Source organism: Anomaloglossus baeobatrachus, chromosome 5 (assembly GCF_048569485.1).
Source record: "Anomaloglossus baeobatrachus isolate aAnoBae1 chromosome 5, aAnoBae1.hap1, whole genome shotgun sequence".
In the NCBI taxonomy this organism is placed as follows: domain Eukaryota; kingdom Metazoa; phylum Chordata; class Amphibia; order Anura; family Aromobatidae; genus Anomaloglossus; species Anomaloglossus baeobatrachus.
In genome coordinates this window covers 57,753,151-57,897,329 of record NC_134357.1, presented here as the reverse complement: position 1 = coordinate 57,897,329, position 144,179 = coordinate 57,753,151, and the positions used below count along the sequence as shown (strand labels likewise).

Below are 144,179 nucleotides of genomic sequence, written 5' to 3'. Positions count from 1 at the left end.
CATGCTCAATGATGTTCATGTCTGGTGACTGGGCTGGCCAGTCGTTGAGCACCTTGATCTTCTTTGACAGGAGGAACTTTGTTGTAGAGATGGATGTATGAGATGGAGCACCATCCTGCTGCAGAATTTGACCCCTTTTATGATTGGGAATGTAAGAGGTAGCTAATACTTCTTTATATTTTAGGCTATTGATATTGCCTTCCACCTTGCAAATGTTTCGCACACCCCATACTGAATGTAACCCCAGACCATGATCTTTCCACCACCAAACTTAACTGTTTTCTGGATCCATACGGGCTCCAGAAGGTCTCCTGCAGTACTTGCGGAGGCTGTGGTGTAATTCAACTGAAGATTCATCAGAGAAATTCACCTTCTGCCACTTTTCCAGTGTCCATCTGTTTAGCAGGCTCTGGGACTTAGCAAATGCTACACATTTTTTTTAATTGCCTTTTGTTTAGTGCTGGCTTCTGGGCACTGATTTGACCATGGAGGCCATTTCGAGACAGAATCCTACAAATTGTTCTAGTTGACACAGGGACTTGAGGTGACCAGGCCTTTTGGAGCTCTGCTGCAGTGGAAGAGGGGCTGGCTTTGGATTTTCTAACCAACAAACGTTCCTCCTGAGCAGTTGTCTTGCGGGGTCTGCTGCAACTGGGCTTGTCAAAAACATCTCCAGTCTCTTCAAATCCTTTTTTAATTCTTTGTACGTGATGCTGAGACACATTAAAGGTGCCAGCCACCTCCGCAGTGGATCTGTTCTTCAGCCTCTTGATAATCAAGGCAGGGTGAATTTTTGGCATGTTGTCAGAGGTCAAGTTGCAGTTCAACTGAAGGTCTGGGGTGCTGAGTTTCTTTTTATACACACTCACTAATTAATCGATCATTTAGTGAGCACAGGTGAGGATGTAAACTAGGATTGGGTGCATTATATGACAAGGCGACAAAACTTTTGTCTTGCCAAAATCTGACCTTTCTGTGTTCATTAAATGATCAATATTTCAGCTTTGCAGCAACTTTATTTTCATAACCTAAACCAAATTTGGGAGGGTTTCAGCTTTCAAAAGAGTAATTTATGAAACCAATGGATGAATTTGAAGTTGGGTTATAAGCTTTTATGTACATAACATGGATAAGCGACAGAACCTCTGTCAGGGACTGTAGTAAATATTTTTGGGTTGTGGAACAAATAGTTTGTGTTTCAATTATTTTCTATGGGACAATTCACCCCATAGTTCTCCATATATTATAATGCATCCCATAGTACTCCATATATTATACTGCACCACATAGTCCTCCATATATTATAATGCACCCCCATAGTCCTCCATGTATTATAATGTATTTCCCATAGTCCACCTTGTATAAAGTAGCCCTTATAGCCCTCCAATTATTTTAATGGATTTCCCATAGCTCTCAATGTATTATAATTCACCCCATAGTTCTCCATATATTATAATGCACCCCCATAGTAAACCATGTTTTATAATGCACCCCCATAGTCCATGTATAAGGTAGCCCCCATAGTCCTCCCTATATTACAATGTAGCCCCCATAGTCCTATATGTATTATAATGCAGCCCCATAAACCTTCATATTGTATTATGCAGCCACATACTCCTTCATGTATAATGCACCCATATAGTCCATATATAAGATGTTCTTCATGTTCTATAATGCATCCTCATCATAGATCTCTATGTATAATGCAGCCCCTAGGCCTTCGTGTATAATGCAGCCAGCCCCCCAGGCCTTCATGTATTATGCAGCCAGCCCCCCTTCCCCCCCCAGGCCGGCATGTATAATGCAGCCAGCCCCCCAGGCCTCCATGTATAATGCATCCAGCCCCCAGGCCTCCATGCATAATGCAACCAGACCCCAAGGCCTCCATGTATAATGCAAATGAGAAAGCCGCGGAGACACCATCACATGTTTCTCAACGCTGGCAGGAAACTAGCCAGGTCTTTCACCGGGAAGGAACAACCACGGGAAGGGCAGTCTCCAGTCAAGGAGACCACCTATACCAAACATGGTATCCATCCACAGACAGCCGTTTCGGGGTATTTGCCCCTCATCAGTGTGGAGTAGGAATCTGGCTAGTGGGGGCAATGCCTAGTAAAAGACTACTTAAGCAAGCATTGTTGACCTTAGGGAGATCAACATATCCACTGCGGAGACACCATCACGTGTTTCTCAACGCAGTGATTCTAGAGCAAAGCCCCCTTATAATATTATAATTTTTATTTATCACTTTTATTCATTATTATCTTTCATTTCAATTTCATTTTTCAGTCATTTTATGGTTTGAAAAAGTTCAGATGCTTGTATTTTTTAAATGCTAACACATTTCCTCTGCAGTCTTCACGTGCTCATGAGTCATTCTGTTACCATGAGAGCATTGACGTCACTGAGATCAACGTGGCTTTAATGGACTCCTATATAACCAACCGGTCTGCATACTGTGTGTACATTTTCTCTTTTCCCTGAAGAAGGAGACGGTTTATGTCTCTGAAACGCGTTGGAACTGTAATAAAAAAGAGATCTAAAGTAAATACCCTGGAAACAGTGTTTCTTTAGCGCGGCACAAACCCGTTTCTCATATATGTATATACATATATAAAAAATCTTTTTACCACAATCATCACGGGGCCGCTGCTTGGAACCACGCTGACACTCATATGCTTTACAAGGGGTTGTGACTGGCACAACCTCATCAGGTGAGTGTTTTATCTTTACTTTCTAAACGGTTATTGCCGGGTAAGACCCTATTTGCGCCTTTGTTTCCTTATCTCTAGCAGACAGGGAAAGAGACAGTCAGGGAAATAGACTGACACAGACAGAGAGATAGACAGAGAGACAGACAGAGACAAACAGGGAAAGAGACAGACATTGAAAGAGACAGACATGGAAAAAGACAGACAGAGAAAGAGACAGATAGGGACAGAGACAGACAAACAAGGAAAGAGACAGACAGGGAAAGAGACTGACAGGAAAAGAGATAGACACAGACAGAGAGACAGACAGAGACAAACAGGGAAAGAGACAGACATGGAAAGAGACAGACATGGAAAGAGACAGACAGAGAAAGAGACAGACATGGAAAGAGACAGACACGGAAATAGGCAGACAGGGAAAGAGAGACAGGGAAAGAGACAAACAGGGAAAGAGACAAACAGTGAAAGAGCCAGACAGGGAAATAGACAGACACAGATAGAGACAGACAGGGAAAGAGACAGACAACCAGGCAGACAAAGAGACAGACAGACACGTGGAGACAGACAGGGAAAGAGACAGAAAGGGAAAGGGACAGACAGGAAGCTAGAGAGAGACAGAGACATAGAGAAATACAGAGAGATACAGACAGACAGAGGGAGAGAAAGACTTAATATCCTGGGCAACACCGGGTACTACAGCTAGTGGAGTCATAAAATCCAAAAAATTAACCATGGCAGGTAGCCTATGAACAAAACGCGATTTGTTCATAGGCTACCTACCATGTAGGTAGCCTATATAGATGAGATATAGATGAGAGGAGCCATGCACTAGAGGAGGAGGCTGTATATAGATGAGAGGAGCCATGTACTAGAGGAGGAGGCTGTATAGAGATGATAGGAGCCATGCACTAGAGGAGGAGGCTGTATATAGATGAAAGGAGCCATGTACTAGAGGAGGAGGCTATATATAGATGAGATAAGACATGTACTAGAGGAGGAGGCTGTGTATATATGAGAGGAGCCATGTACTAGAAAAGGAGGCTGTATATAGATGAGAGGAGCCATGTATTAGAGGAGGGGGCTGTATATAGATGAAAGGAGCCATGTACTAGAGGAGGAGGCTGTATATAGATGAGAGGAGCCATGTGCTGCAGGATGGGGCTGAGAGGAGTGATGTACTGTAGTAAGTGGCTGTATATAGATGAGAGGAGCCATGTATTAGAGGAGGAGGCTGTATAGAGATGATAGGAGCCATGTACTAGAGGAGGAGGCTGTATATAGATGAGATGAGACATATACTGCAGGATGGGGCTGACAGGAGTGATGTACTGTAGTAAGTGGCTGTATATAGATGAGAGCAGCCATGTATTAGAGGAGGAGGCTGTATAGAGATGATAGGAGCCATGTACTAGAGGAGGAGGCTGTATATAGATGAGTTGAGACATATACTAGAAGAGGAGGCTGTATATAGATGAAAGGAGCCATGTACTGCAGGATGGGGCTGAGAGGAGAGATGTACTGTAATAAGTGGCTGTATATAACGGATAAGAGAGGAGATGTACTGTGCAAAGCATGACCGCAGAACCAAAATCACCAAAAGGAGACTTGTTGTGAGACACTAGACCCATAATATAGTTTATTGGAGCGTACCATTTATATATTTTATGTTTTTCATACAAGGCTGTATAACACAAGACGCACCATTACATCTCCAGGGGTCTCTCCCGGATTTCTAAAAATTCAGAGTTTTTCTTTACTTTAACATCTGTCACTCAAGTTTCCCAGAATCCTTAGTGGCTGCTCCTCCGCCTCTAGAGCTGTGAATTCAGGGAACCATTGATCGCACATTTGCCTTTTATAGCACTAAGGGGTACTTTACACGTTGCAACATCGCTAGCATCGGCTAGCGATGCCGAGCGCGATAGCACCCGCCCCCGTCGCATATGCAATATGTGGTGATTGCTGCCGTAGCGAACATTATCGCTACGGCAGCTTCACACGCACATACCTGGTCGGCGACATTGCTGTGACTGCCGAATCCCTCCTTCAAGGGGGAGGTGCGTTCGGCGTCACAGCGACGTCTCTGCGACGTCACTAATCGGTCGGCCAATAGAAGCGGAGGGGCGGAGATGAGCGGGACATAACATCCCGCCCACCTTGAACGAGCCTTTGGATTATGAACCGTGGAGCCCTGAACCCTTATTGCCATTTTGGAGAGAAACAGGATAAGAATGTTACATATTCATCAGAATGAAAAAAGAGCCGATGGAGGACGACCCAGGACCATGATGTGAACCTGGTGACGTATACCCCTCCCCTGCTCTGTATCTGCTAATGTCATGTAACCCTTTGGTGGCGTCTAATCAAGGCTGGTGTTTTTCTATACCAACCTTCATGAAGCACCCGCTGGAGTAAGATAAACCAAATTAATTTCTTCTTAATGAATTAGATCATCTTTTTTTTTTTACAATTTAAGATTTTATTGATTTTCAAAGGAATTACAATATTAGAACATACATCAATGCTGTACCAAATGATACAAATCAGAAATCCAAAGTCAATGCTACACCAAGCCTTCGCAGGCTTCGTAATATTCTATGGATGGTAGAAATAGTACATGGATGATCATTTAAAACCTTAGATAATAATAGAACAAGAAGAAGAGATTAAGTTGAGTGATAGTCACAGAATCCAAAGAAGGAGAAGAATTTCAGAGGAAGGAGAGGAGAGATAGAAAGCAGGGTAAGGCGACCGGGGCTGATGCATTGTCCATTGAGCTAGGATTTGTCGAGAGGATGTTGTGTACTGTCTAAAAAAGAAAAAGCCCCTTAACGACCCATGACGTACTGGATACATCATGGATCGTGTGAGGTTAATCCCCGCCCCCTGCCGTGGGCAGGTCACAGCGATCCGCGCACATATCAGCTGTTTTCAACAGCTGACATGTGTGCCTGCTAGTCGTGGGTGGAATCGCCTCCACCCGCGACCATTAACTTCTTACATCTCGCTGCCAAAATCTGGCAGAGAGATGTATATGCGCGCCGCCATGACAGTGACTTACCCCGCCGCCATCGGATGTCACGTGACATGATCACGTGACTTTCGGTGGTTGCCATGGTAGCACAAGGTCATGTGATGACGCCTGTAGCTAACATGAGTCACTTCCTCTCAATGCCGGAATACAGCCGGCATTGAAAGTAAAGCACCAAATCTGCAGTTCTCAGCTCTGTAGCTGTGATCTGCAGATAGGGCAGAGCGATCGGATTGCTGATCGCTATAGCCCCCTAGGGGGACTAGTAAAATAAAAAAAAAAAAGTTAAAAAAAAGTTTTAAAAATTTAAAAAAAATAAAAAAAATAAAAGTTCAAATCACCCCCCTTTCACCCCATTGAAAATTAAAGGGTTAAAAAAATAAAAAATATACACATATTTGCTATCGCCGCGTTCAGAAACGTCTGATCTATCAAAATATAAAATCAATTAATCTGATCAGTAAACGGAGTAGCGGCAAAAAAATTCCAAACGCCAAAATTACATTTTTTGGTCGCCGCAAATTTTGCGTAAAACAGGCAATCAAAACGTAGCATCTGCGCAAAAATGGTACCGTTAAAAACGTCAGCTGGAGACGCAAAAAATAAGCCATCACTAAGCCTCAGATCCCGAAAAATGAGAATGCTATGGGTTTTGGAAAATGGTGCAAAACGTGCGCCACTTTTTTTGGACAAGTTGTGAATTTTTTTAACCCCTTAAATACAAGTAAACCTATTCATGTTTGGTGTCTACAAACTCGCACTGACCTCATGCATCAAAATGACACATCAGTTTTACCATATAGTGAACATGGTGAATAAAATATCCCAAAAACTATTGTGCGAGCACACTTTTTTTGCAATTTTTCCGCATTTGGAATTTTGTTTGCCGTTTTCCAGTACACTATATGGTAAAACTTATGGTTTCATTTAAAAGTACAACTCGTCCCGCAAAAATAAAGCCCTCATATGGCAAGATTGACAGAAAAATAAAAAAGTTACGGCTCTCGGAAGAAAGAGAGGAAAACAACAAAATGGAAAAACACAAAATGCCCGGGGGCTGAAGGGGTTAAAGCAATTTTCCAGGCTTGAGGTAATAGTCTGCAGTTGCTCTAGGTGTCTGGACCTGAACGCATGTATGCAAGTCACATACTTGTGGTCACGACTGCCCGCTACCGGCACAGGCAAATCCTCACAGCGCACAGTGCAGCTCCTGTTAGGATTCAAAAGTCTGTCGTTATCCTCAAGCCTGGACATCCCCTTTAAGACAAAAATTACATTTTATTATATATTAAATATATTAAAATGATTGTCCCCGACGGGAAATCCCTTTTAAAGTAAATAGTTCCCCTTGTAAAATTTCTGGTGCAAACTGCTTGAGGGGTGAACTCTTGAGCTGCGTGCCCATGATCAGTGTTAGCAGCGTTTTGGATGCAGCATGCTGCGATGTACAGTACATGCACAGTGGATGGGATTTCTAGAAATCCCGTGCCCACTGTGCGTGTGGCCCACAGTAAACACTGACCTGCAGTGTGGCTTTCCTGAGTCGCTGCATGTCAATTGTTTGCTGCGGAGTCACAAGTGTCCTCTGTAGGGAGAACACAAGTGAGAGACCGCAGCGCCCTGAACCCTGATTGTGGGCACGGGCCGCTGCGGTCTCCTGCGTTCTCCTACAGAGGAGACTCTCTGCCCCGCAGGTCAGGACACGCTGAGTCCAGTGTGCAGCGGGTCCTGATCGGGGGCATGTACCCTTATGTTATTACAGCACAACAGGTGTATATATTATACAATCTGCAGACTAATAATGGGTGATGTCACCTATGTAAACCAAGAAAACATAATACTAATTAAGGAACCCAAAATAAGATGAATTTTTGTATATTTTATTCCGGTACCTTGTTGGATTTTGTCTTCTGTACTTTATTGGATTTTGTCTCCTGGTAATTTGTATCATTTCCATTTGTTCGTCTTTTAAAATTGGAAAACTAAAATGCCATAAAATATGTGTTTTATGTTACAATGAGTCTCCTTGAATGGAAACTTGAGTGAATGTATACGGATTACCTATAACATCCTGAATGTGTATAAGGGAGTCCAACTAGGTGTGGTCAACAGTCATTTGTGGACTGAAGACAAATGTAGGGTATTATACACTACACCCCAGGTACATGTCCCCTGATCCCATAGAGATAATATTTCTTGTTGTCTTATATACCTATATAAGTATTGTTATATGTGAATTTCTATTAATAACACTGAGTGACTGAAACCTCCACATTTCAAAAGTGGACGCAGGGTCAGACCTGCGGCGGTCAAGTGGGACCTTGTCACGATCACTGTGGAGTTAGTAGAGTCCGCACCGATGGTGCTCTGAATACCTGATTTTAAGAACGGGAACGTCTCTGGATATAAAGAGGCGGTGTCGTTGAACTTTATCTCAGAACTTCAGGTCTAGGAGTGCGAGGGAACCTTTATCTCATCTTGTCTTGTACATTCTCCTTGTTTGTTGCTGCAGACAATGTCTTAAGTACTGAAGTAAATTACCCTTGAGTGCTATTATCAACAGATATGTTATATCTTATACTAAATTGCAAGGTACCGGAATAAAACATTTTACAAGTTCTAATATTATATTGGCGAGGTGTCTGCATGTCAGTTATAATATATTGTGTTATGATTGGAGATGAGCGAACCTGAACTGTAAAGTTCGGGGTTCAAACCAGACACTGTGTGTTCAGGGCTCGAACTCCAACACAGACTTTTAAAAAAAGTCTGTGTCCGAGTTTGAATGCTGATTGCTTGCTAATAAAGTTTGTTGAAAGGTTGCAGTGCAACCAATTAAAAATTTGTCCCTTCTCAGCCTAAAAATAGCAGCCTCCAGCCACTTCAGAAGTGGCACATGTATTAGATGCACCAATTCTGGTGCTTTGCCCAGCTATTCCTGATTGCCCTCATGTGGTGGCAATCAGATTAATACTTTTGGGGCTGATGTCAGCTGTGAATTGACAGCTGGCATCAACCCCAGGGGTTATCAATGGAGAGGTGTCTATCAGACACCTCCATTACTTCCCCAGCTGAAAGAAAAAAGTTCATGGATGGCATATGTGCCTTTTGTGAATAATAGAATATTGCAGGTTAATGTTACTAGATTTTGTTATGGGACGTTGATCCAGGGAACTAGTCTGATTGCCATATGTGGAGTCGGGAAGGAATTTTTCCCCTAATATGGGACAATTAGCTTCTGCCTCATGGGGTTTTTGCCTTCCTCTGGATAAGCACATTAGCTTTTAGGATGAACTTGATGGACTTAGGTCTTTCAACCTTAAAGCTATGAAACTGTCTTTGTATTGAGGCTCGAGGGTGTAGGCCGGGGTTTTCTTTGGGACCAGCATTAATGGAGTGTTTTGCTCCAAGTCTATCCCAGGAAGCCTTTTTGAGCTGATGCCCTTAGACAGATCCCAACATTTAGGGTGGAAAAAAGCTTTAGTTAGTTAACCCCTTCAGCCTCCGGGCACTTTCCGTTTTTGCGTTTTTGTTTTTTGCTCCTTTTCTTCCGAGAGCCGTAACTTTTTTATTATTCCGTAAATCTTGCCATATGAGGGCTTGTTTTTTGCGGGACGAGTTGTACTTTTAAATGAAACCATAGGTTTTACCATATATTGTACTGGAAAACAGCAAAAAAATTCCAAGTGTGGAAAAATTGCAAAAAAAGTGTGATCGCACAATAGTTTTTGGGATGTTTTATTCACCGTGTTCACTATATGATAAAACTGATGTATCTATGTTATGCCTCAGGTTGGTGCGAGTTTGTAGACACAAAACATGTATAGGTTTACTTGTATCTAAGGGGTTAAAAAAAATTCACAAGTTTGTCCAATAAAAGTGGCACACGTTTTGTGCCATTTTCCGAAACGCGTAGCGTTCTTATTTTTTGGGATCTATGGCTCAGTGATGGCTTATTTTTTGCGTCTCGAGCTGACGTTTATAATGGTACCATTTTTGCGCAGATGCTACGTTTTGATCGCCTGTTATTGTATTTTGCGTAAAACTTGCGGCGACCAAAAAACGTAATTTTGGCGTTTGGAATTTTTTTGCCACTACGCCGTTTACCAAACAGATTAATTGATTTTATATTTTGATAGATCGGGCATTTATGAACGCGGCGATACCAAATATGTGTATATTTATTTATTTCTTAACCCTTTAATTTTCAATGGGGGGAAAGGGGGGTGATTTGAACTTTTAGGTTTTTTTGTTTTTTTTTATTTTTTAAAACTTTTTTTTTTACTTTTTTTTTTTATTTTACTAGTCCCCCTAGGGGGCTATAGCGATCAGCAATCCGATCGCTATTATCTATCTGCTGATCACAGCTGTACAGCTGTAAACAGCAGATTCAGTCACTTTGTTTTTCCCTCTGCTGTCGGCCGAGGGAAAACGAAAGTGAAACATCATAGCTGCAGGCGTCATCACATGACCCTGTGCGACGATGGCAACCACCGATAGTCACGTGATAACGCTCGTGACTTCCGGTGGGGGCGGCGGTAAGTAAAAAACGTGGCTGCGCGCATTTAGATCTTGCTGCCAGACTTTGGCAGCAAGATTTAAGGGGTTAATGGCCGCGGGTGGAAGCGATTCCACCCGCGGCTAGCCGGCACACATGTCAGCTGTTGAAAACAGCTGATATGTGTGCCGACCGCCGCCTGCCCGCGGCAGGGGGCGGGGCTTAACGGGACACGATCCTTGACGGGTAGATCCGTCCAAGGTCGTGAAGGGGTTAAAGGGGTTTTCCCATGAGCAAACTTAATTTTAACATACATTTTAATCCATATATCTTGGAATAATAATAATTTCCAGAATTGGATGTAATTAAAGAAAAATGTTCCTGTGGTGAGATAATCTTATATATGTGCCCCTGCTGTGTACTGTGTAATGGCTGTGTCTGACCGTACAGGGCCATTGTCTGATCATACGTCTAGGCAGGGGAGGACTTAAAATATGCAGACATTACAGCACAGGATCGCAAATTATTCTTTCTTTGAGGAAATGGATTTTTTTAAAAGCAAGTAGGAAAATGTTTTACCTCAAAAAGAATCAGCTGTGATCCTGTTCAATTGATTAAGTTTAAGTTTATTCATGGGGAAACCCCTTTAAGGGTGAATTAAAAGCAAAGCCACAGAAAGATTTAGATTTTGCTATATTGAACTTTCGAGGAATTTCAATTCCTTTTTCTTTGGCTTTGTATTTAATTTTAGGTAGGGACTCGCAAGATAATGAGGACCCTTGACGTGGGTTGCGAGCTTGTATATTTTGGCCAAAATATTGACCCATGCCACATAAATTATATATTTTTGTACATTATATCTCTTTTTATGCAGTATGTAGCCAAGCCCATCTATGTTGGCCTTGTAAACTAGGAAACTAAGGTGTCTGTGATTGTGGGGTGCACGGATAGAGTGCTGGGCAGCCCGCCTAATCTAATACTATGGGCGTCACTAATAGGCTGTAAGCCAGGCACTGTGCACCTCATGTGTGACCAGCCCCTATTCAGGCCTTCTCTGTGTGCAATGTTAATACTGAGCAATCACCCCTCCATGATTTGGCAGGTTGTGAGTGGTTGTCTCATCAGTGTTTTGCACCTTTGTTACCTCCATATTTATCAAGGAGGGCTGCTCCATCCAGTTACTGCATTACATTCTGTGACCTGGGCAGGTAAATACTGTTGCCCATTTTTTGCTATATTGAACTTATGAAATTTTGGGAAATTTTAATTTTTCTGTGGCTTTGCTTATAATTTTAGTATAGGGTCTCACAAAACAATGAGGACCCTTAACGTTGGGTTGTGAGCTTCTGTATTTTGGCCAAAATATTAACCAATACCTCATTTAATATATTTTTATGTACATGATTCTCGATTACATAGTTACATAGTTACTTAGGTTGATAAAAGACCTACGTCCATCTAGTTCAACCTTCCTCCACCAGTTCTACATATTATCCCTAAGTCATTTATAACCAACAATGTTTTGTGTACTGAGGAAATCATCCAGCCCTTTTTTAAAAGCTGTTATAGTATCTGCCATTACTACCTCTTGTGGTCGGCATTCCACAGTCTGACTGCTCTAACTGTAAAGAACCCTTTCCTATTTAGCTGCCGGAATCGCTTTTCTTCCACTCGCAGTGAGTGCCCCCTGGTCCTTAGTATTGTCTTTGGAAGGAATAAGTCATGTGCCAGTCCTTTATATTGACCACACATGTATTTATACATATAAATGAGATCTCCTCTGAGACGTCTTTTTCTAAGCTAAACATATCTAACTTTTTCAACCTGTCATCATATGGGAGGCCTCCATTCCTTGTAGTAGTCTAGTTGCCCGCCTTTGAACTGCCTCTAACTTCAGCCAATCCCATCTATGTTGGTCTTGTAAACTAGGGAGCCTTTCCCGGTGGAGTGCAATGATAGAGTGCTGGGTAGGGTGTCTGTCCCAGTAGAGTGCAATGATAGAGTGTTGGGTAGTCTGTTTCATCTTATAGTAGGGGCTTCAGTAATAGGCTGTAAGTCAGGCGCACTGTGCACTAAATTACCCGCCCCGTATACAATTATAATGCCTGTGCAATTTTAATACTGAGCAATCACCCGCTCCCTGAATTGGTAGGTTGTGAGTGGTTGTCTCGTCAGTATTTTGCCCCTGTGCTGCTTTCATCTTTATCAAGGAGGGCTGCTGTATCCTGTTAGTGCATCAGTTTCTGGGACCCGGGCAGATAATTACTCTGGCCTTTTCGTTTGCTATGTTTAACTTATTGTTGAATCAACCACTAGCCTCAAGCTCGCTCCTCCGGCCAGCAGCTAATCTGTAGATGCAACCTATTGCCTGTGGTAAGTCTCTATCCCTGCACAGGGGTGTAAAAGTGAAGGCCATGGTTCCTTTGGAACCTGTACAATAGAGTAACTAGTGTCAAGTCTGTCCTAGGAAGCCTTTTTGAGCCGACGGCCTCAGACAGGTCCTAACAAGAGAGTCGCAGTAGACAGTTTTTTCATTTCGGGTTGATTCAGCCACTCTAGCCTTAAGCTCGCTCTTCGGGCTAGCAGCTACTCTGTAGGTGCAACTCTTTGCCTGTGGTAAGTCTCTACAGGGGTGTAAAAGTGAAGGACAAGGTTTCTCTGGAACCTGTAGGATAGAGTGGCTAGTATCAAGTCTGTCCTAGGAAGCCTTTTTGAGCCGGCGGCCTCAAACAGGTCCTTACAAGACAGTCGTAGTAGACAGTTTTTTCATTAAGGATTGATTCAGCCACCCTAGCCTCAAGCTTGCTCCTCCATCCAGCAGCTACTCTGTGGATGCAGCCCTTACAGTATACACAGACAGACAGTATACACAGACAGATAGTATACACAGACAAACAGACAGCTACATATTGCACACTATACAGGACACACATATCTTATACATAACACATACAGACAGCACATAACACATGATTCACATTATACTCACCTCCTTCTTGGCCTCCTGGAGTTCAGAGGGTCTTTAGAAGCAGCTTCTCCGGCAGTGCAGGCGCCCCTCCCCCCTCTCTCTGTGGTGAAGATGGGAGCAGACAGGACACAGAGGAGGGGAGGGCACCCTGTGCTGGAGCCTGTGCACCACAGGAGCAGCAAATGACCGTGAACTGCTGCTACCTGCGGCACCCCATCTGCTGTCTGCCGGAAGGGGCCCGGTGCGACTGGTGGCCATGGTACTCACCTACCCTGTGCTCCCTGGCGTCCTCCTGCGACGCTGGCATGCCGGCACTGACCAGCGTGTGTCAGTGTCATGCGCAGCCTCCGACACAGATCTATCTGGATCAAGGGCTGGGGCCAGTGAGCCGCCTGTACCCCGGGGCCCGGTCGCAGTGACGACCTCTGCGACCGCCACGCCCCTGACCAAGATGCTTGCTACAAAGTGCCTGGGGGTAATTCCCAGAGAGGCATGGTCTAGAAGCAACAGATAAGTCCCAATAGCGAGGGGATACTAGCAGGTGATACTAGGGTGGCTTTAAGAGATACTGGGTCTTCCTAGGGAGGGTAACATATTGAACGTACGGCATCAGTACCCTCCTGTTGGTATGAATTTACCCAGCAAGTATTAATGTTTATTGCACTTAGCACTTTCAATGGGAGGTTGGTGAGGGGTAAATAATCAAGGTAGACAGGGAAAATAAGGGACAGCCACTGTGGAATGGGGGCATTACACATTTAGGGTGCTTAAAGTGAACCTGTCAGCAGATTTGGGGCCTATAAGCTGCGGCCACCACCAGTGCGCTCTTATATACAGCATTCTAACATGCTGTATATAAGAACCCAGGCAACTGTGTAGAACGTAAAAATCAGTTTATAATACTTACCTAAATGGTCAGTGCAGACCAGATGGGTCGGATGGGTGTCTCCCTTTTCCGGTACCGGCGCCTCCTCTTTCGGCCATCTTTGTCCTCCGTCTTCTGAAGCTAGTGTGGATGACGTCATCCACATGCGCCGACACTGGGGTCATGCACAGATGCACTTTGATCTGCCCTGATCAAAGTATTTTGGTGTGCATGCGCAGAACCTCAATGCGGGCTATTGTGGATGACGTAGGATGCGTCATCCACACTAGCTTCAGAAGAAGGAGGACAAAGATGGACGAAAAAGGAGGCGCCGCACCTGGAGAACGGAGACGCCCATCCGACCCATCTACTCCGCACCGACCATTTAGGTATTATAAAGTGTTATTTACGTTTTACACAGTGGCCTGGTCTCTTATATACAGGATGTTAGAATGCTGTAGGTAAGAACCCACTGTTGGTGGCCGCAGCTTATAGGCCCCAAATCTGGTGACAGGTTCCCTTTAAAGCCCCATTGTCAGGCAGGGTATAGTGGAGGGATAGCATAAACCCCCCCTTTCCAATAGTAAATATCTTCTAACTAGCTTCTAATATACCACTGCACCATTGGTCCCGTCTAGTCCCTGGGCACGTGTATTCCCCAGTGTGTACTGATCACACAAGACTTTGTTTGTGTTTTTTTTGTTTATTCCTTTATGGTTTTAATGAATTGACAAAGTATTGATTTTATGGGTAGGTTAATGTTAAGTTTGGGCTATTACTTATGGCTCATGATCAGGTTTGAACTGGCCCACAGGAAAACCGGAGAATCCTCCGGTGGGCCCCTTTGCAGTAATATTTATCTTCCTTACTCCCCAACATAATCAGCAGTTATGGGTAGATTAATGTTAAGTTTGGTCTATGAATTGGGAATCTCCCTAATACTACTCTGGTCTTTCATGAGCCATAAGTACTAGTCACAGCCATAGCCCATGGACAGGATTACCACTGATTACTTTTTTCCGGGATAGACTTTTTAAGAGTCATTTATGAACTGAACATTTTTAGCAGAACAATATCATAGTTCACTTTACAGCTGCTTTGTAGCTGTGTAGGTCTAAATTATAGTAATCTTCTTGTGAATTTCACCTTTCTTTGTAATATATTATTGTCACTGATACAGTGGAGGAGCCTGGTCTCTATTATGTTGTACGGAACAAAGGACATCTGAAGACCTGAGCTATGCCTTTGTATCTGTTTTTCCGGTGTTTAAGGTTATACGATACTCTGTGCAGAGTAACTCAATCATAAAGTATTTTATATGTCTCCTCTGCGGCTCAGAGTTGACGTTGCAGTGACTTATACAATTGTATGGTCGTTCTATCATATTGAGAATCCTAGGTCATCTGAAAAGGCTTGTTAAAGGGCCACTTTTGACTTTTAGGATTGCTACTTCCAATAGGTGGCAAATTACCCAGAGGAGCATTGCAGCTATAAGACTTATCACCACTGACAGCCAGATTTGTATGTCAGTATCCGCGTGGAGAAATGTTTTCACCTTAGACCCCAGTAGAGCTTCTCATTCAGCCAGATCAGATCTCATACTTTGCACTGATGAGGGACAATCATCCCAAAACACCATGTATGCAAATTGAGGTACTGATCTGGCATAAATCCTAGGTCATATGAAAAGGCTTGTTAAAGAGCCACTTTTGACTTTTAGGATTGCTACTTCCAATAGGTGGCACTTGAGCTTGTCTCCTTCCTCCCTGAAGAGACAATTTGAATATTTCCCAGAGGAGCAATGCAGCTATAAGACTACTCACCACTGACAGCCAGATTGGTTTGTCAGTCACTGCAAGGAGAAAAGTTTTCCCCGTAGACCCCAATAGAGCTTCTCATTCAGCCAGATCAGATCTCATACTTTGAACTGACGTGGGACAATCATCCCGAAACACCATGTCTGCAAATTGAGGTTCTGATCTGGCATAAATTCTAAGTCATATGAAAAGGCTCGTTAAAGGGTCACTTTTGACTTTTAGGATTGCTACTTCCAATAGGTGGTGCTAGAGTTTGTCTCCTTCCTACCTAAAGAGACAATTTGAATCTTACAATAAACAAATATGAAAAAATTTGGATGCAATTGTTTTTTTTTTTAATCTAATTGGGACTATGACCATTACAGTTAATAGAAGGCTAAACAGGACTTATCAAGGTCGATTTGAAAATTTTTCATGCTTTTGTATTTTGCATATCAATATTTGTGTTAAAAATATATCTCACAATTTTACACCAGCCACTAGGCTCGTACTTTCTGTAAAGATCACTTTTCTGGCTTACAAGGCTATCGCCATGAGATGGATGGATAGAAGACCATCATGGATTTCACACTGGGTCAATATGGTAAATACTGTGTCTTCCTATGAGAGAGTGGTATATAAAAATACATATTGTCCTCAAAAATTGGATTAGGTATGGAGGCCTTGGCTTAATTCTCCTTTCACTTACATTAGTGTCTAGACAATGAGGGGTAATCTCTCATGATTAAAGAATGTGATATTTTGTGCCTGAGATGGGTGCCTTATGTTTTTTGGTTATAATATTAGATCCATAGTATGTTAAGTGAAATATTAAATGGGTTGTCCACTACTTTTACAATTATGGCTTATCCTTAGGTCATCAATGTCGGATCAGCCAGGGTCTGACCCCGACACCCCCGCCAATCAACAGTTCTCAGTAGCGGTAGTAGGGGGCCGGAAATCCTCATTCTTGGAGCTGCCCTGTCTTCAGATAGCAGCCACCACCAGGTAATTCACATCCGCCTCTTATTGATTTGAATGAGAGGCAGCTATCAAAAGACGGAGCAGCGCCGGAACTGACCATTCCTGGCCACAGGCTGCCACCACCAAAAATAACTGATCGGTGGGGGTTCGAATTGTCGGACTCCAGTCAATCAGACATTGATGACCTATCCTAAGGGGTATTTTGCACGCTACTGCGATCTCGTCGGGGTGAAATCGAAAGTGACGCACATCCGGCGCCGGTAACAACGTCGCAACGTGTAAAGCCTAGAAGCACCGATAAACGATCGCAAAAGCATCGAAAATCGGTGATCTGTGTAGTGTCGGTCATTTCCATAATTTCGCTGCAGTGACAGGTACGATGTTGTTTCTCGTTCCTGCGCAAGCACACATCGCTGTGTATGAAGCCGCAGGAGCGAGAAAATCTCCTTACCTGCGTCCCGCCTGCAATGAGGAAGGAAGGAGGTGGGCGGTTTGTTTAAGTCCTGCTCATCTCCGCCCCTCCACTTCTATTGGCCGCCTGCCGTGTGACGCCACACGACCCGCCCCCTTAGGAAGGAGGCGGCTCGCCGGCCAGAGTGACGTCGCAGGGCAGGTAAGTGCGTGTGAAGCTGCCGTAGGCGGTTATGTTCGCTACGGCAGCTATCACAAGATATCGCATCTGCGAGGGGGGCGGGGACTATCGCGCTCGGCATCGCTACAATCGGCTAGCGATATCGCAGCGTGCAAAGTACCCCTAAGGATAGACCATCAATGTACAAGTAGTAGACAACCCTTTTAACTTTGCCAGACAGTATTAAAGAGTAATCAGAAATGCTGTTCGTCCTTTTTCTTTGATGTAACCTTGTTATGTTGTAAAATCTTCAATAAAACAAGTTTAAAACAAAGATCACTTTTCATCATTCTTACTGTATTATCATTACAGGCTGGATTACAAGGACGGATAACACTGGATTCATAATCATAATAGGCTTACAGCTTACATCCTCTCCCTCCCTGCATAATGGCCTCTGCACAGGTCACAGAGCATGCCCACAACGCTCACCCCACAAGTCAGCGAATGCACACCTGACTATTGTTAGCTTTCATCCATGTGGTTGCTCTAAAACATATATTTATATTTAATATTATCAATGGAATGTCTACAAAGGGGCTGCTCCAAAATTATGTAAGATTTGAAGAAAGAGAAAATACTACACTATCTGGTTTTATATGAGTACCGTAATAAAAAACACAACCAAAATAACATTGTGTTTGTTGCAGTGACCACATTGGTGTAGTACATGAACAAACAAATACAACAGCACTCTGAGCGCACTAAAGAATTTGACCAAATTTTGTAAGTATAGCCTATATAGCAGTAATGCATTCAGGATTTTTTTTTACTCCAAGTGCTCCCTTCTTATTCCATGACATTGCTCATGTTGTGTGAATACTGCAGCCTTCCCAGCTCCGACAGATGGAACAGTGTTAAAAACGCATATGTCTCTCCGGCACACGTGGGTTTTCCATGTGCAATCCGTGATACGTGATCCGTACTCCGTGATTGTACATGGACGTATACTTACATGTCCCGTTCCTGCTGTCCGTGGTGCTGAAGTCTCTGGATCTGCAGCATCCGGCCCTCCCTGTCTCTCACCTCTGCAGCTACTTCCGGGTCGACTGTGGCTGCATAAATGAATATGCATGTCAGTAATGAGCCAGCCAGGAAGCTGCAGAGAGCAGAAGCTGAACACAGCATCACTGGAGAAGGTGAGTTGAGAATTTTATTTTCAATGTACGTTTTTTTCTGGTACTTGTTTCATGGATCAAACCATAGTGTGATCCATGGGACATCAGTGATGCCAGGAAAAAACGGATTTGTCTCCGTGTGGCAATCACGGACACGTGTGTATGCCGCACGGAGACACGGTCAGTGAAAAATCACTGATGTGTGTGCAGACCCATTTATTATTATGGGTCTGCGTATGTCAGTGATTCTGGTACGTATAAAAAAAGCACATACGTACCAGAATCACTGACGTCTGAAACAGGCCTAAGGGATGGAAGTGCCCAGATTATGCTACAAGTCCTTACACTGCTGTGTGCATCCTCGAGCATAAGTTGAGTAGTTCAGGCAAAATAGCTCTTTCCATGTTGCGTATCTTATAGTGCTGTGATGCTGGCGGTAAAATAAATAATGGATCATGTACAGTACTCCTGTTAAGCCTTAGTTACAATTGGTATAAAAGTCTCCATCTTAAAGGGGTTGTCCAGAGGCAGAATAATTGTGGTCACAGGGATTACAAGCGTGACCAGGCCCTGGGGAGCAGGGGGCACACAGCCCCCAGGTCCTGCTTCAGCTGGATGTGCTTACGACGCTGCACATTGAGCTTAAATGTCAGGTCCTTGTACTGCGATACATGCTGCTGGCCAAACAGAAGTCAGCAACTTTCATCTGTGTCCCAGTGACTGAGGGTGGCGAATGGCAATAACGTCATACATTGCAATAGTACTGAAAGCTGCCGGCCACTGTGCGCTGGCTACACAGGAGGACGTGGGAGCCAGGGACGGTGACTACAATGTTGTTGTTTTCTGTATTAGCCAGAACAGAGACATATTTACCAGGATGGGGACATGTATGCTAGGAGAGGGACAGTAGATACCAGGGATACCAGGAAAGGAACAGTATAAACCAGGAGGAGGACAGCATATACCAGGAGGGCCCTCGGAGGGGGACAGTATACACCAGGAGTGAGACTGTAGATACCAGGAGGGGGACGGTAAATATCAGGAGGGCCCCAGGAGGGAAAGTAGATACTAGGAGGGGGACAGTATATACCAGGAGGGGCCCAGAATGAGGACATATATATCAGGATGGGGACAAAGATATACCAGGATGGGGACATTTTTATCAGGATGGGGTTATTTATACACCAGGTCTAGAATGGAGAACATATATATTAGGATGGGTGACATACTTACCAGGATGGGGGACATATTTATGACCGAGGAGCCCAGGATGGAGGACGTTAGAATGGGGTGGGGGACATTACTACATAATTTGAGTGGAGGGTCAACTCATATGTCTTTATAGGATTTAGAATAATAAATGTATATGTGGCGCCCTGGACAAGCCAGGACGTCACAGGTACTGCAACAACACACCCCACACCCCGGTTAGGAACATCTAAGTCAGACACAAATGCTTGTTGCCTCCCTCCAGGGGCTGATGTCCACACCAGGTGGGGTGGAGCCAGGCGGTTGGCTCCTCCCACCGAGGAGTTCACAGTCCTGGAGGCGGGAAAATGAAGGCAGTTGAGTTGAGTTTGGAGTTCAGAGTGGGAGTTAGGGAACTGGTAGCAGAGGAACTGACTGGCCGTGTCCGGGTTCATGGCCCGGGCACCTGACAGCAAGGTTGGCAGACGGTGGTGACCGTCTGCAGGAGAGGCCGATTGACGCACAACCGTAAGGACCGGGGACGGGCGGTGGCCCGCCGGTACCGGATCAGGGAGCGAAGAGAAGCCAGCACTATCCGGCAGGGCCTACGGACCCCGACCAGGCTAGGAGTCGCCGTTAAACCGGTCAAATCCATCAGCGACGGGAACCTCCGGGGTTTCCCAGCAGTAAAGACCCGACTGAAGGCAACCGTCCAAACCGTGAGGGAGAGAAAGCTACCGCCAGAGCTAGAGCTCCCAGGGCCAGAGCCTGCGGGCAAACAGGGGCTCCCTTAGCCAACCTACCGCTGTGGAGCGGGTTACCGGTGAGAAGCCATCGGGGCCGAGAACATAACACCGGTGCAGGGAGAGACAGTTACCGCCAACCTACCGGGAGTGACCGTCGCAGCCGTCTGTGGAACTCGTCCATCCAGCCGTTTCTTTTACCAGAGACTCCGTGTGCGTTACTGGCTGAGTAAGTACCACCGTGCCGTCTGGCACTGCGCTGCCCCGCGACCCTGCACCTGGCTAGGCCCCGCAATCCACCAAACAGATCATAACTCCGGGCCCCAGGACTACCAAAATCCACCTACCCACGGAGGGGAGAGAAACATCTCAGCTGCTCCCTGCCATCGCTCCCGGGATCCCCGTACAGAGCAGCGGTGGTGCCCCAACCTCACCACACACCGTGGGTGGCGTCACAAACCGACATCCCAAACACCAACAAACCATCCCTTTCACTCACGGGTGAGGAGCGCCGCTCGAGTCCCCGGATCCGGCCCACCGCTCGAGGCACCGAGCAGCAGCAGCGCCGGACCCGAGCGTGGTGAGCGCAGCGCCCCACCGCCCGCGACATATATATATATACAGTACACACATCTGACCAACATAAAGCGAGAACCAGGTCCAAATTTTTCACCAGGGCCCATCAATCTCTAGATAAGCCACTGGGACTATCAATTCCATATTGACGACCTCTCCTACAGAATAGCCATCAGTATGTAAGATACTCTATTTGAAATCTCAGATGTGACCTGTCATTCGCAAACCAGAGGCCAGGAGAGGGACTGGGGAATCACAGATAAGGAGGAAAAGATCCAGTGTACAGGCCAGCCCCTGTGCACCCAAATCTAATTAGCAGAAAACTGACTAAAGGGGAAAGTGTAATGAGCAAGACTGCAACTTGGATTCTGGCCGGAGTCTGCATATCACATACTTGCCGTCATGTGACCACTGTTCCTGGGTCTGATACCGGAGAACCCTCACATCGCACACTGCATACAATGTGAAGAGACAAAAGTCTGCAGTCACATAGAATATCACATGGAGTGACTGCAGACTTGTGGATTTAGACCGGAGAACACCGTTAAAGAATAACCTCAAAGCGGAAAGGTATCAATTTAAAGGGGTTGTCCACTACTAGGACAACCCTTTCTGACTCTCATACCAACGCCATTCCAGGGTTCATGTGACGATGTGACGTCAGACGAGCCCCGCATCCAATCAGCGCCAGCTTCTGTCTCCGTGAATTCGGACACAGAAGCAATCAAGAGGAAGTCAGTGTCAGCAGCAGTGTTCACTTCCTGTTCATTAACTCGTTTGTCCGAAAGTGGGGAGACAGAAGCCGGTGCTGATTGGACGCGGGGCTCGTCAGCAACATTACAGCCATGTCTTTACATTACAATATCGTTCTGATATATTATCTCTAACTCAAGATCACTACAAGATAAGAGCTGCAATGCATTTACAAAGTTACGTAAAGTTTAACTTAACTTTTTGACACTTCATAGAATGGTAGAGTTGGAAGGGACCTAAAGGACCATCGGGTCCAACCCCCTGTGAGTGCAGGTGTGCCACCCCGTGGCAGCAGCCGAGCTGCTCGGATATGGGTTCGCTGTGGCTTGAGGGTCTCCGGACCCGGGGGGTCGTGCGTCCACTCAAATGAAGGGGGTATTTACAGGGGGGATTGATGTACAGTTCGTGACGCAACCCGTGGTGTACGGTAATTTGGGGAGTACCGCCACTGCCGCAGGGAGTACCCAGGGTGATGAAGTGGGGTAGCAAGGTGTTGTAACCCTCCACGGGTAGGGGGATGCCCCAGGACTTGGTGATAGGGGTGCCATGGGGTGCAGGGGTCACTCTCGTAGTCACTCAGTTCATTAAGCAGACACTGACAACAAAGTCTCTGGACACCGCTGCCACTGAGGGGAGCTTGTCCGGGTCCCGTCCCCAATGGTGCTGACTGGTAATCCGTGACCTGCCTCCTGGCACTTAGTTTGACTTCAACTTAATGGCCCGGTAGTGTGGAACTAGCCAGGCCCCTCTCTACTATGGCTAAGTATTGGAGCTTGCTCTCAGGGCTCACGCTTGGGATTTTCTGGCCCGTTGTGGCTTGGATAGTCCTATCCCCATCGTTGCGCTTATGCCCCGATTCTGGAACGGTTGGGAACGAATCATAAAGGCTCCGTTCATCTCAGGTGAATTATCAGGTTGCCTGAAACTACTCCCCGACCTAGGATCTGTGTACCCCGTCGTGCCTTCGGTCCCAGTTCGGTGATGGTGCTAGGCTGCTGGCTGTCCTCCTCGACAGTTCCAGGCACCTTACCAAGATCCCCTGCAACCGGGGGTCCAACTCCTCTAGGCCCAGACCACCTCTAGGCCCAGACCACCCAGGCAACCTAGACAGTTACTTCAGGAACCCCGCTCCCGACCTCCTCTCACTTTCACCTCTCACTACACTCTTACTACACACTGACTACACTCCTCACCTCCCCTCCCTGAGCCCCTAGGTGGGCGGCTCTATTCCACTTAAGCCGTCCACTGGTGTGTCTGGTGGGTGTAGTGCAGGGTGTATCTAGGATTTGATTTGCTGTTGGAGGTAACACTATTAGATAGGGACCCAGAACCAAGAGAAAGGTAGAATACTGCACAGAAGGGCAGCTTGTGCAGTACCCTGTGATGACCTGATAGTCCAGGGGCGTCACACAGGCTTTCTTAAATCATCCCAGTTATATGTTTATCTGCTTTTCGCTTGAAGATTTCCATTGATGGAGAGCTCACTACCTCCCGTGGTCACCTGTTCTACTCTCTGACTGCCCTCACTGTCAGAAAGTTTTTCTTAATGTCTAATCTGAATCTCCTTCTGTGCTGCCCCTGCAGCAGTCGAATTGCTCAGATCCGGGGTTGCTGTTGCTCGAGGGTCTCCGGACCCGGGGGCTTGCAGCCACTTCAAATGTAAAAGTGGGTATTTACAGGGGATAAATGTTCGTGACGCCACCTGTGGGTTGCGGTAAGGGTGCTCGGTACCGGTAAGGTGGCTGGGCTTTCTGGTGCCAACAGTCCTCCTAGACTGCGTCTGTTACACACCTGTCCAATGTTCCTGATACCGGACGACCATCTGCGACCCAACCTGTCGCCTCCCCGGGAGCTCCAACTCCCCTGCTCCTCACTCTCTGAGGGCTACCACTCAGCTGTCTGTCTCCTCTCCCACCAGTCTGCCAGACCCTTAGGTGGGCGGCCCTGCTCCAACCTGACCAACCCACTGGTTTGTCTGTCCAGCTCTGGTGTGAGGTGTGTTTGGGATTTGTAGTGCGGATGTCATTGACACTGTAGATGGGAACCTGGAACCACGGAGGGTAGGCCCTGCACCCTGGGTGACAGGATGCAGTTCCCTGTAGCACCCTGATGTATTCAGGGGTGCTACAATTCCTTTAAGTTTCATCCCATTGCTTCCTGTACTTCCTTGGGCTAATGAGAATAGGCTAGTTCCCTCTGCGCTGTGACTACTTTTCAGATATTTGTAGACCGCTATTAAGTCTCCTCTCAGCCTTCTCTTTTTCAATCTAAACATCCCTAGTTCTTTTAGCCGGTCTTCATATAACATGGTTTGCAGACTTCACATGTTTTTATCAATGGGGGTCCGAGTGTTGATCAATTTTTCCCCTTCTTTATCCTTATGAAAATGTGCAATGTTTGATGTTTGATGCTTTTGAGTTCTATTAATACTCTATGAATACCAAGATTTTTACTGTAATGTGAAGATTTTAACCAGCATTTAGCAAATATCTAGAATATTGTATTTCATTTGGCAAAAATTTGTAATATCAAATGTAAGAAATCTTATGACACGTGACCCCATCTAGAACCGTCACCTTGTATTGATAACGTCCTGTTTGAAAAACAACAACTTGTTTAAAAGTGATATCTTGTGCATTATGGTCATGTTAGAGCCTGTTCTCATCAGAGGCACGTGTCCCGGTCTAGCATAGTATGGACTATATAATAATTATCACCAAGCTGACAACATGCACACATATGAGTGTCACAGACATGCTCCGTCCTGTTCACCAGTGGACTGAAAAGTTCTGAAATTGAGTTCCTCACAATTATAGGGACTGTGCACATGTTGCAGATTTATCTCGTTTTTCAGTGCAGATTTGTCCCAAAATCTGAAGGGCTTCTTGATGCCAGCAAAGTGAATGAGATTCTTGAAGCCTCCTGCACACATTGAGTATTTTCTCCTTGCAGATTTAAGTTTGCAGCATGTCAATTCTTTCAGCATTTGTTCTGCAGATTTCATCTGTGGTGCCCCTGAGGCTTAAGTCGCCACATGATGGACTTCAAGAAAATGGCCGAAGAGGCTGTTTTCTTGAAGTCCATCATGCAACCGCCGCCGATTCAATTGAGCCCGCAGCTCGCCGGCAGATCAATAACTCTCTGTCCACTGACCCTCCTGAGCTGCGACACCCCCTCCTCCTCCCCCTCCTCTGAGCTCCCAGCATTGCCGACCCTCCGTCCACTGGTCCTCCTGAGCTCGCAGCATTGCTGACCGTGACCCCTGAGACCTTCCTGAGCTGCTCCACCACCGCCGCTCCCCCGATGAGCTAGTATAATACGCACTAGGATTATAAGATGGACCCTGATTTTAACAGTAAAAATTATGTTTTCCTATCTTCAGCCTTCAAATTTGAGGTGCGTCGTATAATCTTATAAAACGAAAAATACGGTAAATACTTGGATTTCCTATGAAATAACAATCTCTTCTGAGAATTCTTCTTTCTGGCGTCACTCTCTTATTTCTCCTAGTGCCGACACTCTGTTATTTCTCCTAAATACAGTTAGGTCCAGAAATATTTGGACAGTGACACAATTTTCGCGAGTTGGGCTCTGCATGCCACCACATTGGATTTGAAATGAAACCTCTACAACAGAATTCAAGTGCAGATTGTAACGTTTAATTTGAAGGTTTGAACAAAAATATCTGATAGAAATTGTAGGAATTGTACACATTTCTTTACAAACACTCCACATTTTAGGAGGTCAAAAGTAATTGGACAAATAAACCAAACCCAAACAAAATATTTTTATTTTCAATATTTTGTTGAGAATCCTTTGGAGGCAATCACTGCCTTAAGTCTGGAACCCATGGACATCACCAAACGCTGGGTTTCCTCCTTCTTAATGCTATGCCAGGCCTTTACAACCGCAGCCTTCAGGTCTTGCTTGTTTGTGGGTCTTTCCGTCTTAAGTCTGGATTTGAGCAAGTGAAATGCATGCTCAATTGGGTTAAGATCTGGTGATTGACTTGGCCATTGCAGAATGTTCCACTTTTTTGCACTCATGAACTCCTGGGTAGCTTTGGCTGTATGCTTGGGGTCATTGTCCATCTGTACTATGAAGCGCCGTCCGATCAACTTTGCGGCATTTGGCTGAATCTGGGCTGAAAGTATATCCCGGTACACTTCAGAATTCATCCGGCTACCCTTGTCTGCTGTTATGTCATCAATAAACACAAGTGACCCAGTGCCATTGAAAGCCATGCATGCCCATGCCATCACATTGCCTCCACCATGTTTTACAGAGGATGTGGTGTGCCTTGGATCATGTGCCGTTCCCTTTCTTCTCCAAACTTTTTTCTTCCCATCATTCTGGTACAGGTTGACCTTGGTCTCATCTGTCCATAGAATACTTTTCCAGAACTGAGCTGGCTTCATGAGGTGTTTTTCAGCAAATTTAACTCTGGCCTGTCTATTTTTGGAATTGATGAATGGTTTGCATCTATATGTGAACCCTTTGTATTTACTTTCATGGAGTCTTCTCTTTACTGTTGACTTAGAGACAGATACACCTACTTCACTGAGGGTTTTCTGGACTTCAGTTGATGTTGTGAACGGGTTCTTCTTCACCAAAGAAAGTATGCGGCGATCATCCACCACTGTTGTCATCCGTGGACGCCCAGGCCTTTTTGAGTTCCCAAGCTCACCAGTCAATTCCTTTTTTCTCAGAATGTACCCGACTGTTGATTTTGCTACTCCAAGCATGTCTGCTATCTCTCTGATGGTTTTTTTCTTTTTTTTCAGCCTCAGGATGTTCTGCTTCACCTCAATTGAGAGTTCCTTAGACCGCATGTTGTCTGGTCACAGCAACAGCTTCCAAATGCAAAACCACACACCTGTAATCAACCCCAGACCTTTTAACTACTTCATTGATTACAGGTTAACGAGGGAGACGCCTTCAGAGTTAATTGCAGCCCTTAGAGTCCCTTGTCCAATTACTTTTGGTCCCTTGAAAAAGAGGAGGCTATGCATTACAGAGCTATGATTCCTAAACCCTTTCTCCGATTTGGATGTGAAAACTCTCATATTGCAGCTGGGAGTGTGCACTTTCAGCCCATATTATATATATAATTGTATTTCTGAACATGTTTTTGTAAACAGCTAAAATAACAAAACTTGTGTCACTGTCCAAATATTTCTGGACCTAACTGTATTTGTGAATAAATTAACTGCTGAATGTTACCATTCTACTTGTCAAACTACAAGTCCATACATTGTCTGACTTTGTAGGCATTTATTGGACAGTGACAGTGAGTATGTAGAGTTGATACTGACTTTTAGGACTGCTACTCCAATTGTTGGCACTAGTGTTCTAGTCCTCTTCCAATAGGAGCATTGCATGGCTTATAAGACTCCTTACGACAGCTTAGCATTCTTCCCTAGGAGAGGCTTTACCTCTCCTAGGGAACACACCCGGGGACACACCCAGTTGTCAGTATATTCATTTCTGGGAGCAAAAACAGAACAGCTCAATGTAGAATTTTAAATTCTTATTCATGACTGTTGTCTCCTTGAAGGATAGTGAAGCATCCAGCTGGAGATCACTATATATAATCACTAATTAATAAATGTTATTATTCTGGGCAGTATACATGAATACCATTTTCTTTTTAATGTTCAAATATATACTGCATTTTTTTAAATTATACTGTTTTATTTCCAAAATGATTCAATCATATCTTAAGAAATGAGAAGCCTAATGCCAAACCAGACAAGTGTGAACATATAATATCAGCCTAATCGAGGGATTTCCTGCATCCATTTATGGCCAATGCAAATCTAAGTCATTTTTCTAAAAACAAATCCACCCTTTATCCACGTCAAAAAAAGTACATTTAAAAAAAAATAATTGTAAGTGACTAAGTTATCCTGAGGGAGAGCAGTAAAATAAAGCATTTCCGGATTTAGCAAATACTTTTAAGAGGAGTATAAAAAAATTAGGACGTTATGTAACATGTACGTAGGATGTCTGTATATCAAACCTGAATCTTGGGATTCTATGGAGGAGATTGATGAAACTGATGTAAATATTGTCTTTGTTGTCCAAAGCAACCAATTACGGGGCAGATTTAATTCTTTATAGTGAACAGGTAAATTACATCTTGGCAAGAATAATGAAAAGAGCATATACAGCATGGGAGGAATAGAGCTATCCAACAGCATGTGTGAAAAAGACTTAGGTATACTAATAGATCACAGACTGAACATGAGTCAACAGTGTGACGCAGCAGCAAAAAAGGCAAACACCATTCTAGGATGTATTAACAGAAGCATACATTCTAGATCACGTGAAGTCATTATCCCCCTTTACTCCTCTTTGGTCAGACCTCATCTGGAATATTGAGTCCAGTTCTGGGCACCACATTTTAAAAAAGACATCAACAAACTGGAGCAAGTTCAGAGCAGAGTGACCAGAATAGTGACTGGTCTGCAAACCATATCCTATGAGGAACGGTTACATGATTTAGGATTGTTTAGCTTGCAAAAGAGAAGACTGAGAGGAGACTTAACAGCTGTCTACAAATATCATAAAGGCTGTCACACTGTAGAGGGATCAGTCTTATTCTCATTTTCACAAGGAAAGACTAGAAGCAATGGGATGAAACTGATGGGGAGGAGACACAGATTAGATACTAGAAAAAACTTTTTGACAGTGAGGGTGATCAACGAGTGGAACAGGCTGCCACGAGAGGTTGTGAGTTCTCCTTCAATGGAAGTCTTTAAAAAGAGGTTTGACGGACATCTGTCTGGGATGATTTAGTGAATCCTGCTTTGAGCAGGGGGTTGGACTAGATGATCCAGGAGGTCTATTCCAACTCTAATATTCTATGATTCTATGAAATTAAAAGTCGCCCTGTGAATGGCATTCATAAATCTGCCCTTTTAAGTTTAAAATATTTTAAGTTTTCCATTTTAACAGTAAAACCAAGTCTAAAGTTTGGAAATCAAATTGTGGTTGATTTTATAAAAAATATAACAAGAACAGAATAAAGGTCAACAAAGGTATCTTAAAAGGGTTCAGTGTTGGACTGTAGAACAGAGGGCCCACCAGGGTGCTATATGCACCGATGTGCACACATAGAAAATAACGTAGTTTAAAACTATAACACCTGACCCATCTGGTTCTTGTAAAGACTAGAGGTCCCAGCTGGGTAAATGGTATCTTAGGGAAGCTTTAAAGGGAACCTGTCAGGTACAATATCCACACAGAACCACGAGCAGTTCTGAGTGCTTATGGAACACACCACGGGGCCAGGGGAATACTCGTCACTGGGCCGGTGAAGGGTCAGGAGATGTCACATGTGGCCCTGCCCAGTTTCGTGACCCCGAGGTGTCCACAAAAATGAATGGATGGATGGGATGATGGGGATGAAGGATTTTGGGAGTGGTAGTTGTCGCGTGACGCCACCTGCGGTATGCAGCTAAGGATTAGCCGCCACTGCGGTCACTGTCCTCTGGGGCAAGTGGTGCCGCAGCTAGGATACTTCAGCTTCCCGCAGGTGAAGCTAGGCCTCAGGGAGGATGATGAGGGTGGAAGTGGCAGTTGGCGCCAAAGAGAGGGGCAACGGCGCCGGCAATGAAGGAGTGACAAAGAAGTTGCGGTTCCAGGACTTTTACTCACAGGTCGTGGGCTGCCCGGAGGCATCGGTTTCCGCTGCGATGGACTCCAGCCGATCCCGGGTAAGTCAAAGGTCAGAACCGGTGTGGTAGTCTGTGGGCCTTTCCTTCTTGTGCTTTTAAGTGTGGATGCCCATGACCTGAAGTACTTGGGGACCTCTGCTTAGTGTTAAAGTTCCTGTCCCGTGTGCAGGTGGCGCAGATCCGCTGCGGGGACTGACTGTAATCACGACTCCGAACTCTATGTGCCACTGTGCTACGGGATCTTGTGGTGGCCAGAGGGACGTGGAATGCCCCTGTCTGGCAGATTCTGGTGGTCCGACATAGAGTATGTTCCACCGTAGGGCTCTGCACCCTGCACTGCACCAGTTCCAAGGGAGCAATGAAGCTCTCCCTTTGGCAACCGTGTTTCTCCTTCGTCCCACAGAAGCTACCGGTCAGCCAGCTCCTCCACTGTCATCCCCTGCTCCTTCCAGTCTGCCCAGTTCTAACTGTGGAAGCTCTCAAGCACTCTTCATAGCGACTGTGTTGTTCTGAGTCTCAGACTATTGTAAGGTTAATATAACAATGGAGAAAAAGACATGGATTGCACATCCCAAAAAATACATTGATCTAAAAGCCGCTAGGCAAAAATTTAAATAGAACATGAGGTTCTTAGTTACCATTCTGATCAGACTGTATTAAGCCCACTGCAACGTCACGGCGAACCTCTTGAGTGGGTCCCTATTCTAAGCCTTATAGTGCGGCACTGTGCACCAACCACCACTACAGCGACAAAGCGCCAGCAGGGCAGGCGACCTGGTGCCTCACAGCACCCATGCTGCAAGGCAAAGCCCCCAAGGCTCCAGGCCAGACCGCCCCACCGACACGTCACCGCCACAACAGCGGCCACTACACAGTACCAGCACGCAGTGAGAGGAGCTGCGCACTCACCTCCCACTGGCTCCCATATGTGAACTAGGAGCAGAAAAAGGCTGACCCCTCTTGCAGTCTCCTGCTGATTAAAATCACCTGTGCCAAATGGGGGGAGTGCAGATCCAAGCAAAAAACAGAGGGGGATAGAATGTAATATAACAATGGAGAAAAAGACATGGATTGCACATCCCAAAAAATACATTGATCTAAAAGCCGCTAGGCAAAAATTTAAATAGAACATGAGGTTCTTAGTTACCATTCTGATCAGACTGTATTAAGCCCACTGCCACGTCACGGCGAACCATTGTAAGGTTAAACCTGTTTGTTCTCTCACTTCCCCTGCGCTGTCCCCGCTTTTCTGATGGCTCACTGGTGGCTGGGAAAAACCCGTTGTTATGGTGACCACCTTTAGCCCAGTTCCAGTGTCTGGCTGCTAAGCAGGGAAGGTTCCTAAGCTGTGTGTGTTGTGTAAGTGAAAACCAGTGGTTAACATCTTCCTTACCCGGGATGAGTATTGCACCTTAAATCAGATGCAATACCCTGTCGCGTCTAAAGCCTCAGGGGAGCCACACATATTGCTAATCCCTGCCTAACTATCCCTGCATGTAGTAGCATACATAAAGAGATCTTTAAAAAAAGTATTTCTATAGATATGCTAATGAGGCCAGGGACTAGTCATAAGGGAGTTAGTCGCTGCACTCATTCTGCCCTCTTAGCATGTTAGCACGCCTACAGTGGCATGCTAACAAGATATTCAATGCCCATGGCCCAGCGTCATCCTTAGCTGTGATGTGCGTACCTGTATCCGTTGCACTGCCTCAGATGCCAAGCTTAGAGTCAGTGTGCGTGGATCAGAATGCCCTGCACTTATGGTCATGTGTACTATGAAGCCGTGTGTATGTGTCCTGGCTTCAGAGAGGTCTAGTGTGCATGACGGAAGTGTGGTGACTTCTGATCATGCACACTGACCCTAAGCTTAGCGTCTGAAGCAGGGCAACGGACACAGGTATGTGCATCACTGCCGATGATGACGCTAGGCCATAGGCATTGAATAGCATGTTAGCATGCCCCTGTGGGTGTGCTAAGATCCTAAGAGGGCAGAATGAGTGCAGGAACTAACGCCCTTACGACTAGTCCCTGCGCTTATTATCATATCATAAAGGATCTTTCGAAATACTGTTTCTAAAGATATCTTTATCTATGCTACCAGATACAGGAACAGTTAGGCAGGGTTTAGCGGTTAGCAATATGCACCCAGAACTCTTCGTGGTTCTGGGTGCATATTGCACCTGACAGGTTCCCTTTAAATTACATCCTCTCGGCAATAGAGCAGACTGATTATAGCTTTGGAAACACTTGTTGGCAGTAAGGCAATGAACACACCAACAAAATGTTCAGAACCAGGACTATGACCGAACATGACTGTGGCTCAGTGTAGAGGGAAACGGACCACAGCACAGGAGGCTGCTGGCTCAAATCTGAGGCATGACACAGTGTACATCATTCTTGGAGCCCACCATCCAGAAATATAGAAATAAGACAGGACAAAGATAAAACAAGTGACACTAAATGTCAGAGATTTCATTTTTCTTATCACTATTTGGACTAAAGTGGATTTGATGGACTACATTGGGCCAACATGTGATCTAGTTGGTTAATAAAATGGTCAAAACCTTATTATAGCATTAGTAATGGAGGGATCTGAGACCTGTAAATTATTATCACTGAAGCTTAGTATCAGCCAGTGTTGCTTTGTTGCCTTAAGAATTGACAGTCATTACTATTAATTCACTGCCTAATGCACCAGGGGAATTGGGATAGAGCCAGTTATCCTCACTACAGACCATCCAATGTGATAGTTTGTGCCTGAGATGGCTGCAAGCTATTATTTTTAATTTAGATAAGGGGGACACTTCTACTTCCAAAGCAGGTGGAATTGTGCATTATGATGCACAGCAATAGTAAACAGCCCCCAGCCAATTAAAGGCCATCAGCTGATGTCGGCACATACATCACTGGCAGATGCCGTCACTGCCATGCGCCGGCGCGTTCGCGCCACATAGATTAAGGAGGAAGAGGATGCCACTGGACCACAGCCAGGTAAGAAGAAACATTTTTTTTAATATGCGCAGTACACACTTCAGAATGAACAGAGGGTAGGCCCGCCGCATCTGACGTCGATGTTGCTAGATGCGGCCAGGCCAGCCCCCTCTGGCTACTGCAGAGGTAACTAGGGCCTGGGCCCGGGGCTCAATAAAGTGCAAAGTAATTTCCCCTGGGCCCGGGCCCACCTCTTCACAGGGTCCCATACTCCAGTAAGGGCAGTAATGCCCTGATGGCAGAGCTGTGCACAGAGCTGATTACTACACCCTAACATAAAGGATGTCATGGAGTAACTGCTCCCAAATGCTTTCCCTTCCCTGCTGTCATCTCGATGCCAGTGCTTGGAGCTGAGTCACGTCTGACAGTCTGGTTACTAGGGACATAATACTGCTGCACAACCCCAGCTTTTTCAACAGGGTCGTCTGGCAGCTTGTGCCTCGCCGTGACTCAGGATTACGCAGCTCAGGCCGACATGGGCACTAAAGTGACTACAAAGAAAGTTCAAATAGTAATGGAAGAGCACACAGCATATTTTTTTATAATATTGGTGTGCCGCCCTCGTGCCAGCAGCCGGCGCTGCTCGGATCCGGGCCTTCTGTGGGTGGCTCGAGGGTCACCAGACCCGGGGGTCTCGCGGACACGCCGAATAAAAAGGGGGGCGTAGATGTACAGGCTAGGCCGTATTAAGTTTGTGACGCCACCCACGGTGTGTGGTGAGTTGGGACACCACCGCTGCTGTGATGGGGCACCCGGGGGAGATGTAGTGGCAGCTGTATGTTAACCCCTACGTGGGTAGGGATGGTTGCCCCGGGGCCCAGTGTCTCTGTGCAGGGTACAGCAACCGCAGGGAGTGTTTGTTTTACTTACAGTTAATGAACTACACAAGTCTCTGGTAAACCAAGGTGATGGTGGCCGGTGCCGCGGCCGGTTGCATTCGGGTCCCCCACCCGGCTGGTGGTCTCTATCATTTTCCTCTGCACTGTTTTGTGTAAGGTGGACTTCCTAGTCTGAAACTCAGTAGTCCGCTCCCGGCTGGATGTGGCCTAAGGAGCCGTGCCCGCAGACGCTGGCCCATGGGATCTATGGGCCCTGGCGGTGGCCTCTTATCCCTATCGTTGGGCTATTGTCTTCTCTGAGGAACTTTGGGAGGGACAGGACCTCTAGTCCTGGCCTCAATCGGTGAATTAACCAGTCCGCTTGTTTCTGGCTTCAGGGTCCGAGTACCCCCCTTTGTGCTACGGTTTCCGGGTCGGTTCCCCGTGTCGGTACTGGCGGGCTACAACCCTGACGGTTCTGCCGAGCCGTCTTCCCATCTCCTGCTGATGGAGACCACCGTCTGCCTCTTAGCAAAGGTACCAGGGCTCCTACCCTGGCACCGTTCAATCTGAGCTTTTTCCTCCTGCTGGGACTACACCTAGCCCCAGCTCACTCCTCTCAACTTGAACTCTCAGCTTAAACTGTTTGTTTTCCCGCCCCAGGCTGTCTAGACCCCTAGGTGAGCGTGTCCCAACCGCCTGGTCACGCCCACTGGTGTGTCTATCTTTCCCTAAGGTGGGGGTGACTAGGGTTTTCGGTTGGCTGTGTGTTGCCTACTGAGGGATGGGGTTATGCAGGGGCCTATCTGTGACTACCTGGTTTTGCCAGGGTGTCACATTGCCATACTGAACGGGTTTTCCACTTTTTATTAAAAGTTACCAATGGGATGCCTTCCTGATAAAAGAACAGAAGTAGCTGGATCAGCCCTTGAAATCCATCACCAGACACTGATGGTCTGCTCCAGCACTGGTGGACACAAACAGAAAAGGGTCCCTGAGCAAGAGCATTATATGGGCCTTTTGCAGTTTAATAGCTCCTCATTATGCACAGTTTCACCTACTTTGGAGGTAGAAATGGCCCCCTTACCTCTTGGCATCTTGTGCGGCTGTACAGGTTGCATCATTGGTATGTCCGACCCTGTGATCTAAATTGGACATAATGATGTCATGACCATGAGTGACCTGATCGCTGAAGATTTTAACCTACTTTGGAGGTGGAAATAGGCCTCCTTAGCTCTTGAACACCAGTGGTTTGTCCACCCTGTGCTCCAGATTGAAAGCAATGATGTTATGACAATCAGTGACCTGATCGCTGACGCCACTGATTTACTGCAGGCTCAGGTGACTGGTGGTCATGACATCATCACTTCTGGTCCAGCATCAGCAGTCATGGGGATTCCATGGGTGAGAATATCTTCTTTTATTCTTATCTGAATGGAGTGGTGGTCGATCATTTGCACTGCCGCTGCACATTCTGATGCAAGTGGTAAAGACCCCCGAGTGCTGAACTCAGCTATATCTGGCTAAGAATGGCTGTGCATGATCAACCACTGCTCCATTTACACAGGGCTCTTCAGAGACCCAATTCTCAGGATCGGTGGAGGTCAGAAAAGGCAGACCCCCTGCGATTGGAAAATTATGCCCTAATCTCATGTTTAGCCTATAACTTTTATACTTTAAGGGGTATTCCCATCTCTAATATTCTACCACAATATGTAGTAGAAGTAATAATTATAATAATAATAATAATAATATTAGCAAATACCTTCAATTAGAAATATAGTATAGTTCTCCTGATATAGCCATTAGTGATGAGCGAGTATGCTTGTTACTACTCGGTACTCGCACGAGTATCAATGTACTCGGGCTACTCGGCGGGTACCGAGTAATCTCGCGATACTCGTGCTGTACTCGTGGTCTTCATGTTGGCGCTCTTTTTAGAGCCAGCCCTTATGCAGGGATTGGCTGGCAGACCACTGCAATGCCACAGCCCTGTTGTGGAATTGCAGTGATTGGCCGGCCCGCACAGCGTGACCGTGCCTTTAGCCCGACACTTCCCCGCTCGGCTACGGCCCCTCCCGCACTCCACTCCGCGTGTATATTTATATGCACGCTTACGCACACACGCACGTTTTTTTTTTTAATTTACAGTTTTCTGGTTTCTACATGCTGCCGGGGGTGATTTCAAAAAAATACTCGGGTCTCCCATAGGATAACATTGGGCTCGGTGCTCGGGCCGAGTACACGAGTATCTTGGGAGGCTCGGCCCGAGCCTCGAGCACCCGAGCTTTTTGGTACTCGCTCATCACTAATAGCCATGTCTCTTACCTCATGTGCAGGGCATTGCAGCTTAGGTATCCATGGTTACAATCATGAGCAACAAACTAACTTTCAATATGAGTGGCCGTAACCAGGATTCCTAAGCTGTAATGCCCTGCACATGAGGTAAGAGACATGGCTATATCAGGAGAACTATACTACATTTCTAATTGAAGGTATTTGCTAATATTATTATTATTATTATTATTATTATTATTATTATTACATCCACTACATATTGGGATAGCATCTTGAAGATGGGAATACCCTTTTAAAAATACTACTTTAATTCTGTTCAATATTAAGTGAACCTCTGAGATCAGTAAGGTTAAGTATTGTTTCTTTTCCCAGCCCCCAGATCTCGGGAATGGTACGGATCCCAGCAGCCAGATGCCCAGCGATCGGGAGATTGCCCTCTAGTTCAAATATACAGAATAACTTCCAAACTTGAAAATACACTTTAAGTATGGTGACCACCTGCTAATGGACAGTGGCTCAGTGGTTAGCACACAGTGAATCAGTGGTTAGAACTGCAGTCTTGCAGCGCTGGGGTCCTGGCTTAAAATCTTATTAATGACAACATCTGCAAGGAGTTTGTATGTTCTCCCCGTGTTTGTGTGGGTTTCCCCCAGTTCCTCTGGTTTCTTTCCATATTCAGAAGCCATACAGATAGGGAATATAGATTGTGAGCCTCAATGGGGACAGTGATGATTTTGGTAAAGTGGAAAATAATGGCGCTATATAAGTGAGTAAAATGAATAAATAAATACATACACGTTAAGATAGGGCATGTATTCTTATCATTAGCAGCTAATCAAAACCATATAATTAACTACTTTTTATAAAGTTTATAATCATACTGCTTTTGTTATTCAGTCTTAAGTATATTTAATAAGTATAGATGCCTTAACAAACAACTCCCCCCATAGTATGATGCCCCCATAATAGATTAGTGACCAAATAAGAAAAAATACTCATCTCGCCCCGCTCTGCAAATGGTCTGCTCAGCTCTGTGCAGCATGTGGACTGAGGCTCCATACAGCAGGAGCAATGTGGTGACATGATCGCTCCCGCTGCACTGACACTCAGATGCACAGGCCGAGGATTCAGATTCTGAGGATGCAAATATCACTTAAGATACTGGGCACGAGGGGCAACCATGTGGTATGATACCTAACCTTAATTACCTTTCCTTAATTGTCCCAGGCTGGTGAGGGACAACCAAAGGTCCACATGTGGCCCATGGTCTGACCTAGACAATACTAAGGGGTATTTTGCACGTTGCGACATCGCTACTGCGATATCGTCAGGTTCAAATCGAAAGTGACGTACATCCGGCGCCAGTAATGACATCGCAACGTGTAAAGCCTAGATGCGCCGATAAACGATCGCAAAAGCGTCGTAAATCGGTGATCTGTGTAGCGTCGGCCATTTTCATAATGTCGCACCAATAGAAGATACGATGTTGTTCCTCGTTCCTGTGGCAGCACACATCGCTGTGTGTGAAGCCGCAGGAGTGAGGAACATCTCCTTACCTGCCTCCACCGGCTATGCGGATGGAAGGAGGTGGGTGGGATGTTTACGTCCCGCTCATCTCCGCCCCTCCGCTTCTATTGGCCGCCTGCCGTGTGATGTCGCTGTGACGCCGCACGACCCGCCCCCTTAGGATGGAGGCGGGTCGCCGGCCAGAGCGACGTCGCAGGGCAGGTATGTGCATGTAAAGCTGCCGTAGCGATAATGTTCGCTAAAGCAGCTATCACAAGATATCGCTGCTGTGACAGGGGCGGGAACTATCGCGCTCGGCATCGCAAGCATCGGCTAGCGATGTCGCAGCGTGCAAAGTACCACTAAATCTGTGTGATCAATAACATTTTAAAGATATAACTCCTCCATTATAATGTCTGCAAGCAGAAGCACCAAAACTTATTTTTATTTTGTTCTGGATAATGGGATAAGGTAAGGAGTCGGATGTTCATTTTGGTCTCATTATCTTTGAAATAGAAAACACATCAATCCCTTAGGATTGACTTTTAGGGTTTCCCAGGAGCAACCACAAGTAGTTGCTCAGTGGTTGTGACAGTGGTTTCTGTCTTCTTCTAAATAGTTTCTATGGTAACAGATAACATATCTCATTAAAACAAATTCAATATTTTATGTCTATTAACTGACCTAAACAAATGTGAATCAATTGACACCCTTTCATTATGATAGTTTTAAAATCAGTATATTTTATTAAAAAAATGTTTTAAAAAAACATAATAAAAAAAGTACAATACCACCAGTGTGGAAGCAGACAAGCAAAGCCAAAAATGGGACAATCAATTTCCAATCATCAAATGTATATTTTTCAGCATAAATATCTAACTATAAATAACAATAAGTATCAGTGATCAATAGAAAATGCACAGTAAAAAGTTATATATAAAGTGCAAACATGCCTATTGCAATACCCCATTAATTAATGATCACTCCCATGATCAGTCCTGCTGTATTTTCTAAAAACAACTGCACCTAGCTCTAAATAAGCTTAATAAAGTGCTTAGTGGATTAGCAGCTTCACAAGGCTTGTAAATAATAGTATTGCTACGACCTAATTACTGACCAGTCCTGCCAAGATATCAAAGGTCAATTGTAATGGTTCCAATATAGCCTGGTAAAGTGCACAATAGCTTGGCAGCTTCCTCAAGATGTAAACCACTACAGCATTATAATTATTGCACTTGTTTTAACATACTACTGTGCACTTACTTATTCAAATGTCTCCTGGCTTTTGTGTCTGTCTGCCTCCCGCCTCTGACGAACGTTTCGTCACCTTCTTCAGGTACGAAACGTCCCCTGAAGAAGGTGACGAAACGTGCGTCAGAGGCAGGAGGCAGACAGACACAAAAGCCAGGAGACATTTGAATAAGTAAGTGCACAGTAGTATGTTAAAACAAGTGCAATAATTATAATGCTGTAGTGGTTTACATCTTGAGGAAGCTGCCAAGCTATTGTGCACTTTACCAGGCTATATTGGAACCATTACAATTGACCTTTGATATCTTGGCAGGACTAGTCAGTAATTAGGTCGTAGCAATACTATTATTTACAAGCCTTGTGAAGCTGCTAATCCACTAAGCACTTTATTAGGCTTATTTAGAGCTAGGTGCAGTTGTTTTTAGAAAATACAGCAGGACTGATCATGGGAGTGATCATTAATTAATTGGGGTATTGCAATAGGCATGTTTGCACTTTATATATAACTTTTTACTGTGCATTTTCTATTGATCACTGATACTTATTGTTATTTATAGTTAGATATTTATGCTGAAAAATATACATTTGATGATTGGAAATTGATTGTCCCATTTTTGGCTTTGTTTGTCTGCTTCCACACTGGTGGTATTGTACTTTTTTTATTATGTTTTTTAAAAAAAAATTGAATAAAATATACTGATTTTAAAACTATCATAATGAAAGGGTGTCAATTGATTCACATTTGTTTAGGTCAGTTAATAGACATAAAATATTGAATTTTTTTTGATGAGATAATTTATAAAGACACAACCACAATTGAGAGATTTTTGATAATATAACAGATAACATAGTAGGTATGTTTCTACACTATAATGACTTTTAAATCAAGACTACTCTAAAGTCTAAACGTCCACAACCAAAAAGTGTGTCTTTGGTAGGTCAACGTGTAGGTCCACCAACTCATCTCCATACCTTAGATGAGCCGTTCTTCATAGATGGGTCTAATTGACTTTTTATTATTTGTGTTTCAAAAATACCTCACACCAATTGAAAAAAGCAGCAGCCAATCAGCAGCCGGATATTTTCACGGTATCAGCTCTTCTTATCCACCGATGATGAGAACCTGATTTGCTGAAACTTGTTCGACCAGAAAGTGCAAAAATCCTTCATCACGACAGACGTTAGGTTCAGCCCAAGATACTGCACATATTTTGTGAGAAAACATTACTATAACAACCGGCTAATGTTTTTGTAAATCCTAAGAACCTGTCTACTGGCCATGATGGTTGTGCCGGAACGGGTAACTGTGATAGGAAAAATGAGCCGTCTGGAAGAATAAACTGCAGCTAAAGATAGAAAATAGAATGAGCATCTAAAGCTTATAACTGTAATAGAAATTAAATAGACACGATGTAAGATACATCTATCATCAATCTACCCATCTACCTATATACATCCCAGCTATCCATCTACCTGTATATAGTTGAAACCAGACATTTACATACACTATCTAAAAAGACACATCTGCAGGTTTTTCTCACTATCTGACATGAAATCAGAATAAACCTTTCCTGTTTTAGGTCAATTAGGAACCAAAATTATTTATATTTGCCAAACACCAGAATAATGAGAGAGAAAATGTTTTAAGGAATTTTTATTACTTTCTTCTAAGTCAAATGTTTACATACATTCCATTAGTATTTGGCACCATTGCCCTTAAACTGTATGATTTGGGTGAAATGTTTTGGATCTCCTTCCACAAGCTTCTCACAATAGTTGGTAGGATTTGGGTCCATTCCTCCTGACAGAACTGGTGTAACTGAGCCATGTTTGTAGGCCGCCTTGCTTGCATCGGCTATGCCCATGAATTTTCAATAGAATAGAGATCAGGGTCTTGTGATGGCCACTCCAAAACATCGACTTTGTTATCCTAAAGCCACTTTGTAACCAGTTTGTCAGTAGCTTCGGATCATTATCCATTTGGAAGACCCATTTCCATCCAAGCTTTAAGTTCCTGACTGATGTCTTGAGAAATTTCTTCAGTATTGATGCATAATCTTCTTTCCTCATGATGCCATCTATTTTATGAAATGCACCATTCCCTCCTGCAGAAAAACAACCCACAACATGATGATGCCACCCCCGGGTTTCAGAGTTGGGATGGTGTTCTTAGGCTTCAAAGTTTCTCCCTTTTTCCTCCAAATGTAACAATGGTCATTATGGCCTAACAGTTCAATTTTCATTTCGTCACACCACAGAACATGTCTCCAAAAATGAACGTCTTTGTTCCTGTGTGCATTTGCAAACATTAATCTGGCTTTTTCATTTATTTTGGAGTAATGGCTTCTTCCTGGCAGACTGGCCTTTCAGCCCATGTTTAAACAGTACTCATTTCAGTGTGGATAATGACCCAATCTTACCAGCTTCCGCCAGCATCTTCAAAAGGTCTTTTGCTTTTTGTTCTTGGGTTGATATGCACATGTCTGACCAAAACACGTTTAGCTCTGATACACAAAACTTGTCTCTTTTCTGAGTGGTATGATAGCTATACATTCCCATTTTGATTGCACTTGCATATAATTGTTTGTACAGATGAACGAGCCACCTACAGGTATTTGGAAATTGCACCGAAGGATGAACCAGATTGTGCAAGTCCACAATTCTCTTCCTGAGATCTTGGCTGATTTTCTTTGACTTTCTCATGATGCTACACAAAGAAGCCGTGTGTTTCAGGTGTGCATTAAAATACATCCACAGGTGTGTTTCTAATTAACTCAGATGTTGCCAATAAACCTATCAGAAGCTTCCAAAGACATGACATCATCATATGGGCTGTCCTATAGTGTTTAAAGCCATCCATAGTACTTTTAGTGTATGGAAACTGTTGACTTTGCAGAAAGTAATAAAAATGCCTTAAAACATTCTCTCTCTCACTCTCTCATTATTCTCTCATATTGGGAAAAACAAAAAACAGAAATTTGGCAAAATTTTTAGCAATTTTCAGACTTTGAGTTTTTATGCCCTTAAACCAGAGGGTTATGTCACACATAATAGTTAATAAATAATATTTCCCACATGTCTACTTCACTTCAGCACCATAATTTTTTTTAGGTAGTTAGAAGGGTTCAAAGTTTATCAGCAATTTCTCATTTTTCCAACACAATTTCCATAAAAAAACAACCATTTTTTAAGGGGCATTTGACGTGACTAGGTGACAAAAAAATACCCAAAAGTGACTCCATTCTAAAAACGTACGCCTCACACTGCTCAAAACCACATCCAAGATGTCTATTAACCCTTCAGGTGCCTCACAGGAATTAATGCAAAGTTTAATGAAAACAAAATTGCTTTTGATCTAAAAATGTTCCTTTAGTCCCAATTTATTCACTTTTACAAAGGATAGAATGACAATGTGGACCCCAAAATTTGTTACCCAGTTTCTTCTCAGTGCAGTGATACCCCACATGTGGTCAGAAACCTCTGTTTGGGCGAATGGACGGGCTCGGAACAGAAGGAGCAATATTTGAATTTTGAACACAAATTTGAATGAAATCGATTGTGGGCACCATGTTTCATTTGCAGGACCCCAAGATACAATGTTTGTAGGGATCTCGCTGCTTCACATCTAATATTATAGATGGTTTTAGCCTTCCACTATAATTCATGCTATAGGTTTCTTTGCCATCACCCTCATAGTTTTTTATACGTGATTTTCATTGCAGGTTATACTGTATGTGAGTTCTGTTGCAGGTTATACGTAATTTCTGTTGCAGGTTTTATGTGATTTCATTTGTAGGTTGTATGTGATTTCTGTTGCAGGTTATACGTGATTTCCGTTGCAGGTTACATGTGATTTCCGTTGCAGGTTATACGTGATTTCCGTTGCAGGTTATATGTGATTTCCGTTGCAGGTTATATGTGATTTCCGTTGCAGGTTATATGTGATTTCCGTTGCAGGTTATACGTGATTTCCGTTGCAGGTTATATGTGATTTTCGTTGCAGGTTATATGTGATTTCCGTTGCAGGTTATATGTGATTTCCGTTGCAGGTTATACGTGATTTCCGTTGCAGGTTATATGTGATTTTCGTTGCAGGTTATATGTGATTTCCGTTGCAGGTTATATGTGATTTCGGTTACAGGCTATACATGATTTCTGTTGCAGGTTATATGTGATTTCCGTTGCAGGTTATATGTGATTTCCTACATTGCTATAAACACATGGAATCCAGCCATTACACTTGACTATCCTGACACGGAAAAATCTCATTTTCCAAGTATAATATTTCTTTTCTTTGTGCTCCACTTAATGAACCTTGAATCATAGGCAGGTGTAGCTTCGCTCAGAGTTTACATCCCGAAGGCAAAGATTTTTTTTCTCTCTCCTCTTACAGATTATTGGGCTGAGTCGAAGGGTGGGACCAAAAAAAAAAAAATCTCAAACCATGCCACACCTTTGTCAGGACTTGCCTGGAAGTGAAGGGACCTGGGAGAATGGGATACACAGATTGAATAAGAGAAAAAGTGAACATTCTTGAAGCATCAGTCAGCCCCAACACACCTCAGAGGACGGGTAACCGAGTGTAGGAGGGCGAGCACTTATAAAAAGGAAAAGTTTTGGGGAGGAAGACAGTAATTTGGCCTCAGCTGTTTCCAGAGGTTCTTCTACCATCTTAACATACAAGGTATGTGTACAGGATACAACATCTTGGGAATTTATTTGCATTTATATACCTGTAGATATCAGCAATTTTAGAGGCAACTTATCATCTTGTCCATTGCATCGGACAAACCGGACGTCAATCACTAGATATGATACCACTAACCTGGAAACTGAAGAAGTCTTATTGTGGCTGCATGCACTTGTCCGATTACTACGCCGAGTATAAGAGCTTTCTTAAGTGCACTTGTTCCATTATTACCTATTTGTATTCTTGCCTATTTACTAAGGTAGTGTTATCAATGGGAGTGAGTCAGTGATTCTGGACTTTAGAACCTCTGTGGTTTGTTATGACGGAGGGATTATTGCTAGGTTGTTCTTGTAACTTAACTTTCTTATGGACTTATGATCATAATATATATAGGCACAATTTGAACTAAAAATGTATTAGTTATTTGTTAATGGTTAGTAGCACTGGCGAGGCTGGTGCATCCAGAGGTATATCATTGGAAAGTGAGAAAAAGGACATAAATGTGTTCTAATCGCATTTGTAATGCCAGAGCATAGTTTGGATAAGTTATGCTGGTGCATAGATAGGACATGATAAGACGATGGAGCATGGTTTGGAGAGAATAGGACAATGAAGCATATTTTGGGGAGGCTATACTGAAGATGGGCTGGTGCATAGTTTAGAGGGGGTAGAACAATGGACCATAGTTTGGCGAGAGTAGGACAATGCAGTAAAGCTTGGCGTGGGTAGGATGATGGAGCATAGCTTTGAGATGTTCTGCTGGAGCAAAGTTTGGAGAAGGTAGGACAATGGAGCATGGTATGGAGATATTAGGACAATAGAGCAAAGTTTGGAGAGGGTAGGACAATTGACTATAGTTTGGAGAATGTAGGGTAGTGGAGCATGGTTTGGAGAGGGTAGGACAATTGACCATGATTTGGAGAGTAGAACAATAGAGGAAAGTTTGGCGAGAAAATGACAATGGACAATAGTTTGGAGAAGGTAGGAAAATGGAGCTTGATTTGGAGAGAGTAGGACAATGGAGCAACGTTTGGCGAGGGTAGGACAATTGATTAAAGTTTGGAGAACGTAGGGTAATGGAGCATGGTTTGGAGAGGGTTGGACAATTGACCATGATTTGGAGAGAGTAGGACAATAGGGGAAAGTTTAGAGAGGGTAGGACAATGGAGCATAGTTTGAAGAGGATAAGATAAGGGAGCATAGTTTGGAGAGAGTAGGACAATGGACAATAGTTTGGAGAGAGCAGGACAGTAGACCATACTATGGAGAGGGTAGGACAATGGAGCATGGTTTGGAGAGGGTAGAACAATGGAGCATCGTTCGGGAAGGACAAGACAGTGGACCATAGTATAGAGAGGGTAGGACAATGGAGCATGGTTTGGAGATGGCAGGATAATGGAGCATAATTTGGAGAGGGTAGGATAATTGAGCATAGTTTTTAGAGGGTAGGATAATGGAGTGTAATTTGGAGAGGGTACGATAATAGAGCATAGTTTGCAGAGGGCAGGATAATGGAGCATAGTTTTTAGAGGGTAGGATAATGGAGTATAATTTGGAGAGAGTACGATAATAGAGCATAGTTTAGAGAGGGTAGGATAATGGAGCATGTGCCCCAATTGTTGGGTGCTTGGTAAGGGACTCACCACTTTACTGACTCTAAACTGATCGGTTTCACATTTTCTTAAGAGGATCTGTCACCAGATTCCATAATATAAATTCATACATGCTTAAATAAATGTAGATATGATGAATGAGGCTGATGTACTAACTTTAATCCATGTAAAAAAAACCCTCTTTGTTAACATACCCTTATACAGCCTGTTTGACATGGATTTCCAAAGTAAGTACAACAGCATCATTAGGGTTTATAACTGTATTTTAGAATGTATGCAGCTGATATTGCAAAATTTGGTGACAGATCCTCTTTCTTCTCCTCTGTTACCACTGAATGATACCTAACATACTAAGTAAATGTGTTGCTGACTCTCATTACTTTTTAATTACATATGAGGTTAATTATTTGTACTTTCTTTGATTAGTACAATCTTGACTTACATTAGCTCAGTCAAAAAGTAATGTAAAGATTAGGATTTAAAATTGAAAAAACATCATTCCTTTATCAGATTCAGAACTAAATATGTCATGCAGAGTCTTAACATTCTCTGTTTCTAGCTACCACTAGGGGTGCTAATGAGCTTACTATTACATACATTTATATATATAACAGTATGCAGTAAGCTCTTGGGCTCCCTCTAGTGGTGACTGCAGATAGTCAAAATTACACAATTTTATTTTAGGTCTCTGTAGAAAACTGTAACTTTTTTCACTATAAAGATGTAGTAAAAATATTTGGCACAGAATTTTGGACCTTAAAATGACCAAGTGTTTAAGAGTGGACATTCCCTTTAAGATCGCTTGAAAGCGGATGTGTCCATTACACCACTCATTTACATATTTCTTTATGTTGCACTCTGTTAGCCAAAAAAGAAGGGCTGATGGGTAAGAAACTCATCAACTTAAAGGGGTTGCTTCAGCTTCATTAATGGGTACAATTGCAAAGTACTTGTAACATTGCAATTTACTTATTAAAGATCATCTCCACTCACAAAACCAGAGGGATTTTCTATTATTTTTTTTATTTGCTACTCATTGTCTAGGTTATCGTCCACCTCTGCAATCTATCTGTGATGGACAGTCTTCAAGGCAAGGAGTGCATAATTTGTTAGCTTTTTACTATAGATCTTGTAAGTGCTGCTCTGAATCTGGCTGGAATTTCTATTGCAGAATTGGATCACACCTTGGGCCACAGGCACAATCATGCTATTGATCTGAATTGTTAATGAATTAGAAGCTCATTGTTCCCCCAAAGCAGGAAATCAAAGTAAAAGGCAGTGAAGCAAATCAAGAATAACCCTTTAAAGGAAATCTGTCAGCAGGTTTTTGATATATGAGCTGAAGCCAGCATACTGCAAGGGTTAACACAGAGAATTCAGGGATGCCTGTGTTGTCGCTGTCCAATCTTTTGTTTATTTGCTATATTTGCTTTAGCAGCCAGACCCTTATCATTGCTGTGGATAGCTGACTCCTGCCATGTTGTTCGACATGGCTCCTCTGATTGACAATGTACAATCTCTATAGAGAGCCTGGTGTAGATGGGGACAGCTCTCTGAACCCTGCTACATGACTAAAGCTAAAAACGCACATTGTGTTAGAACGGCTGCAGCCAGTAATCTAAGTGATACATTGCTGGATTCAGAATCTCTTTGCCTAAATTATGCTGCTCTCAGATGAGGTAGCAAAAACCTGCTGACAGGTTCCCTTTAAGAAAATTCCATTAAACTCTTCATTTACACCTTGTTTCCCCCAACAATATTTGCTTATTGTCCTATTGAAAGGAGACCCATATCATGAAGGGTCCAGAACATGGAAACCATTTTTTAATTTATTTTTTTTATTTATTTTACTGAGCTCTAACTCTTCAATATTTTTTTTTATTATTCTGATGATTAATTGTCATGTTTTATTCATAACTTTAAAACGTTCTTCCTTCAAACCATTATCGAACAATAAATCAAGACTTTCCTACCTGCCAAATATTCTGGAAATATTCTGGGTAATAGAAGGATTTCTTTTCCACAGTTATTTGCTTAGATGAAGAAAGTCCTGATAAAGCCGCATTGTCTGCACACTGACGCGTTTCGGTGTTCAGCGAGAGATGTGTATTTTCTAGATTTCCCAGCCGGTGATTTCTGAGACGTGCTAAATCTCTGAGCCGTTACGTCACTCCTTAAAAAACCACATTCTACATGAGGATACAGGGAGGCTTCTGTTTCATTCCAGCAACAGATTGTTTGTAGATAAGAACAGAAAATGACTATAATGAAGATGTATGAAGGGATATAGCCGGGACATATCCTCTGCCAGGAGTGTGGCTTCAGTTACCTCCAATGTCTACTGCTCAGGGGTGTCTGAATTCTAGGTATAACCCCCATACTGTAAATTTCACAGATCTACTAAAGTGTCAGGGGCCCTCCAGTAACATTGACTCTAGGGACACACTGATTAGCTACAGGCAGATATTGCATTTAAACATTTACTTATGCTTCTACATAATAATATACTGGGTAGTTTGTAAAATGAATGATGAGACGCTTCCTTTGTACATAGTGAAACAAGTGAATTGTGACAACTACTGTTTATGTTGGGTATTAAGTGACATACTACTGCAGAGGGGCCCACCAGAGAATTCTCCGGTTGTCCTGTGGGCTAGTCCAAGCCGGAGTCAGGGTGTTACATCCAAAATACAAACTATTAGGCACTGGTGCATTAAACCTATCAGAATGAGGCACATTACTGGAAATGTGAAAACAGTATTACAATAATAAATTATGAATATATAAGAATAGATAATATAATATCCCCCGTAGACTGTGATCCCTCGCAGGCAGGTTCCTCTCTCCTCCTGTACCTGTCTGTTCCTCATAGTGTTCATGATTATTGTACTTGTATTTATTATGTATACCACTCTTATCATGAAAAGCGCCGTGGAATAAATGGTGCCATAATAAAAATAATAATAATAATAATGTTATGAAGTAGAGTTGTAGTGGTAAAGAATAATATATCCTTTTATTTGTCCTCTTGGCTCAACAAATCCTGAGATGAGTGATTCAAAATGAGCTGTAGAAAAAAAATAAACAAGAAAACACTATGGTTTCCTGATACTCTGTTGGGAGATGTTTATACTATTAGTGGCTATATGTGGCCATCTAGTGGTTGTGATGTGAGTTGCAGCTTGACAATGGCTTTTCTAACATGTAATATGGCACCGAGATGAAATTTAAGAGTCCTCCTAAACCCAGTTTGAGCAAAGCTAAGGGTTAATCATACTGTATATTTAGCCTATAGACTAATCCATAGGGGTAACATGTCTAATAAAATACTCATTATTGGGAAAAAAAGACGCATATTCTTGTAAAACTCTCTTATATGTGACATTGTAGGAACTTATGAGCAAGGCTATTGTGGAAGGTGATATCTGAGATTGTGCGAGGTTAAATACGCCCTGGATATGTCTCAGAGAGAAGGGTGAGACCTCACTAATTTTACTGTCTGGGTCTAAGAATTGGGAAACCACAAAAACCAAAAACACTAATTAAGATGTAAGAGGTTACAGGAAGATCTTCAGTACAATAAGGATTATTCTTCAGGATTTCATTGGAACACGACGTCTATTCTTAAGACGACCAGTCACTTTATGTATCATTGTTAAATCTGTTCTGAATGCCGCTTTTCTCCTGAATCCAGCATGGTTTTTCGTTTGTCCCTTCCTGAGATTTAGCCCTTTCTTCCTTGGAGGCCGATCTAGTCTTGATAGCCAAGGGGGTGTGACCCTCAACTTATCTCTGTGGGCGTCTTCTTGAGGACCACGTCCTATTGGCTAGTTTTATATATAGGAAAGAGGATGCCATATTTAAGGAATGGAGAGACGCAGGAAAAAAAAACAACAGTAATATATGATTCATGAAAACTGTGACATATACACCAGATTGAGCAATTACATATTATGGGCAAGTGACAGGTCCTATTTCATTTGTCATGGACTTTGTGTTAGATCATATAATAAAATCTGAAGGTCACAGGCTAAATACTGGATACATACCGGATAAATAGAATAACAGCGCCCCCCCCCCCAATTGCAGGCCATTACAGGTATTGCACTCCATGCTTTAATCAACTACCATTCTATTGTGCCTTCAGTTCAGCGTAAGCTCCGAGCTCGCTACGTCTGGACTTAATAGGCTCATATATCTATCTATATATATATATATATATATATATATATATATATATATATAAAGCAATAATTAAATTTGGTGATTACAATACTTTCACCCTATAGCGTGCTACATGCCAGTACGTCACATGAGCCCTGTAATCTTTATTGCTCCTTTAAGTAGGTCATCCGATCCCACTACATTCCAGTAAACCAGTGAGCGCTTGCTCAGATATTATACACATGAGCTGGTTCTAATACTAATTAAAAAAAAAAAATTAACAAGCGCAAACAACAACACAATACATTCCTGATGCTTAAATATTGCTAGAGGGAAGGGCGAGGAGGAACGTAGGTAGAATTAGGTTGTGCCTCACAGAACACTGCTATATTATGTTGTATATTACAATAAATTATTGTATAGTGACAACTGTAATCATGGCCAATGCCACATATTCAGCTATGGGCACCTGCTATTATTATTATTATTATTATTATTAATAATAATAATAATAATAATAATATGAATATGAATAATAATATGAATAATTAATATTTATTAGTAGTAGTAATAGTTGTATAAATATTATTATTATTAGTAGTAGTAGTAGTAGTAGTATAATTATTATTAGTATTATTATTGTTAATAATAATAATACTAATAATAATAATAATAATAAAAACTATTAATATTATTAATTATTATTGATTATTATTATTTTTTGTTCTTTATTATTATTATTATTATTATTATTTTAGTTACCAAAATTATATTTAAAGGGGTTGTCTACTACTAGGAGAACCCCTTTTTATTCCACATGTTACCCCCAGGTAATATAAAAAGGTCTATATTCACTTCCCTTCCAGCGGTGCCGCAGTTCGCGGTGCCGGTGCTTATGTGAACTTGTGACATCTTGCGAGCCCCTTGTCCAATCAGCGTCGGCTTCTGTCCCCCACCTTCAGACCAAATCAACAGTTAATGAACAGGAAGTGAGAGTGGTGGCTGCACTCACTTCCTGTTGATTGCTCGTTTGGTCCGAAGGCGGGAGACAGAAACTGTCGCTGATTGGACGAGGAGCTCATGTGACATCACAACGTCACGTGAGCCCCGGCACCGTGAGCCGCGGCACTGAATGAACGGTGCCGATCCGGGAGGTGAGTATAGGCCTTTTTATTTTACCTGGGAGGGAAACATTGAGCTGGAGCTAGCTTTGCACCTGAAAACTGAGCTAACTAATAATAATAATAATAATAATAATAATATAATAATATAAGAAATGGATGATAGATTTAAAGACCAATTATATATATTTTTTTTTTCATAAAATGTAAAATTTGTACCATTTCAGCCAATATACATGCCTTGAGCCGCAGTAATACCTGATGGGATGTACTGGTTACACTCACCACATATTTGTGGCTTTATACATGTGCCTGCAAAGCTGTAAAGCTGTAAAACCCACTAATGCTGAAATAACAGAGACACCTAATTAAAAAAAAAATAAAAAATAAAACTGTTGAAAATAGAGGTGTAGATGTTTTATAAGCCATTGGAATGGTAACAGCTTGGCAATGGTTGATGTGAGGACGATTGGTGGAATATGAAGTGATTTAAGGACATGTTTAGACCCTGATTTTAGGATTTGGGAATGTTCCATCATACTTGTACTAAATGAAAGCTAAACCTACAAATAAATGATTAGATTAAAGAAGAAATATAGTTTGTTCCTTGAGGAAGCGGTATGAAACGTGCGTTGGAGTGTTTGGCAGGGAGCTTTGTCACACCATCATTATGGCAGCAGGTCTGGTAATTGGCATTTGAGCAGATTAATATAGTGGGGCATCTCTGGATGCGGTTATATTAGGTATTTTACCATTATAAAGATATTGTAACCTGCCTCATTGTTCAAGTGTCCACATTGACTATAATATATAACACTGGTATCTGCAGCTATTTTATATTAGTGCCAAAACATAATAATCTAACTTTTAGTGATATTTTTTATGGCATATGTTCTATTATCTATGGTGTATGACCTGCTCCCCTTGCCTCTAGATTCATTTTATTCATTTTTAAATGTTGTTTGTGTCTATTTGTATTTTAATATGCCATCAATAAAAAAACCTTTTTAATCAGTTTATAATTTTTATTGGGATATTTTGGCAAAAAATTATTTAGTATATCCCGATAGGATATGTTTTGCTAATTTATGGTCAATCTTCTAATTTTGGGTTTATATTATTAATCTTATGATCATCAGTTTCCTAATCAGGTATTGGCTGACTTAAACTCCACCTCTTTAAGCAAGAGGCGTGGCTTAGAATATTGTGCAGAGAGGGGAGAGGCTCCTGCTGCAGTCAGCTGGGTAACCGTCACACACAGAAGGGTTAGAAAAGGAAGAGACATGTCTGAGCTCCTTAGATACACAGAATATTTTTTTATATTGTAATATGGGACAGAACAGGATAAAAGGAGGAGAGTGTTTGGGATTTTCAATTTTTTGTGTGTGCATTTTTGTCTTTAATGGTCCTTTAAAGGATTTTGCTCACCACTGGTCAATACTTTAGGTGAGAAAATTAAAAATATTGATACTGCTGTGATCTCCTACATTCACAGAGGCGCCACATGGGTGGAGCAGCCAATCAGCAACCTTGATTGCTCTACTGTTAAATTTTTTTTTCACCTTTCTCCTTGGATCTAATAATAAGGGAGTTGTCCTGTAGTGGACTCTCCCTTTAAGTAGCATTAATACTGACTAAATAAGAAACAACACTACAACTTTCTTTCCACATGTGATAAGATTACAGGGTGTAGATATAGTTGTACCCCTGCACCTAAGTGCCACATAAAAAAATACAAGAATTATTAAAGGGATTGTCCACTACTTTTACATTGATGGCCTATCCTTAGGATAGGTCATCAATCTCTGATCGGCTGGGGACCAACACCTGGCACCCCCGCCGATCAGCTGTTCTTGGCGCCGACGGCGACAGCAAGCAGCCGGAAATGCTCAGTTCCGACGCCGCTATGTCTTCTGATAGCGACCGCAGCCGGGTACTGCACATCCACTGCCTATTTATTAGAATGGGAGAATGCAGAACCCGGCCGCGGACGCAATCAGAAGACGGGGCAGCTCCGGAACTGAGCATTTCAGGCTGCCTGTTGCTGCCTCTGAGATCGAGATCTGTTGATCAGCAGGGGTGCGGGGTGTCGGGCCCCGGCCGATCAGACATTGATGACCTATCCTAAGTATAGCCATCACTGTAAAAGTAGTAGACAACCCCTTTAATGGCCAATGGCAATTGAAGGGGGATAAATACATTAATTGCATTGACTCCCAAGAGCTTCCACTACATTTTCTCTTTCACACCTGTAGAGGAAATGTCCCCATCACGTTCTGTATATGTTGGAAATTACAGTATCTGGTGTCATATAGCTGAGTGATAGGTATATAATTATGGGTAATTACTGCTAAACCAGGTTTTATCTCCATTATTGAGGATCGTTGGCAGTAGCGTGTCGCAAAGAATATTAGTGGATTAAGAAAATGGAGATTTTGTTTTCAAAACTAGAGCCGGGCTTTACAAAATCCCGACATTTCCATCATTTAGGGCTTCAAAATGCGTTGATGATCGTTATTTTCCAACGTAGTGAAAATATTTAGGAAAGTCATTCTGAGACTGCACATTATGCAAAAAGTTGTCTGACTCCGTTATATAAGAACGGTCACCAATTCATTCTAAAAACCCCAAACATTGCTAATAAGTAATGGAAAATAACAATACAATATTATTTTTATTATACAAAAGGAAAAAGAAGAATGAAATGTCAGACAAAGTGGAAAGGGGCTTACATGTTTTGGATTTTTCTGTTTCAATATATAGTATATGTACGGTATATATCATGTATAGTGTATGTTTCTTGCAGCTCATGTAAAACGTAATGTTACAATCTAGCAGTTTGAAGTCTTAATCAGTGTTCTGATATTATGTGTGTTCCTGTCACACACGGACAAGGAAATGTCTACACAAAGGTTACACCAGGGATGGAAAGGGAGAGAAAGGCCCTGATAATAGAAAGTGGGGTCGGGGCACCTCCTGACACCAACCTGTGACTGACCCCTGAGCTTCCCTGATGTCCCTATATGAGTCCTTCCCCCTATCGCCGTCACATTCCTAGTCCCTCCACTCACCCTGTATAGTGCCAATGCCAGTGAGTGCACTAAACGTCATCACTACTGTAATAAAATACGAGGGAAGGAAGACAGACAGGGGGATATAGACAAAAGGATATGCACCAACTATTCCAGCCAAACATCAGGGCTTCAAGACAGACTACTTTAATAAAACACAGGGGAAGGAAGACAGACAGGGGGATATAGACAAAAGGATATACACCAACTATTACAGCCATACACCAGGGCTTCAAGAAGCTTGAGAACTACTGTAATAAAACACAAGGGAAGGAAGACAGACAGGGGGACATAGACCAAAGGATAGGCACCAGTTATTACAGCCAACACCATGGCTACAAGAGGCTTGAGGACTACTTTAATAAAACACAGGGGAAGGAAGACAGACAGGGGGACATAGACAAAAGGATATACACCAACCTTTACAGCCATACACCAGGGCTTCAAGAGGCTAGAGGACTACTGTAATAAAACACAAAGGAAGGAAGACAGACAGGGGGACATAGACCAAAGGATAGGCACCAACTATTACAGCCAAACACCAGGGATTCAAGAGGCTAGAGGACTACTGTAATAAAACACAGGGGAAGGAAGACAGACAGGGGGACATAGACAAAAGGATATACACCAACTATTACAGCCAAACACCAGGGCTTCAAGAGGCTAGAGGTCAGCAACTTTAACTGCTGCAGCCAAGAATCAGGTCTGCAGGTGGCTTTAACAGACTTCTTCCTTCAATGGTGGTCAGTTCACAATGCTTTCTATAACCGGCATCAGGTGATGGAACATGTGACTATTTAAAGGGAAGGGGTGTGGACACAAGCAGAGTGCACCTGAGATGAATTAACAAGAAACTACCAGCAAGGAAAGAGTCCTTAACCCTTCCTACACTAAAAGGAAGCAAAAATGAACCTGAGACCCTCGTGGCAGTTCCATAAGATCACATAGATTAAATAGGGAGTTAAGAGGTTAAAAAGACATGACAACTAAATCTATTTTGAGAAAAAATCGGGATGGCTAAAAGTTTGCTATTTCATTATAGCAAAAGCTTTCATTGTTAGCATAGTCCTATTATGAGCTTATGGTATGTGAGTCAGATAAGAAAGTGTCATGCTAGGTATGGGGAAGTACCAAGCGCACGGCAAAAGGGAAGGAAGTGAAACCCTTTGTCTAGGGAAGGGGAAGATGGTGACCCCTGACCAAACCTATTGCTGATCCCTAGGTTCCCTCACCATCCTAAATAGGTTCCGCACCTATGCGCCGAGCCGGATACCTGACCGTAGGTATCCCTAGTGCTGGGCCTTAAATAGGGAACGCATGAGATGAGCGCTTTGTCAACCCCACTAAACACTATAGAAGACACAAGAAGGACACATGGGGAAAATGCATGAACTACGCATCCGCAGATGACTCAAGCAAGAGTTCAGCAAAGCTTCAGCAATGATACCATAGAGGAGTACAAACCACCTGCTTGCAACCTCAACTTGAAGGAACTGAAAATATCACCAGCACAAGTCCAGAGGAAGAAAGGGGTATTTAAACACCAAGGGAATACTGACAATCAATAGCTGGGTTGAAGTCGAGCTCCTGCTTGGTCCAAAAGGGAGAGATGAATCCAGCAGGAGCAACCTATACCAATGAATACTGACAGCAGGAACAACAGAAAGTCAGGGAGCATTCTTCGCAGCCAGACCCTGTGACCTTCTATGGCCAGAAACCACATGACTGTCTGTCACACGTGAGACACCCATTACAGAAAGACCATAGAAATGAGGTGGTCAGGCAACATTTCCTTGTTAACCTTTTTAGCTCTGCTGCATCTTCACATAATGGTTTTGTTTGCTGGGGATTTGATTGACACGCGATATTCTTTTCCCTTCTGTACTAATTTGGCCTCGTTAAACATGAAAGGAACATATGACTTCAAGGGATCACATCCATTCTTCAGCTTTCTTCCCATTACATAGCAGTGCCCATGCCTAATCCTGGGAGATATACGACTTTCCATAAAGTAGGGCTTTGCTTTGTCACATATGTCTTCTACGAAAGCCACATTCCCCTCCCGATGAATATCACCTTTCAGGTTTTCTTCGCTCTGAGCGACGCTTTATACGGCTTTAGATGACTATAGCCTGTACAGAATTACCGGGGGGGTTGCATGGTAATAATATACTCATGTGTTTGCTTGTATTCCGCCTGCAGGAAGAGTATATTGTGCAGATTATAATAATCACGCAACGTAACTGAGGACGCCGTATTTTAATGTCTTCACTCCTTAAATATGTTGTTAGTAAGCCTGATAAATCTGGGGTACATAGTTTACCGCGTATGCAGCCGACACCACTGTTAAGACTTGTCCTTAGACAAGAAGATTGTATAAAGACACAAAATAACACAGAACAAAAGTTTTGCTACATAACGTTTTAGATTTATTTAACAAAATTGTGAAAAATTTGAATTTTTTTGATTGCTATTGGAAATCTTCCATCGGTTTTAATATGAAGGTCCAAGTATTTCACAATGGGGCCACGCTGGGTGACAATTCTTGGTCCGCTTAGCCAGGAATTACATTGTCATATGTAGCCAACAAGAATTGACCGAGTTACATTCCGTTTGTGTCATTTTGTGAAGGTGGTATAGAGAATTTTGGACAATTTTCTGCACGCAGTCCATAATTTTTAAAAGTATTTTCCACAGTATTTTGTGTGGTCACCATTATTTTCAAGCACTGCCTTAACTCTCTTGGGCCTGGAGTTCACTAGAGCTTCATAGGAGCCACTGGATCCTCTTCCATCCTCCATGACAAATTCACGGAGCTTGGGGATGTTAGAGACCTTGCGCTCCTCCACCTTCCATTTGGGGAGGCCCCACAGATGCTCAATAGGGTTTAGGTCTGGAGACACTTGGCCAGTTCACCACCTTTACCCTCAATTTCTTTACAAAGGCAGTGGTCATCTTGGAGGTGGGTTTGGGGTCGTTATGTTGGAATATGAAAGGAGGGGATCATGCTCTGCTTCAGTATGTCACAGTACATGTGTGATTTATCTGAGGAAAGAGATGTGATCTCTGAAACGCGTAATAAAATCACGATTTAACCATTACTGCTGACCACTCTCTTACGATAGCGCGGGAGTCCAACTCTATTTGATTTTTTGATAATACATGTCAGCCTTCATGGTTCCCTCAATGAACTGTAACTCCCCACAGCCGGCTGCACTCATGCAGCCCTAAACCATGACACTCCCACCACCATGCCTGAATGTAGGCAGGGCACATTTGTCTTTGTACTCCTCACCTGGTTGCTGCCACACACGCTTGACACCATCTGAACCAAATAAGTTTATCTTGGTCTCATCAGAGCACAGGACATGGTTCCAGTAATCCATGGCCTTATTCTGCTTGTTTTCTGTAAACTGTTCCCCGACTTTCTTGCACATCATCTTTAGAAGAGGCTTCATTCTGGGATGACAGTCATGCAGACCAATGTGATGCAGTGTGCGGTGTATGGTCTGAGCACTGACAGGCTGACCCCCTACCCCTGTAACCTCTGCATCAATGCTGGCAGCACTCATATGTCTATTTTGAATAGACAAATTCTGGATATGATGTTGAGCTCGTGCACTCAACATCTTTGGTTGACCCTGATGAGGCATGTTCTGAGTGGAACCTGTCTTTTTAAACCACTGTATGGTCTTTGCCACCATGCTGCAGCTCAGTATCAGGGTATTGCCAATCTTATAGCCTCGGCCATCTTTATGTAGAGCAACAATTCTTTTTTTCCAATCCTCAGAGAATTCTTTGTCATGAGGAGCCATGTTGAGTTTCCAGTGTCCAGTATGAGAGAGTGTGTGAGCGATAACACCAAATGTAACACCCCTGCTCCACATTCACACCTGAGACCTTGTAACACTAATGAGTCACATGACACCGAGGAGGAAAAACTGCTAATTGGACACAACTTAACCATTTTCACATAGGGGTGTACTCACTTTTGAGCCAGCAGTTTAGACATTAATAGCTATGTGCTGAGTTATTTTTAGGGCACAACAAATTTACACTGTTATACAAGCTGCACACTGACACTGTACATTGTATCACAGGGTCAGATCTTCAGTGTTGACCCATGAAAAGATATAATAAAATATGTACAAAAAATGTGAGGGATGTACTTACTTTTCTAGTATACTGTAGCTCAGTGGCTAAAACTGTTGCTTTGCAGCTCTGAAGTCTTGATTTTGAGTCTGAGAGTAACATCTACTGGGGTTTGTGTGTTCTCTTGACCTATCATAAAGGGGGGAGGCTCCTGCTGCAGCCAGATGTTATACAGGAAGTTAAAAGGAGTATTGGGGCATGGTAGACCTCTTGAGACAGAGGAGTTCTTAATATATTTCTCAGTTATAATTGTCTTTGTTATTTAGGAACTCTTTGATAATTTTGAAGCTCTATGCTTTTATTTTGGTATTTTTGGTACTGTTATATTGTTTCTTCATAGAACTATTATGTAGGCACCATATGGGACATTAATTTGGAAGAACTGTCCAAACCTTTATGCCTATCCATCTAAGAAAGAGATGGATGGATTTTCTAAAATAGTAGTAAATAAAGAGGTGAAAGCTATTGGGTCCCAATATATAACAGGACCCTCCCCAACCATGTATCTTATGGGGACCTTCTGGCCCTCTCAGGTTTCAAGATCCAGATGTGATGCCTACATCTCCTATAGCTACACCCACAATAATATGTTTATCTAAAAATTATATATTTTTTTTTATTTTGCTTCTATCTAATATTAATTTGACTTTTATGTCATTTTCTTAGCATGAATACGAAAGATTGATTCATCAGTAACAGCTTTTGTTCTGCAGCCAAATCATTTACAGATTCACCAAAAGTTTCGAAAGTCTTTATAAAGTTTTGGCAAAGTTATCAAACATGTCATTAAACAAAACCTCATCTAGAAACTCCGGTGTTAATGATTTATGAATACAAGTAAATACGAGATATGACATTAATAGAGATCATAGATATTACTATGAAGCAATAGTCTCCCCCTGGTGGTGAAGTCATAAATTGCGTGATTATATACGGGACATTTCTGCAAAATAAACAATATTTATTTTTGCAGTACTGTGTATATCAATATTTTACTGCAAGATTATTTTTTTCTTCATTTGCTGAAAATCATGTTTCTTTTTTCTCCCCTCCTTTCAGTTGACTATGGAATGGACGGACTAACTAGAAAAAGTTATCGGGACGGCGGAGAAGTCACAGGAAGAAGTATGACTTATTTATTGACTTTTATAAACCTAATATGATGCTTTAAGCTCATAAGTAAACTGATATACTTTTGTATAATAATTTCCAAATATTTTATTCTTTATTAATGTAACATTATTTATATATGGCTGCATAATTAATCAACTTCTTCATAGGTGGTATTTATTTATTTATGTACTAGCTGTAGTACCCAGCATCGCCCGGGGCAGTAACTGAGTCTATATCTCTGTCTCTTTTTCTCTATGCCTCTCTCCCTCTGTCCAAATGTCTATCCCACTCTCCTACTCTCCCTCTCCCACTCTCCCAATTTCTCACTCTCCCACTCTCCCAATTTCGCACTCTCCCACTCTCCCAATTTCGCACTCTCCCACTCTCCCTCTCTCCCACTCTCTCTCTGTCTCTCTCCTATTGTGCCATTATCCTACTCTCCCACTCTCCAACTCTCCCTCTGTCCCTCTCTCCCACTCTCCGTCTCTCCCACTCTCCCTCTCTCCCACTGTGCCATTCTCCTACTCCCCCACTCTCTCACTCTCCCTCTCTCCCATTCTCCCTTTCTTCCACTCTCCCTCTCTCTCACTTTCCCTCTCTCCCACTATCCCTCTCTCCCACTCTCCCTCTCTCTCTCTCTGTCTGTCTCCCACTGTGCCATTCTCCTACTCCCCCACTCTCCCACTCTCCCTCTCTCCCACTCTCCCTCTCTCCCACTCTCCCTCTCTCCCTCTCTCCCTCTCTCACTGTGCCATTCTCCTACTCTCCCTCTCTCCCACTCTCCCTCTCTCCCATTCTCCCTTTCTCCCACTCTCTCCCACTGTCCCTCTCTCCCACTCTCCCTCTCTCTCTGTCTCACTCCCACTGTGCCATTCTCCTACTTCCCACTCTCTCACTCTCCCTCTCTCCCATTCTCCCTCTCTCCCACTCTCCCTCTCTATCTCTCTGTCTGTCTCCCACTGTGCCATTCTCCTACTCCCCCACTCTCTCACTCTCCCTCTCTCCCACTCTCTCACTCTCCCTCTCTCCCATTCTCCCTCTCTCCCACTCTCTCCCTCTCCCTCTCTCCCATTTTCCCTCTCTCCCACTCTCTCCCTCTCCCTCTCTCCCATTCTCCCTCTCTCCCTCTCCCTCTCTCCCACTCTCTCCCTCTCCCTCTCTCCCATTCTCCCTCTCTCCCACTCTCTCCCTCTCCCTCTCTCCCACTCTCTCACTCTCCCTCTCTCCCATTCTCCCTCTCTCCCACTCTCTCCCTCTCCCTCTCTCCCATTCTCCCTCTCTCCCACTCTCCCTCTCTCCCACTCTCCCTCTCTCTCTCTCCCACTGTGCCATTCTCCTACTCTCCCACTCTCTCACTCTCTCTCTCTCCCATTCTCCCTCTCTCCCACTCTCCCTCTCTCCCACTCTCCCTCTCTATCTCTCTGTCTCCCACTGTGCCATTCTCCTACTCCCCCTCTCTCTCACTCTCCCTCTCTCCCACTCTCGCTTTCTCCCATTCTCCCTCTCTCCCACTCTCCCTCTCTCCCACCCTCCCTTTCTCCCACTCTCCCTCTCTCTCCCTCCCACTGTGCCATTCTCCTACTCTCCCACTCTCTCCCTCTCCCTCTCTCCCATTCTCCCTTTCTCCCACTCTCACTCTCTCCCACTGTCCCTCTCTCCCACTCTCCCTCTCTCTCTGTTTCTCTCCCACTGTGCCATTCTCCTACTCCCCCACTCTCACACTCTCCCTCTCTCCCTCTCTCTCACTCTCCCTCTCGCCCATTCTCCCTCTCTCCCACTCTCCCTCTCTCCCACTCTCCCTCTCTCCCTCTCTCCCACTCTCCCTCTCTCTCTCTCCCACTGTGCCATTCTCCTACTCCCCCTCTCTCTCACTCTCCCTCTCTCCCACTCTCGCTTTCTCCCATTCTCCCTCTCTCACACTCTCCCTCTCTCCCACCCTCCCTTTCTCCCACTCTCCCTCTCTCTCTCTCCCACTGTGCCATTCTCCTACTCTCCCATTCTCTCACTCTCCCTCTCTCCCATTCTCCCTTTCTCCCACTCTCCCTCTCTCCCACTCTCCCTCTCTCTCTGTCTCTCTCCCACCGTGCCATTCTCCTACTTCCCACTCTCTCACTCTCCCTCTCTCCCATTCTCCCTTTCTTCCACCCTCCCTCTCTCCCTTTCTCTCACCCTCCCTCTCTCCCTCTCACTCCCCCTCTCTCTCACTCTCCCTCTCTCTCATTCTCCCTTTCTCTCACTCTCCCTGTCTCCCATACTCCCTCTCCCCCACTCTCCGACCATCCCCCTCACCACCGAAATCAGATTAACTGACACATAAGCTGCCTTATACTAAGAATGTCCTTTGCTGCCCTAGAGCAACCAATCAGATCTCCTATTAATGACCTATAGCGAAATAGAAGCAGAGCTGAGATTGGTTGCTATAGGCCACCTGATAAAGATCCAGGCTGTCAAGACAGCCAATAAATTACCTCACCCATCCAAATAGTAAGTAAGCACTTTTTTTTAGGTGAATAACTGTAAAGCGCAGGGTTATAATTTCCCCTCAAAACATAGTGACTCAAATGAGCCAATAAAATTTCAAATGAGTGCAAAATTTCGTGATTGTAAATGTGACGGTGTGGATTCCTTTAGCGAACATACACACATACACACACTCAGCTTTATATATTAGATTTTTATTATTTTACTCACTTATATAGCTCTATTAATTCCACAGCACTTTACAGCCATGATCATCTCATAGTGCGGTCATCTTCCTAGCTGCAATACCAGACTCAGGCCAAAAAGATGAGGCGCTATTTCTGGGAAATATTAAAAAAAAAAAAAAAAAGACCCCAAGTTTAATCCTAACCAATGACTATAGCACAAAGTGACCAACTTCAACCTCACCTACAAAATCTAACATTGGGTTTTTTTGTTTTCCAGCCTATACGGAAACAGTAACATCTTCATCAAGACTTGTATCACTACCACCAAGTAAGTGATCAATTGTAGATTGTTGAATGTTTAATACTCAGGAGATTTTTTTCAGTATTTTTGGAAATCCTAGAGAGTCAAAACAGTTGCCTTATCAGGGCATATGACAAATGTGGTTTCTCGGCCTGGGACCCCCAATATTAGCCAAAGCAGAGAACCATTCTGGAGCTGCCAGACTCAACATGACCATATTGGTTTTGTACATTTTGTATTCTATAAGAAATCGAAATTTTACATTACTTTTTCCCTTCTACGGTTTATATATTATTTATCAGCTTTGTCTACAACCTGATAGCTTATTGGCCTCTCATACTCACTGCTGAGCAACAGTGAACATAATTGGTCAAAGCAATCAAAGAACAAGCTCCACCCAGTGGACTTCAATAGTCCAGTGCTTTAGAAATAACTACATCCATGAAAATTTCCTAACAAATAGCTCAACGAGAAATAGGAAACAAAAACATAATTTAATTAAATTATTCTATTATTAGATGTAAAAAAAAAAAAAATAATGACAGGATCTCTTGAAGTATTACTATTAATCATTATTATTATTACATATATTTTTGTGCGGTTCTAACGATATTTTGCTTGTTACACAGAGGGAGCAAACTCTAGTGGTTCGAAACTTTCATACCAAGTGGGAGGGGGTGGTATTGAAAAGAAGACCCTTGTACAAAGCAGCAGTAGTTACGTCACATCAGGTAGGGTGTGGATCCCATTATTTCTCTTGGTATTATATACAGGGTGCAGAGGAGCCAAATAATTAATGAGACAAGTCGTCTATATACCGGTAGTAAAAATGCTATTATTTTTTTAGACTATAGCATTGCATGGCTTCCTGTAGGTCATGTCATCCACCAATGCTAGATGTGATGGCATCCATAGCTTATGATACGGCCATTGCAAAAAGTGAGGTCTCGCCCACCATTTTGTCCAAATGTGTTATACAACATGTGGTTAGCACTCACCTTCATTTCACAACACCTTTAAAAGGTTTTACAGCATCATGAAATCTTTTCCAATGGTATAAAATTGAAAAAAAATAATACTTACCAATCTCTTACTTCTGCTATGCCATTGGTACCATGGTCTCCCATCAGTCTCTTTTTACCCAGCTCCAGTGTCTCAACCACTGCAGAAAATCACTGCGCGCAGCAATGACCCAAAGTGAAATGACATGACAACGATATAGCTAGTGATTAGCTGCAGTGGTCATGAGTCGACATGCTGCTACATTGATAGAGTCCAGGAAACAGAAACCGGCGAGGCACCAGGGAAATGATAGCATGGGACTTACCAGGGATTGGTAAAGTGTGAATAAGGCCGTCTCATATTTTTTCAGCTGTTTGTAAAACAATGGAACTCAGAAAAGGGAGCTTGTAAGATTTTCCCGTACCGCTATTGTACTCTAGCCTTTCGGTTGGCGCTTGTATGTATTTTCAATGATTACCCAATATGCCCAATTCTTACTCAAAATCTTTGCAGGACAGCATATTCCAGCATAATATTACAATCATGTTTCCAATTTCTACTTCTTTTGATGACTAAAATTTTAGAAAAACCTGCAGTCCATAAAAAAATCCATAACTATATATATATATTTTTTTTTTTCAACAACAGGCAGCGGCAGCGGCGGCGGTGGCGGTGGGGGAGGCAGCTCTAGAGTAATTAGCACTTCCGGAGGAACAAGATACGCACAGTCCCCCAGTTCTACCCTATCAGTATCACCAAACTCCACCTTTGATAGGCGGGTCTACAGTTCCAGCTCTCGCCAGGCGGGATATGAAGGTAGGTACTGCCCACCGGGGGGCACCGCATGATCCCGCTTAATCAGACACATCTGCATGAATGAATTCCTCTGTAATACGGGGATCTAATATATCGGTATCCTGTATTCTAGGAAGTTCTAGCGGGAATTCATCACCAGAATACGCTAGAAAAGAAATGGGTATGTATGTGAATGCTCAATAAAGCAAACCTATGTGCATTTATTGGGTCAGCTTTGAGTTCCGTGTATAAATTTTACTTGTACATGAAAAAATTAATTTTATTATTGGGATTCAGTAGTTTTATTCAATAACTTTTGGTGTTCTTCTTTGTAGCATCCTCTTCAACTAGAGGTCGTACTCAGAGCAGAGGTGAGATCATTAGACTTAGTATTACGGGAAGGCATATGGTAAAGTAGGGAAGCCTAGGTAGCCAAAATAAGTTTCAGTCAAAGAGAAAATATCTCAATTTTCAATGTACAAAATAATAAAAAAGTCTAAACAGTTTTTGACTTTGGATTCCAAGACTGGATAGACTGACACTAGGATGGACCATCGATATTAGATCCATGGCTGTCTCACTTGCAGGGACGCCAACTTACTCACTGCCCTGGCTGGGTCCCTTCCTCTCCTGCTGCCGCGAGTCCTTACCCGTGCTCTCCTGCCTTCCTCCCCTTCCGGGTCCTGTACATGCCACACAGGGATCCCAGGAGTGCACCTAAGACATGAGTGCATGCACTGACCCTCCTCTTAAAGGGCTGGCGCACTATTTCCAGAAAATGCCTCTCAACCTTTTGCTGAAAGGCACTAAGTATTTAAGGCACCCTCCCATTAGGGGAGGTGCCTGTGCAACACCTTGTGTTAGTCACTGTCCTGTCTGTCTAGCTAGTTGTCAGGTCCCGTTATCCCTGAGTCCGTCAACCTGCACCTGCCTTCCCAAATCTGTCTGTTCCTGTTATACCCACCTTACCTGTACGTACCCGCCTGCTTGTCTGCCTCAGTCACCCTGCTTGTATCTGTCTATACCTGGGTCTGTCACCTGTCCTAGGGGTCAGCTGCCACAGTCCCAGTCACTGTCCTAGAAGTGGTACCTGGCATCTGTCTTGCCGTGGGTGCTTAGTTAAGCCCCTCCCACTAAGGGAAAAGCCCGGGTTCCCCCTGTGGTCCAGTGGATCCTCTAATCTTGCTCGCTTCCCCTACACCAGCCGCGAGTGTTACAGTGAGCCTCTATGCTGTGACTTCAAACAGATGATAATCGGAGACCTATAGACAGGGGTGTACATGCAAATCATGGGGCCCCATAGCGGTCGTGTTTTCTGCCGCCATTGGTGGTGCACCACAGCCTACAGAGAGACCAACTATTTTTAAGAACTAGAAGGCTACTTTAAGCCATGTATAGCTCTAAAATGTCTCTGTTTACAAAATAAATCAGAACTTTGAATTGGACGCCTCAAAGCACGTAGCTCCCTTCGTAGTGTCCTCCTCTTAGTCCTACAGCATGGTAATCACCTAATGTAAATTCCCCTTTCTGCAGTCTGCCTTTCCCCAGGACTACTTATAGGCAATACCATTGATAAATCTAGTCTTGACTAAAATATATTTGTCTATACTATACTTTTTAAACAGCATTATATGTAATTGGTCTCCAACCTCTGATCAAGTCAACCCACAATTGTTGAACTGTCCAATTCTGCAAAATATCACTTCTATTGTTCATTATTTTACAGAAACCGAAATCCGCACTCGCCTCCAAAGTGCATCACCCTCCACACGATGTAAGTCATGCACTAATTGTTTCAGAATTTGACTGTTCTTGTATACGAGCCTTAAAATATATGTCCATAAGCTATGTAGCTAGATGAGGCTGACCAAGCATATGGGGTGGGGGCACTAACAAGTCACTCTGCTCCTATTTAAATTTATGGCTAGGGAAGGAAAGCCTGGCTACAACTTCCCATTGCATTGCATTGTTAAGGCTGCTTTACACACAATGATATTGCTAGCGATGTGACACGCCCAGATCGTTGTTACGATTTGCCGAGATCGCTCATTTGTAGCGGTCACACGTACACATCTCACAAACGACGCTACATCGTTCAGCGATATATTGTTTGACCAAGGCGGTCGTGTGGATGTTGTTCGTCGTTGGCAGGGTGTCAAACGTAGCAATATGTCGGCTGTGTTCCAAACGACGAACAATATTTTGAAACTGAACGACGTGTCAACGATCAACAATTTTCACCCTATTTGCGATCGTTCAGAGACGCACGTAGGTGTCACACGCAACGACGTCGCTAACGATGACGGAAGTGCGTCACGAAAACCGTGACCCCGATGACATATCGTCAGATAAATCGTAGCATGTAAAGCGGCCTTTAGAATAATTTCATACAATTTATCCCTTTACTTTATGGATTATCGGTCATTCTTGTTAAATTATAGTGAAATTTAACATATCAAACCTCAATATGAACAAATATCCAAAAATAACTGGAAACATTTTTCAAGCATCATGTAGAATCTTTTCTTCAAGCATCATATAAAAACTTTACTTCAAGCATCCTGCAAAAACGTTTCTTCAAGCGTCATGCAGAAACTTCTTTAAGCATCACGCAGAAACTCTTTCAAACATCATGCAGAGAAATCTTTCTTCAAGTATCTTGCAGGGAACATTTTTTTAAAGCCTGCTTTACACGTTGCAATTTCGCATACAATTTCATATGCGATTTGCAACGCCTCCATCGTATGTGTGGCACGTTCAATTTGTTGAACGTGCCGCACATACGATTAACCCCCGTCACACGCACTTACCCTTCCATACAACCTCGATGTGGGCGGCGAACGTCCACTTCCTGGAGTGGGAGGGACGTTCGGCGTCACAGCGACGTCACACGGCAGCCGGCCAATAGAAGCAGCGGGGCGGAGCTAAGCGGGACGTAAACATCCCGCCCACCTCCTTCCTTCCGCATTGTAGGCCGGGAGCCGCAGGACGCAGGTAAGCTGCTGTTCATCGTTCCCGGGGTGTCACACACTGCGATGTGTGCTACCCTGGGTACGATGAACAATCTAACGTGCAATTCTAGAGACAGGTACGATGTGTATGCGATGAACGTTTTAACATTCAATCGCAATTGCACGTAGCTGTCACACACTGCAATGTTCTTACAATGCTGGATGTGCGTCACTTACGACGTGACCCCGCCGACACATTGTAAGATACATTGCAGCGTGTAAAGCGGGCTTTAGTGTCATGCAGAAACTTTTCTTTGAGCACCATGTGGGAACTTTTCTTTAAAAATTATGCAGACATTTTTCTTCAAGCATCATTCAGAAACTTTTTTTTCAAGCCTCACGCAAAAACCTTTTTTCAAGCACCATACATATTTTTTAAGCACTTTTCTTCAGGCATAATGCAAAAACTTTTTTTTACTCATCATGTAGAAACTTTTTTTGAACATCATGCAGGAACTTTTTTTCAAGCATCATGTCAAAACGTTTCTTCAAGCATCATGCAGAAACTCTTCTTTAAAAATTATGCAGAAATTTTTCTTCAAGCATCACATAGAAACTTTTTTTCAAGCACCATATATAATTTTTTTAAGCACTTTTCTTCAGACATCATGCAGAAACTTTTCTTCAAGCATCATGCGGAAACTTTTCTTCAAACATCATGCGGAAACTTTTCTTCAAACATCATGCGGAAACTTTTCTTCAAGCATCATGCAGAAACTTTTCTTCAAACATCATGCAGAAACTTTTCTTCAAGCATCATGCAGAAACTTTTCTTCAAGCATCATGCAGAATTTTTTCTTCAAGCATCATGCAGAAACCTTTTTTCAAGCACCATACATAATTTTTTTAAGCACTTTTCTTCAGGCATCATGCAGAAACTTTTTTTTACTCATCATGTAGAAACTTTTTTTGAACATCATGCAGGAACTTTTTTTCAAGCATCATGTCAAAACGTTTCTTCAAGCATCATGCAGAAACTCTTCTTTAAAAATTATGCAGAATTTTTTTCTTCAAGCATCACATAGAAACTTTTTTTCAAGCACCATATATAATTTTTTTAAGCACTTTTCTTCAGACATCATGCAGAAACTTTTCTTCAAGCATCATGCGGAAACTTTTCTTCAAACATCATGCGGAAACTTTTCTTCAAGCATCATGCAGAAACTTTTCTTCAAACATCATGCGGAAACTTTTCTTCAAACATCATGCGGAAACTTTTCTTCAAACATCATGCGGAAACTTTTCTTCAAGCATCATGCAGAAACTTTTCTTCAAACATCATGCAGAAACTTTTCTTCAAGCATCATGCAGAAACTTTTCTTCAAGCATCATGCAGAATTTTTTCTTCAAGCATCATGCAGAAACCTTTTTTCAAGCACCATACATATTTTTTTAAGCACTTTTCTTCAGGCATCATGCAGAAACTTTTTTTTACTCATCATGTAGAAACTTTTTTTGAACATCATGCAGGAACTTTTTTTCAAGCATCATGTCAAAACGTTTCTTCAAGCATCATGCAGAAACTCTTCTTTAAAAATTATGCAGAATTTTTTCTTCAAGCATCACATAGAAACTTTTTTTCAAGCACCATATATAATTTTTTTAAGCACTTTTCTTCAGACATCATGCAGAAACTTTTCTTCAAGCATCATGCGGAAACTTTTCTTCAAACATCATGCGGAAACTTTTCTTCAAACATCATGCGGAAACTTTTCTTCAAACATCATGCGGAAACTTTTCTTCAAACATCATGCGGAAACTTTTCTTCAAACATCATGCGGAAACTTTTCTTCAAACATCATGCGGAAACTTTTCTTCAAGCATCACGCGGAAACTTTTCTTCAAGCATCATGCAGAATTTTTTCTTCAAGCATCATGCAGAAACCTTTTTTCAAGCACCATACATAATTTTTTTAAGCACTTTTCTTTAGGCATCATGCAGAAACTTTTTTAAGCATCATGCAGAGACTTTTTTCGAACATCATGCAGAAACCTTTCTTCAAGCACCATGCGGAAACTTTTCTTTAAAAGTTATGCAGAAATTTTTCTTCAAGCATCATGCAGAAACTTTTCATCAAGCATCATGCGGGAACTTTTCTTTGAAAATTATGCAGAAACCTTTCTTCCAGCATCACGGAGAAACTTTTTTTTTTTCAAGCATCATGCAGGAACGTTTCTTTAAGCACCATGCAGAAACTTTCCTTTAGGCATGTACTAGACAGAGCCTTATGCCCATATAATTTACAGAGGCATAGGCTCCCTGTGCTGTTGGAAGCTCTGATACAATGACATCTTAGGCATGGTAAAATTCATACAATGGTATAATTTGTCCACAGGTAAGTCTATGATTACCATATTATATATTCGGAGGTTGTATCTTGTGCATGAGCCTTTATATTGCTACAATATAGTAATACCATGTTATTTTGTGAGAAGAAAACAACATAAATAGTCTAATAGCTAATGAAATTATATGTAATTTTCTTTACAGGGACAGAACTTGACGATGTGAAGAAACTGCTTAAAGGGGGCCGCTCCACCAGCGTGAGCCCCAGCAGGTCCCCAACTAATACCCTTCCCATTCCCAAAAAAGCAACAGTGGAGACGAAGATTGTAACTGAGAGCTCCCAGTCAGGTGAGTGTCTTCCATTGAACATCTCCGTTTAACATCAGATCACCTACATATTTATATTGATAATAATCGCTGGCATTTTGATACAGCTTCAGGCTCTTATGACACAGCCATAATGGAATCCGCTCTCCCAGCCTTCATGTGGACCTCTACGCTTCCTGCTGGATCCTCCATGGCTGGCTACAACAACATGGCCAACATGGGGTATGGGTCATCAATGATGAATGCCCATTCTTCCGGATCAGGTAAATACCAAGTGGATAATGTCTGATTCATTTATCTCAGTTATCTCAGTTTTATCCTCATCTCATTTGTTTTGTTTTCTTCCTTTTTAGTATTTGGAGTCCCGAACAATCTGGCCCCCAGCTCCCCTTCCCTACATTCAGGAGGACTAAACACGTCCTCTGCTGGTAAATACAAAATTTCACACAATTTTCAACTGTTTTACATCTTTGGTGCTTTTTAAGGTTTAATTACTCTATTACTATTTATTAACATTATTGGTTAGGCCTTTAGATAAAATAAGTGACATCTATCAATTATCTTGAGTTACAAACTGCATCTCTGTCCTCGGAGGACCCGGTATGTCTGTGCATTATAAGGTCAGCCCATTGATATGAATGGGCATCATGTAATACTTCACTTTATCTGTGGTGGTGCCACAGAAGAACTGAAGACTTGCTGTTCCTCTACAAATCGCTAAGCTCAGCTTGTATAGGGTTCTTCAAAAAAATGAATAGTTCCAAGCAGACAACCTCTTTAAACAGCAATACTACTCCTGAAAGCAGAAGAAGAGAAGAGCCACCAAAATGGTAGAAGGTCTGCAAACCATGTCATATGAAGAACGGCTAAAAGACTAGGGATGTTTAGTTTGTTAAAGAGAAGGCTGAGAGGAGACTTAATAGCGGTCTACAAATATCTGAAAGGAAGTACAAAAAGCAATGGAATGAAACTTAAAGGAAGGAGATTCAGATTAGACATTAGGGAAAACTTTCTGACAGTGAAGGCAGTCAGGGAGTGGAACAAGCAACCACAGGAGGCATGAGGACAGTCAGAGAGTGGAACAGGAGGCCACGGGAGGTAGTGAGCTCTCCATCAATGGAAATCTTCAAGCGGAAACTGGATAAACATATAGCTGGGATGATTTAGGAAAACCTGCACTCGCAGGGGGTTGGATCCAATGGCCCTTGAGGTCCCTTCCAACTCTACCTTTCTATGATTCTATTATTCTAGAAAACTCCTTAGGCTGCTGTGGGGGTTTTTTTGTAGCTAATAGTTACACAAATAGATAAGGTCTATATGAAATGTTCTTCTAGATTTTGTCCAAATCTAACCTTTTATTTGATTTTTTACAGTATTCGGCATGCAAAACAATCTGGCCCCATTATCATCCCATATTACAGCAGCTCCAGCACCTATTGTCAATAGCTCGGCTGCAGCTTTACAGTCTGCGGGTTAGTATGTGGACCATGATGATGTATCGCCTTTTACCCAATACGATAAATGACATCAGATAAATGAAAATTATTGTTTTATGTCTTCTAGGTTATGGCGTACAGAAGAATGTCACACAAACCGCCCAGAGCGCAGGAGGAATAGGCAGTGGTGGCACCTCAGCAACTGGTGAGAAGAACCTAATTTATGTGGTTTTAGGGGGATCCTAATTGTAAAATCAGTAGTCAGTAAAAGTAAAGTTGATACAGTAGATGGAGCTGCTCTACTCATATGGAAGTAAATGGTTCAGGAAGTAACAATGAAGTCCTGGTTATGGAAGTGGCCATCTGGTGGTTATGGAGGTGGACATCTGGTGGTTATGGAAGTGGACATCTAGTAGTTATGGAGGTGGACATCTAATGGTGATGGTTATATGAGCATCTAGTGGTTATGGATGTGGACATCTAGTGGTTATGAAGGTGGATGGTCATTGTTATATGAACATCTTATTGAGGTGGTCATCTGGTGGTTTTGGAGATAGACATCTTGTGGGTATTGAGGTGGACATCTGATGTTTATGCAGATGGTTAGCTAATGGTTATGGTTATATGAACTTCTGGTGGCTATGGAGATAATCATCTGTTGGTTATGGATGGGATCATCCAGTGGTTATCAAGATGGTTACCTGGTGGTTATAGAGGTGGACATCTGGTTGTTATAAAGGTCAACATTAAGTGGCTATGGGAGTGGACATCTGGTCATTATGGAGGTGAAAAATTAATGATCATGGTTATGGAATGGACATTTGACGGTTATTGAGGTAAGCATATGAAAGTTATGGAGGTGGATATCTGGTGGCTATGAGGGTGGACATCTGGTGGCTATGGAGGTGGACATCTGGTGATTATGGAGGTGAACATTTCATGATTATGGAAGTGGACATGTGGTGGTTATGGGAGTGCCATCTGTGGGTTATGGAGGTAGACATCTGGTAGTTCTAGAGGTTGCTATCTTATAGTTATGGAAGTAGACATCTAGTGGTTATAGAGGTAGATATCTGGTGGTTATGGAAATAGATATCTGATGGTTAGGGAGGTGAACATCTAATGGTTGTAGAGGTGGACATTTTGTAGTTATGGAGGTAGACATCTGGTGGTAATGAAGGTTGATATTTGCTGGTTATGGATGTGGACATCTGATGACTTCCATATTGAGCTGTCATTCCAATAACTTGAATGGTAAAGAAACAGAATTAACATATTCTAAATATCTGTATGTAACATATTAATTCATTTTGTTTCCAGTTACCACCACTAAATCTCAAGGTGATGACATCCTCAGCAAAGATTACAAGTTCCTTCTACTAGAGAAAGAAAAGGCCCCAAGTAAAAAGGAGGGAGACATGCTGATCATGTCTAAGGACAGTGGCAAGGTCTTCACAGCCTCCTCTGGAGGCAGCTCAGGTATGACTATGGGACCGGTGAAATCTTGCACGAAATTCAGATTTGATTCAAACTGGAATCTCATAGATTGTAACCTTTGAGGTCGTAGTCTTGCTTGCAGCCCCATTAAAGGACAGGAATACCCATGATTGTTTTGGTTGTCTCAGATGAATCTATCATCATTCTGCAATACTCAATGCCAGAACTTGAATCAACACAATGGGACACCTTTATTTTTCCCAATACTCCAGTTTTTTGGTTAAAATAAGCCCTACGTTATCTCCATAATTTGCGACGTTTTTATTTTTATGACTTTCACAACACTTTTCTAAGGTATCAGTGACAGAAAAAAAAATGTTGGCAACATACTTAAGATAAAAAGTAGGGATGATCGAATACTTCGATTATCTGGCTTCGCGAATATTTTCCAAATACCTCGCCACTATTCGCGAATATTCGATGCGCAATGTAAGTCGATGGGAAACCCGAATAACAACTATTCGGAACTATTTGGGCTTCCCATAGACTTACATTGCGCATCGAATAGTCGAATAGCGGTGAGGTATTCTGAAAATATTCGCGAAGCCGGATAATCGAAGTATTCGATCATCCCTAATAACAAGACAATATTGGCTGGAATGGCAAATGACAATTTTCTTTGCCGGCAAATATTAGGGAAGGATAGGTGGGATTTTGAGTAAAACATGTGTGTTTAACAGGAATTAGTCAAAATAACTGCGTCATTTATATACTTTTAGATATTAGATATACTGTATATACACATTGGTAGCTAAATTTGGTGTTTTTTGCTGTTATTCTAGTGTCTGTATCCATCTCCAGACATTAGATTGTGGTACACACTGCTAAATTTGGTTCAGCTAGCTAAAAAAAATCTAATGCGTCTACACTGACACCTCAAGTCTACACACCACAGATAATAGCCTGGCAAAAAGAAAGATTGTTTGTTGTCCTTAGCAACCAATCACACCTCAGCTTTCATTTTTTTTTGGTGGCTCATGAAACAAAAGCTGTACTCTGATTGGTTCCTTGGTAACCAAGACAGTTATTGTTTTAGACAATTTTGAAATAAAAATTTTGACTTAAATTTAGTTAACCCCTTACCGACATATGACGTTTTGGTAACTGAGCCTGAATCTCTGCTGCAGATGATGGCTGGGTTTATTCAGCCATCATCTGCCTCTATCAGTCATGCATGGATTGAGCTCTACCCACGGCTATTAACCTATTAAATACTGCTGTCAATTTGTGATAGCAGTATTCACAGCGCGCCGGCAGGGGGCGCACCCTTGTAACCGCCCACAGGTTCAAGTCCCCTAAGAAGACTAACAAATACAGTAAAAATAAAAGTTAAAAAAAGTAAAAAATCACCCCCTTTTCCCATTTAAGAAATTAAAAAAATAAAGCAAAAAACACATCTCTGGTATCTCTACATCTGTAAAAGTTTGATCTAGCAAAATATCTAATAAATTAAAACAATCGGTAAATGGTGTAACAAGAAAAAAATCTAAAGCCCAGAATTGAGGATTTTCAGCCATCAAAAAATTGTGATAACAGGAGATCAAAACATCTTATATACCCAAAATTATATCAATACAAATATTGTTTCAGGGCGCAAAAACAAGATCATATCATAAAGATTGAAAAGGTTTCGACTTTTACAAAATGGTGACACATGCAAAAAAAATGGTTGTTTTTTTTTTCACAAATTTCTGAATTGTTTTTCATGACTTAAAACAAGAACTATGCATGTTTGGTATCACCATAATTGCACTGATCTGGAGATTCATATTTCTAAGTCATTTTTATTTTAAAATGAAAGCTGTAAATAAAAAAAAATGGCAAAAACTATTGAAAAATTGCACTTTTTTCTCTATTTTTATTTCCATACTTGGAATTCTTTTCCCACTTTCCAGAACATAACATCATAAAATGAATGGTATCATTCAAACAGGCCCTCACATGACTATGTTGACAGAAAAATAAAAAGTTATGGCTCTTGGAAGAAGAAGAGGAAATAATGAAAGCGCAAAAAATGAAAAGTTGCCCTATTGGGAAGGGGTTACAAAGAAAATCCAGCACTACAAAATAGAAGAAATCAAAATGACAATATTATTTTAGCCATTTTACAAAAAGGCCATCCTAATGCATATATGGATAGCAAAAAAATTATATCCATTTTCAACCTCTTGTGGTTCTTAGTCATAAATAATGAGCGGATGCTCTTCCCAGCATCACTGTTAGGCCGGGCCACACGGGGACTAATGCGATCCTCGCATGACACTTGGCTCACGCTTGCAGCACAGCAGCAGCCGAGTGTCATGCGAGTGTCACTGTGACTGAGGTCCAATCATGCAATCGGACCTCAGCTGCAGAGGGTGGGGAGGGGCGTGCCAGTGCTGAGGAGGGGCGGGTCGGCACGGAGGAGGGGAGGGAGGGATTTATCTCCCTCTCTCCGCCGTAGCCGGCTATTGCCATTCTCGCCCTGCACTCACTGTACAACGGTGTACTGCGAGTGCAGTGCGATCTTTCTCTCGCCCCATAGACTTGAATGGGTGCAAGAGAAAGAGTCTCGCATTACACTCACAGCATGCTGCGATTGTTTTCTCAGTCCGATTGGGGTCGAGAAAATAATCGCTCATGGGTGCTGACACATAGGTTAATATTGGACCGAGTGGAATGCGATGTTTTATCGCATTCCACTCGGTCCGATTTTCATGCTTTGTGTCTTAGGCCTAAGTCAAATGAACTTGTTACCAGGTCAAAATTGCCAAGTATTTGTTCTTATTCCTACTGCTCTGATGAATATTCTGGGTTTTTTCTTTGTTTTTGTTTTTTTTTAAGTCTGCCATATGATTCTAAAAATATTGGCCTTTTTGTTTATTTGTAATTTTTATAGTCTTTTCCAAGGGGATGTAGCTCACAAGGTAATAATGCTGAGCAGGCTAAAGATCCACCTACGAGGATCCTGTCAGTTAGTTGCACACATTTTATAAAGACCATACAAACTATCTATAAATATAAAGGTTAAACCATAATTTTAAAAAACAAACAAAAAATATTTAAGGGAGCAGTAGGAATAAAATAAAGGCAAAAATGAGCCACTTTTTTACCTGGTCTCTTTCCATCCCACCACCAGTCCCGCCGAGGATCTCACCTGAGAACATCCCAAACCAGGCAGATCCACCCACTTACTATCTAGGAATACCTGAGCCCACCTCACCCCTTTTTGTTGTGGAATTTTCTTGATTTTCTTGGATTGTTTCAGAAAAGTCAGGACAATTCTGCCAAATTTAAGATTGTCGGCAACCGATGCCTGTAGGAACACTAACAGCACGATTGGCCATTGCAAGACTAGACTCTTGACTTTATTGTTAACATACCTATAAAGACTACAACAATAAACTGACTTTGGTCCATCTCGGAAATAATTACTGTAATTCAAGAATTAAATTGAATCCAAATACTTAAGACCACCGCCTTCAAGGGCGTCTAGGTCTTATTGAATGGTTTGGCATTAATGCTTATGAATGTGAGGAAGCCCCAGTCATGGGAATGCTTACTAGTTTATGATTTACTCTTCTAGGTTCATACGGTGAAGAAGTTCTAAAGAAAGAAAAACAAGCAACGACCAGTATGGAAACCTCGTACAAATCAGAAGCCAATGGTAAGAAATGCCATCATGGTAATCATATTCAATGGCTTGTCATACATAAAACACAACATAATATCTTTGGGGTTTTTTTCTGTCTTAGGTGGTTTGAGGGTTACAAAAGATAAAGCCACATATGCAGGTAAGGACAGTTAAAAATAGGGAAAAAATAAAGGTCATCAATAAAACGCTGTTTTTTTCTTGTATACGGCGGGGTAAAGGTAATGTCCTTATTACTCCACAGAAATACATCGGGTTGACGGCATGAAGGCTGGAGCTGATCGTTATGTAGAGAGCAAAGACAGTGGAACCGACGCCGTCTGCGGACCATGTGGTTCTTGCTGTAAATGGTGGATGTGGACACTTGGTCTGATCTTGGGTCTCCTTTTCCTTCTGGGATTGCTCTTTGGACTCATCTCTTTGTGTAAGTGATCCAGCCCGAGCTCTGGTGTTTATCACCAATATACTATATTGTTTGCTAGAACATTTATATTTTGAGTTTTAATCATTTTATTTTTTATGAACAATCGACATTTATAGCTCACATTTTGTATTCAATTTGAATCCTAATATACATGAAAATGACGGATTCATAGATTAATTGTAAGATTTGCCCAATGCCAAAAAATTGTGTATCCTTTTGTTTTAAAGTGGATTTCACAATGCAAACAGATCTTTTAGACCTGATGAGGCTGGTGTAATTACTTTGAAAATATGTGCCAAAAGAGCTGTATAATCTATCATGAAAGTTTAATTCTATTTATGCCCACCTTGCCTGATTTACAGCTCCTCAGTGTCCCTCCTCTCTGCTGCTGATATCTCACACTGCTTGTTACAAGCTGCTATTATGAAAGTTTAATTCTATCTCTGCCCACCTAATTTGATTTACAGTTCCTCAGTGTCACTTCTCCCTGCTGCTGAGATCTCATACTGCTCATTACAAGCTGCTATTGGTAAAGTTTAATTCTATCTCTGCGCACTTAGCCTGATTTACAGCTCCTCAGTGTCCCTCCTCCCTGCTGCTGAGATCTTACACTGCTCATTGCAAACTGCTATTATAAAAGTTTAATTCTATCTCTGCCCATCTAGCCTGATTTACAGCTCCTCAGTGTCCCTCCTCCCTGCTGCTGAGATCTCACACTGCTCATTACAAGCTGCTATTCTGAGAGTTTAATTCTATCTCTGTCCACCTAGTCTCATTTACAGCTCCTCAGTGTCCCTCCTCCTCCCTGCTGCTGAGATCTTACACTGCTCATTAGAAAAGCAACAATCCAGCAGGCCGGATCGGTGGAGATTGAATACAATTGAACTCATGAGCACTTTCACTATTTAGCAGGACCAATCCTAATATCATATCAGGATTATGCAGCTTTTGGAACATTAATTTTCAAAGCAAGTACACCAGAATCATCAGGTCTAAGATATCGATGCAGTAAACTAAGCAGTTTTGATGTGAAGTTAGGTGACAGATCTGATTTAAAGAATAATGGTCACTTATGGCTGTGGAAGTACATATACTTAACGAGTCAACTGATTCTTAATTAACACTAAAATGCATGTATTTTTCAAAAGCATATGATGCATTCATGCCATGTTTAATGGGCAGATCAGCTCTCCTGACATGCCAGTTTTAACATATTCCCTACAGTGGGTCCCAAACAATGTCAGTGTGAATGGAAAGACATTATTGACATGGGGGTAGGGATCATTGACATTTTGAAATGCAAATATGTAAAACAAAAACTATTTTGTAATATAGGGCAGGATGTAAAGAATTTGAAGGAACGTGTGGAAAATCTACAAAGCCAGGCCCAAATGGGCCGCTTGGAAGCAGGACCTATTATACCCGCTGGTTCAAATATTAATTATGCAAGCTCATTAGATTCTGTAAGCGGTGACCAGAGGGAGGCGATGTGGGTCTACATCAGAGACAGGATGGCATCAGACAGAGGTAAGTTTACTTTACTAATCCTGTTCAATCGTTGGAGCTGTCACATAGAGATATTAGTGTTCAAATCATAGCTACTCACTATGGAAGCTGCTAAATAATCATAAACATTATTTAAAAAACACTATCTAAACTCCCACAGAACTATAAAAAAAACAACAGTATCTAAGCTCCCACAGGACACAAGGGTGTAATGTGAATTTAAATGTAAGGAAGGACTGTCCAAAATCTTTGTGATCACTTAAATCTGATATTACTTATATTGTGATCACATTTTGCATTTATTTTGGAATTGCGCACCATAGATGGGGCCCATTTAAGGTTGACCTTGAAGACAAAAGGTCTTTCTGACACAAATTGTTAGGAGTATATGGTTGTCAAGTGGCACCAATAAAGGTTAATTTATCAGACTATTCAGTGTAAGATTTTTTTCATACTTTTCCCTTAGTGATAATAGTAATTCACCAAACAACCTCTAACCTATAATAAACAATATTATTCTTGAAAACCTAGCTATACTCCCAAAAAACACAAAGGTGTAATTTAATTTAAATGTAAGAAAGGACTATTCAAAATCTTTGTGATCAATTAAACCTGATTACTTATTATCGTGATTACATTTTGCATTTATTTTTAAATTGCGCACCATAGACGGGGCCCATTCCATGTTGACCTTGATGACACAAGGGGTTTCTGACACTGATTGTTAGGAGTAGGTGGGTGTCAAGTAGCACCTATAAAGGATAATTTACCAGAATATTCAGTATAAGATTTTTTTTATATATATATATATATATATATATATATATATATATACTTATCCCTTAGTGATAATAGTAATTCACCAGAGAACCTCCAACCAATAATAAACAATATTATTTTGGAAAACCTGTCTAAGCTCCCAAAAAACACAAAGGTGTAATTTAAATTTAAATGTTCAAAATCTTTGTGACTTATTAAACCTGACATCTGATTTTCTACTGATTTTGGAATTACTTTTTACAGCAGGAACATACGTTGGTCAGAAAGGTGAACCCGGATTAAGAGGTAAAGTTACGTTGAATTCTCTAAAAATAATATAATAATGAGCATATCAGCAACTGCAAAACTCCATCACTAAAATTAATAGAGCAGGAATATGGCACAAGTAGTTTGCAGTAGTTTGTTGTATGGCAGTGTACAATTAAACCACTAGGTGGCGCGTTAATGGCACCCGGGCATAAATGATCATGTATGAAGCACTCAGTGATACAATGGCACAGTTATCTAAGACAATATAGGCAACTTCCTGATTTAAAAAAAGATTTGCGTTTTCAGTTTATGTAAATAAAATGTAAATTTTGTCATATATATATATATATATATAAAAAAAAATATATATATATATACATATATATATATATATGTGTATATATATATATATATGTATATATATATATATATACATATATATATATATATATATATATAGTCGTGGCTTGAAATGGTTCCAAAAAATTAAGTGTTTCTCGTAGAAAATTATTGCATTTGCACATGCTTTTTTATACACATGTTTATTTCCTTTGTGTGTATTGGAACAACCCGAAAAAAAAAAAGGAAGATTGGAAACAATTTTCATAGACAACCTGAAAATGGACCGGATAAAATGTTTGGCAAGTTCCTTTGTTTCAAGCATGTGATGCTCGTTTAAGCTCTCCTGTGGCAAGTAACAGGTGTGGGCAATAGAGAAATCACACCTGAAACCATATAAAAATGGCGAAGTTGACTCAATCTTTGCAATGTGTGTCTGTGTGTGCCGCACTGAGCATGGAGAACAGAAAGAGATGAGAACTGTCTGAGGACTTAAGAACCAAAATTGTTTAGAAAAATCAATAATCTCAAAGTTACAAGTGTATCTTCAGAGATCTTGATGTTCCTTTGTCCATGGTGCACAACATGATCAAGAAATTTATAACTCATGGCACTGTAGCTAATCTCCCTGGACATGGACAGCAGAGAAAAATTGCTGAAAGGTTGCAACACAGGATACTCCAGATGGTGGATAAGCAGCTGCAATCAAGTTCCAAAGAAATTCAAACTGTCCTGCCGGCTCAGTGGACATCAGTGTCAGCGCAATCTATCTGTCCATATTTGAATGAAATGAATTGCTATTGAAGCGACCCAGGAGGACCTTACTGCTAACACAGAGACAAAAGAGCTAGACCGCAGTCTGCCAAAATTTATGGGAATAACCAAAATCCTTCTGGGAAAGTGTCTTGTGGACATATGAGATCGAGATAGAGCTTTTTGGTAAAGCACATTACTCTACTGTTTACCGAAAACAGAATGAGGCCTACAAAGAAAAGAACACAGTACCTACAGTCAAATATGGTGGAGGTTCAATAATGTTTTGAGTTGTTTTGCTGCCTCTAGCGCTAGCGCTGTTGACTATGTGGAAGGAATCATAAAATCTGAAGATTACCAAAGGATTTTAGGTGGCATGTGCAAGGAATCATAAAATCTGAAGATTACCAAAGGATTTTAGGTGGCAATGTAGTGCCCAGTGTCAGAAAGCTGGGTTTGCTTCCTAGGTCATGGGGTCTTCCAGGAGGGCAATAACTCCAAAAATAATTCAAGAAGCCCCCAGAATAGGATGGAAACAAAACGTTGGAGAGTTCTGAATTTGAAGTGGCAGCAATGAGTCCAGATCTGCAATACTTTTATGAGGGACACATTTCACTTTCTGGAACAATTTCAAGGGTGCCAGTACATTTGGCCATGACTATATATGCAGTATATATACAGTCTGTATATATATATATATATATATATATATATATATATATATATATATATATATTCACAGTATATATACAGTGTATATATATATATACATATATATATATATATATATATATATATAATTTTTTTTTTTTTTGGTACCTGGCAGTGAATAAACACAATGAAAGCTTGTAATAATGACATTAAATTTGTCCTGTAATACATTTAACTTTATTGTAGATCAGGACAGGTCTCTAAATTAAAAAAGAAACTCTATTTACTGACAGCTAGCAGATATATTGAATTGATGGAGAATAGAAATTCAGTTTTATTCTTTACTGAAGACTAGGCTTCCCCCTTAAGACTAGATGTTGTTATATTCATAGCCATATAATAATTGTTCGGCTTATCTCTAACTCTTTTATGATGTTTTTATTTATAGGTGACCCAGGACTAAACGGAGAAAAAGGTTGGATTTGGGTTTTATTTCTTCACTATTGTATACGTGTCACTGTTGTGTGCTGTAACAGGTCACATCAGGAGTAGTTGAGCCATTAGTGGAGCCCAAAGCCCCTTGTTCACCCTTTATTAATGTCTAAAGGCCCCATAAGCTTTAGATGAAATTTGGCCGAACCCATTGTTTTCGGCAGGATCAGCCAATCATCTGATAGGTATGGAGGCCTCCTGACTCTCCCATGACAGCTGATGTATGGGGAAGTAAAGATTATAAGGATTGAGCCACTGGAATTTCCATGGCCGATCCTTTGGTTTTCAGGGAAAGTAAGCCACTGCCAAAGGAGTCTGGCAGCAGCTTTCTCCTCTCCCCTTTTGAAAACACATGAATGCCTGGATGAAGGCTCGTCCGAATGGGGAAGGCTGGAGAAATAGCTGTCTACTAGGAGAACATCATCTGACAATTATCCCATGGGTAAGGAGAGCTTTAGTGCAGGATATGTAGTTCATGTACCCAAGCCAGTAGTATCTTATCGGGGCTGTAATGAAGCTCACATGAGGCCCAGATCACTCTTAGTTCTCCTCCCGCTTATATGTAGCAGTTTTTCTTCCCCCTATATATGTGGTTATATACATATATATGATGCCTACATTTTAGTTTTCCATTCATTAATATATATGCTTTTATTTTCCTCAAACAGGTGACAGAGGATACCAAGGTCCCCAAGGTGAGAAACAAGTCCTGAGGAAGAAGCTCAGTGATCCTAAATGATATAGAAGTGGTTGAGCATCGATTTCCATCCACCACTTCGAGACTGATGAGAATATCTGAACTTTATTGTCCCAGTGGATGGTAGAACAATCATGATAAACAATCTAGAGTGTGGTGCTATGATATTTCAAGGAGGGGGGAGCTGGGCCACATGGGCACCATGGCGCTCTCCTTTGCTCCATGTGACTTTAGGTGGCATGCATGACACTTACTGTTTTTTTCAGGCCGGTGTCCATCACCCCACTGGCCATTGTCGTAGATAGTAACATACGCAACACTAGAGTTCTCTTAGCCAGCCAGAATCGTTCACTTATTCTTCACACCATTATGATAGACATGGACTTCTCTTCATTCCTGAGACTTACTGCTCCTTGACCTGTCCCCCCCTTCCCCGCTTCCTTGGACCTCCGGGGTCTGTGTCTCCTTTCACCTGAATGTGTTCACCTTTGTCCAACTCTGGGCCCAATGGCTCTATAACCGGAGCTCTCTCTAAGCCCGCCAGGGTGACCAGTAGGCTCTGGATCTCTTGAGGATACTTCAGTGTTCCCTGACCAGCCCTAGCTCCGTGGCATGTCTGCTCACACTTGAACTTCCATCTGCTTGGTTCCCACTCAAGCCTTCTCTTCTGGCCATCTGTCACTCTTCGGTTTCACTATTTGAAACCTATCAGATCTAACTGTACTCAACTGTTGCTCTTACTTGATCATTAGGCGACGTCTACCGATAACCCATCCCAACTTGGCTATGCTCGGAACCTATACGTCACTAACCCCAATACATTATATACCATTGTGTAGTGGCATTGTCGCGGGCGGGGAAGGACGCCGCTGCGCTGCGCTCGCTAACGCTCGGGTCCGGCGCTGCTGCGATGGCGGCTCGGTGGCTCGAGCGGTGGGCCGGATCCGGTGACTCGAGCAGCGCTCCTCGCCTGTGAGTGAAAGGGGGTAGTTTGGTTTGGGGATTTGGTCCGTGACGCCACCCACGGGTTGTGGTGAGGTTCGGCACCATCGCTGCTGATGATGGGGATCCCGGGAGAGATGGCAGGGAGCAGCTGGGATGTTGTTTTCCCCCTCCGTGGGTAGGGGTTGGTGGTCCCGGGGCCCGGTGAGATGACGGGGAGGCAGGGTTGGATGGGTGCAGGGTCGCCTGGACTGCGCAGCGTGGTGCCGGATAGCACAGTTGTACTCACTCAGCCACAAAGGTACGCAAAGTCTCTGGTAAACCAAACGGCTGGATGGACGGGCCCCGCAGCCGGCTGCTGTAGTCTCTCCCGGATGGTTAGTGGTGGCTGCCTTTCCCTGCACCTTTGTGTATGTTCGGTCCCGATGGATTTCCACCGGTAACCCGCTCCCCAGCGTATATATGTGCCGGAGGAGCCCTTTTGCCCACAGGCTCTGGCCCTTGGAACTCTAGCTGTGGCGGTAGCTGTATTTCCTTTTGCTGGTCGGATGGTTGCCTTCAATCGGGTCTTCGCTGTTAGGAAACCCCTGGGGTTCCGGTCACTGACGGATTTGACCTCTAATGGCAACTCCAAGCCTGGTCGGGGTCCGCAGGCCCTGCCTGAGTGTGCTGTCTTCACTTCGCTCCACGGTTTGGTACCGGCGGGCCACCGCCCGTCCCCGGTCCTACGGTTCCGCGTTGATCTGCCTCTCCTGCAGACGGCCACCACCGTCTGCCAACCTTGCTCTTGGTGCCCGGGCCACACACCCGGACACGGTCAGTTTACTCCTTCTCACTCCTCACTTCACTCCTCTCACTTGCACTTCCCTAACTGAACTCACTTCCTTTTCCTGCCTCCAGGACTGTGAACTCCTCAGTGGGTGGAGCCAACTGCCTGGCTCCACCCCACCTGGTGTGGACATCAGCCCCTGAAGGGAGGCAACAAGGATTTTGTGTCTGGCTGATGTGCCTGTCTCAGGGTGGGGGTGTGTGTTGTAGTACCTGTGACGACCTGGCTAGTCCAGGGCGCCACAGCATCATTTGGATCCTTCATTTGGCCATCAATGGCATTATCTTAAGCACAGTATAAGATAATACTAGCAGGGCAATATATGATGGGATAGTGTGATTTGGATACTATATGGGGTACTATTTTGTATATGGCATTGTATGGCAATATGACTTTATATAGCATTTTGAATTCTAAAAGCTGAGGGTCCCAAAGCTGAGAGTTCAATTTTCCGTAATATCGACTTTGGTCCTATTGAAAGGTATCCACATAGGTGTAAAATTTATGATAAATGATTGTCATTTTGGAAGTTTTAGGTATAGTCAACTGGAACAAAAAAGGAGCTGCAGGATGAGGATTGTGACATTTCCTCAAACACAAGATTCTAAATAATTATTTGTTGATCCAATGGTTCTTTTTCTGCCCCGGTCAATCAATATGTGATTTTCTAATCTTTTCTTATAGGAGCTCCAGGTCTTATTGGTCATCCAGGAGCAGATGGATCAAAAGGACAGAAAGGCAACCCAGGTAAGAAATACGTGACATAATAGCCTAGTATGAATAAGAACCAAACAATTTTGTTGGGGAATTATTGCACTGATCCGTAGTATTCTGAATTTCATGCACCATAACTTTGGTTTTATAGGTGATTCTGGTTTGGAAGGTCCAGCTGGACAAAGAGGAAGGGACGGAGCTGCCGGACCTCGCGGTGAACCTGGTCCTTCTGGAACTGGAGAAAAGGGAGACAGAGGTAAAGTGAGATATACTTGTATGTGAATATTAGTATTAGATAAGAGGAGAATTGTAGTGGAGTGAAATAATTTGATGTGATGGGATCGGAGGGTATAAGCACATGATGGGATCGGTGGGTATAAGGACATGACGGGATCAATGAGTATAAGGACATGGTGGGATTGGTGGGTATAACAACATGACGGGATTGGTGAGTATAAGGACATGATGGGATCGGAGGGTATAAGGACATGGTGGGATCAGTGGGTATAAGCACATGATGGGATCGGTTGGTATAAGGACATGATGGGATAAGTGGTTATAAGCACATGATGGGATCAGTGGGTATAAAAACATGATGGGATCAGTGGGTATAAGGACATGACGGGATCAGTGGGTATAAGGACATGGTGGATCGGTGGGTATAAGGACATGATGGGATCAGTAGGTATAAGGACATGATGGGAATGGTGGGTATAAGGACATGATGTGATTGGTGGGTATAAGGACATGACAAGATCGGTGGGTATAATGACATGGTGGGATTGGTGGGTATAAGGACATGACAAGATCGGTGGGTATAATGACATGGTGGGAATGGTGGGTATAAGGACATGACGGGATTGGTGGGTATAAGGACATGATGGGATCAGTGGGTATGAGGACATGATGGGATCAGTGGGTATAAGGACTTGATTGGATCAGTGGGTATAAGGACATGATGGGATTGGTGGTTATAAGACATGATGGGATCAGTGGGTATAAGGACATAATGGGATCGGTGGGTATAAGGACATAATGGGATTGGTGGGTATAAGGAATTTTAGAGGCAGCACTGCCTGGGTTAAAAAGTGTACAAATGTGGGTCTTCTGTAGAATAAAACACCTATCTCTCTAGTGCCACCTATAGGTAGACATTTTGTAAAGTTGACATCTGACTCGGGGTATTAGACAAACCAGCGGTTCTGGAGTTCTTGCCCCATGCCCAGAGTACAGGATGGCTGGAAGAGATGTCGCTCTATTGGGATCTACTTGTAGGGATCACCTGGGGTTAGGGGGAATGCTCCATAGTAAAAAGACATATGCAAATCAGCAGAATAACCAATCACACATACAGCTCTGCTACATCTGAAATTTCTAAGAGCTTTGTCAATCTTTCAAATATCTGAAATTTTTCATGTCATCGATTTGCTCAACAGGCGTGGCGGGAGAGCCCGGTATGCCAGGATCTAGCGGTATGCCCGGACAGATGGGACTCAAAGGTGAGACATGGCCGCTATATCCGGATTCTGTCTCACGTAATCCATAAAAGCCAGATCTCCTCATATACTATGGCCTTTGTTAAATCGCACTATTGGATATAAATCCTTAGGTAGTGATAATTCTTATGTATCCACAGTCGTAAAAATAAATTTAATGTGTTTTATTATGAAATTAGTTCAATTGTTACTGATTTACACTTGTCATTTGCAGGTACAATGGGTCCTCCAGGCCCCCAGGGAATGCCAGGTACGTCCTCACTGATAACATAACGGAATATTTATAAGGGGAAATATAAAAGCTCCAGCACATACAATTATCACTGATTTCCCTGCTCCATCTAACTCCACTGTCATACACCAAATTCCATCCACAGTTATAAATTCTGTCTACCTGCCTTTACCACTAGGGGGAGCTGTGGTGCCTCCTGCATATGGTGCGCCCTCTGGTGGTGACTGCAGGAAGCTAAAATGTTATTAATTACCTCTATATCTTTATAGGAGCTCTAAATAAGTTCACAATACTCTGACTGTTACAAAGATAGTTTTATATTTAAAGGTTTATTCCCATCTACAGGATCCTATCCCTATAGATAGTAAGTGAAAAAATAATAATAATAATATTACCAAATACATCCACTTGGAAATTAAGTGTAGTTCTCCTGATATAACCATGTCACTTACCTCATGTGCAGAGCATTGCAGCTTAAGTATCCATGGTTATGTCCACTCATATAGTGACAGTTAGTTAGTTGCTGTGGTTGTAACAACGGATACCTAAGCTGCAATGCCCAACACATGAGGTAAGAGACATGGATATATCAGGAGACAGTTACTTAACTGTTTGTGGTCATAACTATGGATACCTAAGCTACTGCAATGCCCTGCACATGAGGCAAGTGACATACCTAATCAGGAGAACTATACTACATTTCTAACTGAAGTATTTGCTAATATTATTACTATTACTATCATTATTATTATTATTATTATTATTATTATTATTATTACACCTACTATATATTAGGATAGGATCCTGGAGATAGGAATACCTCTTTAAGTTAAAAAATGTTCAATTATCTGAAAGCCTCTTTATAACCATGTATTTAATAATCAGTCATTAATGTGAAGTAACAGCTCAGAGCCCCACACACACATCTGTCAGATCATGGTTTAATATGCGTAAAATTCAAAAATATTTTATATTCTTTATTTTATTAGGAACCCCAGGTCAGCAAGGTTTTAGAGGAGAAGCGGGTTCACCAGGACCTAAAGGTAAGATTGTCCAATATATATATAAATCTACAGGGGAACTTTGGATTGCGACCATCTATCACTATATAGCTCTATCTATATATACAGTTAGGTCCAGAAATATTTGGACAGTGACACAAGTTTTGTTTTTTTAGCTGTTTACAAAAACATGTTCAGAAATACAATTATATATATAATATGGGCTGAAAGTGCACACTCCCAGCTGCAATATGAGAGTTTTCACATCCAAATCGGAGAAAGAGTTTAGGAATCATAGCTCTGTAATGCATAGCCTCCTCTTTTTCAAGGGACCAAAAGTAATTGGACAAGGGACTCTAAGGGCTGCAATTAACTCTGAAGGCGTCTCCCTCGTTAACCTGTAATCAATGAAGTAGTTAAAAGGTCTGGGGTTGATTACAGGTGTGTGGTTTTACATTTGGAAGCTGTTGCTGTGACCAGACAACATGCGGTCTAAGGAACTCTCAATTGAGGTGAAGCAGAACATCCTGAGGCTGAAAAAAAAGAAAAAATCCATCAGAGAGATAGCAGACATGCTTGGAGTAGCAAAATCAACAGTCGGGTACATTCTGAGAAAAAGGAATTGACTGGTGAGCTTGGGAACTCAAAAAGGCTTGGGCGTCCACGGATGACAACAGTGGTGGATGATCGCCGCATACTTTCTTTGGTGAAGAAATACCCGTTCACAACATCAACTGAAGTCCAGAACACTCTCAGTGAAGTAGGTGTATCTGTCTCTAAGTCAACAGTAAAGAGAAGACTCCATGAAAGTAAATACAAAGGGTTCACATCTAGATGCAAACCATTCATTAATTCCAAAAATAGACAGGCCAGAGTTAAATTTGCTGAAAAACACCTCATGAAGCCAGCTCAGTTCTGGAAAAGTATTCTATGGACAGATGAGACAAAGATCAACCTGTACCAGAATGATGGGAAGAAAAAAGTTTGGAGAAGAAAGGGAACGGCACATGATCCAAGGCACACCACATCCTCTGTAAAACATGGTGGAGGCAACGTGATGGCATGGGCATGCATGGCTTTCAATGGCACTGGGTCACTTGTGTTTATTGATGACATAACAGCAGACAAGAGTAGCCGGATGAATTCTGAAGTGTACCGGGATATACTTTCAGCCCAGATTCAGCCAAATGCCGCAAAGTTGATCGGACGGCGCTTCATAGTACAGATGGACAATGACCCCAAGCATACAGCCAAAGCTACCCAGGAGTTCATGAGTGCAAAAAAGTGGAACATTCTGCAATGGCCAAGTCAATCACCAGATCTTAACCCAATTGAGCATGCATTTCACTTGCTCAAATCCAGACTTAAGACGGAAAGACCCACAAACAAGCAAGACCTGAAGGCTGCGGCTGTAAAGGCCTGGCAAAGCATTAAGAAGGAGGAAACCCAGCGTTTGGTGATGTCCATGGGTTCCAGACTTAAGGCAGTGATTGCCTCCAAAGGATTCGCAACAAAATATTGAAAATAAAAATATTCTGTTTGGGTTTGGTTTATTTGACCAATTACTTTTGACCTCCTAAAATGTGGAGTGTTTGTAAAGAAATGTGTACAATTCCTACAATTTCTATCAGATATTTTTGTTCAAACCTTCAAATTAAACGTTACAATCTGCATTTGAATTCTGTTGTAGAGGTTTCATTTCAAATCCAATGTGGTGGCATGCAGAGCCCAACTCGCGACAATTGTGTCACTGTCCAAATATTTCTGGACCTAACTGTATGTCCATATGGATAGATAGATAGATAGATAGATAGATAGATAGATAGATAGATAGATAGATAGATAGATAGATAGAAAATAATATATTATCATATATGTGGTCATCTATATGTCTAAGGAATGACTCTAAAGGCCGCTTTACACGCTATGACATCGCTAAAGCGATCTCGTTGGGGTTACGGAATTGGTGACGCACATCCGGCCGCGTTAGCGATGTCGCCACGTGTGACACCTATGAGCGATTTTGAATCGTCGCAAAAACGTTCAAAATCGCTCATCGGTGACATGCTCCCCTATTCTCAATTATTATCGTTGCTGCTGCGTGTATGATGTTGTTCGTCACTCCTGCGGCAGCACACATCGCTACGTGTGACACCGCAGGAACGAGGAACCTCACCTTACCTGCCTCCACCGGCAATGAGGAAGGAAGGAGGTGGGCGGCATGTTATGTCCCGCTCATCTCCGCCCCTCCGCTTCTATTGGGCGGCGGTTCAGTGATGCTGCTGTGACGTCGCTGTGACACTGAACAAACCGCCCCCTTAGAAAGGAGGCGGTTCGCCAGTCACAGCGACGTCGCAGCACAGGTATGTGCGTGTGACGCTGACGTAGCAATAATGTTCGCTACGGCAGCGATCACCACATATCGTTACAACGACGGGGGCGGGTGCTATCGCATGCGACATTGCTAGCAATCGCTAGCGATGTCGCAACCTGTAAAGTACCCCTAAGACACAATTACTTTTCAAAATAGTAGAAATGAACAGCGCCATCTGCTGGCTGTGTTTCTATGAAGCATCGTGTAATCACATGGAATTTTTATAGTGAGTTTTCCCTGAACTCTTTGTATAATCGCTTTCTTCTCGTTCAGGTGACAAAGGATCCATTGGGCCACCCGGAAATAAAGGTAAAGACATCTCATTGTCTGTTCTTTGCGGCTGTGAAATATCTTAGAGCAGAATTGTATACTGTGACCGGGTTCATGGTGATTTCATGCAGTTTTCCTCCTGGTATATATTGTAATATTGTGTAATGGTCATATTCTAGGTGACACAGGAGACAAGGGAGCGCGGGGACTTACAGGTCAGTGAAAACTAATGATGACTTTATGGTTTGTTATGTTAAGATGTTTTACACTGCCACCTGCATCCAAGCCGCGCACCTACATACAGGCTTCATATAAAGTGTCCTATCATGTGCATTAGTCATAAGTCCTTTACTACAAAGCATTCTCCATACTTTTTAAAGGTAGTGGGTGGTGGTAGACTGTGTCCATGGTGCTGGGTGTCCAGGGTGCTGGGTGTCCATGGTGCTGGTAGACTGTGTCCATGGTGCTGAGTGTCCATGGTGCTGGGTGTCCATGGTGCTGGGTGTCCAGGGTGCTGGGTGTCCAGGTTGTTGGGTATCCAGGGTGCTGGGTGTCCAGGGTGATGGGTGTCCATGGTGCTGGGTATCCATGGTGCTGGGTGTCCAGGGTGCTGGGTGTCCAGGGTGCTGGGTGTCCATGGTGCTGAGTGTCCAAGGTGCTGGGTGTCCAGGGTGCTGGGTGTCCAGGTTGTTGGGTATCCAGGGTGCTGGGTGTCCAGGGTGATGGGTGTCCATGGTGCTGGGTATCCATGGTGCTGGGTGTCCAGGGTGCTGGGTGTCCAGGGTGCTGGGTGTCCATGGTGCTGAGTGTCCAAGGTGCTGGGTGTCCATGGTGCTGGGTGTCCAGGTTGTTGGGTATCCAGGGTGCTGGGTGTCCAGGGTGCTGGGTGTCCATGGTGCTGGGTGTCCAGGGTGCTGGGTATCCATGGTGCTGGGTATCCATGGTGCTGGGTGTCCATAGTTGGGTGTCCATGGTGCTGGGTATCCAGGGTGCTGGGTGTCCATAGTGTTGGGTGTCCATGGTGCTGGGTGTCCATGGTGCTGGGTGTCCATGGTGTTGGGTGTCCATGGTGCTGGGTGTCCATGGTGCTGGATGTCCATGGTGCTGGGTGTCCATAGTGCTAAGTATCTAGGGTGTTGGGTGTCCATGGTGCTGGATGTCCATGGTGCTGGATGTCCATGGTGCTGGGTGTCCAGGGTGTTGGGTGTCCAGGGTGTTGGGTGTCCAGGGTGTTGGGTGTCCAGGGTGCTGGGTGTCCAGGGTGCCGGGTGTCCAGGGTGCTGGGTGTCCATGGTGCTGGATGTCCATGGTGCTGGATGTCCATGGTGCTGGGTGTCCATAGTGCTAAGTATCTAGGGTGTTGGGTATACAGGGTGTTGGGTGTCCATGGTGCTGGATATCCATGGTGCTGGGTGTCCAGGGTGCTGGGTGTTCATGGTGCTGGATGTCCATGGTGCTGGATGTCCATGGTGCTGGGTGTCCATAGTGCTGGGTATCCAGGGTGTTGGGTATACAGGGTGTTGGGTGTCCATGGTGCTGGATGTCCATGGTGCTGGATGTCCATGGTGCTGGATGTCCAGGGTGTTGGGTGTCCATGGTGCTGGGTGTCCAGGGTGCTGGGTGTCAGGGTGCTGGGTGTCAGGGTGCTGGGTGTCCATGGTGCTGGCTGTCCAGGGTGCTGGGTATCCAGGGTGCTGTATACCAGATAATTGTGCCAACAAGAAGCCTTTACCAAGGTGTTTAGATGCAGGGATGGCAGCAGATTGATAGAGAACACAGATGTCCTCATGTCTAGACGTCCATTGTTCCTTGTGTTTTCGGTTGTGCATAACCCTGCGCCATGTTTCTTATGTACAGGAGAGCCAGGACCAAGAGGATTACCAGGACCCACCGGAGAACCAGGCGCCAAAGGTTCAGCAGGTGAGATATGACAGCTCTTCCATCCGTATTTAGAATGATCTGACAGGACAATATGGTACCATAGTGCTTTTATTTAGTGACTGTACGATCAGTCGGTGTTGCTCCCTATCGGTACCATGTATGAGTTATCTATCTATTAAAAAAAAATAGCGCTATGTTTTAAGCTATATATGGCACTGTATTTACTGTATAAAGTATTTATATGCTGTATATAAAGTGCTATACGTGGAAGAGAAAATTCAGAAAAATGTGCAGTGCTCACTTTAGCCACTAGATGTCAGCACATTCAATAGGACTCAATAGCAAATAGCAGAATAACAAAGTGACCATTAAAAAAGACGTGCAGCTGTGATATCATCGCCTACAGATACAGATGTCATTGATCATAATACAATATTAAAACCAGAGGTGGATATATCATTAGTGGAATCTGTGCGGTCGCAAGAGGCTCAAGAGGTCAAGGGCCATTTCTACCTCCAAACCAAGAGAAATTGTGCATTTTGATGAGCTCTTGGGCTGCAAAAGGCCCATATATTGTTGTTGCTCAGGGACCGCTTTCTGCTTTTGTGATTAAAGAATTTTACTACAAAATAAAAACGTACATTCACTTGTTCATTTTTGTTCTATCAGTATTTCCATGATTTAAAGGGACCTGTCACTTGCCACAAATATGTATTTTTTTTATCTTAGTGTAATTGATTTTGCTCTCCTGAATCCAAAACTGTTTTTCTTTTGTTCCTGCGCTTCACCGTTCCTGAGATATGGCACCTTTTTCTCTGTATAGAAATCTATTTTTGTTAGCCAAGGAGGCAAGAAGAGTTGGGTGCCACGCCCACTTGGTTAAGTGGATTAGATTTATTTCCAGAGAGGATGGGACCATATCTTGGTAACGGAGAAACTCAGGAAAATAAGAAAAACAGTGCCAGATTCAGGAGAACAGCCGCATTAACATATAATAATAATAATATATTTAAAAAATATAATAATAATAGTAATAATAATAAATATTTTACTGATGATAATAATATTAATAATAATAATATATTAAAAAAATCTAATAATAATAAATAATTTATTGATAATAATAATAATACATGATAATAATGATAATAATGATGATAATAATAATAATTAGTAGTAATAGTAGTAGTAGTAGTAGTATTCAAATAACTCAAATTATTCAAATACTAATCATAATAATGAATTAAAACAAATATATTTTACAAAAGTTGATGGGTTCATTTTAATTATTATTATATAATATGATGGAGTTCTGGTTATTTGACATAATAAAGATGAATATGGTGATTTAGGAAAAAAGGCTATGGAGATCCTCACTGGTGCAATTAGGTGGTGTGTTATGTTCTTTTTATGGCTACTACCTGCTGGTTGTATTTCCATTGCCGCATTGCGTTGTGATGACTTACAATAAATCACATTGGCAGCAGAAATGAATGAGAAAACTAATGAATCTGCTTTTTTTAATATTTCCCTTCAGGACCTCCTGGGCCAGATGGACATCAAGGTCAACGGGGTAAGCAACGACCTTATACATGACAGTAGCTATCATAGGATTCAATACCATGAAAACCGTATATTAATTAAACCTACCTGTGATTTTAGGTGAACAAGGTCCTATCGGTCAAGCAGGACCAAGAGGTCCACCCGGATCATCCGGAGATCCAGGCCTACCAGGTACAGTTCAGAATACCCGGTGTTACCAATTTGTAGAGTTTAGAGGGTCCTGGGGTCATTGCTACACTCTTCGGGATATGTTCACACAGAGTTTGTCTTCCATGGATTTTCTGTATGAGAAATCCACATCTAAATACTGCTTCTAAAATTCATGTTGTATTGGGTTTTGTAAGAAGATGCTGTTTCTGAAATTTTGTTCAGCAGTAGTTTTTGTTTTTTACAGATTTTTCATTATAACAATAGGGATAGTATATAACCCCCCCCCCCCCAAAAAAATGTATCAAAATCTCGTGATAAAACCTTGAGCAAAACCAATTTTGCTTTGATTTCTGAGCAGAAAACAACCCACAAGACTGACTTGACTTTTCTATCACGTTTAAATAAAATTATGCAGGAAAAATAATCAACATGTAGGAGGTATTTTCCATTCAAGCATAAGGTCATTCTAGGTACGGGGAAGTACCAAACGAAAGGCGAAAGGTAAGGGAAGGGGAGCCCTGTGTCTAGGGAAGGGGGAGATGGTGACCCCTGACCAAACCTACTGCTGGTCCCTGGGGTCCGTCACCACCCTAGACAGGTTCCACACTTATACACTGAGCCGGATACCTGACCTTAGGTATCCCTGACCTTAGGTATCCCTAGTGCTGGACCCAAAATAGGGAACAGATGGGATGAGCTCTACATCAACCTCACCAAACACTAGAAAAGACAAAAGGAGAACATACGGGGGAAAATGCATGAACTACTTATCCACAGATGACTCAGATAGAGTTCAGCAAAGCTTTAGCAATGATACTACAGATGAGTAGAAGCCACCTGCTTGCAACCAGAGCTAGAATAAACTGAATAATATCCCCAGCACCAGTCCAGGGAAGAAGGAAGTATTTAAGCACATAGAAAATACTGATAATCAGCAGCTGGACAGCTCCCCTGGATCCTAAAGAGGAATAAATGACATCCCAGCAGGAAAGCAACCTAGTACAATGAATACTGACAATAGGAACAATAGAAAGTCAGGGAGCATTTTGCTCAGCCAAAAGCTGTGACCTTCTATTGCCAGAAACCACATGACTGACTGTCACTTTCAGAAAGTTGTGGTAAGCAGATTTGAAGTGTTGAATTTTGCCTACATATAAAAAAATCAGTGTGAACATACCCTGAGAGGAGCCCCAAATGTGTAATATTACATTAATATTTCCCCATCTTCCCCCCTCTATCTCACATAACATTCATAGTATAATAGACACAATCTCCCACCAAAACTCTTGTATTCTCCATGTAAATAAATGGAGAATTCCTCGAAGGATATGCATCAATTCAAGGCATGACATCCTCTAATCCGACGGCTCCAATCCGCCCAGTATTAGTGATTATTTGCCGGGACCATCCATGGGGCGCACACCGCACGAAATGTCACCGAAAGTTTAAAGTATGAATAATTGATTTGGTGCCGAGCCTCACAAAGTGCACCGTCTCCCGTTCCATATAATCCTTTCTGTTTAGTTGTCTCTTGTATTATTCATAAAGTGAAAGCAAATCCCCATAGAAAGCTTCTCCTCCTGGCACAATGGTTACGCTCCTGTGTAGTTACAAAAAACTAATAGATTCGATTACCTTTGTTTTCGCTTTATTTTTAGGATTGGCCGGAGCCCAGGGCCCACCAGGTAAGAGAACTCAGAATGGTTCATGTACAGTCTCCAGCAGTGCGCTGGTTAATTTTATAGAGTCCCCTCCACCCCAACTCATGATATTGAGGGTGGATCTATTAGACATAGCCTGCTGATGAATATTGTGGATTGCCAGTATGGTCAAGTTGAGTTTTTTCGGAACCTGGACCAACACCGATCATGTGATCGCCCCCCCAAAAAGAGACCTGGACCCAAAATAATACACCTATAAAGAATTTAATTGTGTTTTGAGGCTTCTAAAACTCCAAATATCACATTTTTGTGACTAATTTTGCAGCTTAAAGATCCTTAGATCTAATCTGTGAGGTTGTAAGTGCCCAATTATCCTGCAGTGCCTCCGCAGGAGAAACTGAGTATTACACTATCCCTCCCAAAAAATCAACATGTGTCTGTTTAATTGTGCATTTAGATTGGCCAATTTCGGTTAGACAATGCACCTTCACGAGCGATGTTCATCTATATCACAAGTCGTTCGCCGCTGGTTTACCACCAGCCTTATCCAGGCCAACGGACAATGATGTGGACATAACGATCGCCAATACTTCCGATCTGTCTCATGTTGTTGGCAGTTCATCCCCTCTATACATAATCTGCAGGCAACAATGGATCTGACCACCCAAAAAGATAAGAATATTTACACCTTGTAGACAACTTTGGATTTTACCATAAGCTTTGAGGGACCTATAGTAGGGGGGCATCTCCATGAGCTCTAAAGCCCCTTAAAATATTTGAATATTTGAATTTTCTGTTAGAATCACCCTGTTAACTTTTATCACTATAGAAACCAAATTCATAATATTGCCATTGTTCCCAAATTGTGCTTTTCAATAATGTTATTTCTGGTTATTTTAGGACCACCTGGCAATCCTGGACGAGGTGGAGCTAAAGGTACATTTTATTTATTGTTTTTCTTTAATTCTTGATTACTGGTATTACTATGTTGGTTAGATGTTTTTTTTAACATAGTACACTAACATCTCACCATACTGACTTCACTAACATCTCACCGTACTGACTTCATTCATTTTTTTTTCCCTATTTATTTTATAGGTGATCCTGGCGACCCTGGAAGAGTCTCTACAGGTATGTGTTAACAATTAGAGAATTAACTGGATAGATAATCTCCTTGGTGGGACATCTTTATATGGTTAAAAAGAACTAGAAAAATATGGCTGCTTTTCTTAACGAAACAGCATCATACCCTTCTAGTGGTCACTGATGGACACAGACGGAAGATGGCCCCTGTGCAAAAATAGTAATTGGGCCTTTTGCAGTCCAATAACTAATCATTATGCATGTGATACTAGACACTAAGAGCAGTATGAATAGAAGAGTAGTCAGACAAGGCGGGATCATAAGCCAGGAGGTAACGTATGAGATTTAGGGAGCAGACAGAGATGTGGTCAGGAAGAGGTCTGAGGTCAGAAGCCAGGAGGTAACGTATAAGGTTCAGGGAGCAGACAGAGACATGGTCAGGAAGAGATCCGAGGTCAGAAGCCGGGAGGTAACATATAAGGTTCAGGAAGCAGACCGAGACGTGGTCAGGAAGAGATCCGAGGTCAGAAGCCAAGATCAGAACACTTACACCAGACAGGACCCAAGAGCACACTGAATAAACAGAAAGTACGACTGGCGAAGTTCAGACAGAGCAGGCCCAGTAAAGAAACAGAGCAATCACCAGGAATGAGGCACGTCTGTGAAGGTACCTCCCAAAACCAGTGTGGACCCTGGTGCTGAAAGACAACCTGTCAGTAAATGCACAAGACACATAGCAGAGCATTTTCAAATGTAAAATGCTCCGCACAGCGGCACCGTGACAATGCACAATTATATATACTTTAGAGGTGGAAATGGGCCCCTTTACCTTTTGGGCCTCTGTGCGGTTGCACAGGTTGCACCAGTGATATGTATGCTCCTGCTAGAGGTTATGTGTGGTACTGCAGCTTGGTAACATTCACTGCAACACCAGACACATCCATGAAAAAGTGTGACAAATCATCTACGTATCAGCCATATATCAAAAAATATCAGGGTTATGTAAATAGACAGACAGTGAGACAGACAATCAGAAAGATAGATAGATAGATAGTGCACTAAATATTCAATGCATACTTTTTTCTTACAGATGGTAGCTCCTATACTATCGCAGGACCACCAGGACCACCAGGACCAGTGGGAGCACCAGGATCACCAGGAGTTCCAGGTATGCACACACAATTTGGCATACGAGTTTTATCATCTAAATCAGGGGTGGGGAACCTCCGGCCCGCGGGCCGTATGCGGCCCGCGATGACCTTTTCTGTGGCCCCCGGGGCACTGGAGCAGATTCCCAGTGGCTGCGGTGCTTGGGCAGCCGCTCATCTTGTCTATTGCCGGGAGACAGCACTGGGGGTGGGACTTCCCCCCCCCTGGCTCCTACATGCTCCCTGTGAGATTACAGCTAGAATCAGAGTGATGGGGGAGGGGCCTGTACGGGACATAGAAGGCTGCATAGTGCTGCCTCTCACCCTCCCGTTCTGTGCTCGGCTGCTCAGGTCTAGGAGGTCTTTTCTTGGAGAGAAGACGAGAATGAAGCCAGCCCTTGAGCTGAGCTGCTGCATCCATCACTTGTGCTGCACCTGATCTTACAGGGCACCTAAGCAGCAGGTACTTATATCTGCGCTAAGTGTGTTTATATCTAATATATACCACCATATATCAAATGTATTTGTGACTTCAGTGTCCAGCGTCTGTTGTGTATACGGCTTGTGCATGTGCTGTGTATACGGCTTGTGCATGTGCTGTGTATACGGCTTGTGCATGTGCTGTGTATACGGCTTGTGCATGTGCTGTGTATACGGCTTGTGCATGTGCTGTGTATACGGCGTGTGTGCTGTGTATGTGCTGTGTATACGGCGTGTGCGCTGTGTATATGGCGTGTGTGCTGTGTATGTGCTGTGTATACGGCGTGTGTGCTGTGTATATGCTGTGTATACGGCGTGTGCGCTGTGTATACGCTGTGTATACGGCGTGTGTGCTGTGTATACGGCGTGTGCGCTGTGTATACGCTGTGTATACGGCGTGTGTGCTGTATACACGGCGTGTGCGCTGTGTATACGGCGTGTGTGCTGTGTGTGCGGCATGTGGGCTGTGTGTGCGCGCTGTTTATACGGCGTGTGTGTGCTGTGTATACGGCATGTGTGTGCTGTGTATATGGCGTGTGTGTGCTGTATATACGGCGTGTGTGTGTGTGTGTGTGTGTGTGCGCGCGCTGTTTGTTGTGTTTGGCACTTAATAAAGTTTCATATTGTAAGGTTTATTGGTATATCTAATTCCTGGTGTGCACATGTTTACATGCAGAGCTTTTTTCTTCTCCTTATGTACTGTGTATACGGCATGTTGAGTGCTATGTATGGCTTGTTGAGTGCTGTGTATGGCTTGTGTGTGTGCTGTATACGGCGTGTGAGTGCTGTGTATGGCTTGTGTGAGTGCTGTATACGGCGTGTGAGTGCTGTGTATGGCTTGTGTGTGTGCTGTGTATGGCTTGTGTGAATGCTGTGTATGGCTTGTGTGTGTGTGCTGTATACGGCGTGTGTGTGCTGTATACGGCGTGTGAGTGCTGTGTATGGCTTGTGTGTGTGCTGTATACGGCGTGAGAGTGCTGTGTATGGCTTGTGTGTGTGCTGTATACGGCGTGTGAGTGCTGTGTATGGCTTGTGTGTGTGCTGTATACGGCGTGTGAGTGCTGTATACGGCGTGTGAGTGCTGTGTATGGCTTGTGTGTGTGCTGTATACGGCGTGTGTGTGCTGTGTATGGCTTGTGAGTGTGCTGTATACGGCGTGTGAGTGCTGTGTATGGCTTGTGTGTGTGCTGCATACGGCGTGTGTGTGCTGTGTATGGCTTGTGTGTGTGCTGTATACGGCGTGTGTGTGCTGTGTATGGCTTGTGTGTGTGCTGTATACGGCGTGTGAGTGCTGTATACGGCGTGTGAGTGCTGTGTATGGCTTGTGTGTGTGCTGTATACGGCGTGTGAGTGCTGTGTATGGCTTGTGTGTGTGCTGTATACGGCGTGTGAGTGCTGTGTATGGCTTGTGTGTGTGCTGTATACGGCGTGTGAGTGCTGTGTATGGCTTGTGTGTGTGCTGTATACGGTGTGTGTGTGTGCTGTATACGGTGTGTGTGTGTGCTGTATACGGCGTGTGTGTGCTGTGTATGGCTTGTGTGTGTGCTGTATACGGCGTGTGAGTGCTGTGTATGGCTTGTGTGTGTGCTGTATACGGCGTGTGTGTGCTGTGTATGGCTTGTGTGTGTGCTGTATACGGCGTGTGTGTGCTGTGTATGGCTTGTGTGTGTGTGCTGTGTATGGCTTGTGTGTGTGCTGTATACGGTGTGTGTGTGTGCTGTATACTGCGTGTGAGTGCTGTGTATGGCTTGTGTGTGTGCTGTGTATGGCTTGTGTGTGTGCTGTGTACGGTGTGTGTGTGTGCTGTATACTGCGTGTGAGTGCTGTGTATGGCTTGTGTGTGTGCTGTATACGGCGTGTGAGTGCTGTGTATGGCTTGTGTGTGTGCTGTATACGGCGTGTGAGTGCTGTGTATGGCTTGTGTGTGTGCTGTATACGGCGTGTGAGTGCTGTGTATGGCTTGTGTGTGTGCTGTATACGGCGTGTGAGTGCTGTGTATGGCTTGTGTGTGTGCTGTATACGGCGTGTGAGTGCTGTGTATGACTTGTGTGTGTGCTGTATACGGCGTGTGAGTGCTGTGTATGGCTTGTGTGTGTGCTGTATACGGCGTGTGAGTGCTGTGTATGGCTTGTGTGTGTGTGCTGTATAGGCGTGTGTGTGCTGTGTATGGCTTGTGTGTGTGCTGTGTATGGCTTGTGTGTGTGCTGTATACGGTGTGTGTGTGTGCTGTATACGGCGTGTGAGTGCTGTGTATGGCTTGTGTGTGTGCTGTATACGGCGTGTGAGTGCTGTGTATGGCTTGTGTGTGTGCTGTATACGGCGTGTGTGTGCTGTGTATGGCTTGTGTGTGTGCTGTATACGGCGTGTGTGTGCTGTGTATGGCTTGTGTGTGTGCTGTATACGGCGTGTGTGTGCTGTGTATGGCTTGTGTGTGTGTGCTGTGTATGGCTTGTGTGTGTGCTGTATACGGCGTGTGTGTGCTGTGTATGGCTTGTGTGTGCGCTGTATACGGCGTGTGTGTGCTGTGTATGGCTTGTGTGTGTGCTGTATACGGCGTGTGTGTGCTGTGTATGGCTTGTGTGTGTGCTGTATACGGCGTGTGTGTGTGCTGTATACGGCGTGTGTGTGCTGTGTATGGCTTGTGTGTGTGCTGTATACGGCGTGTGTGTGCTGTGTATGGCTTGTGTGTGTGCTGTATACGGCGTGTGTGTGCTGTGTATGGCTTGTGTGTGTGCTGTATACGGCGTGTGTGTGCTGTGTATGGCTTGTGTGTGTGTGCTGTGTATGGCTTGTGTGTGTGCTGTATACGGCGTGTGTGTGCTGTGTATGGCTTGTGTGTGCGCTGTATACGGCGTGTGTGTGCTGTGTATGGCTTGTGTGTGTGCTGTATACGGCGTGTGTGTGCTGTGTATGGCTTGTGTGTGTGCTGTATACGGCGTGTGTGTGTGCTGTATACGGCGTGTGTGTGCTGTGTATGGCTTGTGTGTGTGCTGTATACGGCGTGTGTGTGCTGTGTATGGCTTGTGTGTGTGCTGTATACGGCGTGTGTGTGCTGTGTATGGCTTGTGTGTGTGCTGTATACGGTGTGTGAGTGCTGTGTGCAGTATACAGTATCTCCTGCGCATGTGTACTATATATGGCCAGTGTGTATTGTGGGTGGTGTAAAATAGGACAACTGTGTGAAGGCTGTGTGCAGTATACGGCCAGTGTGTCAGAGCGGTGTGTGTATGTACAGTGTCTCCTGTGTGATATATATGATTTACCAATCTGCGCTTCAAACAAAGACAAACCTGGAAAAGCAGTTGTGAGAAGCAAACATCACAGCGCACCAAAGAGAATCATCTACGGCCGCCACAGCAGGGGTATAGGGGAGAGTTAATTGCTTGACTAATTTATAGCCGGGTCATTTTCAAGTTGATAATTTTGTGCGGCCCCCGAAGGTTGGTAGAATTTTCCAAATGGCCCCCGGCAGTAAAAAGGTTCCCCACCCCTGATCTAAATGTATACACAGAAGCCTCCTGTGTCTCCACTACTCACAGGACTCTTCACAGGCGTCACCTCCTCTAGTTCACTTCCTCACACCCTTTTAGTGACCTCTTCACATTACTGTCACCAGCCGGGTAGCGCTCATTCACTCTTCTTTGCCAGATACAGAGGATATTATCAAAGCCATGGCATGTTTGTCCCCTCACACCTGCTTCTCCTGGGGTTGGTGTTCCTCTCATGTCTGATGACTTCTCAGAGGCCTCCCTTGTTTTTCTTGGCCATGACACTTCCACCCTCAGCACCTCACTCTCTCACTATGGTCTTTCCAGTGGTCTCTCTGCCATAGGTTCAGACAATCTCCTTCTGTGACTCAATAACTTCTGTTGCAGTGACTTCACCTTCTCATGCTCTTATAACATGGAGGTCACTCTCTACTTAAAGGCCACTGGTCTTTCTCACATGAGCCAATCATAAGGGTAGTCAACCCTCCATGACATAGCCAGGGGTAGCACCCCATACTTTACAAATGTGTCCTACCTACAAGTCACAGGCTAACGAGGATGTAGAGTGTCAAATTACTGTTCATGCCCCCTGTGACTGACCATGAATGGTGGTAAACAGGTGCCTTTATACCCTCCAAGTGGCAGTGTCCTGACGCTTCTGAACATATCCAACCTTGATTGTCTGAAACACGGGCAAAACTCAGCACCAATCAAACTTTCACATAGGAATACTGTCCAGAGTCACACAGCCAGGCGCCATCCCTGCACACTTTCCAAACAATCCCCAGAATACCACACCACACATATCGTAAATGCAACAAGTCTCAATACAATAAGTATAAAAAACCAAACTGCCCACTATATGAAACACCAACATAGCAGACAGAATAATGAAATACAACACATTTGTCAGTAGCATGCTATCTCATTCATCCAGAGACCAGTGATGTACACAGATCTAGGTTGAACATATGACTGCTTTAATTACGGAAGTTCACATACATTTAAAGGAATCAGTTGGCTAGGAGCCATTAATACGTAACACGTCTCCTATTGGGTAAACTGTAAAAGAGCTTATACTGAGCTATACAGTATATGTCCTGTATACGTGTTTCCTCATTTTATATTAAGCTAAGTCAGCATGATTCACTTATCACATGAAAGTCCCAGAATGTCTGATGAGCCCTATGATGTCTGCTGAATATGGGTGTGGTACATATTTCAAGCGCCATCTTAAGTCTTGTTTTTGGATATCTTCATATAATTCTTAATACTCATAACAGTTCATAATCATGTCCATAACACCATGAGTTGTATTTAATGGGGTTAGTCCCATCTCCAAGATCCTATCCCAATATGTAGTAGGTATAATAATATTAGCAAATACCTCCAATTAGAAATGTAGTATAGTTCTCCTGATTAGCTATGTTGCTTATCCCATGTAGGACATTGCAGTGGCTTACTTATCTATGGTTACGACCACTCATATAGTGATAGTTACTTAACTGTTTGTGGTCATAACCATGGATACCTAAGGCCCTGCAATGCCCTGCACATGAGGTAAGCGACATAGCTAATCAGGAGAACTATACTACATTTCTTCAGCGCTCTATTGGGAGACCCAGACGATTGGGTGTATAGCACTGCCTCCGGAGGCCACACAAAGCAATTACACTAAAAAGTGTAAGGCCCCTCCCCTTCTGGCTATACACCCCCAGTGGGATCACTGGCTCACCAGTTTTCTGCTTTGTGCGAAGGAGGTCAGACATCCACGCATAGCTCCACTGTTTGTAGTCAGCAGTAGCTGCTGGCTATATCGGATGGAAGAAAAGAGGGCCCATATGGGGCCCCCAGCATGCTCCCTTCTCACCCGCGGTGGTGCTTGTAAGGTTGAGGTACCTATTGCTGGTACAGAGGCTGGAGCCCACATGCTGTTTTCCTTCCACATCCCCTGGAGGGCTCTGTGGAAGTGGGATCTTGCCGGCCCCCAAGCCCTGAGGCCGGGCTCCATCCACAGACCCAGAGAACCTGCTGGATTTGGAGCGGGAGTGCCGTTCAGGGACAAGGCCCTGCAACTTTCAGGTACTCTGTGTCCCCGGCAGGCACGGACACTCTCAAGGCTTGCTGAGCGTTATAGTGCGCCGGGGACAGTAGCGCTGTGCGCTGGGGTTAGGTCACTGCAGCTTTGCTGGGTGACGTTACATGTTGGGAACTACTGCGCCGACCGCTACTGGAGCGGCGGCGCAGCTGCGACTTGTGGTGCGCCGGGGACTTTGCGCCGACCGCGCTTTTACGGCGGCGGCGCTTCTAACTTTAGCCCCCGGCTTCTGCGGCCTAGCGCCGCTTCGTTCCCGCCCCCACCCTGTCAATCAGGGTAGGGGAGAGACGCTGCTCAATTGGCAGCGCCGAGGGCTGGAGCTTTATTTACATGCTCCAGCCCTCTCACTAGGCACAGTGGGAAGCAGGCTTCCCGCTCTTCGTCTGTATACGCCCAGGGCCCGCCCCCCCTCTCCACAAGGACGCCGGCAGCCATTACACATGCGGTCTGGCTGGGGAAAGGCAGCAGGCTCTGGGAGACCCAGACTAAAGGGATTTCGGCGACCACACACCCGCTCCTAAGCGGGCGGTAAGCTGCACTTTAGTGCTGGCCCCACTAGTGCCTCAGTGTTATATTAGTGTACTTTTTTCTTAGTACCATATATATATATAGTTGCACTGTAAGGTCGCTTCTTGGCTGGACACCCTGTACTGCTCTGAGGAGGCAGCAACATGTCATCCGCAAAACGCAAGGGTGCCAAGGCACAGGCTGTGTACACTGTTTGTACTGCATGTGGGGCTGATCTACCGGCCGGCTCCAAAGACTCACATTGTGTGCAATGTTCAGTCCCAGTGGCACTTCGTCAGCCAGAGCCTAATGTGGTGGTAGCCCAGGCAGAGACGCCTGTGAACCCTGCCCCGGTGACGGGGACAGACTTTGCAGTTTTTGCTGATAAAATGTCTGTGACTATGTCAAAAATCCTGGAGACCTTGCAGTCCAGGCCAGTTACTCAGACCATGGACACTGCTGTGTCTATGCTCTCCGGTCCCCCTCAGTTGGAACTAATCCGTACTTCAAGGGGGTCTCAAGCATCACAGGCTGAAGTCTCTGACTCAGATGACAGTCCCAGGCAGCCTAAGCGAGCTCGCTGGGAAAGACCCTCCACGTCATCACACTGCTCAGGGTCTCAGCGAGAAGAGTCTCTCTGTGATGAGACTGAGGACGGTGATCAGGATTCTAATCCTGAGGCTCCTTTCAATCTGGATGCCCCTGATGGTGACGCCATGGTTAATGACCTTATATCGGCAATTAATGGGCACTCCAAGCTATTTCAGCTGGTTTAGCACAGGTGGATGCTATCATACATCCAGCAGTGCCGCAGGTGGCGTCCCTAACTTCGCAAATGTCTGCGTTTGCGACCTATGCTATCAATGCTGTCCTAGAATCTACGAGCCGTACCGCTATGGCGTCCGCCAATTCTGTGGTTTTGCGCAGAGCCTTGTGGTTAAAGGACTGGAAAGCAGATGCTGGTTCCAAAAAATGCTTAACCAGCTTGCCATTATCTAGAGACAGACTGTTTGGTGAGCCATTGGCTGAAATCATAAAACAGTCCAAGGGTAAGGACTCTTCCTTACCACAGCCCAGAGCAAGTAAACCTCAACAGAAAAAGTGGCAGTCGAGGTTTCGGTCCTTTCGAGGCTCAGGCAAGGCCCAATTCTCCTCGTCCAAAAGGACTCAGAAAGAACAAGGGAGCTCAGATTCCTGGCGGGCTCACTCACGCCCCAGGAAAGCAAATGGAGGAACCGCTTCCAAAGCGGCTACCTCATGACTTTCGGCCTCCTCCCTCCGCATCCTCGGTCGGTGGCAGGCTCTCCCGCTTTTGCGACATTTGGCTGTCACAGGTCAAAGACCGGTGGGTAACAGACATTTTGTCTCGCGGGTACAGGATCGAGTTCAGTTCTCGACCTCCACTTCGGTTCTTCAGAACCTCCCCACACCCCAACCGAGCAGATGCCCTGCTGCAGGCGGTGGACTCTCTAAGAGCAGAAGGAGTCGTGATCCCTGTCCCCCCTCAGGAACGGGGGCGAGGATTTTACTCCAATCTCTTTGTGGTTCCAAAAAAGGACGGCTCCTTCCGTCCTGTTCTGGACCTAAAACTGCTCAACAAGCATGTGAACGCCAGGCGGTTCCGGATGGAATCCCTCCGCTCAGTCATTGCCTCAATGTCTCAAGGAGATTTCATAGCATCAATAGACATCAAAGATGCTTATCTCCACGTGCCGATTGCTACAGAGCACCAACGCTTTCTACGCTTCGTGATAGGAGACGACCATCTTCAGTTCGTAGCTCTGCCATTTGGTCTGGCGACAGCCCCTCGGGTGTTCACCAAGATCATGGCGGCAGTGGTAGCAGTCTTGCACTCTCACGGACACTCTGTGATCCCTTACTTGGACGATCTACTGGTCAAGGCACCCTCTCAAGAGGCATGCCAACTCAGCCTGAATGTTGCACTGGAGACTCTCCAGGCGTTCGGGTGGATCATCAACTTCCCAAAGTCAAATCTGTCACCGACCCAATCACTAACGTATCTTGGCATGGAGTTTCATACTCTCTCAGCGATAGTGAAGCTTCCGCTGGACAAGCAGCGGTCTCTACAGACTGGGGTGCAGGCTCTCCTTCAAAGTCAGTCGCACTCCTTAAGACGCCTCATGCACTTCCTCGGGAAGATGGTGGCGGCAATAGAGGCGGTTCCGTTTGCGCAGTTTCATCTGCGTCCACTTCAATGGGACATTCTCCGCCAATGGGACAGGAAGTCAACATCCCTGGACAGGAAAGTCTCCCTTTCCCAGACGGCCAAAGACTCTCTGCAGTGGTGGCTTCTTCCCACCTCATTATCACAGGGAAGATCCTTCCTACCACCGTCTTGGGCGGTGGTCACGACAGACGCGAGTCTGTCAGGGTGGGGAGCAGTCTTTCTCCACCACAGGGCTCAGGGTACGTGGACTCGGCAGGAGTCCACCCTTCAGATCAATGTTCTGGAAATCAGAGCAGTGTATCTTGCCCTACTAGCCTTCCAGCAGTTGCTGGAAGGAAGGCAGATCCGAATTCAGTCGGACAACTCCACAGCGGTGGCATACATCAACCACCAAGGGGGGACACGCAGTCGGCAAGCCTTCCAGGAAGTCCGGCGGATTCTGATGTGGGTGGAAGCCACAGCCTCCACCATATCCGCAGTTCACATCCCCGGCGTAGAAAACTGGGAAGCAGACTTCCTCAGTCGCCAGGGCATGGACGCAGGGGAATGGTCCCTTCACCCAGACGTGTTTCAGGAAATCTGTCGCCGCTGGGGGGTGCCGGACGTCGACCTAATGGCGTCACGGCACAACAACAAGGTCCCAACCTTCATGGCACGGTCTCGCGATCAAAGAGCGCTGGCGGCAGACGCCCTAGTGCAAGATTGGTCGCAGTTCCGGCTCCCTTATGTGTTTCCACCTCTGGCACTCTTGCCCAGAGTGCTACGCAAGATCAGATCCGATTGCAGCCGCGTCATACTTGTCGCCCCAGACTGGCCGAGGAGGGCGTGGTATCCGGATCTGTGGCAGCTCACGGTCGGCCAACCGTGGGCACTCCCAGACCGACCAGACTTACTGTCCCAAGGGCCGTTTTTCCATCGGAATTCTGCGGCCCTGAACCTGACTGCGTGGCCATTGAGTCCTGGATCCTAGCGTCTTCAGGATTGTCCCAAGGGGTCGTTGCCACCATGAGACAGGCTAGGAAGCCCACGTCCGCTAAGATCTACCACAGAACGTGGAGGATATTCTTATCCTGGTCCTCTGCTCAGGGAGTGTCTCCCTGGCCATTTGCATTGCCTACCTTCTTTCTTTCCTGCAATCTGGGTTAGAAAAAGGTTTGTCGCTCGGCTCCCTTAAAGGTCAGGTCTCGGCGCTATCCGTCTTTTTTCAGAGGCGTTTGGCACGCCTTCCTAAGGTGCGCACGTTCCTACAGGGGGTTTGCCATATCGTACCCCCGTACAAGCGGCCGTTAGATCCATGGGATCTGAACAGGGTACTAGTTGCCCTCCAGAAGCCGCCCTTCGAGCCTCTGAGGGAGGTTTCACTTTCTAGACTATCACAGAAAGTGGCTTTTCTGGTAGCGATCACATCTCTTCGGAGAGTGTCTGAGCTAGCAGCGCTATCATCCAAGGCTCCTTTCCTGGTCTTCCACCAGGACAAGGTTGTGCTGCGACCCATTCAGGAGTTTCTCCCGAAGGTGGTATCCTCTTTTCATCTTAATCAGGATATCTCTTTGCCTTCGTTTTGTCCTCATGCAGTTCATCGGTATGAGAAAGATTTACATTTGTTAGATCTGGTGAGAGCACTCAGAATCTACATTTCCCGCACGGCGCCCTTGCGCCGTTCGGATGCACTCTTTGTCGCTGGTCAGCGCAAAGGGTCGCAGGCTTCTAAGGCCACCCTGGCTCGATGGATCAAAGAACCAATTCTTGAAGCCTACCGTTCTGCTGGGCTTCCGGTTCCATCAGGGCTGAAGGCCCATTCTACCAGAGCCGTGGGTGCATCCTGGGCATTACGACACCAGGCTACGGCTCAACAGGTGTGCCAGGCAGCTACCTGGTCGAGTCTGCACACTTTCACCAAACATTATCAGGTGCATACCTATGCTTCGGCGGACGCCAGCCTAGGTAGAAGAGTCCTGCAGGCGGCAGTTGCCTCCCCGTAGGGGAGGGCTGTCTTGCAGCTCTAACATGAGGTATTTCTTTACCCACCCAGGGACAGCTTTTGGACATCCCAATCGTCTGGGTCTCCCAATAGAGCGCTGAAGAAGAAGGGAATTTTGTTACTTACCGTAAATTCCTTTTCTTCTAGCTCCTATTGGGAGACCCAGCACCCGCCCTGTTGTCCTTCGGGATTTTTGGTTTGTTTGCGGGTACACATGTTGTTCATGTTGAACGGTTTTCAGTTCTCCGATGTTACTTCGGAGAGAATTTGTTTAAACCAGTTATTGGCTTTCCTCCTTCTTGCTTTTGCACTAAAACTGGTGAGCCAGTGATCCCACTGGGGGTGTATAGCCAGAAGGGGAGGGGCCTTACACTTTTTAGTGTAATTGCTTTGTGTGGCCTCCGGAGGCAGTGCTATACACCCAATCGTCTGGGTCTCCCAATAGGAGCTAGAAGAAAAGGAATTTACGGTAAGTAACAAAATTCCCTTCTTCTAATTGGAGTTATTTGTTAATATTATTATTATTATTATCATTATTATTACACCTACTACATATTGGGATAGGATCTTGGAGATGGAAATAACCTTTTAACCATCATGAGACAAGGGGACAACTTTACCTCTATGTAAGGCATCCACTTGATGATATTGCCTTCTATGTTATTCTCCACCCTCAATTTACTTTTCATGGTTTGTTCCAGGTCCCATCGGTCCATCCGGTCTTCCAGGAACACCAGGTAAAAAAAAAAACAACTCAGGATTTTAAGTGAGTTAATTTTAGTGGTTGGTAGTGGTTTGGTAGTGACTAAATACATACCGTAATTTATCTGTCTTCCAGGTGCCAAGGGAGCCAGAGGAGAGATTGGAGAGCCCGGAGTGTCATATTCAAGACCAGAAAGTAAGTTTTGGAAATGCAAATTTGGGGTCTCTTTAAACTTAAAGCTAATTCTTCACCACTAAGAACCAATGAAGACACAGACCAATCTTAAATCCTCATGTACAGTAGACGCCCACATAAGGGCCGCGATGCATGAACTGGCCACGGCTCTCCAGATCTGAACTTAACAGCCTCACATAAGCCTAAGGGGTACTTTGCACGCTGCGACATCGCTAGCCGATGGTAGCGATGCTGAGAGCGATAGCACCCGTCCCCGTCGCACATGCAATATCTTGTGATAGCTGCCGTAGCAAACATTATCGCTACGGCAGCTTCACACGCACTTACCTGCCCTGCTACATCGCTCTGTCCGGTGACCCACCTCCTTCCTAAGGGGGCGGGTCATGCGGCGTCACAGCGACGTCACATGGCAGGCGGCCAATAGAAGTGGAGGGGCGGAGATGACCGGGATGTAAACATCCCGCCCACCTTCTCCCTTCCGCATTGCCGGTGGACGGCGGGCGCAGGTAAGGAGATGTTTGTCGCACCTGCGGCTTCACACACATCGATGTGTGGAGCTGCAGGAGCAACAAACTACATCGTACCTGCGGATGCACCGACATTATGAAAATGACCGACATGACTCAGATCACCGATTTTTGACTGTTTCACGCTCGTTAATCTTCTCTCCTAGGCTTTACACGTTGCCACGTCGTTACCGGCGCCGGATGTACGTCACTTTCGATTTGACCCCGACGAGATCGCAGTAGCGATGTCGCAACGTGCAAAGTACCCCTAAGAGGCCATCAAGTTCAGGTTGGGAGACCAGCGGCATGTTTGTGCTTCATTGTCTCAATGAGTCTACAGGGAAACTGTCAGCAAGACCATGCTGATCTAACTGCTGACAAGTGTTCCAGTCCTATCTAATAGGGATGATCGAATACCTCAAATATTCGGCTTTGCGAATATCCGACTAATAGGTCACCACTATGCGAATATTTGATGCGCAATGTAAGTCTATGGGAGGCCCGAATAGTTCCGAATAGTTGTTATTCGGGTTTCCCATAGACTTACATTGCGCATCGAATATTCGCAAAAAGTCAAATAGCGGCGATTTATTCGGCAAATATTCGCGAAGCCGAGTATTTTTAGGTATTCGATCATCCCTACTATCTAATCATGCACCAGGCTTCACGTACTCAAAAAAAGTTTCCCCCTTCCCAGCCAATGACCTCTCTCACTGTGCACCAATACATGGGGAAAGCTGCCCAGCGGATCTCTGATCCCATTACGTATCATTGGCTGCAAACCATTATTAAAACTACAGCTCCAATTCATCATTTACATTTATTTAGGTCATAGTTTCATCACTTTTCTCTTTGCATTGTTGACTTTTGTGCCAAATCCATCAAGAATTGTGGAGAAATTTAAAGAGTTTGTTTTTTCTGCTTTTTTTTGCATCATTTTAGTGTTAAAAGTTGCACGATCATTTGCCTCCATATAAAAAAATATAACTACAAAAAATCCAAAATATTTTGGGGATCAATTTGTGCCAAAATATAGCAACTTTTTTACAAAAAAGTCACATATGATGAAGTTGGCGAAACCATTTGGAAGTAGCTAACCACACGTACATTGAAAAAAAGAGAAAAACAACAGGGGGGGCATAAAAGAGGAGCAAAAATGAATCAAAGCACATAATGAATTAAGAAAAAAATAAAAAGGAAAGAAAATTAGAAATTTATTTGAAAAAAGTGCAAATTTATTCATGACGTTAGCCTTAGATTTCTTTAAAGGCAAGTGAAGTAACTGTCACTAAATAATGCAGCTCGCTGCTGGGGTATAATTATCTTGCTGACAGATTTCTTTATAGATATATAGTGCCTTGCGGAAGTATTCAACCCCTTTAGCATTTTTCATGTTTTGCTACCTCACAGCTTGGAATGTCAATGTTTTGGGGTTTTTTTTGAGGATTTCCATGAGTTCATGTAAAGAACACATTTACAACTGTGAACATTTGTTTTTCAATTTATGATGAAAAAAACAACAAATAGAACAAAATAACTGAAAACTTCAGTGTGCATAACTATTCACCCCCCCTCCCCTAAAGTCAGTACTTTATAAAGCCTCCTTACAACTGCAAGTCACTTTAAATAAGTCTCGATGAGCTTTCCACATCTTGCCACATTTCTTGTGTCAAAACTGCTCCAGCTCCTTCAAGTTAGGTAGATTCCTCTGGTGAACAGCAATCTTCAAATATGACCACAGATTCTCAATTTTATTAAGGTCTGGGCTGTGACTTGGCCACTCCAATACATTTACACGTGTCCCCTTAAACCACTCAAGTGTTGCTTTAGCAGTAGCTTTGGGTCATTGTCTTGATGGAAGGTGAACCTCCATCCCAGTCTCAAATCACTGATGGACTGAAACAGGTTTTGCTCAACAATATCCCTATATTTCGCACCATCCATCTTCCCTTCGACCATTTTCCCTGTCCCTGCTGCTGAAAAACATCCACCTAGCATGATGCTGCTACCACCATGTTTCACTGTGGGGATGGTGTTCTTGGGGTTATGAGGTGTGTTGGTTTGGAACCAGACATAGCGTTTACCTTGGTGACCAAAAAGTTCAATTTTGGTCTCTTCTGACCACAGCACCTTCCTTCATACATTTGGGGAGTCTCCCACATGTATTTTGGCAACATCAAAACAAGGCTTCCAGTTTTTATCTGTTAGTAAAGGCTTTTTTACTGACCACTGTTCCGTAAAGGGCAGCTCTCTGGAATGGCCGGCTTTTTATGACCATATGGACAGATAATCCAATCTCTGCTTGAGAACTCTGCAGCTCCTTCAGGGTCTCTGCGCTGCCTTTCTGATTAATGCCCTCATTGCCTGCACTGAGAGTTTTGGTGGGTGGTCCTCTATTGCCAGGTTTGTTGTGGTACCATGTTCTTTCTATTTGATAATAATGGATTTGATAGTGCTTTGGAAGATCATCAGAGATTTGGATATTTTTTTTTAGAACCCAACCTGACTTGTATTTCCCAACAACTTTGTATCTGACTTGTTTGGAGATCTCCTCGGTCTTCATGGTGTTGTTTGGAAATCTCCTTTGTCTTCATGGTGTTGTTGTGAGGTTCCCTTGGTTTTAATGGTGTTGTTCGGAGATCTCCTTGGTCTTCATCGTGTTGTTTGGAAATCTCCTTAGTTTTAATGGTGTTTTTTGCAGATCTCCTTAGTATTCATCGTGTTGTTTGGACATCTCCTTTGTTTTAATGATGTTGTTTGGAGATCTCCTTGGTCGTAATAGTGTTGTTTGGAGATCTCCTTGGTCTTCATCGTGTTGTTTGGAAATCTCCTTGGTTTTAATGATGTTGTTTGGAGATCTCCTTGGTCTTCATCGTGCTTTTTGGAAATCTCCTTGGTTTTAATTATGTTGTTTGGAGATCTCCTTGGTCTTCATTGTGTTGTTTGGAAATCTCCTTGGTCTTAATGGTGTTGTTTGGAGATATCCTTGGTTTTAATGGTGTTTGGAAATTTCCTTGGTCTTCATTGTGTTGTTTGGAGATCTCCTTAGTTTTAATGATGTTTGGAAATCTCCTTGGTCTTCATCGTGTTGTTTGGAAATCTTCTTGGTCTTAATGGTGTTGTTTGGAGATCCCCTTGGTCGTAATAGTGTTGTGTGGAGATCTCCTTGGTCTTTATGGTGTTGTTTGGAGATCTCCTTGGTCTTCATCATGTTGTTTGGCGATCTACTTGGTTTTAATGGTGTTATTTGGAGATCTCCTTGGTCTTCATGGTGTGGTTTGGTTAGTCGTGCCTCTTGCTTAATGTTATTGTGGCCTCTGTGGCCTTTCAGAAAAGGTGTATGTCCTGACAGACCCAGATACACTTATATTGCGCACAGGGGGACTTCCTTTCACTAATCATGTGACTTATGAAAGCAATTCCTTGCACCAGAAAGTTTTAGGGGCTTCATAGCAAAATGGGTGAATACATGTGCACACGCCACTTTTTATTTATTTTATCCCATAAATTTATTTTTTGCCTATATTTTTCTCACTTCACTCCCTAACTTAGACTATTTAGTGCTGACACATCACATACAAATCAGATTACAAAAATATTTAAACACAGGTTGTAATATAACAAAATAGGTAAAAAGCCAAGGGGGTGAATACTTTCGCAAGGCACTATATATATGAAAAGAAAATAGATTTTAAAAATTGGAAAATAACATTTTCATTCACAGGTTCATACGCAGCCCAACAATTGCCAGGACCCCCTGGAGTACCAGGACCACCAGGACCCCCAGGTAAGACACTTATTACAAAGGATCATCATTAGTATGATTTCTCATACTATTGTTTTATGTCATCAAATCTAAATTAGCAAAGACATAAAACAATAGTATGTGAAAAGTGAGAGGATGGACATGAATGATTAATGGAATAATACATGCAGCAAAGTAGTAAAAGGTAAAAAGTGCAAACTTAGCATATACGGTATATACATACACATAATGAGCCTCCATAAAGTATAAAAACAAAGCAGTTAAATAAATATTATAATAAATATGACAAAAGCCTAATAAAAAAAAACACAATCACTTTTCCAATCTGAAAATAAATAAGTAAATGTTCTACTTTACATTAGGAGCCTCAATTCAAGGTGCTCCAGGACAAGCAGGTGCTCAAGGTTCTCCTGGTGCTCAAGGCCCACCAGGTCCCGCAGGCCAAGCAGGTCCCGCAGGTCCCGCAGGACCACCAGGTACTGTCTTGCAATCCTGTAACAATTGCCTTCACTTCAAAAGAAATAACATTGAGAAACTTTCTATGAAACATATTGCTTTCCTCTGTGATCAACAGGAGACGCCAAAGATGGTAAACCAGGAGCCCCAGGCCCAGCAGGACCAGCCGGACCAGCAGGACCAGCAGGAACTGCATCAGCAACAGGTATGAGAACAATCCTGATAAACACTGCCTGGAGATATTTCAAATCACTATCGATAGTCAAGACTGTTGTCCTTTTCTTTCTATAGATGGAGCCGCTGGTCCTGCCGGACCTCCTGGTCCTCCAGGAACTAAAGGAGATCCAGGTAAGAAATAGAAAGAAAACCATGATGTGATGGATGGACACATGTCATAAATTTGACTGTTCTGGATTAATATCTGGACTCGTAATATATTTTAACCACCCTTCTGTTTTTTTCCTATAGGTGATCCAGGTCAAAGAGGCCAACCGGGACAGCCAGGTAAGATACATAGCATTTTTTTATTGTTCTTTTACTATGAAAACAATTTTAGTGCAATAGGAAAAATACAGGATCATTTCTAAGCGTCTTCTTTATCATGCAGGACAACCAGGAGATCCAGGTCAACCAGGAAATCCAGGACCACCCGGCCGTGACGGTCAGTTTAGTTTTTTTTTTTTACATTATGAGATATATAAACATGCACTGATCATTATACTGTAATGAAAAAAACATGTGATGTTGTAGGACCTGCAACTGTTGGACCTTCTGGACCACCGGGCAATCCAGGATCACCAGGATCACCAGGCTCACCGGGATCACCAGGATCACCAGGATCACCAGGATCTCCAGGAGAAAGAGGTAAAATACGTAAACATCTATATCATGTGTTCCATTTAGCTTGAAACCAAACTATTTTTCATTATTTTAATTTCCACTGTTCTTTCTATGACTGGTTGTATCTATGATGTACTTTGCTTTGTCCATGGTCTGTCGTTGGCATTGAATTTCAGCCACAAGTACTTGAGCTCCATTACCCAACGTGACGGCAATTCTCAAAGACTGGCGTCATAATAAACTGACTTATATAGTCTACCAATGTCCTAACGTAGCACACATTAAAGGATTTTAAAATTGTAGGCCTGGCTCTCAACATCCCTAACGATCAGCTTTTTGAAGGGACCGAGTGTTGTGGCGTCTTTGAACAGTTGACCGTCAGGAGGGCCAAGAGTTGGTCCCCATCCAGTCTAATATTGATGATCAATCCTAAGGCAACCTGGATAACGCCTTTAAATATTTTTATCCACACCCTCATTGTTATTGGACCCCAAAATTATAAATATGAAATATTATATTAGTTTTTATTTCAATGTTTTGGAACATTATCAACCAGCTCCATGACATCTATGGTGTCCATAATCTGTAGGAGGCTGGTGTCTAACAGCTCCATCCCCTGCCTAGTACACACCTTGATTTCCTGACATCTGCTGTATAAGTAAGTCAGACATTAGGAGAAGATGTATGGAGCAGGCTCAAGTGCTGAGCCTGCTCTGGAAGCGGCAGGTGCTTGCGGTTTTATACAGCAGACACCCTCCGGTAAAAGCAGAGATTGGAGCTAGTTCTTATCATAACAGTTTAGATGCTGTGGTGATTATTGACCATGGCGTCTAAGGGGTTAGATGAAGGGGCCTTTTGTTACACCGGTTACTGGGCTGCAAAACTCATGATGGTGAAAAGAATCGGTCAACATTGATGAATCAGAATTTTGCCCACAGATGATTTGGTCACACTCACATAATGTCATCATTCACTTCTTGCAGGTGAAGCCGGAATCCCAGGTGCCCCCGGTATACCAGGAAGCTCCAGAGGTGAGGACCAGCTCAGATATTTGTCTGGTTTCCATTACAGGATGTTTTTGGCACGGAGCAGAAGGTGCATGTATTGTTCACCCAGGTCTTGACAACCTCAAACCACATCCTCGAGTATCCCATGTGTAGAGGGATTCTACATTCTCTACCTATCTTTTTCGTCATATCCTCAATAACATCTTTCCATTGATACTTGATGATATAACCTGTTTTATCTCTTTTAGGCCCACCTGGAGCAAGACCTGGCCAAGGACCACCAGGTCCACCCGGTCCTCCTGGCAGCCCTGGTCCTCCTGGCCCCCCTGGATCTCCTGGTGAAGCAAGTCGTGGAGCCGAAGAAGTCCAACAATATATTGCCCAATATCTTCAAAGTAAGCGACTCCACCACATTACTACTAATACCTCTCTCTGTTATGGACATACATATAGAACCTTAACCAATAATATGAGATTAAATGTAACACATTTGTATTTAGGTGAAAATGTCAGAAATTACTTAATAGGGCCACAGGGACCACCAGGGCCACCAGGTGGACAGGAAGTGGACTACGCAGAGCTTGCCAGCCGGGTCATGAGCTACATAAGAGGTAAGTTATAATGGTCCTGATATAGTAATTGTGTCTTTCTGGACATATAATGATTAGACGACCCCTACACTGAGGCACGTGGTTCTGGCTCCCTGCAAAGATCTGGTGAATGGATTGATGTTTTGTTATTTCCCAGGTTCTGGCTTAACGTCATCCGATGGTGCAGGGACAATCCCAGGACCTCCAGTCACATATGAAGAAATCTTATCAATGCTGCAGAGTAAGGATTTTATTATTTTTGTATTCTGATGATTATTATTATTATTATTATTATTATTATTACTATATGTTAACAGGTTTGTCTAGGATTAGAAAAACAGTCAATTTTTTTAGGCAAAAACAGCTTGCCCGTCTGAAATTGGGATGAGATGCCGTACAAAACATAACACATAACGCAAGATGCAATGATGTAACTAGAGTTTAATGGGCTCTGGAGTAAAATTAAGATCTGCACCCCCCCCCCTCCCCCTCCCCTTCCCCTTATGTTGGTCAGATGTTGGTATAAGTATGTATATATTTAGCATTCTAAATTCTATAAAGACATATGAGTTGCCCCCTCCCCCCAGCATTATGTAGTAATGTCCTCCACCCTGTTCTAATGTCCTCCATCCTGGGCTCCTTCCTCGTAAATATGTCTTCCATCCTGGTATATATACCCCCATCCTGGTAAGTATGTCCCCCATCCTGGCATACATGTCCCCCACCCTAGTATATATGTTCCCCTTTCTAGCCCATATTCTTTCTAGTCCACATACACCAGAATATACATGTCACCATCCTGGTATATATGTCACCATTCTGGGCCCCTCTGGTATCTACTGTTCCCCTCCTGATATCTACTGTCCCCCTCTTGGGGCCCTTCCTGGTATATACTACCCCCCTCCTGGTATCTACTATCCTCCTCTTGGTGTATACTGTCCCCTTGATGGGCCACTCCTCATATATACTGTCCAACTCCTGGTATATCCTGTCCCCTTCCTGGTATATACTGTCCCCCTCCTGGTAGATATGTCCCCATCCTGGTAAATATGTCTCCGTTCTGTCTAATTATAAAACAGCATTGTACTTACCGGTCTTGGCTCCCACATCGCACAGCGTCCTCCTGTGTAGTTAGTGCACAGTGGCCGGCAGCTTTCATCGGTGTTGGTGCTATTGCAACGCATGACGTCATTGCCATGCACCACCCTCAGTCACTGGGAGACAGATGAAAGCTGACGACTTCTGTTTGGCCGGCAGCGTGTATTATTATTATTATTATTATTATTTATTATTATAGCGCCATTTATTCCATGGCGCTTTACAAGTGAAAGAGGGTATACGTACAACAATCATTAACAGTACAAGACAGACTGGTATAGGAGGAGAGAGGACCCTGCCCGCGAGGGCTCACAGTCTACAGGGAATGGGTGATGGTACAATAGGTGAGGACAGAGCTGGTTGCGCAGTGGTCTACTGGGCTGAGGGCTATTGTAGGTTGTAGGCTTGTTGGAAGAGGTGGGTCTTGAGGTTCCTCTTGAAGCTTTCCACGGTAGTGGAGAGTCTGATGTGCTGAGGTAGAGCGTTCCAGAGTATGGGGGATGCACGGGAGAAATCTTGTACACGATTGTGGGAAGAGGAGATAAGAGAGGAGCAGAGAAGGAGATCTTGTGAGGATCTAAGGTTGCGTGCAGGTAGGTACTGGGAGACTAGGTCACAGATGTAGGGAGGAGACAGGTTGTGCATGGCTTTGTATGTCATGGTTAATGTTTTGAACTGGAGTCGTTGGGCGATGGGAAGCCAGTGAAGGGATTGGCAGAGTGGCGAGGCTGGGGAGTAGCGAGGGGAGAGGTGGATTAAGCGGGCTGCAGAGTTTAGGATAGATTGGAGGGGTGCAAGAGTGTTGGAAGGGAGGCCAGAGAGCAGGAGGTTGCAGTAGTCGAGGCGGGAGATGATGAGGGCATGCACTAATGTTTTTGAAGATTCTTGGTTAAGGAAAGCACGGATCCGGGAGATATTTTTGAGTTGTAATCGGCATGAGTTGAAGAGGGCTTGGATGTGTGGCTTGAAGGATAGAGCAGAGTCGAGGGTTACTCCAAGGCAACGAGCTTGTGAGACTGGGGTGAGTGAGCAACCATCAAGTTTGATGGAAAGGCTTGTTGGAGGAGGTGAGTGAGGAGGAGGAAAGACAATAAACTCTGTTTTGTCCATGTTAAGTTTTAGGAATCGTGCAGAGAAGAAGGATGAAATAGCAGACAGACATTGTGGTATTTTGGTTAGTAGAGAGGTAATGTCAGGTCCAGAGAGGTAGATCTGTGTGTCATCGGCATAGAGATGATACTGGAAGCCGTGGGACTCTATGAGCTGTCCCAAGCCGAAGGTATAGATGGAGAACAGCAGGGGTCCAAGAACTGAGCCTTGAGGGACACCGACAGATAGGGAGCGAGCTGAGGAAGTGGTGTGAGAATGGGAGACGCTGAAAGTTCGGTCGGTTAGGTATGAGGAGATCCAGTGTATCACAGTACAGGGACCAGGGCCGTATTTGGGGTTTTTGCTGCCCTAGGCACTGTCAGTCAGATTACGGGTATGTGCACACAGCTTTTTTTTTTTTTTTTTCCAGACAGATCCGCCCTATAACCCGCCCAAAAAACCCAAACTCTAAATATTAAAGAAATGAACTCATACACTGCAGTGTAAAACGACTTGCTGTCCATATGTTCAGTCTTTGGAGTTTTTTTAAGCGCGTCAGGTTTCCTCAGACATGAAGCGGCTGACAGTGACCGGTCCTTTATATGGCGGCTTCTGCTTGGATGCCGCTTACTAGTTCATTTAAAAAAATAAGTAAAATCCAGTAGCTAAAAGATGTTGGAAAAAACAACCAAGAAGCTGTAAGGGGTGGGCAGACCCCTTACAAGGAAGCACAGGTTTTCTCTGAAGTGGTTAATGCTGTCCCCATAGAAACTGTACAGGAGGGAGGAGGAGCCGGCAGCTTAGGGGGAAAGGAAGTGTGTGCTGAAGGCAGTTGTGTCCGGGACAGGAGAGAAGAAATAGCCAGGGGCAGAGTGTGGAGCTGAGTGGGCAGAAAGAAAGAAAGAAAGAAGGGAGCTGGAAGAACAGGGAAGCCGGAGAGAAAAGGAGCGGGCGGAACCTCATAGTGCGAAGCAGTCCCGGTGTGGGTCCGGGCTGTGGGTAGCCATAAGTGGGAGCCAGGTGAAGTAGAGTAGCCGGGCACATCCCCACTGGAGGAGACGTCAGGGCAGGCTTTCCCCAGCTAAGAAAAGAACGTGAAGTCATCTGTAACTGCCGGTTTTTGGAAAGAGTTGTGAAATAAAGAATGTCTTTTATTTGCATCGACCCATGCCTAGAGAGTGTTTATACGTCGGACGACATCTGCACCACCACACTCTGCCCCACCAAGACATCTCCCGTCCCGATAGTGACGGCGGAGCCAGGGGTAAGCCTGACAGAAGGGGCCACGACTACAAGCCCAGAGGCGCCCCTGGCACCCCGTTACAAAGCCACAGCAAAAAAAATAAATATTTGCTTCAGGATAAAATGATGACTGTCCTAAAGTGTTTTCTGTCTGAATAATTCCGGGGGTTCACAGACCACTACAAGACGTGTGCACATTCCCTGATAGAGCCCAGAGCCTTCAGATAGTAGTTAAGACCTCCATACACATTAACCTAAAGTTGTCTAAACCCGCCAATATCGACAGGTTCTGCTGATAGCCCAATGTGAACAAGGGTTCTCAATTCTGATTGTCAGGGGAATAAGGATCCAGCATGTCCAATTACAGAGTGTAGATCCTATTATCCTCTAAATGATAAGCTGCTGTCGGAGATGTCCAACAGCGGCTCTAATAAAGAACACAGAAACACTTGGCAGAATGAGTGCTCCTGTATATGGGAGAGCCGAGCAAGATAGCTGCCGGCCTAAAAATCAGACTATAGTGTATGGGGGCTTTAGTCTATTACTTATTCGGCTGACAGACATGCAGATAGCTGTATTTTTAGTCCAGCACGCTGACCCTATGTTTTAGGATCAAGACTGATAAGGTAAAGATTACAACAGCCACATGACTATCACCAGAACCACCATCAGTACAGTAAAACATAACTAAAACCACACTACATACTATAATACGTAACCAAAACCACAGTTAGTACAGTAATACATCAACAGAACTACTGTCAATACAGTAATATCACCAAAACCACCCTAAACACAATAACACATCACCAAACCCACCCTGAAGACAATACATCGCCAAAACCACCATCAGTACATGAATACATTGCCAACTTCACACAGCAATCAAGTGCAGTGTCAGGTCATATACATCTATGTATTGCATTAACGTACAACTCTCAGTATGTCCTTAACAATGGTAAGGAGATGCTGGTAGTTGTTACCAGCCATCATTAGACTGTGGACCATACAAGAACCACAATACTGATTAGTCCCAGGCAGTAGACAACTTTTGGATGAGATCTTATAGGTTTAGGTCCATTAATTCTGAGGAGATTAGTAAGGCAGAGGTGGGCTCAGCAGGGAGAAGGGGCATCATGGGGTGGGACTTGAGACCCCCACCGATTGCTCAAAAGACCTCTTAAGTGCACAGCTCAGGAGACAGGACTATGAAATTTTACTCCCGGAATCCATTCTGTCTGCATGTTCTGGTTCTGGGAAACACTCGGGGCCACGGTAGTCGGACCCCCAGCGATTGGAAAGTTATTCCCCATCCCAAGGATAGGGGGTAAGTTCCCAATGTGAGAAAACCCCTTTAAAAGCAGCATTCACACTGCAGCCAAAGATGGGAACCTGATTTATCTAAACAGTGTCCATCACCCGATGCACGAGCAAAAAACTTTCATTCGTCAGGTGAGATGATTTTTAAGCTGACTTAAAGGGAATCTGTCACCCCAAAATGACACCTAGACTGCGGAAATATTTATATGGGGGACATGATCTGTGGAGAAATAATCCCACCCATATAGAGTTCAGCTTAAAAGGAACTGGTCACGACCTTTAATATTAAACTGCTCCATTGTCTTGTTAGTCAGAAAATGTGCATCACTTACATTGCGTCACTAACAAGAGGGGGGCAGTTTAAAATTGAAAAATGGTGTAACAGGTTCCCTTTAATGTTCACTGAAAAAGCCACATTTGATATGAAAATGAGGACATTTCTGCGCGACCTAAGCCTGGTGCACCGATACCACCTAATATAGGAAAATACTAGCCAGGCCTGTGTCTTGATTAATAGTGATCCATTGGTGAGAGTGAGCACCGTAACACCAGATCTCCTGCTGCACCGCACCCAACACTGCGGCACACTCCAAGCGTCAGTGCGGGTGTGCACACAACACAGGAGGAGCACAGCGGCACACACCAAGCGTCAGTGCATGTGTGCATCCAACACAGGAGGAGCACAGCGGCACACTCCAAGCGTCAGTGCATGTGTGCATCCAACACAGGAGGAGCACAGCGGCACACTCCAAGCGTCAGTGCGGGTGTGCACACAACACAGGAGGAGCACAGTGAGGAGGGGGACATGGCGCTGTGATGTGCTGTCTGCTCACTTCAACAACCTTCCTCATTGAATCGGCAGTCAAATACAGGCAGCAACCAGGTGTCAGAACGTACCTGCATCACATTGCATGCGCACCCACGCGGACACTGCAGTCACATTGCAGGCGCACCCACGCGGACACTGCAGTCACATTGCAGGCGCACCCACGCGGACACTGCAGTCACATTGCAGGCGCACCCACGCGGACACTGCAGTCACATTGCAGGCGCACCCACGCGGACACTGCAGTCACATTGCAGGCGCACCCACGCGGACACTGCAGTCACATTGCAGGCGCACCCACGCGGACACTGCAGTCACATTGCAGGCGCACCCACGCGGACACTGCAGTCACATTGCAGGCGCACCCACGCGGACACTGCAGTCACATTGCAGGCGCACCCACGCGGACACTGCAGTCACATTGCAGGCGCACCCACACTGACACTTGAAGTGCTACTCTGCTCCTCCAGTGTCAGGACACGTGCAGAAATGCTAAGTGATTTTAGACAGCACTGACTCTCACCTAAGGACGAGGGACTGTCTTTAATATGCAAATAGGACGGTGCACATCTGCACCAAGACATCGGCCGCACCAGGGAAGACAGAACAGTTTGCATATATATAATATTAAGGTAAAACTGTACATGCCAGAGCGACGTCCCCTATATAAATGTGTATGCAGATTAATTGCCATTTTGGGAGTAAAAGTAAAATGACATCGCTCTTAGCAACACATTGTCCTGCGTCTCCCAAGACTCCCCTCTTGTTTGGTCTGCTGCAGCACATACTGCAATGGTGCCCGTATAGGGAATCTGTCACCAGGTTTTGTCCCCCCATCTGAGAGCAGCATAATGTAGAGACAGAGCCCCTGCTCCAGCGATGTGTCACTTACTGAGCTGTTTGCTGTCGTTTTCTCTGCTGCAGATCTCGCAGTTATACAGAGCTCATGAATATGCTGGACTACCTGCAGCACACCAAGTAGTCCTGTAATGATAACTACTGCTGATTAAACAGTGATGTTATCAAAACTACACTAAGCAGCCCAGTAAGTGACAACACTGGAATCAGGATCTCTGCCCCTACATTATGCTGCTCTCAAATTAGGTGGCAAAAACCTGGTGACAGACTCATAATTCTCACTAAAGAGTAACCACCCGAAGTAAGCCAAGGCTGTGCCCAAGAATAAATAACTGCCCATCACTGAGCTCACAGCACAAAGAATGACCCCACACCGTGTCACTTACAGTATACATCCCCCACATTCTCTCCTATAACATTCCCACTACACTGCCCCCTCACATGAAACCCCCACTGTCCTCACCACTGAATTATACCCTCCAGGCCTTCCTCACTTATGAACTATGACCCCCACTGTCCCCACCTCTCCATGCAGCCCCCACTTCACTGCCCCCCTCATGATGTCCCCACTCTATAATGAGCATTATGCTTCGCATTATGTATACCCAGCCCTCCCAGGCTCCTAACTGAGCGCTCCCCATGCTGCCCCTTCTCCATATCAAGCCCCCTCCATACCAAGCCCACCATGGTTCCCCTTCCATACAGAGTACCCCCCATACTTTCCCATTCTCCATACCATGCCTCCCCCCGTGCTACCCCATTCTCCATACCATGCCTCCCCCCGTGCTACCCCATTCTCCATACCATGCCTCTCATTCTCCATACCATGCCTCCCCCCGTGCTACCCCATTCTCCATACCATGCCTCTCATTCTCCATACTGTAACTCCCATTTGCTATACTGTCCACCACCCTCCCTCATTTTCCCATTCTGCTCCATCCCCCATGCTGCGTCCCCACATCATGCTCCATCCCCATGTTGCGCCCCCACATCCTCCATGTTGCGCCCCCACATCATGCTTCATCCCCCCCATCCTCCATGCTGCGCCCCCACATCATGCTTCATCCCCCCCATCCTCCATGCTGTGCCCCCACATCATGCTTCATCCCCCCCATCCTCCATGCTGCGCCCCCACATCATGCTTCATCCCCCCCATCCTCCATGCTGCGCCCCCACATCATGCTTCATCCCCCCCCATCCTCCATGCTGCGCCCCCACATCATGCTTCATCCCCCCCATCCTCCATGCTGCGCCCCCACATCATGCTTCATCCCCCCCATCCTCCATGCTGCGCCCCCACATCATGCTTCATCCCCCCATCCTCCATGCTGCGCCCCCACATCATGCATCATCCCCCCCATCCTCCATGCTGCGCCCCCACATCATGCTTCATCCCCCCATCCTCCATGCTGCGCCCCCACATCATGCTTCATCCCCCCCATCCTCCATGCTGCGCCCCCACATCATGCTTCATCCCCCCCATCCTCCATGCTGCGCCCCCACATCATGCTTCATCCCCCCATCCTCCATGCTGCGCCCCCACATCATGTTCCATCCCCCCATCCTCCATGTTGCGCCCCCACATCCTCCATGTTGCGCCCCCACATCATGCGGCATCCCCCCCCATCCTCCATGTTGCACCCCCATATCATGTTCCATCCCCCCATCCTCCATGTTGCGCCCCCATATCATGTTCCATCCCCCCATCCTCCATGTTGCGCCCCCATATCATGTTCCATCCCCCCCATCCTCCATGTTGCGCCCCCATATCATGTTCCATCCCCCCCATCCTCCATGTTGCGCCCCCATATCATGTTCCATCCCCCCCATCCTCCATATTGCGCCCCCATATCATGTTCCATCCCCCCCATCCTCCATGTTGCGCCCCCATATCATGTTCCATCCCCCCCATCCTCCATGTTGCGCCCCCATATCATGTTCCATCCCCCCCATCCTCCATGTTGCGCCCCCATATCATGTTCCCTGCCCCCATCCTCCATGTTGCGCCCCCATATCATGTTCCATCCCCCCCATCCTCCATGTTGCGCCCCCATATCATGTTCCATCCTCCATGTTGCGCCCCCATATCATGTTCCATCCCCCCATCCTCCATGTTGCACCCCCATATCATGCGGCATCCCCCCCCAGCCTCCATGTTGCACCCCCACATCATGCTTCCTCCCTCCCATCCTCCATGCTGCGCCCCCACATCATGCTTCATCCCCCCATCCTCCATGCTGCGCCCCCACATCATGCTTCATCCCCCCCATCCTCCATGCTGCGCCCCCACATCATGCTTCATCCCCCCCATCCTCCATGTTGCGCCCCACATCATGCTTCATCCCCCCCATCCTCCATGCTGCGCCCCCACATCATGCTGCATCCCCCCCATCCTCCATGTTGCGCCCCCACATCATGCTGCATCCCCCCCATCCTCCATGTTGCGCCCCCACATCATGTTCCATCCCCCCATCCTCCATGTTGCACCCCCACATCCTCCATGTTGCGCCCCCACATCATGCGGCATCCCCCCCCATCCTTCATGCTGCGCCCCCACATCATGTTCCATCCCCCCATCCTCCATGTTGCGCCCCCATATCATGTTCCATCCCCCCATCCTCCATGTTGCGCCCCCATATCATGTTCCATCCCCCCATCCTCCATGTTGCGCCCCCATATCATGTTCCATCCCCCCATCCTCCATGTTGCGCCCCCATATCATGTTCCATCCCCCCATCCTCCATGTTGCGCCCCCATATCATGTTCCATCCCCCCATCCTCCATGTTGCGCCCCCATATCATGTTCCATCCCCCCATCCTCCATGTTGCGCCCCCACATCCTCCGGCATCCCCCCTCCCCCCCCCCCGGGTTGCTTGTTCGGCGCTGTCTTCGGCTGTAAAGCGCTTACCTGCTCCAGGCAGCAACTCCCGGCGGCTGCACCTCCCGTTCTCCGCGGTGGTGGTGGCGGTGGCAGGATCATCATTTCACATCTTCCTCGGCGGCGGCTCCATGTCCCGTCCTCCTCTGCGCGGCGCTGCCTCACGCTCCTGTGACCTCTGCACAGTGAGCGCACGGCAGCACGTCGGGGCGGGGAGCTGATTACAGCTCCTCTGACCCCAGAAGTAAGTGCCGGCACGCTCACAGTGTCATTTATATTCGCGTGTTATAGACGCGACTATAAATGACTGTGCGCTCCCTCCCTCCTCCAAAAAGGCGCCGGATTTAATAAAGAGTTTGGAGGAGGGAGGAAGATTTAAAAATTTTTTTTTTTTTTTTTTTTAAATTTTGGTTTGGGCGCCGCCCCCCTGGAAGGCGCCACCCTAGGCACGTGCCCTCAAGTGCCTAATGGCAAATACGGCCCTGACAGGGACCCAATTGGTCTCTGCACCGCAATGTATTTCAGCTGGATGTGCAGACTTGGACGCACATCCAGCTGAAGCAGGAGCTGGGGCTGGTGGACCCCCAGCACCCTCGGGCCGGGTCGCGGTTACAATCCCTGCGATCATTCTGCCCTTGGCAAAATGTGACCACTATAAATAAAACTTTATTGCATTGTATCTGCTGAATAAAAACAAACACAACTCCCCCCAGGAAAGCAAAAAATAATAAAGTGACTGATGTTTTCTAGCCTCTGGACTGAGAATTGGCCTTCCAGGACCCCCTGGTCCACCAGGACTTCCAGGATTACCAGAATCGCAATATGGTGACATAGCAGCTTTACTTCAAGGTAAGAGAGATTTTGATATGTAGAGAATGTTAATTATCCATTAGTTAATTATTGATGATGTTTCAGATGTCTGACATTCACAGTCTGGACCAGCCGCGGGTTTCAGCAGCTTCCTATATGCCTATGAGGCTGTTGAGGAGATCAGGCCAGGAGACCCATAGGTGGTCTGAACATTACGACCCCCTACTCGGACTTATTTCCCACAAAGTTGATTTTAATCAATAGATATTGGAATAATAATAATTCCCACAATTAGATGTGATTAAAAAAATGTTCCTGTGCTGAGATAATCTTATATGTGTGTTCCTGCTGTATACTGTGACCGTGTCTCTGCACACGATAACACTGACCAATCAGTGTCAGGCAGTGTACGAAAATGCCTTTTTAAAAGGAATCTGTATTTTTTTGCCATGTAATCTGAAAGCTGCATAATGTAGGGGCATAGACCCTGATTCCAGCGATGTGTCACTTACTAGACTACTTGCTGCAGTTTTGCTAGAATCCCTATTTTCTCTGCTGTAGCAGTGCTATAAATGCCAAGTTGTCTATAACTCTGCCCACACTACTGATTGGCAGCTTCCTGTTTACAAGCTCCCAATCACTGGAGGGGGCGGGGTTACACAGGTTAGCCTGACTGGTCTGCACATACCACCTTGTCCTGCAGTCATAATCTTCTTCTGATAAAACACTGATTGTAGGGAAACTAAAACACACAGCTTAATAAGTCACACATCACTAGAAGCAGACTGTTCTAATCTGATATTATGATGCTCACAGATTGAATAGTAAAAATGGGAATAGCAATGCCCATTTGTCAATTTTTTCATACATTACCAGAAAGACTAACAGAGGAGTAGCACAATGCAAGGTCCCTAAATTAAAGATACTCCAGTATTAGTCCTTTGGACATCCTTTTTAGTCTCTGAAATAGTGTGCTTGCTTTCTTATTAATGCCGAAGATCTTCAAGTTTATAGTTTAGCATCCCCCAAATACACAAAGTGTGGACTCCAATTATCCTAAATTTACTTATCATATTTAATTAAATATCAATTTAATTGATGATTTTTTTTGTATCTATTCAAACAGCATCTGAATTCAGAGGAGTTGTTGGTCCACCTGGACCACCAGGTCAATCAGGACGTCCAGGTCGCCCTGGCCCACCAGGACCTATGGGACCTCCAGGAGCTCCAGGCACTAGTCTTACCAGCTACGAAAAAGAAGACATTTCAACTTATCTTCAAAGTAAGTTTAGTACAAACTATGGTAAATAGTAATTAGGCCCATATTAATAAGTTATCATTGTCTAAAGTCCTGATTTTTGTCAGGACCAGCCCATCATCCCAGTATGTTTGGGCCTCCTGAGCCTCCCCTGGCATTGACCACTTTAGGTTTCAATACCCAATGTATAATATTATTTCATTTCTTTAGATACTGGGTTCGTCTCTGGCCCACCAGGACCACCAGGTCCACCAGGCCCGCAAGGCCCACCAGGAAATGGAGGTAGTCTGGTCTCTTATACTGAGGACGACAGGAGCAATCGCTTTAGGACTGAGCTTATGGAGTATCTGACAAGTAAGAACACATTCATTAAACAGAAACACATATTGTTCCACTTCACCCCAAGGATCTATGTGTAGAGAGCAAGGAATATAGGATTATACTCACCTACAACATGGATGTCCTATATATGATTAGTATATTCATGACGTAGTTTGTCAATTAAAGACTGGAAATTCTTCCACAGGCGACAACATACGTAGATATGTGTCTGGACCACCAGGACCACCTGGGCCACCTGGACCACAAGGTATAAGAGGTCCTAAAGGAGACAGTGGTGTGATGTCATCATCGTCATTATCCTCGTTCTCATCTGGATCCTCATCGTCATCGTCAGGATCATCATTTGCCTTGGATTATACTGAAGTTGCAACCCGTGTGGCAGAACAGTTTCAGAGTAAGTATGGTGGGCCACCAAAACAGTGATGGGGCCACAGACCCCCACTAGTGCTGAGGTGCCATCATAAGGGATCTGTGAGATCCCAGAAGTTGGACCTCCATCAATTATATTCCATCCAGCTACAGGCTGCTGCCGGCGGGCCTGACAACAGCTGATCGGCAGTGGTGCCGGGTGTCGGACCCCGGCCGATCAGACATTGATGACCTATCTTAAGGACAAGCCATCAATAAAAAAGTAGTGGACAACCCCTTTAAGATTGTCTACTTTCATACACATATTAGAGCAAGGTTGTAATATTTTTGGTCTCTATTTCAGACCAAGGTCTACTTGGAGATATTACTTTAGGACTTGGTACTCAAGGTCCTCCAGGACCTCCAGGACCACCCGGAATCTGTCAAGTATACGCAACCCATGCAAACATCACCACCGACCTCATGGAGGTTTTCAGACGTAAGTATTTAGACATTTTTGTTAATGTTTAGTTCCTTGAAGAGCCGAGAACACAACTAACGACCATTTCCTTCGACAGGTCATGGGACCGTTCCTGGACCACGTGGTCTACCAGGTCAGAAGGGAGACAGAGGATTCCCTGGTGCCAAAGGTGGGTCATTCTAAAAAAATTTGTCCTAAAGAGTAACTTTTCTAGCCGCTATGGGGGGTTTTAATGGAAGTTCCCGCTCTCCAACTTAACCCAGTCTGTGAGGTCCAACGCTCACCACATAGGGATATCAAGCAATGAATCCGGCACATTATCATGGCATCCATCCATATGGGCTAAACCTGTATCATTTTTCCATAGGTGACAGGGGAGAGCAGGGATATGTTGGACCACAAGGACCCAGGGGTCCACGAGGAGAGAAAGGTACGGTATCCCATAATAATGTTCTTCAAATACATGATATTTACCATATATATACATATATATGTGTATATATATATATATATATATATATATATATATATATATATATATATATATATATATATATATATGGATATGCCTCGCACACTTTTCCGCAGTCTATTTTTGGAGGGGGGACACTGTAGATTATTTATAGAAAGATTGGCCAGTTACAAACTATGCAATTGTACATGTTGGGTGGAAGACTTTGTTAGGGACAGAGTTCCTGGTCTGAGCAAAGATTTTAGTGTCTACTCATTTTCCACATTATTAATATACCAGGCCTTCCTTTTAGTAGTCATTTTATGAAATTAAAATTTAGACAAATAATACCACATTGGAACTGGTGGGCTTGAGGTTTCCATTTTTTTTATTTTGATATGTTTATCTTAGATTTATTAATATCACCACCAACATAACTACTAAAAAAGTACATCTCAAGGTTTGCATTGTCAATACAAGATGTTTAGAAATATTTTATTGTAGATTTATTTAGATTACCGCCAATTTTAAAAAAATAACATGGCGGAACTGGTAGGCTTCAGGTTTCTAAAATGTTCAGATTATGTTTTATTAGAGATTTATTTAGAACTAGAAGGTGGCCCGATTCTACGCATCGGGTATTCTAGAATTTACGTATTGTGTAGTTCATGTATGATTTTTCTTATATATATATATATATATATATATATAGATGTTGTTGTGTGTAGTTACCAAGTGTTTGTGTAGGGCGCTGTACATGTTCTGGGTGTTGTCTGGGTGTGATGGGGGGTGAGAGCGGTGTTGTTTGTGTGTTGCGTTGTTTGTGGAGCGCTGTGTGTCTGTAGCGTTGTGTGTGTGTTGCGCGGTTTGTGTGTGTGTGGTGTGTTTTGGGGGGAGGTATGTTTTGTGCAATGTGTGTGTTGTGCGGTATGTGCGTATATTTGTGTGTGCAGCATTGTCTGTGTGTGTGGGTGTCTGTGTAGGGCAGTTGTTTGTGGTTCCCAGTGTGTGTGTGGTGTGCTGTGCAGTGCGCGCGCGCGTGTGTGTGTGTTGGGGGGAGGTGTGCACTTCCCATCGTGCTCCATCCCCCATGCAGCGCACTCCCCATCGTGCTCCATCCCCCATGCAGCGCACTCCCCATCGTGCTCCATCCCCTATGCTGCGCACCCCCCATCGTGCTCCATCTCCCATCCTGCGCACTCCCAAACGTGCTCCATCCGCCATGCTGCGCACTCCCAAACGTGCTCCATCCGCCATGCTGCGCACTCCCAAACGTGCTCCATCCGCCATGCTGCGCACTCCCCATCGTGCTCCATCTCCCATGCTGCGCACTCCCAAACGTGCTCCATCCGCCATGCTGCGCACTCCCAAACGTGCTCCATCCGCCATGCTGCGCACTCCCAAACATGCTCCATCCGCCATACTCCGCACTCCCCATCGTGCTCCATCCCCCATGCAGCGCACTCCCCATCGTGCTCCATCCCCTATGCTGCGCACCCCCCATCGTGCTCCATCTCCCATGCTGCGCACTCACAAACGTGCTCCATCCGCCATGCTGCGCACTCCCAAACGTGGTCCATCCGCCATGCTGCGCACTCCCAAACGTGCTCCATCCGCCATACTCCGCACTCCCCATCGTGCTGCATCCCCCATGCTGCGCACTCCCAAACGTGCTCCATCCGCCATGCTGCGCACTCCCAAACGTGCTCCATCCCCTATGCTGCGCACCCCCCATCGTGCTCCATCTCCCATCCTGCGCACTCCCAAATGTGCTCCATCCGCCATGCTGCGCACTCCCAAACGTGCTCCATTCGCCATGCTGCGCACTCCCAAACGTGCTCCATCCGCCATGCTGCGCACTCCCCATCGTGCTCCATCCCCCATGCTGCGCACTCCCAAACGTGCTCCATCCGCAATGCTGCGCACTCCCCATCGTGCTCCATCTCCCATGCTGCGCACTCCCAAATGTGCTCCATCCGCCATGCTGCGCACTCCCAAACGTGCTCCATCCTCCATGCTGCGCACTCCCAAACGTGCTCCATCCGCCATACTCCGCACTCCCCATCGTGCTCCATCCTCCATGCAGCGCACTCCCCATCGTGCTCCATCCCCTATGCTGCGCACCCCCCATCGTGCTCCATCTCCCATGCTGCGTACTCCCAAACGTGCTCCATCCGCCATGCTGCGCACTCCCAAACGTGCTCCATCTGCCATACTCCGCACTCCCCATCGTGCTGCATCCACCATGCTGCGCACTCCCAAACGTGCTCCATCCGCCATGCTGCGCACTCCCAAACGTGCTCCATCCGCCATGCTGCGCACTCCCAAACGTGCTCCATCCACCATGCTGCGCACTCCCAAACGTGCTCCATCCGCCATGCTGCGCACTCCCAAACGTGCTCCATCCGCCATGCTGCGCACTCCCAAACGTGCTCCATCCGCCATGCTGCGCACTCCCAAACGTGCTCCATCCGCCATGCTGCGCACTCCCAAACGTGCTCCATCAGCCATGCTGCGCCAGCATAAGCCTCTATACCCGCAGCATCAGCCTCTCTGCCCGCAGCATCAGCCTCTCTCCTCCCAGCATCAGCCTCTCTGTCCCCAGCATCAGCCTCTCTGTCCCCAGCATCAGCCTCTCTGTCCCCAGCATCAGCCTCTCTGTCCCCAGCATCAGCCTCTCTGTCCCCAGCATCAGCCTCTCTCATCCCAGCATCAGCCTCTCTGTCCCCAGCATCAGCCTCTCTCATCCCAGCATCAGCCTCTCTGTCTCCAGCATCAGCCTCTCTGTCTCCAGCATCAGCCTCTCTGTCCCCAGCATCAGCCTCTCTTCTCTCAGCCTCCCCATCCCAGCCTTCCCCAGGATCAGCCTCTCTCCTCCCAGCCTCCTCCAGCACGCCGTGCTCCTCTGCCGACACTCACAGATCCGATCGCATGCACTCACACACACTCACACACACCCGATCGCATACACTCACACACACCCGATCGCATACACTCACACACACCCGATCGCATACACTCACACACACCCGATCGCATACACTCACACACACACTGACGATATCGCAAATCCACGCTCACACTCACAACATCCGGAGATACCACATGTTTCTGGCCATGTGATCCTCCGGCAGGTCCTGGAAGGTCACAACAGCACAGTATCGAGGCCCAGAAGCAAGCGATATCTCCGGATGCTGTGAGTGTGTGGATGCGATGTGATGTATGTGTGAGGTGTGTGTGAGAGTGAGTGTGAGCCGGTGTACACTGGTAACTATGATACACATCGGGTAACCAAGGGACCTTAGTTACCCGATGTGTATAATGGTTACCAGCGTTCACGGGCTCCGTCAAGATCCCAGCATTGCAAGGTTATGTCTGCGATATCCCAGGATGTTGTGAGTGTGTGGATGTGATGTGTGAGGTGTGTGTGAGAGTAAGTGTGATCTGATGTGTGTGTGTGTACTCATCTGGGAGTCGGAGCTCCGTGTCAGTTGGGCCAGAGCGAGCGTGCATTGCGTGAGGGGGGCGGGGCCTGCAGAGAGCCGGGGAGAGAGGCCAATCCGTGTGGGGGGGCTGGGCCGTGGCGAGCCCAGCGGCCAATCAGCTTTGTGTCACCGTAAGGACACAATTTCGGAGCATGATAGACAGACAGACAGAATAAGGCAATTATATATATATAGATAGATCAATACTAATATAAGTTAGAATATAGTTGACCTGGTGGTCGTGAGGTTTCCAAGATGTTCATATTATATTTTATTGTAGATTTTTTTTAGATTAAGACTAATATAATTCAGAATATAGTCGGCCTGGGGAGCTTGAGATATTCAAGATGATCAGATTATATTTTATTGTGGATTTACTTAGATCACCATCAACATAATTCAGAATATTATGGACTTGGTGAGCTTGACGTTTCCAAGATGTTCTGATTATAATTTATTGTAGATTTATTTAGATCACTATCATCATAATTCAGAATATAATGAACCTGGTGGGCTTGAGATTTCCAAAAGCTTAGATTATATTTTATTGTAGATTTATTTAGATTACCATCAATATAATTCAGAATATAATGGACATGGTGGGCTTGAGGTTTCCAAGATGTTCAGATTATATTTTATTGTAGATTTATTTAGATCATCACCAATATAGGTGATAAAAATAGTGGACCTGGTGGGCTGGAGGTTAACATTATCATACTTTTTTTTTTTAAAGGAGAACAGCTTGTTATCGGCAAACGGAAAAGAAGCTTGGGCGTTTGAAGCATTCATCTCATTTCCATTGACTCATCAGCCCAAGTTGCTTGAGACTAATTGGCCAAAGCTAAGGGTATATCATCCCTAATTACCAGGATTTGACACCTCCTAACAGGAACATATCAAGCAATATGGCTCAGTAATTGTCCACATCACCGCTTCCATTAATCAGAAGTCTCTCATGAATTTGGAGGAAAAGTAAAGATGTGTAAAGATAGTGATAGGTCTATTGATGTCATCTGTAGAAATGGTCTTTGAATTCCTTGTACCATAAAACATCCACAGGGCATTAAAAGTCATTTTTTGTATCCGGTGACCTGTCATCCTGGATAGCACGGAGATGGGGGTGGTGTCAAAATTGCAATGATCATTAGAAAAAGTATCTGACACTGCACTGGAATTCACGGAGGCCGTTAAGAAAGTTTTTGAGATTTGTATAAGTTGTATTGTTTTAGACCAAGACTGGAAATCCAAAGTTCTAAGAAGTTGTATAAACCGGGAAATTGGACCAAATTTGTATAGTAGCTGATTACCCGATTGTCTCCTCTCTATCATTTTATTTATCTTTTGCCTTCTGTTCTTTACATTAGGCGTTATTGTGTTTTTTTTGTTTTAAATAGGGTTTTTTTATATTTTTTTCCTTGATATTTTTTTTTTTATTTCTTTTTTTTTGTTAATAAATACTTTAGGATGGATTGAGAGCTCCTGGGCAAAGTTTACAAACTGCATTAGAAAAAAATAAGTAGGATAATGGGCTATATAGTTGCGTGCACTAAGTGGCGGTGTGTGCAAAGTACCGTAACGGTCTTGTATTTATTGATGCCATGGGAATGATTGTTAATCAATTGCTACTTATTGAGAGAAGTTATAGAAAAGCCACATAGAAACAAGACGGTTTTTGTTTTTCCAATGTGCCAACTCGCGATTGTTTTCATCTTTAGTGCTGTTTGCAACCATCAAAAAATAGGATATAACTCTCCAGGCCTCTTCATGGAAACTAATGCAGTCAAATAAAATGGTGGCCAATAGTAACCAATAACATTGCAGCTTATGAAAATACAAGCAACAATCCTATTGGTGGCCTATGTAAATTATAGACAGAGAGTCCAATGTACCAAACCAACATTTCCCCCCTTTTTTTGAAGTTACTGAGTATTAATATATAGAAACATTCATTTGTGCCCAAAACCAAATCAAAATTTCACCCCTTTCTGCTAAGTTACTTAGTATTAATATATCAAAACATTCACATCCTCACAACACCAAATAAAAGTCTCACCCCTTTCTGTTAAGTTGCTTAATATTACATATAAAAATATTCATTACCTCCCAACACCAAATAAAAGTGTCACCCCTGTCTGTTAAGTTACTTAGTATTAACATATAAAAACATTCACTTCCTCCCAATAGCATATGAAAGTCTCACCCCTTTCTGTTAATTTACTTAGTATTAACATATCAAAACATTCACTTCCTCCCAACACCAAATAAAAGTCTCACCTCTTTCTGTTAAGTTACTTAGTATTAACATATCAAAACATTCACTTCCTCCCAACACCAAACAGACAAAACAATCACTGATCTCGGGGAGACCAGCCAGGGAAAACACTGACAGCAGCCAGCAAAGGCGCTCAACACAGTGAAATCCTAGGTGCATTGCCCCCTGGGAAGTATGCAAATCAAAAAAGGTCTGTGGAGCCTCTGTTAGGAGTCTCGACACTGAAAATAGCCTCCGGGAAGGACCTAGCCAAGGAATCGCTCTTTTTAGGAAACCACCATAACCACCATATTAAGTGGCCCTTTTAGTCAATATCCAACTCTTTGACAAGTTTAAAAATATGACAAGGGAAATGCCAAGGCCAGGTATCCATCCACAGACAGCTGTTTCAGGGTATTGCCCCTCATCAGTATGGAGTAGGATTCTGGCTAGGTGGTAGCAATGCCTAGTAGACCAAATAAAAGTAATAAAACACCAAATAAAAGTCTCATCCCTTTCTGTCAACTTATTTAGTATTAACATATCAAAACATTCATTTCCCCAAAACCAAATAAAAAGTTTCACCCCTTCCTGTTAAGTTACTTAGTATTACATATAACAGCATTCATTTCCTCCCAATATTAAATGAAAGTCTCACCCCTTTCTGTTAAGTTACTTAGTATTACAAAAACATTCATTTCCTCCCAAAACGAAATGAAAATTACACCTCTTCCTGTTAAGTTACTTAGTATTAACATATTAAAAACATTAATTATCCCCAACACCAAATGAAAATTTCACCCCTTTTTGTTAAGTTACTTAGTGTGAACATAAGGAAAAACATTTCTACCCAAAATGGACCTTAATAATCAAATAAATTTGATCTCAAATTGTTTTGATTTATATTACATAAGTCCTTACTTTCATGTGCTCTATCGCTGTTTTTTTGTTGTGGTTTTTTTTTTTTTTGCCAATACTGTAATATGTACCATGTTATTGAGTAGATTGATGACACATATAGTAGTAAGTTATTATCTGGATCATTATGCGAAAGATCAGGGATTAAAGAACTGACTCTCAGGACATCTGTGGTTTGTCCAGTGACATCCCATTATTAGGCCAGGTCTACAGAGTAATTCCACCTTCAGTGAAATATTCTATTTTAGGGTAGCCTTCAATAAATGGCAAGTGTTACCTAACTAATCCAGTTTTGGAACATTGACCTCTACTGAAGTGTCAGCACCATGCACACAGTCCACTACAAATGTACTGTGACCTCCTGAAGCCACTCTGGATACTGAAGGCCATCAGGTGTCCTAAGTCTTCAGGTAGCCCTGGCCTTAAAGTGTGCCAGTTATACACAAGCTCTGCAGGCACCCATGTAATGCTACCTCCAAGCTGAGCAATCCAAAAAGAAACACAATGAGGAGGTTATTCAGGATTAGAAAGTTTTGACAGTTTTTTGTTTTTTTTTTACAAAAAGTGCTATATTTTACTATAGGTTGTGTTTGGTATTCAAGCTAAGCTCTATTGCAATGGAGACAGCCTGCAATACCAGACACAACCCAATGACCACGGTGGCGCTGTCTCTAGAAGAGAGCAGCCATGTTTTTCCAATCTTGATTAACAAATGTAATTACACTCAATGGGGGCAGTCACAACCTGCAAAACCCTTACTTGTAAATTGTATTTTAATAATTTGATATCCAGATTACTCAGTTAAAAGGGAAAAATAGTAAGAAAACGCACCCCTGAATGACCGCAGTGCTCATCCCCAGTCCGATGCTTACTCCGTGTGAGATTTGTAATGACAACAGACACGTGCACTTTGTGTAAAACAAAATAAAGAACTTTTTTAAATTGTTTGGAATTTTGTACTTTTTTTAAAAAAAAACAACTTTATAACAATACTTAATTGTTCCGTCCATCAGTCTATTACCAAGTCCTGATGATGTATACCTTAGATTTGTAAACCTGGTCCAGACAAAATAATAATAATAATAATAATAATAATAATAATAATAATAATAAAAAAATAATAATATTAATAATAATAATGTTTAAAAAAAAAAAAAAACGAAAGAGGGTCTGCTGTTGCGTTCGGCAAAAAACACCCCTTCTGTTGGTTGTGTCTAGTATTACAGTCCCGCTCTATTGGCGGTGGTGATGTAGCGAACAGTAATTATTCACAGTCGCTCCCATCCCTTCTTTCCTCCAAGTATCTACATGGTTAAAGATAATTTCCTACTAAGATAATGCCTATCAATAATCTAAAAAAACCCGCCACAAACTAAATAATAATAATGTTCACACCAGACATTAAAAAGCAACACCCAAAATAAAAAGCAAAAATGAGCATAGTGATGGGGGAACCCGGACTAGAAAATTACGCATCCGCACGGTTTCAAACTTACCTAAGTGCCAGTGACTCGCCCACCCCAGGGCTGTGGGACACCCGGTGCCGGGCCGGACTAGTCCGGTGGTAGTCAGTGGTGGCTGGGCCCGGCTCCGTGGCCCTGGTGGGTGTCAGTAGAGTATGTGGCTTGATGAGTAAAGTTGGTGTTCGTGACGCCACCTGTGGTATGCGGCTATTAAGCCGCCGGTGCTGTGTGAGGCCTCCGGGGTGATGTTATGGCAGCAATGGTAGTACTGCTCCCCACAGGTGGAGCGGAGCCCCGGGGACACTGGTAGTGCTCGTGAAAGTCTATGGTGTTGTGTGGCTAACACGGTGCAGGGCCGACAGGCAATGAAAGAACCAGGCACAAACAACAGTCTCTTTACCTTTTCCTCTTTTACTTTGGGAACAGTCCAGTCCTGGGAGACCGTTACAGGTGGTGATGGGGATCCGGTCGGCCTGGAAGTATTTGGGGTGATCTTTCTGACCAGCTGAGTATGAGGCCTACTCCTGTGCTTTTCTTTGTTGTGATAGGACCCTGCTTCTCTGAATCCAGCAATGGCCCTCTTTGCTGCTGGGACCGATGGTACGTCCCTCTCCCTCTGTAGCAGGCCCTCTCTGGTGCTTCTCTGCTGGAGTCCACACCGGGCCCTGATGCTGCAGCTGTATGTTCGGGATGTATATGGGCCAGGTGCTTGCAGCTCTCCTGCCCTTCGGATTCGGCTACCAGGGGTATTTTAAGCCCTGGTGGCCACAGACTCCGATGTCCGAGTCTCTTCTGTGCCTCTCTGCTGCTCCTGCTTCCCTGGGCCAAGCTACTCTAGCTCTAGGCCCCAGATCCACAGGACAACTCACTCTGCGTCTGCTCACTAGCACCTCTCTCTACAGACTCACTACTACTTCCTCCCTCTGGTCAGACTTGAGGAAGGCTCCCTGGAATTCCAGGTTCAGAGCTACCCCTGCTGGCCGGAGGGAGAACTGCGTTGGATGTTAAACTTGCTGGCCAATGGACCTCCCAATTACCTCCAGGCTCAGCATTAACCCTTTTGGGAGGGCAATGCTGTTGTGGCGACCAGGTCCTGGGGCGCCACACTCCCCCTTAGTTAAATTCAGTACTCCCGGACTGTAGAGACAAAACAAAACAGGTTAGAACATTTCATCCCATTATGGGAGGCGCATTACTTAAACGTTACCAACTTAAACACTATTATAAGAGTCCAGTGTGGCTCCCTGCCGGGTGTCCATTACACTGCTCCATGGGGGACCCGCCGCGATCAAACCCCCAACGTAGGCTCTGGGCGTGCGTCAGAGCATTGATGACCCCACAGGTAACTTGCCAGGTCTGGCTCGCATCAGGTAAGCAGGGCTGCAGTTGGTCGAATTTACCGGGATATGGTTGTACAAGTCTACCAGATCTGGTAACTTCTCTGGCCATTGGTTCCTTTCTTCCAAAGGTAGAGTCTTGAGCATATCAATAACCACATGGTTCATTTTCTCGCACAATCGATTGGTTTGAGGGTGGTACGGTGTGGTTCTGATTTTCTTACAACCGTACATGTTACAGAACTCTTGGAACACTTCTACCTCGAATGCAGGACCCTGATCAGTCAGTACCCTTTCAGGGTAACCGTGAGGTCGGCAAAAGTATGCCTGAAATGCTCTAGCTGCTGTTCTGGCTGTCTGGTCCTTCACAGGCACTACTACCAGGAAACGAGAGTAATGGTCCACAATGGTGAGGGCGTACACATAGCCTGACCGGCTTGGTGTTAACTTCACGTGGTCCAGGCCCACCAACTCCAGGGGCTGCTTCGTGACAATTGGCTGTAGGGGAGACCTCTGGCCGGCATCATCCTTCCGCCTCAGGTTACACGGACCACAGTCTCGGCACCACTTCTCGACTGTCTTTCTCATGTGCACCCAGTAGAACCGATCACGGAGTAGGGTCTCCAACTTCTTCCACCCGAAGTGTCCTGCGTTATCATGATAAGCTGCTAGGACCATTGGAGCATCCCTCTGCGGGACCACTATCTGCCAGACAAGTTCATTCGTTCGCCAGTTGACATATCTCTTGCAGAGCTTGCCTTGGTAGGTGAACAGTCGTCCCCTCTCCTTCCACAGCTGCTGGGCTTCTTCTGGAGCATCTGGGCCAAGATGGGTCTCAGCTTGTGCTAGCTTTTCTTTGACCAATCGCACGGCCGGGTCACCGTTCTGTGTCTCTTCCCAATTATGGTGGAGTAATGGGTTGACCGAGACCTCGTGCTGGCTCGAGCGCTTCACTCCCACAGCATGCTCACACTGGGAAACACCCTGATGATGGAAAGCCGGTAACTCTATCTCTTCGAGTTCATCCAGGTCTTCTCCAGACTCGGGTAAGTGAGGCATTCTGGACAGCGCATCAGCATTGTTATTCTTCTTGCCAGCCCGGTACTTGATGGTAAAGTCAAAGTTAGACAGCCGGGCCATCCATCGCTGTTCCAACGCACCTTACTTGGCTGTTGCCAGATGTGTTAACGGATTGTTGTCCGTGAAGATGGTGAACTTGGCCGATGCCAGATAGTGCTTGAAGCGTTCAGTCACTGCCCAAACAATAGCGAGGAACTCCAGCTTGAAGGAACTGTAGTTTTCTGGATTCCTTTCTGTGGGCCGAAGCTTCCTACTGGCGTAAGCTATCACCTTCTCTCTGCCTCCCTGCACCTGGGACAGAACTGCTCCCAGTCCTACGTTGCTGGCATCTGTATACAGTACAAACGGCTGGCTGTAGTCAGGGTAGGCCAGAATTTCTTCTCCCCTGAGAGCCCCTTTCAGCCGGACAAAGGATGTTTCTATTTGGCTGCTCCATTCAAACGGAGGGCTCTGCTTCTTAGCCTGCTTTGGCTGGCCCACCAGGAGATCTTGAAGGGGCGCTGCTATCTTTGTGAAACCATCAATGAACCTTCGGTAGTAGCCCACCAGCCCAAGGAACTGCCGCACCTCCTTTACCGTGGTGGGTCTTGGCCAGTCCTTGATTACGGTGACTTTCTCCGGATCAGGTGCCACACCTTCTGCGCTGACCACATGACCCAGGTACTGTACCTTTGGCTTCAAGAGGTGACATTTGGACGGCTTTATCTTCAGGCCATATTTCGACAAGGACTCAAACACTTCTGCTAAGTGCCTCAGGTGGTCTTCATAAGTCTTGGAGTAGACTATGACGTCATCCAGGTACAACAGCACGGTTTCGAAGTTGTGGTGGCCCAAGCAGAACTCCATCAACCTTTGGAATGTCCCTGGGGCGTTGCAGAGCCCGAATGGCATACAGTTGAACTCGCAGAGGCCCATTGGTGTCGTGAATGCAGTCATCTCCTTGTCCGCTTCTGCCACGGGAACCTGCCAATACCCACTGGTGAGATCCAAGGTGGAGAAATAGTTAGCTGACTTTAAGGCTGTTAGTGACTCCTCTATTCTGGGTAGTGGATAAGCATCTTTATGTGTAATGCGGTTAATTTGCCTGTAATCTACGCACATTCTCATTGTACCATCTTTTTTCTTTACGAGCACTAGTGGAGCTGCCCAGGGGCTACAACTATCTCTGATAACCCCAGCCTCCTTCATTTCCCGTAACATCTCTTTGGCACGCTGATACTGTGCGGGGGGTACAGGGCGGTATCTCTCTTTAATGGGATGATGATCACCCGTGGGGATTTGATGTTTAACCCCTTTCACCTGCCCAAAATCTAGGGGGTGTTTGCTGAAGACCCACTCGTACTCCTGTACCACCCGGTAAACCCCATGCTTTTGGTGTGAGGGGGTGGAGTCGGTGACCACATGTAATTTTTGGCACCAGTCTTCTAGCCGTCCCTTGGAGCCATTGTCTTCCGCCTGGTCAGACGGGATCAAGGGTTCCACTGCTTTGATGGTATTGTTGCTGACAGTGTACAGTTTTGCTACAGTGGTGTACCGGGGCAATTTGGCCTTCTCCTCCCCACAATTCAGGACACGGACGGGCACTCTCCCCTTGCGGACGTCTGCTACCCCTCTGGCTACCAGGACTCCAGGCCTACTGTCTGAATACACCGGTTCCACCAAGGCATGGTAATCCTGACCCTTGAGGCCTATTGCTGCCCGACACCATATCAACATTTCACTTCTTGGGGGTATTAAAATGGGGAGGAGGTCACTTACCCTCACACTGCCAATTTCTCCTCCGGCCAGCTCTACCTGCTGCCTCCTCACCAGGGCTCTGATCTCCCTCTGTAGGGCACGCTGCTGCCCGGAGCTGGCAGTTTCAGACGCCTGCTGCAACAAAACTATCACTTCGGCAAGACAATTTTCTATCACATTTGTACCAATGGTTAGCAGTGGGTCAGATTCTTTGCGATCAATATCTACAATTATCATCCCCTGACATGGCAATTCTACTTTAATGGTTACTTATTTGTACCCAATTTGAGGTAAGGGCTGACCATTACTGGCCACAATTGTTAAATCATCATCTGGGCCATGGTCAATGTCTGAATCAGCCCAATATCTTTTGTACAGTTTATAGGGGATGGTTGTTACCTGGGACCCCGTGTCCAAGAGGGCATTCAAAGGGATCCCATCCAGCACAATAGGAAGGACCGGTCGTCCTCCCACATACTTGCTGCTGGGGTTGAGCCGGGCTTCCTTACACCTGGGGGTTGGCTCCTGGCCCCAGGCTCGACCCATTTAAAGGACAGCGTCGTGCAATGTGGCCCGCCTGGCTGCAGCGGCGGCAGATCGGTTGTCCTGTTGAATCATACCCGTCTGTATCTTTTCCTCGGGTCGGCGGAATCCTCCTCTGTCGCATCCATGGGACGTCATCTGGGCTGGAGGCCAACTCGATTCTTGCAGGCGATGGGGTCGCTTGTAGAGACTGCACGGTCTTGGCAAGGGCAGCTACAGTCTTGGTCAGCTCCTGGACCTGCTGTCTGAGCTCTGCAGTGGGATCCTTATCCAGGGACTGCGCCTCGGCCCCTGCAGCAGCTCGTGTTGCAGGCACCACCCCGGGGTACGTGATAGCAAGAGGCCGCAGGGGTACTGGGTCATTCGGTGTAGATTCTCTCAGTACCCGGATGGCCTGGTCCTTAAACTTTGCAAAGTCCAGAGCAGGGTTCTGCAGGACCATGATACGCAGCTGGGTCCTGTGGGCGTCTGACAGGAGCCCTTCTATGAACTGCTCAGTTAGGAGTTTGTCTCCTTCTCGTACACTCTCTGGGTCCACCTGTTTAACTGCTTTCAGGGCCTCCTGCAAGTTTAAGGCATAGTCCCGTATGCTGTCTGTGGCCCGCTGCTTACACCCAAAGAATCTCATCTTTATTTCTGCTGCGGTGCAGGTGTCAAAAGTACTCTTCAGCTTGGCCAGTATCTGGGTTACTGTCCCTTTATCTGTATCAGGCCAGGACTTCACTTCACGCTGGGCTGCGCCGGCTAGCTGCCCCATTAATATGCCCACCTTCTGGCTCTCAGTCAGCTGATACACCCGGAACAAGCTGTGCAGACTTTCTCTGAAGTCGCTCAAGGTATGGGACTCCCCGGAGTACTGCGGCAGCCATTCTGCTCCCGGGATGTACGGCATTGTGATCGGCATTACCGGCGCTACAGCGGGGGCTGGGGCGGCGGCGACTGGGATTGCTTCGGCCGGTGCTGCGGCGCCTCGGGCTATGGCAGCCACCTGCCCTCCCTCTGAGTCGAACATCTTCCTCCCCCTTAGTGAACCTTACCAGGCTCTGTTCACTTTTCAAATTCCATTCCGGGTCGCGCAGGGTTAACAGCGCTCTGCTCTGATGGCGCGCTCCCTTCGCGCTCTTTGTCAGGCACGCCCCCCTTCTTCCTGTGCTCGGCGAGGCTAATGGCGGCGGCAGTTTGCAAACAGTAACACAGTCTTTTAAGCACAGTTTTTGCAGGCGCACAGTACCCGGTGAAACCGGGCATGAAATCCTGTTCGTGACGCCAAAATTGACTCGGCCACCCCAGGGCTGTGGGACACCCGGTGCCGGGCCGGACTAGTCCGGTGGTAGTCAGTGGTGGCTGGGCCCGGCTCCGTGGCCCTGGTGGGTGTCAGTAGAGTATGTGGCTTGATGAGTAAAGTTGGTGTTCATGACGCCACCTGTGGTATGCGGCTATTAAGCCGCCGGTGCTGTGTGAGGCCTCCGGGGTGATGTTATGGCAGCAATGGTAGTACTGCTCCCCACAGGTGGAGCGGAGCCCCGGGGACACTGGTAGTGCTCGTGAAAGTCTATGGTGTTGTGTGTCTAACACGGTGCAGGGCCGACAGGCAATGAAAGAACCAGGCACAAACAACAGTCTCTTTACCTTTTCCTCTTTTACTTTGGGAACAGTCCAGTCCTGGGAGACCGTTACAGGTGGTGATGGGGATCCGGTCGGCCTGGAAGTATTTGGGGTGATCTTTCTGACCAGCTGAGTATGAGGCCTACTCCTGTGCTTTTCTTTGTTATGATAGGACCCTGCTTCTCTGAATCCAGCAATGGCCCTCTTTGCTGCTGGGACCGATGGTACGTCTCTCTCCTTATGTAGCAGGCTGCGCAGGCCCTCTCTGGTGCTTCTCTGCTGGAGTCCACACCGTGCCCTGATGCTGCAGCTGTATGTTCGGGATGTATATGGGCCAGGTGCTTGCAGCTCTCCTGCCCTTCGGATTCGGCTACCAGGGGTATTTTAAGCCCTGGTGGCCACAGACTCCGATGTCCGAGTCTCTTCTGTGCCTCTCTGCTGCTCCTGCTTCCCTGGGCCAAGCTACTCTAGCTCTAGGCCCCAGATCCACAGGACAACTCACTCTGCGTCTGCTCACTAGCACCTCTCTCTACAGACTCACTACTACTTCCTCCCTCTGGTCAGACTTGAGGAAGGCTCCCTGGAATTCCAGGTTCAGAGCTTCCCCTGCTGGCCGGAGGGAGAACTGCGTTGGATGTTAAACTTGCTGGCCAATGGACCTCCCAATTACCTCCAGGCTCAGCATTAACCCTTTTGGGAGGGCAATGCTGTTGTGGCGACCAGGTCCTGGGGCGCCACACCAGACCCAGGCCCAGAATTCTCAGGGAATTCCGGCTAATGATCTGAGTCCGGCAACTACTCGGTAAATAAAAAAAAAATAAAGGAAAGATAAATAAAATAAGAATGAAACGAGTGCTTCATACTTACCGAAACTCCGGTGCAGCTGTAACTGCTTCCCCGGCCGCTCATTCTTCTTCCTGGGCCACTCATTATTGCTCATCCATATTCACTTCTTCACCCGCCCACTGGCCATTCTGGCATCTGTGATTGGTTGCAGTCAGCCGCGCCCCCAGCCTGTGTGATAGAGTCTGACTGCAACCAATCACAGACCTTGTCTGCGAGTCTATATCGTGGTGTAAAAATAAATGAATAAAAAAAAAATATTGGTGTAGGTTCCTCCTATATTATGATACTCAGCACAGATAAAGCATACGGCAACAGGCTGCAGCCTCCAGTTGTGCGTTATCTTGACTGTGTATCAAAATAAGAGGAACCGCATGCAGCCTTTTTTGTTTCTTTTTAATTTAAATAATGAAAAAAACTGGCGTGCGGTCCCCCCAATTTTGATACCCAGCCATGATAAAGCCTGACAGCTGGGGGCTGGTATTCTTAGACTGGGGAAACACATGCTTATTGGGCCCCCACAGCCTAAAAATAGCAGCCTGCAGTCACGGTTCACGACCGACAGGGGGAAACGCCAGCAAGCCCTTCATAAACTCATCTGTCTGGGG

General features: G+C 44.5%; 1 protein-coding gene across 2 annotated transcripts; it reads left to right on the top strand.

The window, feature by feature from the left end:
• Nucleotides 1-42,950: 42,950 nt before the first annotated feature.
• Nucleotides 42,951-135,910, top strand: COL17A1 (collagen type XVII alpha 1 chain). Of its 2 annotated transcripts, none has more exons than XM_075348535.1 (56): nt 42,951-43,092; nt 58,279-58,344; nt 61,258-61,308; nt 61,911-62,012; nt 62,932-63,099; nt 63,212-63,259; nt 63,414-63,449; nt 64,805-64,852; nt 68,581-68,724; nt 68,811-68,966; nt 69,057-69,131; nt 70,077-70,175; nt 70,267-70,344; nt 71,460-71,618; nt 75,202-75,282; nt 75,371-75,409; nt 75,512-75,691; nt 77,027-77,218; nt 78,221-78,262; nt 80,418-80,444; nt 81,130-81,156; nt 83,614-83,676; nt 83,795-83,899; nt 85,080-85,142; nt 85,354-85,389; nt 86,361-86,414; nt 89,020-89,055; nt 89,196-89,231; nt 90,874-90,936; nt 92,435-92,470; nt 92,560-92,631; nt 94,269-94,295; nt 95,172-95,207; nt 95,370-95,402; nt 96,445-96,522; nt 107,946-107,981; nt 108,083-108,142; nt 112,373-112,435; nt 112,777-112,890; nt 112,989-113,075; nt 113,162-113,218; nt 113,339-113,374; nt 113,478-113,531; nt 113,621-113,734; nt 114,694-114,741; nt 114,966-115,112; nt 115,245-115,328; nt 115,465-115,548; nt 125,370-125,468; nt 126,556-126,711; nt 126,898-127,041; nt 127,214-127,423; nt 127,742-127,876; nt 127,956-128,027; nt 128,226-128,288; nt 132,528-135,910. In XM_075348535.1, exons 2-56 carry the CDS (start codon nt 58,290-58,292, stop codon nt 132,572-132,574), a joined length of 4,455 nt encoding a protein of 1,484 aa, XP_075204650.1. In that variant the 5' UTR covers nt 42,951-43,092; nt 58,279-58,289; the 3' UTR covers nt 132,575-135,910. The 2 variants fall into 2 exon arrangements, with proteins under 2 accessions (XP_075204650.1, XP_075204649.1); XM_075348534.1 differs by having other exon boundaries at nt 115,218-115,328.
• Nucleotides 135,911-144,179: the final 8,269 nt, after the last annotated feature.

Coding starts and splice junctions, on each gene's coding strand:
- COL17A1 (XM_075348534.1), top strand. CDS start 58,290: ATGGACGGACTAACTAGAAAAAGTTATCGGGACGGCGGAGAAGTCACA. Junction 62,013..62,931: donor CAGTAGTTACGTCACATCAG/GTAGGGTGTGGA, acceptor TTTCAACAACAG/GCAGCGGCAGCGGCGGCGGT. Junction 92,471..92,559: donor TGGACATCAAGGTCAACGGG/GTAAGCAACGAC, acceptor CTGTGATTTTAG/GTGAACAAGGTCCTATCGGT.